Source organism: Aethalodelphis obliquidens, unplaced genomic scaffold (assembly GCF_003676395.1).
Source record: "Aethalodelphis obliquidens isolate GAN/ISIS:26980383/991018 unplaced genomic scaffold, ASM367639v1 scaffold10, whole genome shotgun sequence".
Classification (NCBI taxonomy): domain Eukaryota; kingdom Metazoa; phylum Chordata; class Mammalia; order Artiodactyla; family Delphinidae; genus Aethalodelphis; species Aethalodelphis obliquidens.
This window is the reverse complement of record NW_020837954.1, coordinates 8658805-8802983: the sequence shown is the minus strand read 5'-3', so window position 1 is coordinate 8802983 and position 144179 is coordinate 8658805. Positions and strand designations below refer to the sequence as shown.

The 144179-nt window shown below is 36.9% G+C and overlaps 2 protein-coding genes and 2 non-coding genes across 5 annotated transcripts in view; 1 reads left to right on the top strand and 3 right to left on the bottom strand.

The window, feature by feature from the left end:
• Nucleotides 1–4188, bottom strand: part of AKAP6 (A-kinase anchoring protein 6) — a 595413-nt gene extending 591225 nt beyond the window's left edge. The window contains exon 1 of the mRNA XM_027111037.1: nt 3731–4188. The gene's annotated coding sequence lies outside the window, so the exon portion shown is untranslated. The remainder of the gene's footprint in view (nt 1–3730) is intronic.
• An 88-nt stretch (nt 4189–4276) lies between these two features.
• On the top strand, nt 4277–4383 carry LOC113623059 (U6 spliceosomal RNA). Its single transcript, XR_003433752.1, has one exon. It is a non-coding gene; the product is annotated as a U6 spliceosomal RNA (small nuclear RNA).
• A 1033-nt stretch (nt 4384–5416) lies between these two features.
• On the bottom strand, nt 5417–5523 carry LOC113623058 (U6 spliceosomal RNA). The gene has a single exon (XR_003433751.1). It is a non-coding gene; the product is annotated as a U6 spliceosomal RNA (small nuclear RNA).
• Nucleotides 5524–37582: 32059 nt separating this feature from the next.
• Nucleotides 37583–110472, bottom strand: ARHGAP5 (Rho GTPase activating protein 5). Of its 2 annotated transcripts, none has more exons than XM_027111035.1 (7): nt 110307–110472; nt 93799–97686; nt 75246–75393; nt 50637–50714; nt 47733–47864; nt 45601–45706; nt 37583–40511 (listed from the first exon to the last, which is right to left on the bottom strand). In XM_027111035.1, the coding sequence occupies exons 2-7, from the start codon at nt 97516–97518 to the stop codon at nt 40184–40186; spliced, it is 4512 nt and encodes a 1503-aa protein (XP_026966836.1). In that variant the 5' UTR covers nt 97519–97686; nt 110307–110472; the 3' UTR covers nt 37583–40183. The 2 variants fall into 2 exon arrangements, with proteins under 2 accessions (XP_026966836.1, XP_026966837.1); XM_027111036.1 differs by having other exon boundaries at nt 75246–75390.
• Between the last annotated feature and the right edge of the window lie 33707 nt (nt 110473–144179).

The following is a 144179-nucleotide window of genomic DNA, read 5'->3' as shown; positions in this document are numbered from 1 at the left end:
ATCCGTTCACATGTTCTGGTCAGAACATAACACCAAATTCCTAATCGTTGCTACCAAGAGTGGGCAATGACATTGCTGTAAGCACAACAAAGACAAACCACAAAATTAATAGAGAACAATATTAAAACTAGAAAAACAGAGTGCAAAGTGAAGTTGTCATTTTGAGAGCCAAAAAAAAGATGTGTCTGGGCGTTAAGCAACCCATGAGCTGCATTTCTCTGGTCAGAACTATACCTAGTTTTGTTAGGTGAATCCATTGGGCAACTCAGTAGAAGACCTCCGAACTGTTAAAAGACATTTGGGAAAAAAAAGGTAAAAATCATGCCTCTCATACAGATATAAAATGAACATGTGTTAAAGACTGTATTGAATGTATTAATGAAGAAACAAGGTAGACATTGTAACCAGCTCAAAGGAGAAATCAAAACCCACAAACTTATATAGAGTAAAGGAATGTTGAAATGAATCTGCAAATGGAAGCAAAACAAGCTTCTTCCACAGTGGTAGAGAGAAGTCAACTGAACCTCTACTGGTAAGGATAGATTTTGCATGTCTATAAACAAGAATTATTTTGTATTGCTATCAGTTATCTACAATTTACAGAGTTTTAAGATAGTTTCCATAGATTTGGAATCAGATAACCCTAATCAGATAACCCTGGGGGATTGTCTAGATTCTAGATAATGCAGTTGTCCACCTGGGCACAAATTTTTCCCATACAAGAGACACCTCACCCATGAAAACAGAAGAAACAGGGATGTACGTGAATATAAGCAAATCTGTAATAAGGACAAGAAATTAAGGAAGCTCATCTCTGATAAGTCTCTTGTGCATGCTTTCCCCTCTTCCCCCTTCCCACTCTCCCCATAAAACAAAACATGAGATTTATCTGCTACTACAAATTAAAGGAACTAGTTGCTATGAAAGGGCTCCATGCACAAAAATATCTCACACCAGCCTTACCACAGTGACTTTCTCATTTCAGTAAAAGTAGCCTTTAAGCCACAGATAGGTCATCTGGGAGATATGCTGTATCATCCTTTGCCTTGGCACTGGCCAATCCTCTGGGAATCTATCTCTAGGCAAGTTTGGGAAACCCTGCTCTATCACCTTTTAGTTTATGGAGTTAGCCAGAAGAGCCCTGAAAAGATGAAACCCAGGACTAGTAAGTTCTGAAAGGTCCTCGGAGTTCTTTTTAGGTGGGATATTTAGGAGGTGTCCTGGGGAGTCAATGGGTGCAACATGAGGGAAGGGGGAATGGCCATAAAAGGGAAGGAATAGTAAAGGAAGGGGGCTAGTGGGGAACTCCAACGAGCTTCTTCAGTAGAGCGACTCAGAGAAATGGAGAACAATTAAATCAGAACCTTCAGGGGAGGGCTCTGGCAGGGATATTTTAAAAAGCTCTCATGGTGATTACAAACTGCAGCCCAGGTTGCTAACCTCTGTTCCCCAGCTGAAGTTCACCAATTTCACACCAGGTAAAGCTGGTCACTGATACTGTGGTTCTAAGTGACTCATCTGTTCCCTGTTCAAGAAGATGTGAGCATTTTGGTTGAGCTTCCTCTTCATTTTAATTAGAGCAAAATTCCTAAAGAGGAAATGACTTGTGGGTTTTGCCTGTTTCAACTGAGTCACATCACTGAATGTTCCCTTTCGGTGAATAAAAAGAAAAAGAATAAGGTAGATTTTCCGCTTATCAGTGTGTACTATCCTGTTGTTGCAGTAAAATGAGCAGGACTCAGAAATGTGGCTGTAAAATGACAGGCTTGAAGTCTTTATCCTTTTCTAAGCTATTGCAAAGAGTATGACCTAGTAATACTACAAGTGGTACAGAAGGAAGAGAAATGAATTTGGCCTTAGAAGATGGTAGGACCAGTGCCAGTACTGCCCAGGGAAATCACTACACACTTACCTCAGCCTCAGTTTCCTTCTCTGAAAAATGAGATTTTCCATCTCTTTGGATCTATAATGCCACTGATTGTAAGATGCACCAGTTTTACATACCACTAAGAAAACATAGATGATTGTTTTATTCCACTGCTAATGTAAATAGTTAGAATTATTATGATGACAGCATTTATTGGTAACAGAGTCCAAATGTTCCAGAATATAAAAATAAAACGCTTTTTTTCTTGTTAAAAAATCGGATAAGTTGAGAAAAATCCTTTAAATCAACCTTTTCTAAAGTCTGTTTATTAAAAAATGCCTAGTGAGACTCCTCATGTGAGATCTTAAGATACAAAAGATTATCTAACTAAAAAGCCACCTTCCTCAGAACGTTCCTATATGACCTCCAAAAGACGTGTTTAAAGATCACTATCTCCCCGTAAAAAAGCGATTGGAGACTTACACATACTTAACTGGTGATAAGAACAGGAATTGTTTTCGTCAAAATCTAAATATGGGATCTTAAATATTTTGTAGTTTGGCAGAAGGCAATAGGGTTTCAATGCTGCAAATGTGTAGTGTGAAAACATGAGGGTGATTACAAAGGCATGAGGTGAACTGGGTAAATATGCTCAGTTAGTGAGGTATTCGATGTAGCTGGGAGGAGGGACAGGATAGAGAAAGAAGAAACAGGAGGAGAAGAGTAGGAGAACACAAGAGTTTTTGGGGGAAAAAAAAAGACAACTGTGTAACAGAAAGGAGAGAACAGAGTAAGGAAATCTAAGATGTTAATTTGAACACCTCCAGCAACTGTCCTCCTAGGTGAGGCCTTCAATAAATATATAGCCTGACAGAAAACATTCAGAAAATATCCAGAAAAGAAACAGCCTGCCTTCAAATAGTGATATGGGTGGGTGGGACTATTTTTCTTATCCAATTGATTCTACACAAGAAAAGTGTAGCTAAAGAAAAGCAGACTGTGTGAGGGAGGTGGTGTCTGGAGACCCGTTGCTGGCTCCATAAGAGCCTCTTAGCAGTGAGGAGACAGAAACTGGGCTCCAATCCAGCCTAAGCAAGAAAGGCAATTTGTTAGCTCATGTAACCAAATCACGGAAAGGACTGAACGACCAACGACACTCTTCCTTCATTTCTTTTCCTGGTCTTTTTCTCTCAATTTCTTCCTTGGGGTACAGAAGTTGGACATCAAGGGCCTTGGGTTTACATCCTTATAGCTCATGAGCCAAGGGTTAAAAACAAACCAACAAACAGACCGCCAGACCCTCTACCTGGGCAACGTTCATCAGTGTATTCTAAAATCATTAAGTGAAAGATGTATGAGAAACTTGATAATGGAGGGATCAGGCTACTGACCTCACCTGAACCCACTGGTGCAGCCGGACATTACCTGCCTTATGTTGAGATGCAATAGGTAGGATACGCCCTACCAATGGGGCTCTAAAGCTTAAGAAATAAATTAAACCAGGACCTAATTATGGCTTTAGATCTAACTACAAACTTTCAAGAAACATGGAGGATAGAGAAACAAGTTAAACGACATCATCAGTAATACATAAGCCAAATGAAAGAAATGTGACGTTTCATGGTGCAAGTATCCGGTTTCCTCAACAAATCAAGAGCGTGAAGAGAAATGGCGGTGGGGGGAGGGCGGGAGTGGAGAGGGGGCTTTAGGAGATTAATAGAGACCTAACAGGCACAGCAACCAAACACCATGTGGGAGGACTGAACCTCGTTTGGATCCTTACGACAAACCACCAATAAAAGGCAACTTTAAAACAAGGAAATTGGAACGTAGAGTGAATATTAGGTGACATTAAGGAATTACCTTAACTCTTCGAGGTGTGATAATGGCTGGGTGATTACTTTTTTTTTTTTTTCCAAGTACTCATCAAAGGAAGTTTAAGTGGGAAAGACGTGCTCTGAAGTGCTGCACCAACCCAGGCGGCTAACTCCGCATCACGGCAGCCTCACGCACCGCGCGGGTCCCGCTCGTTCGCCGCGTCCTCGAGGGCGCCACGCGCAGGGCACGCCGCCGCGCGCAAGGCAGGCCGCCGCGCTCGCCACTCCCGGCATGCTCCGCGGGCCGAGCGCCCCGGCGAGAGGACCCAACGTCCCGGACCTGGGACCCGCGACGGAGCCACTTACCCAAGGTGCCCCGGGCCCTCATTTGCATGTCGCTCCGAAAGATGAACTCGACAGATCGTCGCAGTCTGGCGACTACAGCACCAAATGTGCGAGCCTCATGAGTGGGGCTCGACATCAAATTTCCTAAACGTTCGGCGATCGCCGGGAAGACTCTCAGTTCAGTCACCGTAACTTTAAGAGTCGAGAGTCACCGTGCTTTATATATGCTGTGGGTAACATGAATATCGTGCTCGCTTCGGCAGCACATATACTAAAATTGGAACGATACAGAGAAGATTAGCATGGCCCCTGCGCAAGGATGACACGCAAATTCGTGAAGCGTTCCATATTTTGTGCCCTTCCCCACCGTCCCGACCCCTGTGCTCATTAACACAAAAAACAGTGGGGTTTTGAGAGGCAGCTCTGGAGACCGCTCTGAGGCCTCCTGCATGGCTCTCCCACCGGATACTTCTTCCTCCCAGGGTCGATTCTATCTCGATGGCCTCCCGGCCTGCCCGTGGCCCGACCTGTCTCATTTCTATTATTAAACTGCCTCGATAATCTTGCTGTCTGCAGTCGAATGCTTGTTACGATTGGTTAAAATCTGCTTTTGGTTTGGGCAATTAACTTTTCTCTTAAATTTCCCATCACAGAATCCACCCGATTTAGGTAAAGCGGCATTTTGAGTGATAAAATGATCAGATAAAAATGACTTCTTAGGAAAGCAGATCAGAATGGGCTTGCTGCTTCTAGCCAGTTTTCAACTGGTGCTGGAGCTCTAGGATCCACAGGCACCGGCCAACATTGATCTCATCCGTTATAACCATTCCTTGGTAACAGTCCCTGCTTTTGTGTAGCTCAGTCTGAGAGCGTACGAACTCCGGTCTAAAACGACAAAAGAATGTCACAAAGTAGGCCCAAGATTTGTGCACTGCTGTTGCTTACTTCCTTTAGCAAGGATCCATTAACTTCGCAATATTTCAGTGACTTAATAATTTAGAAATGATTTGGTATGGACTCATCGAGCGATTCATGTGTCAGTCTATAGTGAATAAGAGCTGGGCCTCTGGAGTTTGTGTTGTTAAGGGAGACAGACCATAAGTAAGGTGATTTCAGAACTTTCAAGTTCTATGAAGGAAATGCAAGTTGACATTTTCTCATTTCCAAGATACGTAGAAACGACATATTTGCACGTAAATTCCCAGGTGTGCAACTCGGCTTCATTCACATTTCATACATTGCCTTACACGAACATTTTTATAGTGAAAAATCACTATAGTGAAAATCACTTAATTTCAGCATTAAGTGCCAGACGTTGTGCTTCCGGCCCATAGCTTTTCCTTTAGGAGCTGATGAACAAAGGGTGTCCAGATGGTGTGGAAGAGCACAAAATATGGAACGCTTCACGAATTTGCGTGTCATCCTTGCGCAGGGGCCATGCTAATCTTCTCTGTATCGTTCCAATTTTAGTATATGTGCTGCCGAAGCGAGCACGCTATACTTTCCCCCTACAGCCTATATAAGGCACGGGAGTTTCTCGCTTCTTTCGCTTACGGTGACTGAATTGCGCGTCTTCCCAGCCACCGCCGAACGTTTAGGGAAATCTGATGTCTCGCAACCACTGAGCAGGCTCGCACATTTGGTGCTATGACTGCTAAACCGCGAGGGCTGTTGGGTTCACCTTTCGGAGGGACATGCAAATGAGCGCCCGGGGCACCTTGGGTAAGAAGTCCCGTCACGGGCCCCAGGTCCCGGGCTGTGGGCCCTCCCGCGGGGGCGCTCGGCTCGCGGAGCATGCCGGGAGTGGCGAGCGCGGCGCACTCGAAGACCCGGCCAGCGAGGTGGACACGCGCCCTCTGAGGCGGCCGCGATGCGGAGTGGGCCACCAGGCTGGCGTGATTGAGGCGGCCCTGGCGGCCTGCATGGAACAAGCGGCGCTTCTCCCAAGTCTCTCTAAGGTTTACGAATCGGTTGGCTTGCTGGGCCACCAACCAGGACGCTGGGTCACTAGGGTTCTGGATCGAGCTCGGGTCCTCCCAGCAAAATATGGAACGTGTCACCGATATTTCACCCATGACATAGGAGCCTTGTGCCAGTTCCAGAGGCTTTGCTGAAATGGCGAAGCCCACCGTCCAGCTCTCCGGGAGATTCCTCCCAACGACTGACTACTCAGATATGATGGTCAGCACCACACTCTAGGACGCCCTGGGCTCTTCGAGTATTAGCACAAGTGTCTCGATCTGAGTCCATTCTGCGCAGGCGTCATTGGGATGGGGGGTGGAGCTAGCATGGGCGACCACGCCCTTCACAAGTGTCATCCCTTAGGCCGCCTTCTAGCCTGGCCTCCAACCCACTGGAACACGCTGAAGCGCACCTGTTCGGCCTGAGAGATGGATTCGAAGAATTAAACTGTTAGAGCTGAACTGGAGAATCATTCTTGTACTTAAGTGTACTTCCCCACACCCTAACCCTAGCCCTATTATGCTACAAACATGCAGGACAGATCTACCTGCCAGAAATACTGGAATGTTAGTGTTAAAACATTCTGATATTAACTGGCTCAAGTTACAGCCTTACACGTAGTGAACTGAGGGCCAAAGGTGAAAACCTTCATATATTGAAGTGAAGGGCACAGGTTTGCCTGCGTTGTGTTAAAATGGCACCCTCAACAAGGAATATGGCATATTTATAGAATAAGTGAAGTTTTGTTTCTTTTTTCTCCTTCCTATGGTCGTCCTATCCTTTCCACAACATAATAGTTTGAAGTAAAAACCTGTGAAAGATAAGTAATTTTGAGAAGTTTTAAAATTGGTATCCAGTTTTATGATGTACAAAAAGAAAGTAGTGTGAAACCATGTAAGAGTTTCTGGTATTGCTGAAACAAAATTAGAGAAAGGAACAGAAAGCCTATAGGGATTATTTATTGTTCAACCTTTCTTTCTCAGTGTTTATAGTTATAATTCTTTACTTTCACAGCTTTTGAAAAGTAATAAAATATACTGTTCTTCCCCCCCCCCAAATTAGGCAAAAAATGACAGCCGGTTAAGTTTCCCAATTACAAATAAAATATGCTTTGATGTATTTCTTCTAATAGCCTGTCTTTCCAATAAGCATTTCTGACTTCAAAGCTATTAAGAAATAGTAAATTGATGTTCAATTTTATGATTTGAAGAAATATATCAAAACCCCTTCATGTTCTTACTCTCTTTAGAAACCTTACAACCAGTTTGTTAAAGGATACATGATTAGAGGAATCTATAGTTGGAAGGATGGTCAGAGTTCCTGGGACATAAGCTCGATGTCTCTAACAAGTTGTAAGCTCCTTCAGTCAACTACACTTCTGGATGACCATGTTTAAACCAGGAAAAGGAAAAATGTTTATATTCTGAAAAGAGGAAAAATGTTTACCACAGACAGAAAAAAGATTTGAAAGTTGACTAAAGATCAAATCCTTTGGAGGAAAAATCTTTGTAATGGCTTTAAATTATCAGATGTGTACAGAAATAGCAAAAATGCATGTTTTTAGAGTCATGGCACTTTTGAACTATGAGCTGTTAAAGAACTAGAGCAGAATTTCTCACAGGTGATATATGCATGACCCCCTTTAAAACAATAAATTCTCGGCTCCCAGTATTCCCAAATTACTTCTATTATATTGTTATTTAAATATGTGTAAACATAAAACTGGGTTTAAACTCATGCTTATAGCTGTTACATACTCTAAAACCAAAGCAGATTTACAAATTAAACACACAACTGCAAATCAATACAATTCAAATTTATTGCAGTGATAATGATAATGTCTTTGGCTGAAACTGAATAACCACTGTTGGATTTGATAGTGGAAAGATGTAGCCTCAGGTTCAGTTCTATACTTAATTTGTTTCTGTGTTTTGACTAATGCAGAGAATGCCAGTTCCCATAAGTATGTTCTGAAAAAACTGAACCTTTGTTTACTACCAAATTATATAGATACTGGAACATACTTTTTTGATATTGTAGCATTTTTGAAATCAGGACACAGCACACAATAGATGGGAGCTGAGACTCTATGAAATAAGGTAGTTTCGGAAAATTAGGCCTCCTAATTAACATTCTGCAGTGAGCAATACTTGCTTGATGACTCTGTAAAGCTGTATTACTTATTTCAACATGGAGTTGGCATAACAGTATAATTGAAATCAGCACTAAATGCATAATCAAATTTTGCTGAAATTTAGAACAAGATTATGTGAAGTTAGTTTTAAACTCCTAGAAATACTTTTTAAGCTTTTTTTTTTCAATTTCAGCCCTGAGCTCATAGACTGTTGAAGGCAAAGAAGGAACTAGGTTTCTCACAGTGTTTTGTTTATATCTGGACATTTGGACAATATTTCAACAATTGTTGGCAAGAGAGAAAAGGATTAACAGAGAGGCTGTATAATCAAAATTACCCTCACCCCCAAAACAAGGCAGACAGGTTCCTACAGAGAAACAAGTCTGACACAGGCATCACAAGCCTTGTGGGTTTTCAACAGGCTCAGTGCCATGTTTACCACGAATGAGGCTTGAGAGTGCAGAATTTCACAGAGGCAAGATACTGAAAATGCCTCATTTACACCATTTCAAAATTGATCATAAATCAGATTTTATTATGATTGCTTCCACTCTGTTTTCAATTTAGAATATTCAAATTACCATTAAATCTTTATTTGTATAGAATGTCCTAAAGCATTTGGCTTTCTCTTGGTGCAAGTGCATCATTAATATTATTCAGTCTACCTCTGTTCATTTCTCATTAGCCTCTACAAAATAGTAAATACTCAGTGGCGTGTCATTTTCTTGATGAGAAATCAAAGTATTGATTTATTAAAAAGACAAGAAACTAAAGTCTTCATCATTGAAAATGTTATTCATATGTATGTTATTACTAGGAAATAGAAATTTTGCCTTCACAGATAACATAAGTATAATAGCAGACACTGGCCATTGCTGCCATTTAGATAGTAGGACATGCCAACCAAACAGCACTGACACATTGATGGTCCCTTAGTTCAGTAAGCTGAAATGGCAAAGGTAAATGCAAATTCATATTGAAATCTTTTGGCAATGCTTAGTTATAGCTAAAGATAACTTATTCAGAAGTTTCAGACTCTGCTTATTTTAATATTTTAGGATAATCATCCAAATATAAACAGTTTCTTTTGAAAATCCTGTAGAAAAGCCTCTGACCCCTGAGAATCTGTCTGAAGTCTCCAAGAGGTTCTAGATCCTAGTTTGAGAAACACGGTATAGGTTGATATAGAAAAATCTACTTTCTGGAGTTTGTGTAGCTTTATATGTGTCCTTTTCTTGAGAGGACAACTCAAGAATTAGAAATAGAAAAGGAGGGGGTCATAGTTATTGAGCACCAACTACTTGGTAGGCATTTTACATACAAGATTGCATTTAATGTTTGCAATTATTCTGAGGGGTAGGTATTATCCCATTCTACAGCTGAGGAAATTGATGCTCAAAGGAATTATGTACCTTGGGTAAATTCATATGGGTAATAATATTGGACTGGGGGAAGCCAGAATTCAAATTCAGTTTCCTCAGAATCCGAATCCACGCTCCTTCTTATTCTATAATTTTATTTAACATTAGAGGAATCCTAATGTAGCTTTAACCAGGAAAATCTTTATAAACTATTTTAAAATTCTTGGGCAATCAATACGTAGATCATAATAAGAGGAAAAACTTCAGTCAACTCTAGGTGTTCTGTTTCTAGCTTAGGAAGGAAAAAAATTGTCTCAACAGCTTATTTTTATCTTCCAAAATGTTCTGGGTTATGTTTTTTAGACCACTGAAGATAACTTATGAGTTAAAGGTAATATAATTGTTGTGGTCAAGAAAAAAAAAAACAGAAGAGAAAAAACCCTGTGACCATAAAAAACAATAATAAAATGGCCCAATCCAGGATTTATGCCCATGTTGTCCTCCATTAAAACAAGTGATTCAGAATTGCCTTTAGTGGTCAGTTCTTTAAAAAAAATTAAGCAAAATAAAATAAAATTCAGTTTTTGAAAAATAATTGAATAAAATAAATAATAACTCAATTATTTGAATGCATGTTTTATCAACTAAAATCAGCTTTCTGTTTTAGGTAGTAAGGTTTTGTTTTAATCAAATAGTTTTCATTAATGAACCTCAGTAGAGTCACATAGAGTTCTAGCATTTCTGAGAGCTCCTAAAAAGGTAGGTAAAATGCAGGGTTGTTTTTTTTTTAAATACACAAAAATTAATTAGAGATGGAGATTCTAAAGGAAATAGGAAAATAGTTTTGCAACCTTAGGGTTAGCAAAGCTTTCTAAAATAGGACACAGAAAGCAGAAACCATTAAAAAGTTGATAACTGGACTTCATCAAAATTAAAAATTTTTGCTCATAAAAAGACACCATTAAAAAAAAAACAGGTAATCTAGAGGCTGGGAGAAAATATTCAGGAATATTTAACAATGAGATATCCAGAAAAGGACATGTATCTAGAATAAATCAGGAACTCTTACAACTCAATAAAAAGAACAACCCAAATAAAATGTGGCCAAAAGACTTAAACAGACACTTCACAAAAAAAGATATACAAATGGCTAATTAGCAAATAAAAAGATGCTCAACATCATTAATCATCAGCGAACTGTTAGTTTACACAATGAATACTATTTCATACCTATTAGAATGGCTAAAATGTAAAAGATTGATAATACCAAATATTGGCAATTATGTGGAGCAACTAAGAACTCTCATACATTGTTCGTGGGAGTATAAAATGATACAACATTCAAAGAACTGCTTGGCAGTTTCATATAAAGATAAACTGACACTGTGAACCATCAATTCCACTTCTATGTATTTGTCCATGAGAAATTAAGGCATATGTCCACAAAGATTTGTATAAGAAAGTTTGTAACTGCTTTACTCATAATAGTTCCAAACTGGAAACAGCCCAAATGTTCTCCATCAACAGGAAACTGGATAAATTGTAGTATATTAATACAATGGAATACTACTCAGCAATAAAAAGGATCATATCACTGATATGCATAGCAGCCTGGATGAATTTTACAGGTAAATTGTACAAAAGAAGCCAAACATAAAAGAATACATTTGTATGACTTCTTTCATATAAAGTTTAAGAACAAGCAATGCTAACCTAATAGTCATAGAAATCAGAACAGCCATTGCTTAGGGGGGAGAGGGATATGGGGAATGGACTGAATGTGGTACAGGGGAACTTTCTGAAATGATGTAAAGTTCTGTATCTTGATCAGTATGTGGGTTATATGGGTGTATACATTTGTCAAAACATATCAACTATACACATGAAATGTGTGCATCTCACAATTATCAATTATACTGCAATAAAAAACCATGCTTCCATAAAAAAGAAGAAAGCAGCAAGAACAAACGAATTGTTGCTGAAATCTAATGCCGAAGGGTTTGCTGTTTTTAACCAGTGCTCCCGGAACTTTATCTATACTCCCTTACTAGATATATATTGATCCCATCTAATAACAAGGCACTTAGTAAAGCTGGTAGATACTGCCTTTGTGGAGGCTTCATCAAGGTGAATTAATAGATATACTTTCGGCACTTCCCTGGTGGTACAGTGGTTAAGAATCCGTTTGCGAATGCAGGAGATACAAGTTTGAGCCCTCGTCCAGGAAGATCCCACATGCCAAGGAGCAACTAAACCCATGCGCCACAACTACTGAGCCTGCGCTCTAGAGCCCGTGTGCCACAACCACTGAAGCCCGCGCACCTAGAGCCCATGCTCCGCAACAAACGAAGCCACCACAATGAGAAGCCCGTGCACCACAACAAAGAGTAGCCCCTGCTCACTGCAACTATTAGAGAAAGCCCATATGCAGCAAGCAAGACCCAACACAGCCAAAAATAAATAAATATTTTTTAAAAAAAGAAACAAATATACTTCTAAAGTAGTGCACTAAATATCTTTCAACTTACATTATTTCCTTTATTTAATAAATAGTTATTGAGCACCTATTGTGTGGCAGGTATTGTTCTAGGAACCAGGGGTAGAGCAGTGACCATGGAGTTTCACTTGAGTGTGGAAGAGACAGAGATTTTAAAAGTATTCAAATAAATAAATGGGGTAATTTCAGATGGTGATAAATGCAATGAGGAAAATGAAATATTTGACCACATTTTACTCATTTCTGAGGCAGGGTGTGTGAATCACATATTTGCCTGTCAAACTGCATGTCACATTTAGCTCTGTTATGATTTCAAATATCAATTCTCAAATACTTTTGCTCTCACTCTATGAAGAAAACACATTTTCAAAACATGAGAACATGAAGGCCTATTTCACTGGTGCACATTTATGTACATTTTCTCACACACTGTTAAAAAAGGACAGATTGACAATTCACCAAATCATTACACATAAATTAAAAGCATATGGACTGTGCATTTAAGTAAAGAACACCACACTGTTAAGATCCACTATCATCCCTCAGTTTCACTGGGAACTCCCACTTTCTCCTCAAGGCTTGAATATTTAAGAAGGTATACTAGTAAGTGACTGGGGATTTCTAAAACCTACTGGCTTGAAATGACCCATGAAAATCATACTACATACCAAGCCCTCATTCATATAACATGTACGGTATAGGGAATAAAAGTTTCAGACTCTAAAGTCGTAGCAACTAGTTCACTGGAATTGTTCTAGAGTCATGCAGTTGAGCCACAGGATTTCACCAGTTTAAGCATCTGTTACCACACCATAGTATTGTTGCTCTTGATGTCTTAAAGTTTATTTTGGTTCTCATCAGTGGAGGAACAGAAAGAGATTCTAGCCATTGGCGTTTTAGCTTTGTTTGACATTGATGAAAAGCTAAAATTGTATTAGTCTCAACTACAGTAGATCAACCCTTGTCCTAAAAACAACTTTCCCAAAGTCAGGTAGGCCTGTGCAAGCCAAAATGTGGGTGAAATTATTTCCTATAATTTTAGTTTCTATGATGCTTTATATCATTTTGAGAAATGGTGTTTTCTTTCATTAGTAAACCCTATTAGCACTTCAGGGAAAACAATGGGTGACAAGCATCTTTAATGTCACCTGCTTAGAAACAGAGACCATGCCAAAGGGCAGTGTGGTCTGCCCAGTGGCTCACTGGCAGAACTGAAATTAAACCAGAGAGTGCTGAACTTTCCATTTGGGGCTAATCTTCTAGCATCCCCTCTAAGCTACACAATTCATATGAAAGAAAAACTTTTGCTGATTGTCAGTGGAGTCTACACATGATGAAAATCGACATTTATGTTCATTCACCTTTCAAAATAATGATGATAACGATGATGATAGCTCTTGAGAAACCATGAAGCAGGTATTCAATCGAAAGCAAGCAATTAAAGAGAAGGACAACTGGGGCTGCATAGTCACCTGAACAAAGGACAATTAAGAATCAAAATGATAAATAGTAATAGTAATAAGAGTGAAAATGGACTCCTACAATTTATATGGTGAGGCTGAGGGGTTTTTTTTCTTATTTTATGAAAATATATCCACAGTGTTAGTATTCACATGAATAAATAATAAAATTCAATTCGTTTTATCTTTTTGAGCAGAGTGAGGTTGATGGCAGAGACAGAAGAACGCCTGTGATCAAATCTCACTCCATGTCTTCTATCCGAAGTGTTTTACATTCTAGGCTAAGAAAACAAGGCCAAATCATACAATCATGTATTGGAGGGCACACATAAATGGTGTCTGAAGTCACCCTAATATGTTTTATCCTCCTGGCTCCTTTCTAATTCTGAGAGTCATGGTCAGTAAGGACCTCTTTTCTATCCATCACATGGTTAAGGCCTGTGGGCTTGTTAGGAACACAAGTTTTGAGGCAGGCATATCTGGATTTGAATCTCAGCTGTGCCATTTACTAGTGTGATCCTGGGTTAGTTGTTTGGTTGTACTTTCCCACAGTTCCTCGAATTGGGAATAATACCAACCTCATTACCTTATTGTAAGATTAAAATAAGATGATGTATGAAACATGCCTGGCCTATGAAAGGTACTCAAATAACTTGGTTCATTTCCCCTCTGCTTCTTTCTCATAAGTCTTATCACACATTGCTCATATAATGTTATCTTGCTGTTTACCCCTCCTTAGATTATAACCTCCTCAATAGTGAGGATGGCAGATCATTCCTTTTTGCGTCCTCTGGCGGCCACCACATAGTGCCTTAAACAGAGGAGGCACTTGGAAACTATATATTGAATTTTACTTCTTGTAACTCAGCTTACACTCAGCAATTTAACGAAATAAAACCACGGTCAAAATGTCTAGTGATATTTCTTTTCTCCTGTAGAGAGGCTGCTTTTATTTTTAGAAGTGTCTTTCTGGAGCATTCACTTAGATCGATGGCCGTTTCCTTCAGACAGGCAGTCTTCCCAGTCTTACCTGGGAAGGTGGGTTATCCATTTTGGATGGGGCTATCTGTTTTCACCATTCAGCTGAGGCTTTGCTTTTGTCTTGAAATTAGTTTGTGACATACATGTTTAGATGAGTTTTCCAGTGAAACAGGAGGAGCCCAAGGAGTAAATCAGCCAAAGTATTCTACCTTTTGTCAACTAAACATCGATTAGCTGCAATTTACAGTACAGCTGACTATAGGTACACATGATACATTTTTAATAATTCATAAGAATTTTGGTGAGCCCTAAATGTGTTCAAAATGCTTTGATCCACGGAAATTTATTTTTTCAAGTTCTCCACAGATAAAGTAAATGGCAATTATGCAAATACTTTAAAGAGGCAAATTCAAATCAGTCACTTGGGGCTATGCCTTGTACATTTTACCTTGGGAAAAAATGTAAATAAATTAATAGTCTTGAATATTTAGGAATTAAGTGCAACTTTTCTTTCCTTTATCTTTCTCTTTGGCTCTTTGACCTTAGAGACTACTTCAGTTTTCTCACAAGTCTGTTTCAAGGATGAAATGATGTAAATATATACAATGCCCGAAACAGCGCCCACCGCACAGTACAGGCTGGAGGTGGGGCATCTGGGCAGCTGATATTGCCATTCAAGGCACAGCCTAAGCCTGAGTTTCCCTTTCAGGAGAAAGGAGAGTTCTCAACAACAATCCAGTAAGGAATTTCCCAATCCCCTTCTCTCTGAGCCCACAGACATTCCAAAGACCTTTGAGTCAAAATACTGTAAGAATTCTGGTCACAGTAAATTTCATCAAGGATAATATCTTGAAACAAACAAATAAAAATATTACCTTGAAGGGGAGTTCCCTGGTGGTCCAATGGTTAGGACTCAGAGCTCTCACTGCTGCTTGGGGAACTGAAATCGCCCTGTGTGGGGCTGCCAAAAAAAAAAAAAAGACTAACAATTACCTTGGTAAGGAAAGCAAGGAAGCAATTATCATAGGTGGAGGGGTGGGGAGCATTAAGGGGTTTTTTGGGAGCTGCCAGTGTTCTGGATCTGAGTAGTGGCTACATGGTTTGATTTTATGATGATTAAGGTATACATTACTATTTTATGCACTTTTTATGTATGTGTGTTATATTTCACAATGGACAAGGCTTAAAATGAGGAGTGTGTGTGTGTGTGTGTGTGTGTGTCTCAAACAAACAAAAAATATGTATCTTCTTGCATTTTTAGGGTGTTTCATATCACTGTTTTCAAACAGGTGGCACACTGTTCATCAGATAGAACTTCTTCTATTGGACCCAAAGATATGAAAAGACTTGTCTGAGGCTAGTTCCTGATAGAGTCTAGTGCTTAGGACTAAGTAGTCCTAAGTTGTTTAGTGTTCTTTTCATTTCTCCAAACTTTCTTCCAAACCAGGATGTGCATTTTACACCATGTTAATATTATGCAAACTAATGAAATCTTAGATCATTTTTTTTTCAGGTGGTGAATAAGGCAAGGGTCTTTTATTTATTTTTTTATACAGCAGGTTCTTATTATCCATTTTATACATATTAGTGTATATATGTCAATCTCAATCTCCCAATTCATCACACCACCACCCCCATGTCACTTTCCCTCGTTGGTGTCCATATGTTTGTTCTCTACATCTGTGTCTCTATTTCTGCCCTGCAAACCGGTTCATCCGTACCATTTTTCTAGGTTGCACATATATGCGTTAATATACAATATTTGTTTTTCTCTTTCTGACATACTTCACTCTGTATGACAGTCTCTAGACCCATCCACATCTCTACAAATGACCCAATTTCGTTCCCTTTTATGGCTGAGTAATATTCCATTGTATATATGTACAACATCTTCTTTATCCATTCGTCTGTCGATGGGCATTTAGGTTGCTACCATGACCTGGCTATTGTAAATAATGCTGCAATGAATATTGGGGTGCATGTGTCTTTTTGAATTATGGTTTTCTCAGGGTGTATGCCCAGTAGTGGGATTGCTGGGTCATATGGTAAGTCTATTTTTAGTTTTTTAAGGAACCTCCATACTGTTCTCCACAGTGGCTGTATCAATTTACATTCCCACCAACAGTGAAAGAGGGTTCCATTTTCTCCACGCCCCCTCCAGCATTTGTTGTTTGTAGATTTTTCTGATGATGCCTGTTCTAACTGGTGTGAGGTGATACCTCATTGTAGTTTTGATTTGCATTTCTCTAATAATTTTTAATGTTGAGCAGCTTTTCATGTGCTTCTTGGCCATCTGTATGTCTTCTTTGGAGAAATGTCTATTTAGGTCTTCTGCCCATATTCGGATTGGGCTGTTTGTTTTTTTGATATTGAGCTGCATGAGCTGCTTGTAATTTTGGAGATTAATCCTTTGTCAGTTGCTTCATTTGCAAATATTTTCTCCCATTCTGAGGATTGTCTATTCGTCTTGGTTATGGTTTCCTTTGCTGTGCAAAAGCTTTTAAGTTTCATTGGGTCCTATTTGTTTATTTTTGTTTTTATTTCCATTACTCTGGGAGGTAGATCACAAAAGATCTTGCTGTGATTTATGCCAAAGAGTATTCTTCCTCTAAGAGATTTATAGTGTCCGGTCTTATATTTAGGTCTCTAATCCACTTTGAGTTTATTTTTGTGTATGGTGTTAGGGAGTGTTCAAATTTCATTCTTTTACATGTAGCTATCCAGGTTTCCAGCACCACGTATTGAAGAGACTGTCTTTTCTCCATTGTATATCCTTGCGTCCTTTGTCATAGATTAGTTGACCATAGGTGTGTGAGTTTATCTCTGGGCTTTCTATCCTGTTCCATTGATCTATATTTCTGTTTTTGTGCTAGTACCATACTGTCTTGATTACTGTAGCTTTGTAGTACAGTCTGAAGTCAGGGAGCCTGATTCCTCCAGTTCCTTTTCCCTCAAGACTGCTTTGACTATTCGGGGTCTTTTGTGTCTCCATACAAATTTTAAGATGAAATCTTAGATTATTTTTAAAATTATGAAATATTTCAAACATATACACAAGTATTGAGAATAATTTAAGAAAACCCTATATATAAAATCTTATTTGCCCAACATGCTTCAAACTTTTCAAAAATAACAATACATTACAGATATATCTTAGACCCACTGTGTATCTCTCTCAGCTGCCATTCTTCCTCTCTCTCTAAATTCCAATTTTCATGAGTTTAAAAAATAATTTTCCATACACACATATACATGTATCCATAAGTAATATATAGTCTTCTTTGGCAGATTTTAAAACTTTATTTAAATTGTATCATATTAGAATGTCCTTCTGCAACTTTTTGCTTTGTTTTGGCTTAAAATTACATTTTTTATGTTTAACCATGCTAATACATGTAGCCATTGGGTAGTATTCCTTTCCTGGATATGTCACTGTTTTTTAGTTTATTCACTCTCGCATAAAGAATACTTAGTTTGTATCGATTATTTTGCTGCTGAAAACGTTCTTATAGAACAGGGATTGTCAAACTATAATCCAATGGGCCAAATCGAACCTACCACCTATTTTTATATGTCCCATGAGCTAAGAATAATTTTTACATTTTTTAATAGTTGAAAAAAAATCAAAGAAGAATAGTATTTTATGACACATGAAAGTTGTATAAAATTCAAATCGCAGTGTCCATATATAAAGTTTAATTGGAACACATATATAAAATGGCAATTCAAAATAAGATACTGGCATAAAGCTGAGACTTTGAGAGGTGTCATTCTAATGGAAGGATAAACTTGGGCAAAACCCCATCACATAGAGGAAGATAGTTAGGAAATATGCCAGTCTCAATCTTATTTCTGAATAGAGTTGGGAAAATGTTCTCTGAAGATTTCCTAATCACAAGTCTGCCTTCATCTGGGTTACAGGCAAGAATTTATATTAAGCTGAAAGTTTAGTTTAAAGTGATGCTATGGGACTTCCCGGGTAGCACAGTAGATAAGACTCCAAGCTCCCAATGCAGGGGGCCCGAGTTCAATCCCTGGTCAGGGAGCTAGATCCCACATGCATGCCACAACTGAGAGTTTGCAAGCCACAAATAAGGAGCCCATGTGCCACAAATAAGAAGCTGGAGAACTGCAACTAAGGAGCCTGCCTGCCGCAACTAAGACCGAGTGCAACCAAATAAATAAATATTTTTTTTAAAAAGAGGGACTTCCCTGCTAGCGCAATGGTTAAGAATCTGCCTGCCAATGCAGGTGACACGGGTTTGAGCCCTGGTCTGGGAAGATCCCACATGCCATGGAGCAACTAAGCCCATGCGCCACAACTACTGAGCCTGCGCTCTAGAGCCCACGAGCCACAACTACTGAGCCTGGGTGCTGCAACTACTGAAGCCTGTGAGCCTAGAGCCCATGTTGCTCAATAAGAGAAGCCACCGCAGTGAGAAGCCCACGCACTGCAACAAAGAGTATCATCCCCTGCTCAGCGCAACCAGAGAAAGCCCGTGAGCAGCAACGAAGACCCAACACAGCCAAAAATAAAATAAATAAGTAAATAAATAAATTTATTAAAAAAACAAAGGAATACATAGTGGTGATCATTAAAAAAAAAAGTGGTGCCAGATTGTAGTGACTATGTTTTAAAAAACAAGAGAGTATTAAGAGTAGGCCCAAGGAAAAAGAGACCATCAAAGTATCAGGTAGATCCGGGGGAAAAAAAAAAAAATCAAACATAACATCTAAAAATGAAAAATGAAACTAAGATAAGAAACTCAATGATCAGGTTAGATATCAGATTGTTTATAATTAAAGAGAGAATTAACTAAAATGGAAGATAGAGCTAAAAATCAGAAAATAGCACAAAGATATTGTGATGGTCAATCTTATGTGTCAAATTAACTGGACCACGGAGTGCCCAGATTAAATATTATTTCTGAGTGTGTCTGTGAGGGTGTTCCTAGATGAGATCAGCATTTAAATCAATGGTCTCAGTAAAGTGGACTGCTCTCCCCATGTGGGTGGGCAGCATCCAATCTGGTGAGGGACTGACTAGAACAAAAAGCAGAAGAAGAGAGGATTTATCCCTTTCCTGCCTGCCTGTTTGCACTGAGACATTGGTCTTCTGATCTTGGACTGGCATTTACACCATTGACTCCCCTGGTTCTTAGGCTTTCAGACTCAGACTAGAATTACACCACCTACTTTCCTGGATCTCCATTTGCAGACAACAGACTGTGGAACTTCTTAGCCCCCATGATCATGTCAGCCAATTCCTCACAATAAATCTCTTCTCTCTCCTCTCTCTCTCTTTCTTTCTCCAAATTTGTAAATGGTTATATATGTAGAGGTAAATAAATAAATAGATCATATTGGTCATTCTCTGGAGAATGCTGACTAATACAGATATTAAAAAATATGTAACGTTCTAGAAGCTTGAAGTCCAAGATCAAGGTGCTGTTCTCAGGGTTGGTTTCTGGTGGGGTCTTTCTTCTTGGTTTGTACATAGCTGCCTTCTCTCCGTGTCCCCACAAGGCTTTTCTTCTATGTATGTGTAGAGAGAGAGAGTGAGTTCTGGTCTCTCTTCCACTTCTTATAAGGACACCACTGGATTAAGACCTCACCCTTATGACCTCATTTAAACTTAATTACCTCTGTAAAGGCCCTATCTCCAAATATAACCACATTGAGGGTTAGGGTTTCAACATATGGATATTAGTGGGACACATTAAGTCCATAACAATAGGCAAGACTAGATAGAACAGGAAAGAGATAATATTCAAAGACATAATGATTGAGAACATTTAGAACTGATGTTCAATAAATTTTAAAAATCCAAGCAGTATAAATGAAAAGAAATACACACTTAGACATATCATATTGAAACTACAGAATACCAAAGACAAAAATAATCTTAGGGGAAGACAGAGAACACAAATTATCTACAAAGGAACCTCTACTAGACTAACAGCAGATTTATCACCAGCTTCAATGAAAGTAAAAAGATAATGGAATAATAATATCTTCAAAATCAACTGTGAACTTAGAAATGCATAGCTAGTAAAACTATTTTTTAATAATAAGTGCAAAATAAAGATATTTTTCCAACACTAAAACTTAGAATCCTCACTAAAAGAAGTCATACAGAATATATTCCAGAAAGAATGAAAATAAATCCAGAAACAAGATCTGAGTTAAAAGGAGGAATTGTGAGCAAAGAAAATAGTAAATATGTGATTAAATAAAAACAAATATTTACTATGCTAAATAATAATGGGAATTAATTTATATGGTTATAAATTTTTTAAAAATACTAGAAAATAATAACATATAGGTGGGTGGGGGTGGTCAGAGTTAAAAAGTTCCTGTAATGATCAAGAAAAAAATAAATGTATTGACTAACTTTAAAATTTAAGAAAGCAAACTAAGGGACTTCACTGGTGGGCCAGTGGCTGAGACTCCATGCTCCCAATGCAGGGGGCCCGGGTTTGATCCCTGGTCAGGGAACTAGATCCCACATGCATGCCACAACTAAGAAGCCTGCATGCCATAAGTAAAGATCCCCCATGCCACAACGAAGATCCTGTGTGCTGCAACTAAGACCCAGCGCAACCTAAATATTTTTAAAAAAGAAAGTATATTAAAATTTTAAGAGTAAAGCTGAAAGAACAGACATAGAGTGTAAAATTTTCCAATTAGTAGAGGAGAAGGAATAAACAAAAATACTCAGTCAAAGCCAAAAGAAGGCAAGAAACAAAGGAGGGAGAGAAAGTGGAACAGATGGAAAGCACAAAATAAGATGACAAAAAGAAATTCGAGTATATAAATGATTACAAAAAGTATATAGAACTTCCAATTGAAATACAAAACTGTTGCCCTAAGTTAAAAAGAAGTCCATCCCTGGGATTTCCCTGGTGGTGCAGTGATTAAGAATCTGCCTGCCAGGCAAGGGACACGGGTTTGAGCCCTGGTCCAGGAAGATCCCACATGCTGCAGAGAAACTAAGCCCGTGTGCCACAACTACTGATCCCATGTGCTACAACTACTGAAGCCTGTGCACCTAGAGCCCGTGCTCCACAACAAGAGAAGCCACAACAATGAGAAGCCCACGCACTGCAACAAAGAGTAGCCCCTGCTCGCCGCAGCTAGAGAAAGCCCACACGCAGCAACAAAGATCCAACGCAGCCAAAAAATAAATATAATTAATTAATTAATTTTAAAAAATCAATCATCCTTGCTAAAAAGTGTAGTAGAGGGCTTCCCTGGTGGTGCAGTGGTTGAGGGTCTGCCTGCCGATGCAGGGGACGCGGGTTCGTGCCCTGGTCCAGGAGGACCCCACATGCTGCGGAGCAGCTGGGCCCGTGACCCACGGCCTCTGGGCCTTTGCATCCGGAGTCTGTGCTCCGCGGTGGGAGAGGCCCCAGCAGTGAGAGGCCTGCATACCGAAAAAAAAAAAAAAAAAAAAAAAAGAGAAGTCCATCCCTATGCCATTTACAGGAGAAATATTTAAAGTTTGAGATGAAGTTTCAACACAATGATTGAAAGTAAAGGAACAAAAAAAGACATACTCAGTAAATGCTAACACAAAGAAAGCAGCAGAGCTGTATTAATAATGAACAAAATAGATGTTAAGGCAAAAAGCATAAACAGGGATAAAAGAGACATTATACAATGATGATATTATTCACCAAGAAAGTTTAATAATCATGAATATTTATGAACATAAAAAAGAACTTCACATTATCTAAAGCAAGAATTGACAGAACGTAAGGAAAAACTGGCAAATTCTACATCATATGAAAGATTTTAACACACTTATCTTAGTAATTGAGAGCAATAGACAAAAAAAATCAATAAAAATATTAAGGATCGAAAGCATAACAATTTACTAAGCTTAGTGTAATTTAGGACAGGTATAGAACACGAATTGTACCCAAGAATCAGAGACTTCACCTTTTCTCTCCAAGTGTCTATGGAAAGAAAACTGATCACGTACTCTCCATAAAATAGATCTCAACTAATTTCAAAGTGTTTTTAGAAAGATTATGATTTCTAGGATTCTACCATGTGTGAGCTGCACCAGCTGGAATCCCAATTTTGAACTGCCCCAACTGAAGTTCTTTTCATCAACTTTTTCTCTTAGTTAAAAAAAATCAGAGGACAATTTGTAGACTTTGATTATGATGAAATAAATTCATATTTTATGGCAAGACAAGAAAAATTTTAGAAAGACTATGATCTCTAAAAACTTCAATTAAATTAGAAATCATACAAAAACATAACTATAAATCTTCTGTATATAAAATATTAAAAATGCTTCTAATACACAGAAATTAGGAAATATTTCAAAATAAACAATGATAAAAACTCTATATCAAAATTTGTAGAATACAGTTAATGTACTACATATAGGAAAACCTATAGCTTTAAATGTACATTAAAGGAATGAAAAAACTCCAAAACTAATGATCTAGGTAACCAACCTGAGAAATTATAAAAACAACACAATAAACCCAGAAGAAAATGATAACGATAAAAGCAGAATTTAATGAAATAAAAAATAAAGACCCTATTTTTGAAAGAACCAATAAAGCAAAAACTTGATTTTTTGGAAAAAACCTAATAAAATTAACAAACTTTGGCAAGACTAATCAATACAATAAGAGAAGAGGTACAAATAAGCAATGTTTAAAATGTAGAGGAAGGGATATTACAGATACAGCAGGAATTAAAAGGGTAATAAACATGAACAACTAGTGTCAATAAATTTGAAAGTTTAGATGAATGAGACAAATTCGTAGAAAAATATTGTCAATCATATCAGATTGATGTGGTTATGGACTGGTGCAAATTGAAAATTCACTAAAAAATTTCAGGCTCACACCAAAGAGAGGTGATCTTTTAGATGATCCTCCCAAGATTGTTTGGATTCCCCCTGACCAGAAAAGGAAGGATTGTCTGAACTCTCATATTTCATGCTAAGCCTCTGATGGTATAGTGAAAGACATATGAAATATTACTTGGGGGTGGGAGTGGGGTGGGAAAGGCCTAAACATCAGTACCCTATCAACAGTGGAAGACAATGCAAGGTATGAAATTATGTTAGAGTTCTTATTGAAACCATTGTTAATTTTCTTTTTTTAAAAAATATCTTTTTAGAATTCTGACCTTATTTTTATTTTTTTATTTTTTTGGCTGCACCACGCAGCCTACAGGATCTTAGTTCCCCCATCAGGGATCAAACCTGGGCCCACAGCAGTGAAAGCATGCTGGACCGCCAGGGAATTCCCTAATTTTCTTTATATTATTATGTCCAATCTCAGAAATTCAAGTTTCAGGTGATACATCACTGACTTTGGAGTTCAGTTTTTTCCATCTTGATCAAAACTGGAGCAAAGTCAGCTTTTCAGGCTTACCTGACACTTCCTGGTGCAGTAAGAACTCATAGCACTATGGACTTCTTCAAAGGACCGACTGTCAAAGGATGGCCACTTCTTCCCAATCAACAAATCAAATGACTAAGAAGCAGATGAGACTGTGCAGAACATGGGCTTTGTAGTCAGAACAACCAGGGTTCAAATCCACCATAAAGCTTGCATGGCCTTCAGAAAATTACATTTAAAATATCTGCATCTCAGTTTCCTCAGCTGCAGGATAAAAATATTGTTCATAGAATTACTAAGCCCAGTACAGAAAGTGTTGTATAGAAAGTGTTTATTGTAGAGCCTCTAGGTGCTCTATTATGTAGTTCTTGTCCCTGTTCCTACTCAGTGTTAGGGATAACATGTTTCTAAGTGGGTATAACTCATACAGGATGAAAATGCTTCTCCTAGAATCTGGCTTAGGAAGTTCTAAACATCACATACTTAATAATCCTATTGTGTGGACCAAAAAATTCCATTTCAAGAAATTTTGCATTTTGGGTTATCATAATTTCCAAGGGGCTGGTTAGCATTTTTTTTGTCTGTTATATTATAAAAGAGAATGTCCTGTTTTTGAAATGGCTGTAGAAGAAAACATAAGGGCATCAGTGAAGTGGCTGACTGCCCACCCCAAGATGCTGCCCAGTTGGTGTCCTATTCCTGTGTATACATTTATGGAAAGAAAGTTTTGTGGACTGGCCTGCTTTATACCTTAAAAGATATATTTCCCAATGTGAAATGTATTCTCCATCCAAACAGCCAACTTCCAATAAGTGTTCATATTTTACAAATTAATCTTTTTATGTTTTTTTTTAAATTTTATTTTGTTGCACTGGGCCTTAGTTGCGGCATGCGAACTCTTAGGTGGGCATGCATGTGGGATCTAGTTCCCTGACCAGTGATCGAACCTGGACCCCCTGCATTGGGATTGTGGAATCCTAACCACTGTGCCACCAGGGAAATCCCGAAAAATTAATCTTTGAGTACATATTATCATCAAGTTATATTTAGAGTTTAGAATTTTTAGGCCTACAACTCTCAACACTGGTGTTTTGTTTTTGTTTTAACTTTGGGACCTAGCCTATTAATGGGCTGTGAAATTACCAGCTCAGGAGGATTGTAGCTATGATTAGTTGGTTATGATCAATACTAAAAAAATAGAGGAAATATTTGAAAGCATTATATACGGTAAGGGCAAGTTCTGTTTGGGAAACTTTCATATCTGTGTTGTATGTGTGAGTGTGTATGTGTGCACATACACACAGTGGGTCATGATGTCAAAAATATCTCTTACTCTGGGTCTTGGTCAAAATGAGAATTGAAAACTGCTGTTCCATGTAACCTGGCAGAAAGGTTTGTTGCCCAGTATATGGGGCAGGGGCAGGAGTATGGGGGAGGATTCCCTCTTATTGTTCTAAAACCTGAGAGCCCACAACATACCTCACACACATACCAAGAAGTTCCCAGTGTTCAAGTTTGTTTTGTAAGTCAGTTTTTGGGGACTCAGAATGCATTCTGTAAGAGAAAGACATCAAACTGGCCCACAAAATTCTCTTTAACCTATAATGCACTGTAGCCACAGTACTAAACAACCCAAGAATTGTGTGTAAGAATATTCCACAGGGAAAATGCAATCATTTTCAATTTATGAAGTGAGATACTCACTTACATGGAGTAGAAGACTCCTAACTTGGTTTCCACTAACCTCGTGATGACTTTAGGCAAAGTTATGTCTCTGGACTCAGCTTCCTCAATGGTGAAATGTTGAGGTTCTTTAAGGTTTATTCCTCCTTTGTCATATAATGATCCAGTATCTCCCTTAGTGTCCCACCTTCCTCCCTACAACAGAGTGTGGACACTTGGTGTCCACAGTCAAATATTCCTTTCTCCACCAGAGCCCAGGAATGTGCCAAAAGCTGTGTTTCAAAAGATACAGGAATTTCCACTGTAGATGGCATGGCCTTGCTCCAGAACCCCAAGGGTCTGCACTGTAATTGTCCCTTTAGGACTTTCAACAAGCTCTACATTTCCACTATTGTCCCCTCCAAGACCAGAGGGTCTACTGGATAGTATAGTATATTTGCTTATACCAAACCTTGTACCTCTGCTGGGCTGTTTTGTATTCTGGACCACCCTGAAATCTGGCAGCTTTCCCTGTCACTTGGTACATGGGACAGCAGAATTCCTAGGTATATAACAATGGTTCTAAATCAGGGATGATTTTGCTCCCCAGGGAACATTTGCTAAGTCTGGAGCCACTTTTTATTTTCATGACTGGAGTAGGGGGAGTGCTATTGGCATCAACTTGGGTAGAGGCCAGGGATACTGCTAAACATCCTGCAACGCACAACATAGCTCCCCACACAAAGAATTAATTGGTCCAAAGTGCTAATAGTGCCAAGGTTGAAAAACCCTGCTGTAGAATGTGTTGCATTCAGAGCCAGAAGAGGCCTACCAAGTGCTGTACTTCCCTATTTGTAGAAGGGGATGCAAGATGCAGCAAATTTCTCTTACTTTGGAGGGAATATACTGGCACGTGCCTGACCGCTGGACCCCTAAAAATTCTACTGAAGTGACAGCTCGCTGATCTTTAAAGGGCTTATCTCCCTCTTCTGGAGTACATTGTCTCATCAAGGACTCCACCTGCGTAATCAGTGTGACATCAGCCTAATGGATCATGGGATGCCCAGACACTTTCATCTCTTCACAATGTATTATAACAGATGTTAAGAGAATTGACAGAGTTCTGAGGTAAAACTTAAATCAACATCATCTGCTCCTCATGAAAGCAAACTGTTTCTGATTCTCTTTCCCAATTGGAATATATTCTTATACTTGCCAAATCAATGGCCACATGACATGTATATTATTAACATACTCTATCAATGATATCATGCCTAACATTACATCTGTTATGTAATGTTACATAACACCCTTTGGTTGAATTTATGATAGTCTACAGTCATTCTCCAGGATCCATCTGGTTTCTTCGGAGGACAGACTAGTGAATTTCTAACAAAGGGGTGGTGATGATGCTTTGGGTCTCTAGGTATCAAAGGTCAACTCAGACCCTGTGTCTAATATTCTTTGAAATGCAAGGTTCTCCTCTTTCTCCAGTGTACAATCACCTGAGTAAAGGGCCTCAGTCGTTTTGGGAAAAGACAGGAAATCTTACAATATATACTGAGATGTTGTAGGATCTTTCCTCCTGGAGACCTGTTCGCCTTTTTAGTCAGTTGGTTCTGGTTGTGAATACAGGTCAGGGAACTAAGCAAGGGATTTCAACTTTTTTGGACTGGCTGCCTTTGGCCACTTGTTTCTCCATACTTGGTTAAAAAAATGTTTTTTAGATGTTAAACAGCATCCTTATTGAATGCCCATCTCTTTTGCCCCCAGAGATGAAATGTTCTATTAGCCTTCTCCACAATTCCCTGGTCAAGCCTCTGAGATTACCCCTTCAACCTTGCAGGGCATTGTAATTATGGCCTTGTGACTTCTTGCAGTTTAGTGTGCCACCTGCTTTGGGATGCCATCATTCCTGTTGCTATTAATTAGCTCAGTTCTGTGACTACCTTTCCTACCATCATCTCCAGCCTGTATATGAGAGGAGTCACCACTACACTCTTTAGTGATACTTGGTGCCCCTCTCACAAGAACATTCCTGATGGTCTTGATGAATGCAAAGTCACAGGATCTTGGTGAATGCAGAAATATTTAGATCCTAATATCTGTCCAACCCCACCAGTACTTGGTCATTGGCTATAGGTACCCAGAAATAGTATGTCTTGAATTTAAATGCTGCAGTGGATTCTGAAAGTGCTGCAGCTTAGGACTGTCAGCTGAGTGCAATCCTAGAGGCAATTCTTGAAAGATTTGAGCAGTGTACTTCCATGGCTACCATATGCACATGGTTTTGAACTGAGAAGCAGGCACTAGGGCAACACAAGTTGATGAGATGGGGATCACAATGACTTGCTTGTGCAACTTAATTGGGTCCTCCAGCCCCACTAAGGCCCAATCACAGATGTGCCACTTCCATCTTATGATAGATTGCTGCTGGGTCCATCTGACCTCAGGATGACTTGATGGATTTGACAGAACCTACCTCATCTTAAATAGTTCTGGCCACATGGGCACTTAATAGTCCATGATCATGCTTTCTGTCTTTTCCATGGCCCATAAGCATGCCAGGAGCTTTCTGAAAAGTATGCAGTTCTCTGCTGCAGATGACATGGATTGCTTCAAAATCCTAAGAAACTCTGTTGTGATTCTTCTGTTGGGGAATGATACCATAAATGCCACATGCTGTCTTTTCCCATCAAATACCTAAAAATATAGGTAACTCTGCTTATTTGTCTTTTCAAAGATATGAGTTGCGGTTAACATATACACACTACTGTATATAAAATAGTTAACCAACAAGGACCTACTGTATAGCATAGGGAACTATACTCAATATTTTGTAATAACTTATAAGAGAAAAGAATCTGAAAAATATATATATTTTATATATATATATATATATATATATATATATGAATCACTTTGCTGTATACCTGAAACTAACACAACACTGTAAATCAACTATACTTCAATAAAATAAAATTTTAAAAATTTCACATTGGGGAAAGATTAAAAAACAAAAAGCAAAGATATGAGTTATGGCTTTACTCTGTGTGTGTTTTCTACTTCATTACTTTTTACTCTTTTTCCTACTGATAATTTAGGTTTCCTAATACATGCATTGAAAGCTATAAATCCTGTTTATAATATACACATTCAAAGCCATAAATCTCCCTCTAAGCACGGCCCTAAGCAACCTCCCACAATTAACATCCCACGAGATTTGATGTTATTTTCATTATCTTTTAGTTCAAAATATGTTTCATTTCAATTTCTTTCTCACCCATGAACTTCTTAGAAGTATATGCTTAATTTCCAAACATTTGGAGACTTTCTTATCTTATTGTTAATGATTTTTACCTTAATTCTAATGTAACTGGAGAACAAACTCTGTGTGATTTTAATCCTTTGAAATTTATTGAGATTTCCTTTGTGGTTCAGTGTATATTCAATTTTGTAACAATTTTTTTTTTTTTTTGCAGTATGCAGGCCTCTCACTGTTGTGGCCTCTCCCATTGTGGAGCACAGGCTCCGGATGCGCAGGCTCAGTGGCCATGGCTCACAGGCCCAGCCACTCCGCGGCATGTGGGATCTTCCCAGACCGGGGCACGAACCCGTGTCCCCTGCATCGGCAGGCGGACTCTCAACCACTGCGCCACCAGGGAAGCCCCAATTTTGTAACAATTTCATGTAAATATCTACAATTATTAGGTGCCATGTGTAATATAGGTCCATTATGTCATGTTTGCTTACCATGTTCAAATCTTTGATACCTTCAGATATTTTATTTGCTTGTTCCATCAGCTATGAAAGAGAGGTGCTAATCTCCTACTTGGATTGTAAACTTTTCTCTCTCTCCTTGTATTTCTTTTTTGCTTTATTTATTTTAATGCTATGTTATTAGGTGCTTCCAAATTTAGAACTACTATCTCTTCTTGCTGAATAAACCCTTCATCATTATTAAATGTTCTCTCTCTAGTAATGCTTTTTGCGTTATATTTTACTGTCTGATAATAGCGTGGCAATACCAGCTATTAGTATTTGCATGATATATTTTTATAAAATGCCTTTTTATCTTTTGACACAATCATATATTTTTCTTATTCCATAAATGCAAATTAGTCACTGATTTTTGAAAGTTGAACCAACTCTATTTCTTCCTCTTAATATCTTGCTAAATACAAATACTTAAGATTTTTGCATTTATATTCATGAGCTTGCCCCACAATTATGTCCTTGTTGAATTTAATTATCAAGATTATGTTGGCCTCATAAAATCAGTTAAAGTATTTCCTCCTTTTCAGTTCTGCTAAAGACTTTATATAAGATTTGTGTTATTTCTCCCTTATTTGGTGAAATTCACCAGCAAAGCCATGTAGGCCTATGTGTGTCATGAACTTTGAAGTTACAGATTCATTTTAATAGATATCAGTTGTTTATAATCTTTTTCCTTTTAATATTTCTGATCCTTATGACTTTTGGTGGGGCCCTTGTAAATGCTTGCGATTTTGTCATTTTTTAATCCAGTCTGATTCTCGTATCATTTAGAACATTTTTTTTAATTCAATGTACTTATTAATATATTTGGGTCTAAATGTACCATAATACATTTGTGTTCTGTTTGCCTTTATTCTTTCTTCTTTTTCTCCCCTTTTTATTAAGCATTTTTTATTTTCCCCCTTCTATTGACTTTGATGTTAGACTCTTTTTTACTATTATTGTTAACATTAGATTTACCAAGGTATTTTTCATTGCTTTTCATTCTTCTCACTCTTTCCTACATATCAGCATTCCATTGGAGATTCCTTAAAGGCTAAATTTTTTGTTACTGAATTTTAGGTAAAGATAATTTCACTGTTGTTTGGCTTCTAATATTTTGATTAAGAAAGCAGATTTTAGTCTAAGCAGTACTCTTTCAAAGGTGATTCTTTTTCTCTGGTTGCTTTTATAATTTTTTGTCCAGTTTTCAGCAGCTTTATTATGATATGCTTAAGTATGGATTTTTCTTTCTTGCATGGGGTTAATTCACAAACTTTGAATCAGTTGCTTGCTCTCAGATAGCTGTGCAAAGATCTCAGCCATTATCCATTCATATAATCCTTCTACCTCTTTCTCTTTCTGCTCTTTCTGGGAAGTTCATTAAATTTATCACAAAACTCTCTTCTCTGTATTTTTATTCTTTCAGTTCTCATTTTATTCTATTTTCTTCTGACCAGTCTTTCACGAATTCTATCGTCAGCTGTGTCTAACTGCTATAAGCCCATCCTTTGCGTTCTTAAATTCAATTAATATATTTTTTGGTTCTCTAACTTCCATTTGGTACTTTTCTGTACTTTCCCAGTTATCTGCTGCAATCTCCATCTTGACTTTTATCTCCTAGGGCTCAGTTAGCATATTTTAAATTTTGTGTTTCTGTTACTTTTAATTCATGTTGCCTTATCTCCTCCACACATGCCTTATTTTGTAATGGACACCAAACTTGAGGTCTTGAACTCCAACTTCTGCCCACCTATGCCTACAGGAGGCCATCAGAAGTATTGCTCAGTTGCTCAGCTACCTCCTACAGAATTCTCAAAAAAATCCAAGGGGGAAGTGATTCCAAACACAGGTTTATCTATCTAGGCATCTTTTCTTTCCAAACTCCTGGCTGCAAATCTTCACTATCTTGTTAGTTTTTTGATGGACTTCAAATTGATTTTTTTGAAATAATTTTGTCCATTTTTTTCTAAGTGTCCTAAGTTGAAGAGTTGGTCCAAATGACCTTACCTGGCATTATTATAAATGGAAATCCCTTGTTACTGAAGCCATTTATATTCTAACTATATAGGAACCTGACTTTTTGTAAGAAAAAAGGTGGCTTGATAAGGGTGAAGATATGTGGGAACTGTGGTAAAACAAAACGAAACAAACTTGTGTAACTTTTTTTTTTTCCTTTAAATTCCACTTGACTTTATGTTCACATAAAATGCTTTTCTTTCTTTTGTGGAGGGTGGCAAAATAGCTCTTACATGCAAAATCTATGCTGCAGTAAAGTCATCTCAATGACAATTAACATTGTTTGAATCAAAAGTAATGTCAAGCTACTTTATACACTTTCAGTACTATCAGAAGTTAAAACAAGAAGTGAATCCTTCATTTCCAAATTTGCACTGGATGTACTTTCCGAACTTACACTATAATTCCAGCAGGATTTTTCGGACCTTGATGAAATTGCAAGGGAAATTTCTATATCTAAAAATATATTTGTGCAATCGTGGAATTTCCAAACTTCAATTGGAAATGATTTGCGATGCAATGACGTTAATTTTTGTCAGTAGAAATACTGTGGACATTTGTTTTCTCTTAAGTGTCTATATAATATTTTTGGTTTTGGCCTCTTGGCCTACAAAGCTGAAAATATTTACCATCTGGCCCTTTATAAGTTTGCTGGTCCACACCCTAATACTTCAAACTGGTAGGTTTTCCCTCATTATGCATTATTACTTAAGTGAAATGAGATGCCCTTTCCTCAATGCATCCTTCATTTTGTTCTCCTCAGAGTTCCTCTCACAAATATATTTATATAGTTTCTAGGCTATATAAAATCTGTAATGTGCAATTTCATCTGATTCTGTAAGACTTTCTCACTTTGAAGAAACAGATTTTCTTTCAGTTATAAATTGATATACACTATAACTCATTCCAAGGCCCTTCCCACCGTCACTGCATTAACGGTGACTCAAGCATGACTACTCTGGTCATATTCAAACACTGTTTGGAAAAGCCTTCACACACACACACACACACACACACACACACAGACAGACAGACAGACACACACACACACACAGTTTCTCACATAGTTTCTTTCCCTTTTGAGTCCAGCAGCCACTGGATTCCACTGCTTCTGTGATATTTCCTAGAGGAGCTACCACAGTCAGCACACTCATACAATTTCTGTCTAGTACAGGTTCTCTGACATGTATTTTAAAGATTTCTTTACAAAGGCTCTCTCTTATCTGGTACAAATATAATTTTTCATTACAGGGAGTTTTCTGACATTTACTGAGATTTACTCTAGCACTTAGTGCTTTCTCACTCAGTACACATATATGATTTCACTCTGTGTGAATTTTGTTACACTTGGAACTGTGACTTGGAAGTGAAGGAAATGCACAATCACTGCATTCATAACGTATACCCCCACTATGAACTTTGATGTGCAATTGTGCTAGTATCTATTGCTGTGTAAATTACCCCCAAACTCAAAACCCACCTATGCCTACAGGAGGCCATCAGAAGTATTGCTCAGCTGCTCAGCTACCTCCTACAGAATTCTCAAAAAAACCCACTTATTACATTTCTGAGGTACAGGAATCTGCAAGGGATTCAGCTCTGCCTGTCAGAAATGTTCCGCTTAGCTTTTTTAGCCTTTCTAAGCTACAACATTTAATATCTTGACAGGAAGACTGGCTATTCTTTCAAACCTCCAATTTCGTAACTCCAGCCCTATGCAATCATTAAAAGCATAGCTGGTTTCTTTTTCCCTTAACATGGCCCTCTGCCTGGGCCAAATGCAGATCCCCAGACTATGCCCTGATACTGCAAAGGAAATCAGGGAGATTTAAAAAAAAAAAAAAAAAAAAAGTTTTTTGATCTTCCACTAACCTCTGAATAGTTCTCCCCTCTGTGAGACTGAAGTCTATTTTAGAGTCAGTCATTTCCATATCACACTGATGCCATTAAAAATATGGCCTTCGAAAATTATCTTGCTTTTATATATTAGATGGTGTAGTTTTACCTGCTGTGACCTACTACATCCCATTGAAAATAGAACCTCTACATCGTTTGTAAGGCAAATATTAAAGTGGTATAAAAATGAAAATGACAACTTTGGAAAATTCAGGATGTATAAAGTTAGAACACTAAAAAACGTTCTACAGTACAAATTACTTTTTCCTCCAATTCCTTGCCCTATTCCCTTTATTATCATTTTCCTCTCTATTTCTTTGATAGAACCCTTTTATTCACAAAAAGGGGAAGAAGGAATTGTAAATACTTGAATTTCTAGGAAATAACATTAAAATTTCCTTACTAACAAGCCCAGATCTCTGCCATTAAAAAGCTTAATTTTAACTAGATTATTACAATGGATGATTATAAAATTGCTCAGTAACTATCAAGCCTACATGATATAGTTATGAGTTTAAATTTGAATACCAAGGCTTTTTCTATGTAATTAACCCTTACCATATGAAATTTTTCTTCTGGAAACTCCATTTTGTCCTCCCTAGATGGAATACAAAAGCACATGACTGGGAATAAATCTGTTACACTTGCACTTCAGAGATTTGTATAGTTGGCTAGCTTCTGGATAGCCTGATTCTTAAAAAGCTCCCACAAGTGATTCTGATGTATGGAAACCATTGCTATAAACAGAAAAACACTCAAAGGCCAGCACATTCTTAAAACTTGAGAAAGGTTATTTTTACTTGAAGGAACTTGTTTGAACTTAAGTATGAATCTATTAGGATTTGCCATTATAAGCTTCATATAGCACTTAAATATAGACTAAAAGCAACCAAAAAGATTTCAGAAGTAGAGACCTACAGTTTGAAGAGATGATCCATTAAATGATGGTCACATACTTCTAGATCCATTATGGACATGATTTTATTTTAGGGTTAGCACTTTAAAGATATTAACCACTTCATTAACCTATACAACTTATTGACATACTTATTATATGATCATGATTAATATATAGTGTGTGGAGATGGCAATTACTGCCCTCAAAAATATTACTTTAAGTTATCCTTAAGAAGAGAAATAAAGCTATGAAAGCAATTCAGTTCTGATGTATAAAATTATATCATCATTCCTACCTTCTAGATGCAACGTTTTAATAATTTATTATGATCTTTCAAAAAACTATTCCACATAGCTCTCATTACTTACAACTAAAAAAAGATGATCCCCTTTGGGAAAAAAGGCAGCATGAACAGCGGGCAACTGTCATCATCCTTCATAAAATTTTACTTTGACCTACATTACTTTGTGTTACTCTATCATACATTATTCCACATGGATAAAACTTGGAAGATCCTAATTCTACTAACCATCTGAGGCAGGGATCAATCAACTCAGCTCTGTGGACCAAATCCAGCCTGCTGCCTTTTTTTTTTTATAAACACAGTTTTATTAGAATGCAGTCGTGTTAATTTATTTCTATATTGTTCTGGTTATTTTTGCACCACAGCAGAGTTGAGTAGTGCCAGAGACTGCATGACCTACAAAGTCTAAGACATCTACTGTCTGTCCTTTCACCAAAAAGTTTGTTCACCATGATCATAATTATCTAAGTGGATTTTAAAGTAACTTACAAGTCATTTTGCAATAAAGAATTGGATAGGGACTTGCCTAGTGACGCAGTGATTAAGAATCCGCCTGCCAATGCAGAGGACACGTTTCAAGCCCTGGTCCGGGAAGATACCACATGCCGTGGAGCAACTAAGCCTACAAAGACATTTATTTGGATAAAATGAAATACCAAGAATCTAGAGATAAGGGAAACTAAGAGCTCCAAATTTGAAACTGATAAGATAGTTTAAAAAATGGTAAAGGGGGGGGGCTTCCCTGGTGGCGCAGTGGTTGAGAGTCTGCCTGCCGATGCAGGGGACACGGGTTTGTGCCCTGGTCCAGGAAGATCCCACATGCCGCGGAGTGGCTAGGCCCGTCAGACATGGCCGCTGAACCTGCGCTTCCGGAGCCTGTGGCCTGAGAGGCCACAACAGTGAAAGGCCCGCATACCGCAAAAAAAAACAAAACAAAAAAAAAAAAAACTGATAAGGACCTAAAAAATACTAAATAGTTAGGACAGAACATTCAGTTCAAGGTCATAAGAAAATGATCTGTGTGTGTGTGTGTGTGTATATAAATAATATATACATTATTGATACTATGTATAGAATAGATAACAGAAAAAAAAGAAAATGATCTGGTGAGTACAGATACATAACTAAAACTAAGTTTGATGAATTAGTAAAGCAATTAGTAAATATATCAATTGCTAATCCAACATCACTTGTGCTGGAATAAGATTTAACACAAAACAGAAATTTGAAAAAATAGGTTTTAACACTAAGGGAATCTTAACTAAGTATCAGATAAACTATTAGAACAAGAAAGCCATTATTAAATAGTTCATAATAAATTTATGAATAAATTTTATGAGGCAAATAAAGCTGAATAGAAAAACTATACTGTGGGAATAAACAAATATTAGGTCGTTTCTAAAGTACAAATTCCTTGACAACTACTTACAGCAGAAGTGCGTATACTGCAGGTCTTGGCACTCTTCTAATGATGAGTAAAAAATAACTAAACCAGAACTGCCAGCACTGCATTAATTTCAAGGTTTATAATTTTATACATTAAACTTAGTTATAACTGAAATCCTACCTTTGACTACCATTGATTAGCTTTTCAAAATCATTCCTACTGCCTGCAAAATTTCTACAGACTAATATTGAACATTTTAAGACTTAAACAATGTGAGAACTGTGGATCCTTCCCACCCAGCGCCACCCCCCAAACACACCCCAAGAGTTAAAACTAATATTGTAAGGGAAAAAAAAAAATGGCCTCATGCTTATAGGATAGATGATGAGGACCAACTGAATAGTGGATATTCCCAAAGTTCCTTAGTTAGTAGATTTTTAACTGCTTTAAAAAGATCATGGTACTTGGATCACATCTAACGACTGGATATTGGATATGAGATGTCATTAATGCTTGTACAGTCTTCTCAACTACACACAGATCCTACCATAACAAATCAATTTTGAAGAGTAGTTCCTTCCCTTATTAAACCTTAGAAAATTTTATTTTCAGACATTTGATAAATTGAAAATGCTAAGAACTTTAACAGTTCAGACACAATAAAAAATTTTAAGTGTCCCATAAAGTTCTGAAACAAATCAGAAATTGTTCAGCCTAAGAATTAAGGAACTTAATTAAAAGGATTAAACTCAAGATAAACAAATAAAATGATTCAGGTCAAACTGACCTCACCAGATCCATAGAATCTGACAACACATACCTATAGAAGTCTGACTTAATATTCATAAACCATGAAGAAAATAAAAATATTGTTGTTCAATGTTAGCACCTCTGTTATAAACTAGAATAGCCTTCAAAAAATTTTCAGTGGCTCAAAATATGTCTAGCCACAGCTCGAAATTCCAGGTAACATTTGAGTCTTAGAAATCTGTGCAATCCTGTTTTCCTAAACATTTAAAAATTAATTTTCATCTGTATGTATACATCCAGAATAAATTTTAGATCTCCTCTCATGGGTACAGTAAAAGCTCAATAATACACTTCCCTAATAAAATTTTCATCACAATTTTAAAAACATTTTCCTATTTTATGAAAAAATATTAGTTGATTTTTACCAATAAAATGGTAAAATTAGAGGCAACTATAACTTAAAATTACACAGCTTCTTAATGTTTTATTCACAGCATTCTTCATACAGAAGAAGCTTCACTGATATTTAATTTACTGCAGCATCCTGTTGGTGAAGCACAAAATTACATTAATTATAAACGAAGAAACAAAGCACTTTTGACTTTTTAAAATTATATATATATATTTATATCCAGTTGACAAATAGCATCACAATTATTACTGTATAAAAAACTAAAAATCACATGGAAGCTAAGGCCTAAGTTCTTATTCCAATTGTTCCTTTTTGTTCCTATCTAAGAGATATTAGAAATTAAATTGCAGTACCTCAAAAAAAAAAGTCTACATTATTTACATACAGTATGGAAAATAAAAGCTGCTTTTTGGCTAAGTTAGATTGCTGCTACCTACATTATTTACATTGTAAATGTTGGAAAAAATAAGCACTACTAACAAATACCATTTCAAATGAAAATATGTTGTGCCTGGAATTTTGTTCTAAAATTAATTGTATATCCTAATAAGTGTTTGTTGAATAGAATTTGACTTCCCATAAATCTACTGAAAATTTGAGAATTCCACTATGCTTCTTTATACTGCTAATCTAGATACTGTTAAGTACAATACTGTAATAATTACAAGCACTGAAGCTTAAATGAAACGATGGCAACATGTGTGTAGATGGAATTTTATTTAAAACTGTAAAATATAATGCCTTAATGTTTACGCATAATTACGAGACTACCTAATATTCTTTTCATCCTTTAAGAAGTTTCATATATGATAGTTCCCTAAACAGTGAAACCTTCCAGTAACTTACCAGAAAAAAGTTTAATCATATTATTGTTTTTAGCATTATTTTTCTAATATTTAAAAACATATCTAAACCCTTGGCAAAAACAAACGCAATCAATTCAGTGTAACAGACTGAGCTTTAAACCGTATTTTAATTTTCAATTAACTGTAACCTATCTGTTAAGTGAACCAAAAGTAGAATTTTAAATGACCCACTATGAAGCTTTTCAAATCAATTATAGAATGCATAGAAAAGTGGAGATAAATTTTTGGGAAGGTGTAAGGTAGTAAATGTGGAAAATGGTAAATGCTAGTTTCAATAACAAAAGTTGTACTAAATGCACATGAAAGTTAAATTAACACAGTATAAAAGAGAATAGCTTAAATAAACTGGGATTCACATATTACAATAGCAAAGTTATGACCAAATGAACTGAAGACATGAACAGTTCTGAAAATTCTCTTTTCAGCCTACTTCCAAAAGAAATAGTCAGGCTTTTTTCCTGTACATAGTTTTGAGCTTTGTCTATACCATATATAGTAGAAAAATAAATTCTTTAGCAACCTAGAAACAGTTTATAAAACTCTTAAAGTTTAATTTTCTTTGCCAGACATGCCGATGTTAAACTGACAGCTATAAATTAAAGCTATATAGACAATAGGTATAAGTAATATAGAACAAGTTAAGAATACTACATTTACCAGATTTTTCTTTTTAAAAATTACTGTACTTTCTTAATTCCTGTGTGCTTTGCAATAGGAATAATAGGGACTTTGTTTTCTTAGAAAAGATAATAACATGTAAGAGTATAACACAAATAAGATAATTTATAATATACATGTACTTCAACAGCAGCCTGGTTCATGTCAACATCTTGATTCTGAAGTTAAAATTAGAAGTACAATACCTAGGACATAACAGTTGGGAAAGACAATATTTATTTTAGGAAAAAATGGAGTAAATCAAACTCTTAGGAGCCTCAAATCTCAAAATCATCTATTTACTACAGTACACATAAGACAACCTTAAAATTGCAGTATGAAGATTACAATGTGGACCAAAGAATTTTTTCTTTACTACACAAAATATAACCTAGCAACAAAAAAACCATTTTTTCCCTTTCTGGGAAAAAAACCGGCATGGTTTGATAATGAACAAATTTTGAATAAAGCCTAACAAAATTTACCTATGCCACTTATTCTGAAAATTTTATCCATAATTTCGTGTTCTGGTTGTAACTTCACTAAAGAAATGTTTAACCTCCAAAGCAGCAGTCATTTACAGCAAATCTGGTACCAACATCAAAGGAAAAAATTGGTTTAAAAAATGGTGCAAAAGCCACTTTGGATTTTAGTACAACATATCACAGAAAAGAATATGAATACAAGTATGCAACTTTATATATACATACTCCAAAGAGGCTGTCAGTACCCAAAGTATTTTTATTGCTATATTAGCAATGGATTTTTGGATATGTTTTTAAGGGCCACATAAAAATAGATTCAAGGGACAGATTTAAATTGAAGTCCTAGATTAAAATGTTTGGTTTAAAGAATTTTCTACAACAAATTTCATGTTTATGTATGAAAAGTTATATAACCTTATATGAAAATGTCATGAAGTATTTTCTACACTATACTAAATGTATTTCCCAAGAGGGAAAAAATTAAAATATCTAAAATATATTAGATTAAGATTACAAGACCATAATAGATCTTTTGAACATGCATCTGTTTACAGAATTAACAGTATACAAGATGTTTGTTTCATCATGGACTATAAAGAAATGAGTTGGTGACAACTATCCTTTGCACAACATTATCAACTCACTTTAGCCACAAGCATGTCCTTGGTATGTGTGTACAAGAAATATATCCATTTACCCCCATCAGATCATCCACAGGTTTACTTAGAAGATGAAGGTGCAGAAATATGTTAAGTGTACTTTTCTTTCTTTCAAACAACATCCCAAGCATGGCATAAGTAGCCTGAAATTATAAAATACTTAACTGGGCTTTTAGTTATCTATACAGACTGATAAAAGTAAATTAAGTTGCTCAAATTAGCACATCAAATAACAAAACCAGCCATAAAGCAGGCTGGAAAGCATTAAATGTTTCATATACGTGAGTTTTTAAATCATTTAATTTCTATAGAAAAATTTTATTCACAATATAATGTGACAGAAAATGCCACAGGAATGATATACTGATTGCAATAAGGTTGCATGCAACAGCAGCTTTGTATTTTATAGCTATTTTTGTTTATAAAAATTAAACCTCTCCAGTCATGCTTATCACATGGTCTTAGATTTGTAATGTAAATGAATAAGGAATACCATATAGTTCAAAGAGAAAATGTTTCATTATTTTGAATGTGAATTATCTGTAAGAAACATGAAGTATACTACTGAACCCTGAAACATGCATGCCTAGATTTGCTTTTATCCAATTTCAGGCTGTCTGCAATCACTTCCTACTTATATAATACCAAGAGGATCCGTCTGTAACTGTGGTTGTATCAGCTGAGGTTGCAATGGTGGTGGTAACTGAAGCGGTACCATTGGTTCCACCAACTGTCCTGGGTTTGAAGGTGGTGGAGGAGCCACAGTGTTCGCAGTTTCCACAATTTCTCCATTGTAAAAGAAAAACTGACACTGTTGAATGAATGTTTCAACAACAGATTGATGGATCTTGGTGGTAGACAGAAACTCTCGATTTTCAAAATCAGGTCTCATCAAAGTTGGCCAAAAACAGATGGATAAGTTGTCTGCTGTCATTAGGTTGACTTTATTATGCTGACTGACCCTGAAATTATGATAGGGAAAAAAAAATTAGAAACCAGTCAAAACTCATTGCAATTAAAGAATCTGAGAGCTGGATATTATTTCAGATGATTTGGTTTTACCTTTTTTAAAAATCTTAACTTCAAATTTAAAACATTTTCTTGCTTGTGCATTCCATGTTCAACTACATTCTAATAACAGAAAAAAGCAGTAAAATCCATTCCTTATGAGAACCAAAGATGGTTTTTACTTTGGAAAAACTATCATATCCTCCAACCGGGAGACTTTTCAACTTTCAAAAAACTCAAGTTTCTAGTATTCCAAAAAACAATCTTTTTAATCATTAACTACCTTGTACATCATTACAAATTTAATTTCAATGACAACAGTTCACAGAGCAAATTCTACCTTAAAATTCTTTTGATCTGACAATAAATAATTTACAAACGACCATATGTTAACTATTTTGCATCCAGTCTTTTAAATATGTGAGCAAGCACTACTACCATTGTCTGTAATAAGCAAGAAACATAAGAAGCAAATCTTGAATTTTAACTCAAAATTATTAAATTGGGAGGAAAGTTTAGGTGTTTTATCCAATCCTCTCATTCACACATGAAGAAACAGCCCAATATGCAAGGTAGCAGGAAAATTTTTTATTTGAATTTGTATATCAAAAAATTAAAAATCTAAACCAAAGGACCCACACCCCCAAACACAGGAGTTGCTCATCTGAGGTAAAATAAGTGCTCTAAAAACATGTGTTCTGTGGTAAAAGTTATTACTATTTGTTAAGAAACTAAATTAGAATATTCAGAATAAAGTCAACCTCTGTTAAAATATAGTGTATAGAGGGGCCCAGTCAGGTGTGTCTATGTGGTAGTCAAGTATAGGTTCTGAAAATACCCATAGATTTGAAAGACATGAATATGGGCATCAAATCTAATTGTTGAGTCAAAAAGTACAAAGGAAAGGTAGCAAATCAGTTAGATGAGGGTGGTCAGGGTCCTTGAAGAGGTAATGTTTGAGTTGAGCCAAGGGTGATGGGTGTTAGTAAAACAGTAGGAAGAAAGAGTAATTTAGTCAAAACAGTGGTTCTCAGATACTACAAAGCTATAGTAATCAAAACAGCGTGGTACTGGCACAAAATCAGACATATGGATCACTGGAACACAAGAGAGAGCCCAGAAACAAACCCACACACCTATGGTCAATTAATCTTTGACAAAGGAGGCAAGAATATACAATGGAGAAAAGACAGTCTCTTCAGCAAATGATGTTGGAAAAGTTGGACAGCAGTATGTAAATCAATGAAGTTAGAACACTCTCTCACATCGTATACAAAAATAAATTTGAAATGGCTTAAAAATTTAAATATAAGACATGACACCATAAAACCCCTAACAAACATAGGGAAAACATTCTCTGACATAAATCGTAGCAATGTGTTCTCAGGTCAGTCTCCTAAGGCAACAGAAATAAAAGCAAAAATAAACAACTGGGACCAAATCAAACTTATAAGCTTTTGCATAGCAAAGGAAACCATAAACAAAATGAAAAGACAACCTACGGAGAGAAAATATTTGCAAAGGATGTGACTGACAAGGGGTTAATTTCCGAATACACAAACAGCTCAGTATCAAAAAACAAACAACCTAATCAAAAAATGGGCAGAAGACCTACATAGACATTTCTCCAAAGAAGACATACAGATGGCCAAGAAGCACATGAAAAGATATTCAACATCACTAGTTATTAGAGAAATGCAAATCAAAACTATAACGAGATACCATCACAGACTGCTCAGAACGGCCACCATCAAAAAGTCTACAAATAATAAATGCTGTAGAGGCTGTGGAGAAAAGGGAACCCTCCTACACTGTTGTTGGGAATGTAAATTGGTGCAGCCACTATGGAGAACAGTATGGTGGTTTCTTAAAAAACTAAAAATAGAGTTGCCATATGATCCAGCAATCCCACTCCTGGGCATATATCCAGAAAAGATGAAAGCTCTAATTTGAAATGATATATGCACCCCAATGTTCACAGCAGCACTACTTACAATAGCTAAGACATGGAAGATATGGTGTGTATGTATGTATATATATATATAGAGAGAGAGATAGATAGATAGATAGATATACACACACACACACACAATGGTATATTGCTCAGCCACAAAAAAGAATGAAATAATGCCATTTGCAGCTACATGGATGGACCTAGAGATTATCATGTTAAGCAAAGTAAGGCAGAAAGAGAAAGATAAATACCATATGATATCACTTATATGTGGAATCTAAAAAAAAAAAATGATACAAATTAACTTATTTACAAAACAGAAACAGATTCTCACAGACACAAAAAACAAACCTATGGTTACCAAAAGTGAAAGGGTGTGTGGGGGATAAATGAGGAGTTTGGGATTAACAGATAAACACTACTATATATAAAATAGATAAACAATACTGTATAGCACAGGAACTATATTCAATAGCTTTTAATAACCTATAATGGAAAAGAATCTAAAAAAAGAATATATATAACTGAATCACTTTGCTGTACACCTGAAAACTAACATGACAGTGTAAATCAACCATACTTCGATAAAAAAGCAAACAAACAGATTCTCAGTGTGTATCAGAACTTCCTGGAGGGCCTGTTAAAACAGATTGATAAGTATGTCTGGGGTGGGGCCTGATAATTTGCATTCCTAACAAGTTCCCAGGTGATGCTGATGCTGCTGCTTTGAGGACTGAATTTTGAGAAAGACTGAGGCAGTCATGTTAAGATGTGATAAGGGACCAGGCACAAATTGATACTTTCGGTTAAGTCCTATTAGTTTAATACAGTGGCACTTGGTGTTGCACGGTGGAAAAGGAAAGGAGATTTAACAGAGTAAGTTAGAACTAGGCCACTTAATGATAAACAATTTAGATTTTTTTCCTTTAGGATGTAAGTGATCTTTACACAAAGAACTTTTAGAAAGATCATTCTGGCATCAGGATCAAGGGAGAATCAAGAAGAAAAATAGGCAGAGAGAGAGCTCAATGACAAACTAGAGTTTCCTAAATGAGAAATGATAAAATTTAAACTAAAGCAGTGGCAGAGGAATGAAAAGGAAAACTAATCAGGAGAAAAAACTAATTTGACACAATAACTCACTGAATATGGAAGGTGAGAGAAAATACATCCAAAGAACAGCTCCATGGATTAATTTTTGCAATCTGTCAATCACCCAATATATATTTATCATTTATTTCCTATACTGGAATGTAAAGTTCCATGAAATGTGATTATTTTATTTACTGCTATGTCTGTATAGGGTTTACAAGAGTACCTGTCACAAAGAGTACATCCATTATAATCAATAGTTGAGTGTTTGTTCTAAAATTTAAGTCTGATGATACTATTTCTCTGTTCTACTCTCTAGTGGCTCCCCATACCATTCAGAGTAACAATCATGCAATGCTTTTTTCATTGACAAAGTCTTGCTCCCCACCCCACCCCCCATAAATGTCAGCTGAACTCAACAGTGCACTTAGTGATAGACATGAAAGCAACCTCCTTGTCAGTAAAATATTTTGAGGACTAAAACTAATCAATAGGCTAAACTCTGGGTAGTACTGCCCTATCCTTCACTCTGCTCAAACCACACAGGCCTTTTTGCTGTTCCTCAACATGCCAAATATGCCTGTCATTAACTGTTGTATCACTGGAGTCAAACACAGTTAAGTGTCTTAATATAACATTGATGGTGGGCTAGCACTGTGATTCTTTGCATATGCTCTTCCCTTTGTCTCTTTTCCCTATTGTTTTTAATAAAGTCCAATTCTTGTTTCAGCACTTTAATCAGGCAATACAATAATATGTTCATATACCATCCCTACATTCCATATTGGGTAAGGTCTCCTGTAGTGCCCTGTACACATCTGTTAAATCATGAACCACGTTGCATGGTAATTTTCAAAAGAGGAAATTCCACTAATTATACTGCAATACTATGTATGTTGGTATTTTCTCACAGACGGAGACCCCAGAGAAGAGTTACTAGAAGTGCTAATATAATTTTATGCTACATTGATAACAACAAAAAAACTTTAAACACTGCTTAATACTCTCTTTTAAGAGGTATAGACTGAAATGTATTTGTTTTGGACACTGACATTATTAGTTAAAAAAAACCAAACCTCAGTTCGTTAAAATGTTAGTAGAAAATACTGTGAAGAGTAGACTTTTGAAAAATGTAGTACAAATACTAATAATTCTATTCAGTCTCAATAACAACTTTGTGAGCTATTATTCTTCTCATTCTTATAGTTGAGAAAAATCAAGACTTAGGCAGGGTGAAGTATTTGTCCAAAGCCACAGAACTAAAAATGTTTCAAAGCCAAGCCTATTTAATTCCACAGTCTTGAGCTTTACGCTATTATACAATATTAATGTTGCCTTTCATTTAAGAAATGGTGTTGGGAAGAGTATCTTTATAGAAAAAAGTATAAACTTGAAGCTTAACATATTTAAGGCTTTTGATATAGGATTAATGTCCTGCATTTCAGTCACAGTCAAGGTGGATAGTAATATGAATTCAAGTTTCTAATAAAATTTCACTATGAAGAATATCCAAACAAAACAAGCAAGATACACAAAAGAGACACAGTACAAAAGAAGAGGCAATTAAACCACTTAATAAAACTTGGATTCTAGTTATAAGATGTGTCACTTGAGCATATGATTTCTCTCTTTAAACCTCAACCTTTCCAACTTCAAATAGGTTGATCTGGTTAATTATCTAAGTGTCATTTCATAACTAAAATTCTAAGATTCTATAGAAGAGAATTGTTAAAGAACAGCAGTGACAAAAAAAAAGTACTCACCACACTTATTATTTATATAATCATGTTAGATACTAAAAGGGTCATATACCTTTCTTTAAACAAGTTGATGAAAAATCTATTTTAAAAATACAGAAAAACTAATTTAGAGAACCAAAATTGAACTGCATGTTTAAATTAGTCTCTCTTTCTCTATTCTATGATCACCCAATTTATAAAGTTACGTGTTTGAAATCCGTAGTGCATTTTATTTGCAAAAACGAAAAATAAAAATACCTGTTTAGATGTGTTATTACATATCTGAATACATCATAGTTAACAGGATGAAATTTCTTAACAATTTCTTTCAGTGCATGAAGACGTTCTGTTTTATCCGGGATTTCTGTAAAATTAAAGTAGTGAGGAATTTGTGTTAAACACAAAATTAAAAAATATTGATAAAGCTTCCTGCTATGCTTATTGTATGAGACAATCAAGAATGTATATAAAGCATATCAGGAGAGGGAAACAAAAACAAAGAAAATGTTGAAAAGAGCCTGCTAATAAACAGACTACCATCTATTTACAATAGCCTTTTCACAAGTAAAGCTAATAACTGAAGATCAAAGTAACCTGGGGGTGGCAAAATAGGAAATGGTATATTAGTAATTTCTCTAAGCAACTTATATAACTAGATACTGATTTAGAATTAACTAATTACTTACAAATCTGTTAGGCTCTTAATATTCATGCTACAGATAGTAAGTATTTTAGGCTTTGTGGGTGAAACTACTCAACTCTGCAGTGGTACAAAAGCGGCCACAAACAATATGTAACTAGAGTGACTGTGATCCAACAGAACTTTAAAAATCTGAATTCATATAATTTTAGTATTTCATAAAATTTTCTTTTAATATTTTTTCAACCATTTAAAAATGTAAAAAAACATTCTTAGCTTGCAAGCCTTCTGAAAACTGATGGCACGCTAAATTTGGCCCACAGGCCAGTTTGCCAACACCTGATTTAAAGCATTATACTTATTTATAATCCACTTAGCTTATAAAACATTGTTCTTCACAAGTAACACAAGCAGTACAAGCATTTAGCTCAGTTACTTTCCAAATTTACACAAATTATGAAACAGGATAACTGAAATGTGGCTCTGCTGTAAATGGGAGAGGACAGAGTGCCTTACTGCTCTGCTCTTCCTCATTCAGTTCATTCTTCTAAATTAACAATGGATTCCTCTGGAGGAGGCCAGTCTGCCAACCAACTCATGGTAGTACACTAAGTACTAACAAATTTCTCATTTGCCACATATTACTTCTAAATCAGCCCTCAATATTTCCTAAGTAGGGAAGTTCTGAGGCTATTGTTCATGGCCAAAACGTAAGAAAATCTAAGCTATCAATTGGACTATTTTCCTAGTTTTCGTATGAGAGAATGTATAAGGCAACTGCATCTTAAGACAATATACTGAAGTGGATTTCAATGAAAAGAAAATTAACTGAGAACTTTAACAATAAGTATTATAAGTAGTCTCATGCTACAGAGCTTGAAGACTTGTAATCAAAAGGAAATATTAAAGAGAAATATTTAGAAACTACATTAAATTTAGCCATTGAGAACACAATGTGGATTAAGCACTAGGTTACCTGATACTCAAATAGACCTTTGGTCTCATTTTCCAGATAACAAATGAGTATTTGATTCATAGAAACATCTGGATGAATGATGATGCCAAGTAGGAATCAATACTGAATGAGTACCCATTTTCCTGTCTGTCTTTTTCAAAAACTGAATTAAGACATGAGGCCAAAGTTAATTTCTTTGACTTAAAAAATATTTATATACACATGTATACAGACCATACACAGGTTAATATGTTACTAAAGTACATTACAGATACATTCATTTGAAGACTTAATTTCTTTTTTTCTTTTTTTTTTTTTTTGCAGTAGGTGGGCCTCTCACTGTTGTGGCCTCTCCCGTTGCGGAGCACAGGCTCTGGACGCGCAGGCTCAGCAGCCATGGCTCACGGGCCCAGCCGCTCCGCAGCATGTGGGATCTTCCCGGACCAGGGCACGAACCCATGTCCCCTGCATCGGCAGGCGGACTCTCAACCACTGCGCCAGCAGGGAAGCCCAAGACTTAATTTCTTTTTCTTACAATGCCTTTGAGTTTGAATTAAAAACACAAATCTCAAACTTCTAGTATAATGATCTAACTTCTAAGAGCACCTAGTCATCTGGGAGCCTAGATAAAACTATTTATTTAAAGGGAAAGAGCTTTAATAAACAGTTCTAGAAGCTGAATTTTTATTAGCTACATATTCTAGTGCATGACTGATTTTAACACAAAGCAATCAATGTACAAACCCCACTATCATCATCCCTCTCAAAAAAAAAAAAAAGGAGGCTTTTACTTACTTGCTGCTTCCAATAGCTCTGGATGAAGAGAATATGGAATTAAAGGATCTGGTAGATCTGCAAAGAAAGCTTTAAGAGCTCCAGCTACAGCATTTACTGTTACTTCCATTGATACTAGACTGATATTATGATCTATAAGACAAAAATAAAAATTAAAAACTATAATAAATTTAAATTTATTACAGGAGAAGTAAGTTAAAGGGATACTTGTAGATCCAAAGACATTTAAGTCTTCTCATGGACCACCTTTCTTCACAGACTGATTCATCCCTCCCCCATTGTTTTAATATAATTTTGCCTGACAAACTATAGATAAGGAAAGAGAAAACCAAGTAAGAAGCATTTTCTGTGACAATAAAAAAATGCTATTAGGCTTGTCAGTATATGAGACATCTCTCTTCTTTTGAAACATTCTGTTCACATAAGCTATTTAAAAGAGGCCATAAGGAAGCAGAAAGACAAAAGATAGGAATCATGCATATAAATTCAAGTTTTGATGGATGATGGATGTTCACTAAACTTACTGTGGTAATCATTTCATGATATATATAAGTCAAATCATTATGTTGTACACCTTATACAGTACTGTATGTCAATTATTATCTCAATAAAACTGGAAGAAAAAACAAAATCACTATACCTCATGGAGTATGCTTAACTGGACATAAAAGGGGTAAAAGGCGAACACTATTTTATTGTTTCAATATACATTATTATTCTCACATCGCAGGACCACTTTTGTGTGTTTTTTCTACAATATTATACTGCAAGCCAATATAAATTGTAATCTACAGTGTAAATCTACTAGTTCCCTGGTGGAGAAATTATACTTAAAAAATTTTAATATAAAACACTTTAAACACTTATCAGTGAAGTTCTGACTTAAAAAATAAGAATGTAACATATTAAAGGTATATCATAAGGTTAATTTGCTATTAAAAAAGTAACATTTTCCTTATTATAAATACAATGAATATTTATAATAAAAAATTACTCCCATAACCAAGAGATAATCACTGTTTATACTTTAGCATGTTTCCTTTCAGCCCTTTTCTGCTCATTAAAAAAAAAAAAAATATATATATATAGATAGATTTTATATTGGATTTAATTTTTTAAGGCATTATCCAAGGTTAATAAAATTTCACAAGCAACTTTTAAAAACTTTTTGAGGGGGCAGGTAACATTTCATTGTAATTTCAAACTTGCAGAAAATTTGCAAGAATAATAAAAATACAAAGAACTCACATATATCCTTAACCAAGAATCACCAATCCTTACATTCTGCCCTACATAAACAAATCTAATGGCTACAAAACATTCTCCCAGATATAAAAATTTACATAATATTCTATTACTGAACATTCAGATTTATTTCATTTAAAAATATTATAAAGATGTTATGATAACAACTTTTATGTACTAAAGCTTAGGTCCTTAGGCAGGCTATATTCCTTGTAATAACAGCTACCCAGTGAACATTTAACATGGTGCCTGGCACAGAAAACTCATTATATGCATTATCTCATTATTCCTCAGTTACTCTTATCACTCCCATTCTAGATATGAAAAAGTTGAGATTTAGAAAGGTTAACCTCCCTAGGCCACAAAGACAGTAAGTGGCAGAACCAGAAAACAAAACCAGAAACTCTAATTCAAAAGGCCCTGGTACTGACGACTACTCTTCCTTCATTACCTGAAGTGAAATTGTACCAATTTGCTAAAGTCTAAACAGTTCTTCTAACAATTTTTTTTAAATGAAATACCATGCAATAATGTATGGTATTTGAAATATCATGCAATAATGAAATACCAGTCTTTCAAAGCAAGGCACACACACAAACACCCCACCCACCACTCAACTTTACCATTTACCACTCAACATTTTACCATTTCAACACATATAATCTTCATTATTTTATACAGCTATCTAGTATTCTACTTGTCAACAGGATTGGTCCCCCACCTTTAAAACAAAATACAAACAATGCTGCAATAAATATCTTGGTATGCTTACACAAAGACTTTTGTAACATAAGTATTTACAAATAGAATTTCTCCAACAAAGCTACCTGAAGCACCCATAACCAACAGCATACAACATACCTGCTTGCCTACACTCTACCAACAATCCTTTCCACTCACATAATAAAATAAATACAACCTTTTTGTTTTAATTTTTATTTCTTTATAACTGACAGAGGTTGAGCATATTTTCATATATTTGTTGGTTGCTTTCTTCTGATATGAATTGCTTAATCTAGCAAAGAAATTCCACAGCCACACCAAGTTTACAGTTTGTCCCCTGATTCTGTTTGCTTTATACACTATTTCATACAGAAGTTTTACATTTTTAGGCAGTCTAGTTTATCATCTTGTTCATGCTTTCTAGGTTTCATGTCAAGTTTAGGCCTCTCCCTACTCCAAGATTATGAATATATTCACTCGTTTTTCTCCCTAGAACTTAGTTTTCATTTTTTGCATTTAAACCTTTGATCTCATACAGATTTCCTTTAATATGAGTAGGAAATTCAGCTTTTTGAAACTTCCTAATGGTTAGTTGGCCCAGTATCATGAAGGAAAAAAAAAACCTTTTAAATCACAACTTTAAATAGGTGCAATCTGTGATATACAAAGATGATGATGCATCATAACTCAATTTATTGCTTCTCTAATTCTGGTAATGGATTTATAGCTCTCCCATTTGTTGACTGTGGTATCTGTTCCATTAAATACTTCCAATACTACTTCAAAACGTTCTCCCCTAAACATCCATATTCTTAGGAGGTTTTCATATGAAATTTCAATGAGGGAAATAATAAAACAATGATTTTATTTTATCTTCTATAATTATCTTACCTTGATCAAATATATATATAAATATATCTATAATTATCTTCTTACCTTGATCAAACTGCTTCTGAATATTGTCTTGATCAGTTTTGTTCCCACTAACACGGTACAGTCCTTCAGTACATAATCCTAAAAGAATAAAGAAATAAATAGACTTTTACACATGAATATATAGCTATAACAAAGAATTTACTTAACCTTATGTACATCTTAGTGACTTAGAAAATATGGTGGTAAAATATTTTTAAGAATAAAATATTCTTGAGCATTTCATTTAAAGTAAGTTCTTAATGGACTACCTTAATTTTAAACCATTTAGCCTACCCAGTTCCATGTAAAATAAGATACATTTCTTCCTAGTCCACTAAACACAGCTAAAATTCCTAAGTGCAATATATTAAAAACATCAAAAGACTCTGAAAGGTGGAGAGAAAGTGAATTTGAATAGCAACCACAGAATTTGAAGAACAACAACACAGTGAGTTCCCTGAGTTTTCCTTTTGCTTCTTACGTATCTTAGACCAGGCAACAGAGAAGCCTGCAACCCAGAAGTACCAATGAGCACAGGCAAAAAAATAAAAATAAAAACAAAACACCACTCAGAAAACCAACAAGAAAAGCCAGTTCTCTCTAGTGAAAGGATTGGGAAAGGTGCAGACTAGGAAGCCAAAACATTTTTTACTGTTACTGCCCTACTACAGCCAAACACCATGGAATCCACTCCTCCTCATCCACATCAGTGGAACCAAGTAGGGAGACTAGAATTCTACCTCTGCCAGCAGTAACAAAGGTGCCCCTTCCCCTCTCTAGAGTGTCAGCAAGGACTGAATGGCAAGTCTGAACTTCTACTACCACCTTGAGGTAAGAGGTACCCTCCCCTCTTCACCATGGTAGTCAACAGAGGCTGGTAGAGATCAAGTGGGGAGGGGAGTCCAATCTTCCAGCCCCACTTTGTAGTAATGAGGCAGCTGCACTTCCCCTGCCTGGTGCAGTGTCAGAGGAGGCCTGCTAAAATAGATTTAAATAAGATCCAAAGTTTCACAGCATACTACCCAAAATGTCTAGAATACAATAATAATAAAACTAAAATCATTCATCATTCCAAGAACCAAGAAAGTCTCAACCTGAATGAGAAAAAACAATTAACAGACACCAATACAAAGATATCAGTTGTGGAATTATCTGACAAGGATTTTAAAGCATCATAAAACACTTCAGTGAACAATTATAAACACACTTAAAACAAACTTCCCAATAGAAAGTTTTAGCAAAGAAACAGAAACATAAGGAGGAACTAACTGGAAATTTTAGAACTAGAAATACAGTAACAGAAACAACAAATTCACTGAATGGGATCAATAATAGAAAAGTGATGACAGAGTAATGATAATGAATAAATGAACTTGAAGACAAATCAGTAGAAATTACCCAATCTAAAGAAATTAGACTAAAAAAAAATGATGAGCCTCAGGGATTTGTGGGACAATAACAAAAGATCTAATATTTGTGTCATCAGCCGAAAACCTATCTCTATGTTCAATGGGAAGTTTCTGAAAGCACTTCTGAAAGAGACTCCATTTGATAAGGCATTGTATTGTTCTGATCCCAAGGAGAAAAAAAGAATCAACAGAAACGCAGAATTTGTCAAATTTATCCCTGGACAAATGTCAAGGTGCTTGTATGGGACAATATGTTAATTCTAATTTTTTATATTCAGAAATTCATGGTCATAAAGGTAGCAAAAATCCACTGATAAAAGTGTCAAAGTTATTAAATCCAAAGTTTTAACTTCAGTGAAGCATGGCAGACACCACCAAATAACCAAAATTATTATCATCTACAGTGGGACAAAATAACATCCTATCCCAACAGATATGATGCACTTAGAAGGATACAACATTACTTTGGTGGTATTTCTAACAAAAATGCATAATTTGAATCTAATAATGAGGAAACAGTAACCTCAAATTGAAGGAGAAATAAAAAGTTCATTTGTACAGTAAAATGCCAACCAATAAACATACAAAAAATGAGAGACTAAAAAATAATCATCAACAGAAGCTAAAACTAGTGGCTTAAAGTCTGATAGTCTCAAAGTCAAGAAAAACAAAAGAAGCTGAGCAACTCTCCCAAACTAAAGGTGTTAAAAACGACATGATTACTAAAAGCAGTGCCCATAGATTAGATCCTGAAGTGTCTGCCTAATAAAGAATTAAAAACACCCAAAATGTCAATAATGCTGAGGTTGAGAAACCCTGACATAGTGATAAGCATTTATTTGCTAAATGAAAATTATAAGGTGCTTAATCATCCATGATAAAAAATCTTGCCTTCCATTCACTAATAAATGAGTGACTTTAAAAAAAAAAAAGAAGAAGCCAACTCAATTATCTAGATGTGAATTATACAAGTTTAACTTTGACTTATATCACCCAAAGTATCTATCCTGGGCCTCCAAGTAATATATAGGTATTAAAAATCTATACCAATATTCCAAAACTAAATTTAAAATATGTTTGAACCAAATATCATCACCCCTTTTTCCTTCATTAGAAAGGTAACTAATCCTTACACTACACAGAACTCTTGATATCTGAAGTTCTAAAATGGTCTAAGTTCTCTTTGAGTTGCTAACAGATACAAGAGTTTCACTGAAGTCATAAAACAGATTACAAATGGTAAAGGAGAAGTAAGGTGTGTAGATAATCCACAAGTTAGATTAATATGTCCATGGGAAGTGACATCAGCAAAAGAGATAGAGAAAGGAATTTTGGGGCTTGGTTCCCCCATAAAAGCAACTAATGAGCAGCCAAAAAGTATCAGAATCAACTTCTGCAGAACCTCTGGAATCTAGTAAAAAAATTACAACCACCATTAGAAGGCTTGCTGAAGAAAGAAGATTTAAGCTGCCCACCTACCATTCCCGGTGCCACTCTAGACGGGCAACAACCATAAGGAAGGCAGCCTGCACTCTGGGTTTAGGTTTCAAGTGCCAGAGGGAGCAACACAGATCTTATTCTCAAAGAACTGTAGTTGCATATTTTGACCTGTCTGGTGGCTCCCAGAAGAAAGAGCACAAGGGCTTACCTATGTTTCACTATGTTAAAATATTCAAAACCTCTTATTTTCAACAAAAAAATTAAGAGGCATGGAAAGAAGCCAGTATGGCCCATTGTAGAAAAAAAAGAAATTAATAGAAACTGTCCATGAGGAAACCCAGTCACTGCACTTACTAGACAAAGACTTTAAATCAATCTTTAAAGGTGTACAAAAAGCTACAGGAAACCATGAACAAAGAACTAAAGAAAACCAAGAGAATGATGACTTAACAAATGAAGAATATCAATAAATACAGAGAAATTATTAAAAGAACTAAAGAGAAAATCTGGAGCTGTAAAGTATAATAACTAAAATGAAAAATAAACTATAGAGGTTTAACAGCAGATTTTAGCAGGCAGAAGAAACAATGAACTTAAAGACTGGTTAATTGAGATCATCCAGTCTAGGGAGCAGAAAGAGGAAAGAATGAAGAAAAATGAACAGAGCCAAAGAGACTTCTGGGACTCCATCAAGCATACCAACACTAGCATAAAAACTTTCCCAGAGGGGAAAAGGAGAAAGAAGAATATCTGAAAAAATAATGGCTGAAAACTTCCAAATATGAAAAAGAAACCTACAAATCTATACATGAAGTTCAATGGACTGAAAACAGGATAAACTCAAAGAGACCTACATAGGACAAAGGAAATAATAAAAAGTAAAATGGATATAAACAAAATAAAAAGTAGAATACAAAAATAAAAAGGTAGAAAAACAGAGAATCAACAAGGATGTTTGCTTTCATTACTTCTAATAAACACTGTACTGGAGTTCTAGCTAGATTAGGCAAGAAAAAGAAATAAAAGGAATCCAAAGCATAAAAAAATTAAGTAAAATTAGTCCTAATTGCTGATGAAAATACTTACTAAATGTAAGAACTGACACCATAAAACTCTTAGAAAAAAACACAGGAGTACATTTTCATGTCAATGGGTTTGGCAATGGATTCTTAGATACAGCACCAACACATAAGAAACAAAATAAAGATAAATTGGATTTCAACAATATTGAAAACTTTTGTGCATCAAAGGACATTATCAAGAAAGACAACCTATAAGATGGGAGAAAATATTTGCAAATCATTTATCTGATAAGGGTCTAGTACCCAAAGTAACTCAAAGCTTTCCCACTACGATCAGGTACAAGGCTAGGATGTCCCCTCTCACCATACCTTTCAACATCTGGTTGAAAGTACTGGAAGTTCTTGTACTTGCTAAAGCAATAAAAGGAAATCAAAGGTATACAAATTGGGAAAGAAGACATAAAACTATCATTTTTCACAGATGACATGATTGCCTATGTAGAAAATCTATCTGCCAAAAAAATCCTTGAACTAGTAAGTGATTATAGCAAGGTTGCAGGATACAAAAATCAACTTCTTCCCTTATATACCAAGGAATAAATGGACCTTGAAATTAAAAACACAATACCACTTACATTAGCATGTCCCAAAATGAAAATTTTCTAACAAATATGTACAAGATCTATATAAGAAAAACTACAAAACTGATGAATGAAATCAAAGAACTAAATGCAACTGACCCTTGAACAATGCAGTAGTTCATCCATGTATAACTCATAGTTGGCCCTCTGTATCCACTGTTGCTCCACATCCACGGATTCAACCAACCATGGATTGTGTAGTACTATAGTATTTACTATTGAAAAATATCCAGGTATAAGTGGACCCACGCAGTTCAAACCCACGTTGTTCAAGGGTCAACTAACTGTAAATGGAGAAATATAACATGTTCATGGAAAGGAAGACAAAATAGTCAGGTTGTCAGTTCTTCCCAACCTGATCTACAGATTCAATGCAACCCCAATCAAATTCCCAGAAAATTATTCTATGGTTATCAACAAACTGATTCTAGAGTTTACATAGAGAGGATAAGACTTAAAGCCAAGACAATATTTAAAGAGAACAAAGTTGGAGGATTGACGTTACATGACTTTAAGATTTACTATAAAGCTACAGTAATCAAGACAATATGGTATTGAGGAAAAAAGAGGGAAATATTCATTAGATCAATGGAACAGAGTAGAGAGCCCAGAAATAAACACCCATTAACAGTCAACTAATCTTTGACACAGGAGCAAAGGCAGTAAGAACAGAGCAAAAACAGTCTCTTCAACAAAAGGTGCTAGAAAAATAGGACATTCATATGCAAAAGAATGAATCTAGACACAGACCTTCACCCTTGACAAAATGAACTCAAACTGGGGACTTCCCTGGTGGTCTAGTGGTTAAGAATCTGCCTTCCAATGCAGGGGACGTGGGTTTGATCCCTGGTTGGGGAACTAAGATCCCACACGCCATGGGGTAACTAAGCCCACACACCGCAACTACTGAGCCCGTGCACTCTGGAGCCTGCATGCCGCAACTACTGAGCCTGTGTGCCACAACTAGAGAGAAGCCTGCACGCCGCAACGAAGAGCGAGCATGCGTGCCACAATGAAAAGATCCTGCATGCTGCAACTAAGATCTGACACAGCCAATTATATATATATAAATAAATATATATATATATATATAATGAACTCAAAATGGATCACAAACTTAAATGTAAAATGGAGAGCTATAAAATTCCTAGAAGACAACATAGTAAAAAACCTAGATGACCTTGGCTACAGTGATGCCTTTTTAGATAAAGACACAATCTGTGAAAAAAATATTGATAAGCTGGACTTTGTTAAAATTAAAAACTTCTGCTCTGTGAAAGACAACATCAAGAGAATTAGAAGACTAGTCACAGACTGGGAGTAAATATTTACAAAACACACATCTGGTAAAGGACTGTTATCCAAAATATACCAAGAACTCTTAAAACTCAGTAATAAGAAAACAACTCCAGGGCTTCCCTGGTGGCTCAGTGGTTGAGAGTCCGCCTGCCGATGCAGGGGACACGGGTTCATGCCCCAGTCTGGGAAGATCCCACATGCCGTGGAGTGGCTAGGCCCGTGAGCCATGGCCTCTGAGCCTGCATGTCCAGAGCCTGTGCTCCGCAACGGGAGAGGCCACAACAGTGAGAGGCCTGCATACCACAAAAAAAAAAAAAAAAAAAAAAGAAAAAAAGAAAACAACTCCATTGTAAAATGGGGCAAAGACCTTAACAGATACCTTATCAAAGAAGATCTATAGATGGCAAATAAACATATAAAAAGATGCTCCACATCACACGTGACTAGGGAATTGCAAGTTAAAACAACAATGAGATACCACCATTAGAATGGCCAAAATCTAGAACACTGACAACACCAATTGCTGACAAGGATGTGGAGAACAGGAACTCTCATTCAATGCTGGTGGGAAAGCAAAATGGTACAGACACTTTGGAAGACAGCTTGGTAGTTTCTTAACAAAATTAAATGTCCTCTCCACACTTCTACTGCCAGGGGACTGGGTTCGATCCCACAAGCTGTGCAGTGTGGACAAAAAAAAAAAAAAAAAACACACCCCCCAAAAAACCCCAAAAAACAAAACTAAATGTACTCTTACCATACCATCCAGCAATCATCCTCTGTTATTTTACCCAAAGGAAGTGGAAACATATCTACACAAGAATCTGCACACAGATGTTTACAACATTTATTTTATAGCTATAGCTATGTTTACTGCATAACTGCCCAAACTTGGAAGCATACAGGCTGTTCTTCAGGAGGTGAATGGATAATTTAACTGTGGTACATCCAGACAATGGAATAGTACTCAATGCCAAAAAAGAAATGAGTTATTAAACCATGAAAAGACATGGAGGAAACTTAAATGCGTATTACTAAATGAAAGAAGCCAATCTGAAAAGGGTACATACTGTATGATTATTACAACTATATGACATTGTGGAAAAGGTAAAACTATGAAAACAATAAAAAGATCAATGGCTGCCAGGGGTGAGGGAGGTGGGGAGAGATGAATAGGCAGAGCACAGAAGATTTTTAGGGCAGTGAAAATACTCTGTATGCTATTATAATGATGGATATGTCACTATACATATGTCCAAACCAACAGAATGTACAACATCAAGAGTGAACACTAATGTACACTATGAACTTTGGGTGATTATCATGTGTCAATGCAGGTTCATCCTTGGCAAAAAACGTACTATTCTGGTGAGTGATGTTGGTAATTGGGGGTGAGGAGGGTTTCACATGTGGGGGGATGGGGGTATATGGGAAATCTCTAAACCTCCCTCTTGATTTTGTTATAAACCTAAAACTTCTTTAAAAAAAAAAAAGATATAGGGCTTCCCTGGTGGTGCAGTGGTTGAGAGTCCACCTGCCGATGCAGGGGACACAGGTTCGTGCCCCGGTCCGGGAAGATCCCACATGCTGCGGAGCGGCTGGGCCCGTGGGCCATGGCCACTGACCCTGCGCGTCCGGAGCCTGTGCTCCGCAACGGAAAAGGCCACAACAGTGAGGCCCGCGAACCGCAAAAAAAAGGAAAAAAAAAAAAGATATAGACATATATAGATACATCAAAGCTTATAAGGATGAAGTAACACCAATGGAGCGAGAGTCTTTTAGCAATGATAAGTGACACTTCAGGGACAAGAATGTTACAGAAATAAGAAGGCTAAAGGCAGTATTTTTTTTCCTCAATCAAAAACAGTATTTTTAAATATGGGGGGGAAGCTATATTAAAAATATATATACATATGTATCTCTTTAATATCCAAGAAAAAGCAACAACAGTGTTCCAATCTTTCATTTTGTTACTTTCTTTACATATAATGCTTAAAAATACGTAACGTAAACATGACATACATTATTTTCATTCCATTTCAAAGTAACAGACAAGAGGCCTTATGTTAATGATAAGGAAACAAACTTAGAAAAGTGAAGTGACTTGCTAAAATTAGAAACTGGGCAAGCCAGGGTCATTAGTTTGTCTCATTCAATATATAAAAGGAAATATTTTTGACATGCTACCCCATTTGTTTTATGCTAGGTGATTTCCTCTCTCTGCATGATTTCTATCACTGGGGTTGGGCATAGCAATTTCATGTCTAGTCATGTTTCCTAGAAAATAAAAATGCGAGCATTGATGTAAACAAAAGGGTAAGTGCCATTATTGACTGTTTCAAGACATATCCAGAAATACGGAATTACTGAATAAACCATAATTATCAAGATGCTAGATACGAAATATAGGTCATAAAAAATAATTCTAAAGTATCTTATCAAATGGAATGAAGTTCTGCTCATATATTAAAAATATTACAAAACCATGTTGAGTTTTCCCCTTTTGAAAAAGCTGTATGTTTAAATGTGTAAACATTTAGAAGAAGAAAAACCTATCTCTTGCTCATGAAATCACAGGTGATTTTTTCAGTTCTATTCCTTATGGACTCATCTGTACTTTTTTTCCTGCTGTAATGAAATAGATAGCTCCTTTCCTTAAAACAAATCAAAACAAACAAACAAAAAAACCCCTGGCTATCAAATATCACCTGTAAGCGATAATCGTAGTGGAGCCTGGGCTAGAATCCAAATGTGTGACCTCAGACAAATTACTTAATTTCTCTGGGCCTCAGTTTCTTGCTCTGTAAAACAGAGATAGTAAATGCACACACACGCCATAGAGGTGTGAAAATTAAATGAATAAACTACAGGGAATTCCCTGGCATTCCAGTGGTTAGAGCTCCATGCTTCCACTGCAGGGGACAAAGGTTCAATCCCTGGTCGGGCAACTAAGATCCCATAAGCCACATGGCACAGCTAAATAAATAAATAAATAAATACTTTTAAAAAATTAAATGAAAAAACAACACACTTGTTTTATAGCATACCAAAAGTTTACTATACAAATAGCAAGCATTCAGTAAAAGCTGAATACATTACTAATTATTTCACCTTGGGGATAAAAAGAATAAGGGCTAGAGTGTTTCTTCAGACTTGCACCACATTCATTTTCCTGCTGGAATTTCACCATTAAAAAAACAAAAGAGCTACAGGTATAATCACCTGGTTGTCAATTAAAAAAAATGACGATTCCATATGTTTCAATCTAACTTTCAAACAAAGTATTTGACATAGCTTTCTCCTGAGAATAGCCTTTCTTTCCCTGTCATAACCACAGAGCATCTTGCATATTGTGTATCACCTTCATCATCCACTATTATTACAATGTTAAACCTGGGTTTTTAATGATATAACAGCTCAGCACAATACAAATTAGTCAATTGATATAAATGTAAATTATAAAAGTCACACTGTAGCACAAATGCCTCCATTCTCTCATCTTTTGCAAAGGTCATGCATTTTTGTAGGAAAAAATAATAAGTGCTAATTCTAGTTTGTTAAATAAAGACTTAAAGAGATATCATTCATGTATAACTACTGGCACAAGGACACACACTTAGGATTATTAAAATTAAGTAGGGTTCATTTTTTAAACGTTTATTAAAAAAGGATTTATTCACATGTCCTCCTAGTTTTAGGAGCTGGGGGTCCCTCCTCTCTTAGAGATTATGGTCTAATGGCTGTGGTGTTTAAAAAACAAAACAAAGCATTGGCTGTAACCCAATGACCAACTACTTCAAAGAAGAAAATGTTCTTGCTAACAGATAAAAAATTTATTTCAAAACTAGAAAACATAAAAGGTTAACATATTAACATACTAAAAAACCTTAAGGAATTTCTGCTAGAAATAGGCATACTAAAATTATCTAAAGAAAGGTTTTAAGGTCTAATTTATAATTCCTCTTTGCTAGATCAAAAATAAACAAGTCACACTTGAATCATTAAATTCAGATGCCAATGATACCAACTTTTAGCATTATCTGACACAGATAAGGTTATTAAAAGCCTAGAATTTCAAAAGCAACATAAAAAGTCCTTTAGGAAATAATATGTCTCCTAGTGTGATGCATTAAGAAAGACACAACAGGGCTTCCCCGGTGGCGCAGTGGTTGAGAGTCCGCCTGCTGATGCAGGGGACACGGGTTCGTGCCCCGGTCCGGAAGGATCCCACGTGCCGCGGAGCAGCTGGACCCGTGGGCCATGGCCGCTGAGCCTGCGCTCCACAGCGGGAGAGGCCGCAGCAGTGAGAGGCCCGCGTAACGCAAAAAAAAAAAAAAAAAGAAAGACACAACAGCCCTGTGTAGAATTCCAGCCAAAAATGTTTACCTTGAATCTGACCAGGAATCAGACAAAATTCAGGAACATTCTGCAAAAAAGTGACTTAAAATTTTCAAAGAATGTGTCAGGAAAACATGCGTAAGGCTAGGGAACTATTCTAGATTAAAGAAAACTAAAGAAACATAACAAGAAATGCAATGCACGATCCTTGACTGGATCCTAAAGTGAAAGAACAAAAAAGTTGTAAGAGGGCATTATTGGGACAATGAAGGAAATTTGATTATAAATAAAATATTAAATAACAGTATTTTATCAATGTTATATTTCCTGAAGGTGGTATTTATACTGTGGTTATGTGGAGGAAATGTCCTTGTTCTTAAGAGACACATGCCAACAAGATTTAAGAGCAAAGTGCCATGATGTCTGTAACTTTCAAATGGTTTGGGGAAAAAAAAAAAGTTGGGGAGAAATGTGGCAACCCAGCCCCCCATCCAAACTGGTATATCTAGATGAAAGATATATGGATGCTCAATCATACTATTCTTGCAACATTTCTGAACGTTCAAAAGTTTTCAAAATGTGAAGAAATAAAGAAAATATGGGATGGTTACTTCAGATTTGTGGTCACATATTTAACACGAAATGCATGGTTTTTGTTTTTCTACAGCTATAATCTACTTTCTGGTCCAACCACAGAGTAGACAGGGAGTTAGTTTAACCACAGTTGAGGTTTGCCAAGAGAATAACATGGTCAGGGTTGAGGAGGCATGCAAAGGAGTGAATATAAAAATGGATTGAGATACATATAGGTAGGACAAGGAAGTACAGAAGACATTAGGTAATGACATTTAGTGAAAAAGTGTCAGAATAATGAAAATTAGTAGGAGTTCTTCAAAAAAGCAAGTGGGAATGCTTTTAAATAAAATAAATAAATAAAATAAAAAGGAAGTTATACTGACCTTTATTTTAGCAATAAAACAAAGATTTGTTTTACCCATTTAACCTCATTTATTTCATCCATCATTGGTGTGTTGGAACAACATAATTTTTAGACCAATATTTAAAGAAACTTACCGAGACATTCATCCTTCTAACAGAGTCTTAGCAGAAAAATAACCTCTAAGCTATACAGATAGTTTATTTCTTTATAATTCATTTGTAATAGTGGGGGCATTCCAGATTAACTACATCTACATGCAAATATAAATTTTAGGATACATAGGTGAAGAAATTCTTCCCCTATCTGGAACTTGGTCATCTGATCACCTAACCTGTCATAATTGAAAAAATGGAAACAAAAAGGATTATAAATAGCCAAAAAGATGTACAAAGCCCTTGCACTAAAATATATTATTTCCTTTATAGGAGGAATACCTCCTGTTTTTCCACAGATTCTATTTAACCTAACCAAAAACACAACTTAAACTAACTCTGCCATATGTTTTCCTCACTCACAGCAGATTAGAAGTTGCAAACTGGAAAAGTAAAATAAGATTATAAGCAGCAGGAGGTACACTGACAACAAAGCAGGAAATTGAAAAACTATAAAATCTAGAAAAAAATTTAGAAAGTCTCTAACATAGGAATGCTTCAAAAGATTCTGAAGACAGCACGTTTTTAATACCAGAGAAAACTGTCATTAAAATATCATTCTAAAGGATAAAAGGATAAAGGAAGAAACACTTCCTAGCTCACTGTATGAGGTATTACCCGGATACTAAAGCCAGACAGACACCAAAAAAAAAACTATGGACCAATATCCTTTATGAATACAGATGCAAAAAACTTCAACAAAACACTAGTAAACTGAATGCAACAGCATTAAAAAGATTATATACCATGAGCAAGTGGGACTTATCACAGGAATGCAAAAGTGGTTCAACATAAGAAAAAAATAATCAATGCAACTCACCACATCAATAGAATGAAAGAAAAAAACCCACATGATAACTCAATTGATAAAGAAAAACCATTTCACAAAATCCTTTTCATGATAAAAAATATTCAACTAGGAATAAAAGGTTTTATGGGTTGACTCCGTCTCCCCAAAAGATATGTTGATGTCACAACCCCCCAATACCTCAGAAGGGGAACTTATTTGGAAACAGGGTCATCACAGATGTAATTAGCTAAGATAAGATGACATCATACTGGAGTAGAGTGAGTCCTTAATACAATGACTAGTGTCTTTCTTAGAAGACAGAGACACAGGGAGAATGGAGTTAACACTGCTGCAAGCCAAGGAACACCAAGGATTGACAGCCACCACCAGAAGCCAGAAAGAGGCAAGGAAAGATTCTACCCAGAGTCTCAGATGAAGTGTGACCCAGCTGACATCTTGATTTCAGATTTCCAGGCTTTAGACTGCTGGCAAATAAATTTCTGTTGTTTTAAACTACTCAGTCTGTGGGACTTCATTATGGCAACTCCAGGAAACTAATACAGAAGGGAACTTCCGCGATGCGATAAAGAGCATTTATGAAAAACTCAGAGCTAACATAATGGTGAAAGAATGAAAGTTTTTCTCTAAAGTAAGGAACACCAGCAATGCCTGCTTTCACCACAGCTTTTCAACATTACACTGGAAGTTCAAGCCAGAGCAAGACAAAGAGATAAAATGCAACCAAACTTCAAAGGAAGAAGTAAAGCTATCCCTATTCACAAATGGATATGACCTTATATACAGACAAAATCCCAAATACACCCACACACCAAAAAACTAATAAGCTAATAAAAAAAACTTCAGCAAAGTTGCAGGATAAAACATAATCACACGAAAATCAGTTCTATATAGTAGAAACAAACATTCCGAACATGAAATTAAGAAAATAATTCCGTTTATAACAGCATCCAAAAGAATAAAATACCTAGGAATAAACTTAGCCAAGGAAATGCAAGACTTGTACAATGAAAACTATAAAACAGTGTTGGGAGAAATTAAAGAAGACCTAAATAAATGGAAAGACATCTAGTGTTCATGGATTGGAAGACTTAATACTGTTAAGATGGAAATATTACCAAAGTCATCTACAGATCAAAATGCAATCCCTATCAAAAAGGAATAATAGGATGGCTAGAATTAAAACACACACACAGGACAGCTACATGTAAAAGAAAGAAATTAGAACACTCCCTAACACCATACACAAAAATAAGTTCAAAATGGATTAAAGACCTAAGTGTAAGACTGGACACTATAAAACTCTTAGAGGAAAACATAGGAAGAAAACTGTGACATAAATCACAGCAAGATCCTTTTTAACCCACCTCCTAGAGTAAGGGAAATGAAAACAAAAATAAACAGGACCTAGTGAAACTTAAAAAGTTTTTGTACAGCAAAGGAAACTATAAACAAAACAAAAAGACAACCGTCAGAATGGGTGGGAGAAAATATTTGCAAATGAATCAATGGACAAAGGATTAATCTCCAAAATATATAAACAGCTCATGCAGCTCAATATTAAAAAATCAAACAACCCAATCCAAAAATGGGCAGAAGACCTAAATAGACATTTCTCCAAAGAAGACATATAGATGGCCAACAGGCACATGAAAAGCTGCTCAACATCACTAATTATTAGAGAAATGCAAGTCAAAACTACAATGAGGTATCACCTCATACCGGTCAGAATGGCCATCATCAAAAAATCTAGAAACAATAAATGCTGGAGAGGGTGTGGAGAAAAGGGAACCCTCCTGCACTGTTGGTGGGAATGTAAATTGATACAGCCACTATGGAGAACAGTATGGAGGTTCCTTAAAAAATTAAAAATAGAATTACCATGTGAGCCCAGCAATCCCACTACTGGGCATATACCCAGAGAAAACCATAATTCAAAAAGACACATGCACCCCAATGTTCACTGCAGCACTATTTACAATAGCCAGGTCATGGAACCAACCTAAATGCCCATCGACAGATGAATGGATAGAGAAGATGTGGTAAATATATACAATGGAATATTACTCAGCCATAAAAAGGAATGAAATTGGGTCATTTGTAGAGATGTGGATGGACCTAGAGACTGTCATACAGAGTGAAGTGAGTCAGAAACAGAAAAACAAATATCATATATTAACACATATATGTGGAATCTAGAAAAATGGTACAGATGAACAAGTTTGCAAGGCAGAAATAGAGACACAGATGTAGAGAACAAATGTATAGACACCAAGGGGGGGAAAGTGGGGGAGTGGTGGTGGTGGGATGAATTGGGAGATTGGGATTGACATATATACACTAATATGTATAAAATAGATAACTAATAAGAACCTGCTGTATATAAAAATAAAAATATATAAAACACACACACAGAATATAACATGTGTTAAGGAGGATGTGGACAAATTTGAACCCTTATACATTACTGATGGAAATGTAAAATGCAGTAAACAGTTTGACATTTCCTCAAAAAGTTAAATATAGAATTACCATACAACCCACCATTTCACTCCTAAGTATGTACCCAAAAGAACTGAAAACAGGTATTCAAACAAATATTTGTACATGAATGTTCACTGCTGCACTGTTCACAACAGCGAAAGGGTGGAAACAAACCAAATGCCCACCAAGTGAACAAATAAACAAAATGCAGTATATATCCATACAATGACACATGCTACAACAGATGAATCTCAAAAACATTATGCGAAATGACAGAAGCCAGACAAAAGGTCACACATTGTGTGATTCCATTTATATGAACTATCCAGAATAAGTAAATCCATAAATACAGAAAATAGGTTTATGGTGGCAGAGGATGGAGAAAGGGGGGAAAAGGGAAGGGAATAACCACTTAATTGGTATAGTTTTCTTTGGGGTGATGAAAATCTTTGGAACTAGATGAAGCGGTGGTTGTACAACATGGTAAATGTACTACATGTCACTGAACTGTACACCTTAAAATGGTTAACTTTAGGGCTTCCCTGGTGGCGCAGTGGTTGAGAGTCCGCCTGCCGATGCAGGGGACGCGGGTTCGTGCCCCGGTCCGGGAGGATCCCGCGTGTCGCCGAGTGGCTGGGCCCGTGGGCCACGGCCGCTGGGCCTGCGCGTCCGGAGCCTGTGCTCCGCGGCTGGAGAGGCCGCAACAGTGAGAGGCCCGCGTACCGCAAAAAAAAAAAGACCAAATAACTTTCCAAAGATCCACAGCCATACATTCAATTGAATCTTGAACTTTTAAAGAACCAGGCCACACAGCAGGAGATGAGCAGTGGGCGAATGAGGGAAGCTTCATCTGTATTTACAGGGGTTCCCCACTGCAGTGCTGGAGAGCGGCTGCAAATACAGATTTTCACTGGCAGAGAGGTTTGACTGCACAGAGACCATAATAAATCAACTGCTTGCAGAAACATATCAAAACCCTATCAGTGAGTGGCAAGTGACCATTAAGCTGCATCTTACATACTAGACTGGACCATAAGCAACACACTTCGGCTGTCACTGTCTCCCAATACCCCCAGGTGGGACCATCTAGTTACAGGAAAACAAGCTCAGGGCTCCCACTGATTCTGCATTATGGTGAGTTGTATGATTATTTCATTATGTATTACAATGTAATATTAACAGAAATAAAGTGCACAATAAATGTAATGTGCTTGAATCATCCTGAAACCACCCCCCTGACACCGTGCCCCTGCCAGTCTGTGGAAAAATTGTCTTCTACAAAACCGATCCCTGGGGCCAAAACAGTTGGGGACCACTGCCCTACAGGCACCTTAAGATTTAAGATGTACATAATATGAATCTATTATCAAACTGTCAAATCTGCTTTTCATACCATAATTCCTGTTTTCATTAATGGTGTACCACCTATGGTCACCCTAATATAGAATCTGAGAGGCATTTTTGAGACCTCTTTCAACTCCTTATCTATCCTAAATAGTTTCTTAGAGAGGACTATTACTCTTTCTTTTCAATCTCTCTCCACCACACTTTCTGTCTACTTAAAACTTATACTAATATTTCAAGGGTCATTTCCTAACTGGAACTTATCACAACTTCAACTAAAAACTGCGAACTTTATATGAAACAACAGTTTTCAGACACTGAACTATAGGCAGCTCAAAACTGATCTGTAAGGAAAAAGAAGCAAATAAATTAAAATGTCTGAATGCCCCGATTTAGTGCCTGGAAACAGATTTTAGATAGCAGTGCAGAGAGGTGGAATCATATTGGCCTACCAGAGTTGAGAATGTGGAGACAGGAGTTCAGAAAGGATGAGATGTCTAGAATTTGTGAGGTAGAATACCAAAAAAAGAGGGAGAGGTATATAGAGAAAGCCTCAGAGATATGCAGAAAAGACACTGGAGTCTTTGGTTGAATACTGCAAGTGTGTGAGAGGAAACTTTCTGAGGACAGGGGCTGAGACTAGTCCAAGTTCTATTCTCAAAAGACTTTTTTTTTTAAGTATTGTTTTCTTTTTTTAATTGAAGTATAGCTGATTTTAAGACCTTCTAATATGCAGGGCAGTAAGTGAAGTCTTCATACCTTAAAGTAGGTCTAAATAAATACTAGAATAAAAGCTGCCATGGATCTGCCAAAATAAACTTACAAGCAAGCCTAGAAAGGACCAGACTGATCCACAAAAGGCTTAACACATGACAGAACAAATCCAACACTCTTTAAAGGAACACTAGAAAATTCACCACGCAAAATGAAATATTCAAAATGTCTGATGTCAAATCAAAACCGCCAGTCAAAGAAGCAGAAAAACACAACCCATAATCAGGAGAAAAGCCAACAGAAACATAAACAGACCGAGAAATAAAATATGACAGAATCCATAAAACAAGGGCCTTAAAACAGCTATTATAAATTTTATAAGTATATTTAAAGATGTAAAAGAAAATATCAACATGATATTGATAAATGATAAAAAAGAGACTTAAAATGGAACTTCTAGATTTGACCATACAGGGAAAAAAAAAAAAAAAATCAGTGAACTAGAAGATATAGCAATAGATACACAGTCTAGGTGAAATGAAACACAGAAAGAAAAAAAGGTTTAAAAAAATGAACAGTCTCAGTAAGCTGCGGAACAATTTTAAGATGTCTAATACCATGTAACTGGAGTCCATAACTGGGAAATGGAACAGGAAAAAATATTTCAATAATGGCCGCAAATTTGAAAATTATAAACCATGACATCTAAGAAGCTCCAGAAACCTCAAGCAGAAGTGTTTTTTTTTTTTAAGCACACACTAAAATACATTTTTAATAATATTGCTAAAAACTAGAGAGAATAATGTTAAAAGCAGCCGGGAATCGAGGGAGAAAGGGGAACACATCATATACAGAGGAATACTGCTAAGAATAGCAGCAGATTTCCTTTTAAATATCATGCAGGAGACAAGAAGCAGTCTTTAAAAAGCTGAAAAGAAGAGCTTCCCTGGTGGCGCAGTGGTTACCCGCCTGCCAATGCAGGGGATACAGGTTCACACCCTGGTCCAGGAAGATCCCACATGCCGCAGAGCAATTAAGCCCGTGTGCCACAACTACTGAGCCTGCACTCTAGAGCCCACAAGCCACAACTACTGAGCCCATGTGCCACAATTACTGAAGCCCGCGCGTCTAGAGCCCGTGATCCGCAACAAGAGAAGCCACTGCAATGAGAAGCTCGCACACCGCAATGAAGAGTAGCCCCCACTTGCCACAACTAGAGAAAGCCCGCACATAGCAACTTAGACCTAACGCAGCCAAAAATAAATAAAATAATTTTTTTTTAAAAAAAGCTGAAAAGAAAAAAGAAATCCATCAACAGCCTAGAACTATCAGAAGAACAAAGTTGAAAGACTACACTTCTTGATTTCAAAACTTACTAGAAAGCTAAAATAATGAAAACAAAGTGGTACTGGCAAAAAAGGATAGGCATAGGGACTTCCCTGGTGGTGCAGTGGTCAAGACTCCATGCTCCCAATGCAGGGGGCCCAGGTTCAATTCTTGGTCAGGGAACTAGATCCCACATGCATGCTGCAACTAAGAGTTCACATGCCACAACTGAGGAGCCAATGACCCACAACTAAGGAGCCCACCTGCCACAACTAAGACCCAGTGCAACCAAATAAATATATAAAAAAAAATGGATAGGCATATAGATAAATGGAATATACGTGGAAGTGCAGAAGTACTCATATTTACAGTCAATTGATTTTCAAAAAGAATGCCAAGGCAATTCAATAAATGGTGCTTGGACAATGGATACGTAAAAGCAAACGAATCAAGCTGGAATCCTTCCTTGTGCCATACACAAAAATTAACTCAAAATGGATCACAGACCTCAATGAAAGAGCTAAAACCAAAAAAACTCTTAGAAGAACATATAGGAATAAATCTTTGTGATCTTGGGTTTGGTAAAACCTTCTTAGATATGATACCATGTGCACAGTAACAAAATTTTTTAAAAAACTGGATTTCATCAAAATTTTCAACTTTTGTGCTTCAAACGATACCAATAAGGAATCTGGGGAAAAAATTTTTGCAAGTCATATTGAAAGCAACTTGTATCCAGGATATATAAAGCGCTCTTAAACTCAACAGTAAGACAAACAACTCAATTTTAAAATGGTAAAGTATCCAGGGGCTTCCCTGGTGGTGCAGTGGTTGAGTCTGCCTGCTGATGCAGGGGACACGGGTTTGTGCCCCGATCTGGGAAGATCCCACATGCCGCGGAGCGGCTAGGCCCGTGAGCCACAGCAGCTGAGCCTGCGCATCCGTCCAGAGCCTGTGCTCCGCAACGGGAGAGGCCACAACAGTGAGAGGCCCGCGTACCGAAAAAAAAAGGTAAAGTATCTGAATATATACTTCTCCAAAGACGATATACAAATGGCCAATAAACACCTGAAAATATGTTCAACATCATTTATCATCAGGGAAATGCAAATCAAAACCATATGAGATAGCATTTCATACCCAGTAGGGTGGCTATAATCAAAAAATCAGAAAATAAGTGTTAGCAAAGATGTGGAGAAACTGGAACTCTTGCATATTGCTGGTGGGAATGTAAAATGGTGCAGCCACTTTGGAAGACAGTCTGGTAAATTCCTCAAACGGTTAAACATAGAGCTACCATATGATCTAGAAATTCCACTCTTAGGTATATATACTCAAAAGAAGTGAAAAACGTGTCCACACAAAACTTTTACAGGAGGGTTCACAGCAGCAATATTCACAATAGTAAAAAAGTGGCAAACAACACAAATGTTCATCAATGGAAAATTATTCAACAATAAAAATGAATGAAGTACTGATAGATGCTAACACTGATGTTATAAAACGCTATGTTAAATCAAAGAAGCCAGTCATAAAAGACCAGAACAGGTAAATCTATAGAGACAGAAAGTTAAGGGGGGTGGGTGTGGAGAAGAGGGAGTGACTGCTTAATGGGTGGGGTTTATTTTGGGAGTGATGAAAATGCTCTAAAATTTAAAGTGCCGATGGCTGCACAACTCTGTGAATATACAAATATACCACTGGATTGTACAATTTAAATGGGTGAATTGTAGAGTGTGATATCTTTCAAAAATAAGTATAATTATCTGTTTAAAGCAAAAATTATGAACATATATTGTGATGTTTAAAACATATTGGAAAATTAAAATGTACAACAAAAGAACAAGGGATAGGAGGGTTAAATGCACTGTTCCAAGGTTCTTAAGCTACATATCATGGTGGTGTAATGTTGCCTGAAGATGAACTGTGATTAAACAAACAGTGATAAAAATCACAAATGCACAACTAACTACAGTTCTGTACCACACCGTTAGCCACATTTAACATGATTCTGAGGGAGCAGGACTGACCTTATGTACAAGTCCCCTTTTCCCGCAAAAATGAATGAAAAAATAAAGTCAGCATCTTTTAAACCAGTGGCCACATAGTAAAAACTGTACATCGTTGTCCATTCATTTAAAAACCAAAGTCACTAGGATGGTATAAAAGTGATAACTGATGCCTTTTTAACTTTCTGAACTTTTTATTATTTCAAATTCTAGAGCACCACTAAAAAATCCTAACAGATAAATATAACTAATAACCCTGGCATTGGAGTTAAGATAGAATAAAAAATATTCAGTTAATCCAAAAGAAGGCAGGAAAAGAAAAGGAATAATGTTCACATGAGACAAAAAGAAAAATAAAAACAAGATGGCAGATTTAAAACCAGTCATACTGATTATTACATGAAAAGCCAATGATCAAATAAACGCTCTGCTTAAAAGAAATGGACTGTCAGATTCAGATATGCTATCCATAAGAAACTATGTTAAATATAAAGATACAAATGAAAGGATGAAAAAAGATATACCACATAGACACTACTCAAAAGAAAATACCATTGGCTATGTTAATTTTAGACAAATAAGGCTTCAGAACAAGGAGAATGCTTCATAACGATAATAGGTCAGTTCATAAAAAAAGACATAATCCTAAATGTATGTGCAACTAAAAGAATTTCAAAACACATGAAGCAAAAACTAACACAACTGAAAGGAGAAACAGACAAATCTCAATCATGATTTCAGATTTCAATAGTACTCGATTAAAAAAAACAAGTCAACAAGAAAATCAGTAAGGATAGACAAGACTTGACGAATACTCTCAAGAACTTGACCTGACATTTATAGAACCCTTCACCCAACAGCTTAAAAAACATTCTGTTGAAGGCTCCATGGAACATTCTTCAAAACAGACCACATTCTGGGCTATAAATAACAAGTCTCAATAAACTTACACTGAAATCAAACTGTTTTCCAACTACAATAGAATTAAACTAGAAATGAATAACAAAGATATCTGGAAAACATTTAGAAATAAAACACTCTTAATAATCAATGAGTTAAATTAAAAAGCCAAAAGAGAAATTACAAAGTATTTTGAACTGAATGAAAATGGAAACAACATATCAAGATCAGTGGCACACAGCTAAAATAATGTTTATAGGAAATTTTTAAACATTTAACATTATAGTAGAAGACTGGTCAAAATCATTAGCTAGCTTCCATTTTAAGAAACTATAAAGAAACAAAATGAAAGCAGAAAGAAGGAAAACAGAAAAAAAAGTAGAATTCAATGAATTTAGAAATGGACAAGAGAGGAAAATCAATAAAACCAGAAGTTGGTTCTTTGAAAGATCAAGAAAATTGATAAACCTCTCTCAAGAGGACAAAAAAAAGAAATCAGTAATGCCAAAAACAAAAGAGAAGACAGATGCTACAGACATTAAAAGTATGATAAGGAATTTTATAAACCACCTCTGCCAACTTGAATGAAATGGACAAACTCCTTGAAAGACACAATCAATGCTTACTGAAGAAACTGAAAATCTGTACAGCCCTGTATCTATTAAAGGAATTTAATGTATAGTTAAAAGCCTCCTCACAAACAAGATTCCAGGTCCAAATAGTTTCCCGGGTGAATTCTACAGAAATTTAATAAAGAAATATTACCATTCTATACAAATTTTCCAGAAAATAGACTCAGTCTATGATGCCAGGTTTACCCTGATAGCAAAACCAGACAAAGACACTGCAAGAAAAGAAAACTATAGACCAATATTTCTTAGAATACAGAAACCCTTAACATTTTAGCAACTGGATCCAGCGATAAAACATTATGACCAAATGGTGTATGACTAACCCAGGAACGCAAGGTTAGTTTAAAAATCAACATTTAAAAATCAATTAATGGGGTTTCCCTGGTGGCACAGTGCTTAAGATTCTACCTGCCAATACAGGGGACACGGGTTCATGCCCTGGCCCAGGAAGATCCCACATGCCACAGATCAACTAAGCCCATGCATCACAACTACTGAGCCTGTGCTCTAGAGCCCATGAGTCACAACTACTGAAGCCTGAGTGCCTAGAGCCTGTGCTCCGCAATAAGAGAAGCCATGACAATGAGAAGCCCGTTAAACAGCAACGAAGACCCAATGAAGATCCCACAGCCAAAAAAACAAAAAAAAAAACCTCAAAAAAAAATCAATTAATATAATTCACCACATAAACAGACTTTAATAAGAACTCTAGGATCATATCAACAGAAGCAGAAAAGCCACATGACAAAATCAACATCCATTTTGGATAAAAATGCAGCAAACTAAGAATAGAAGGATTGGGACTTTCCTGGTGGTCCAGTGGTAAAGAATCCACCTTCCAATGCAGGGAACGTGGGTTCAATCCCTGGTCAGGGAACTAAGATCCCACATGCTGCAGGGCAACTAAAGCCCACATGCCACAACTACTGAGCTCATGTGCCTCAACTAGAGCCAGCGTGCTGCAAACTAAAGAGTCCTGGCACTCTGGAACCCGCAGGCCACAACTAGAGAAGAGAAAACCTACACGCCACAACTAGAGAGAAGCCCAAGCACCACAACGAAGAGCCCGAGCACCGCAACGAGAAAGATCCCGCGTGCCTCAACGAAGACCCCACGTGCCGCAACTAAGACCCGACAGACTTAAAAATAAAATAAAGAAATAAAAATCTTAAAAAATAAAAGAGCCAGTGCTTTCTTTAAAAAAATAGAAGGATACTTTTCAACCTGATAAAGAATATCTACAAAAAACTAAGAGCTAACATCATACCTGAAAAAGACTAGATGCTTTCTGAGGTGATAAAAATGTTCTAAATCTTGATTGTGGTGGTGCTTATATGACTATAGAGTTATTAAAACTCATACTGTATAATTAAAATTGGTAAATTTTATTGCATGTAAGTTATGACAGTAAAGCTGATTTTAAAAACTTCCACCATATTTTCTTCAGGGTTGTTTAAAAGGTTAGTCCTCTAAACAAGGGTGTTGATTATATTTACGTTACAAGTTAAACCTTAAATATGGAGATGGCTGCTCCAGTCCATAATGAGAATCTGATATTCAATTCTTAAACAACTGAGAATTTCTGCTAAAATGGATTAGCATTAATCAGTAACAAAATAATACATACTACTACATCAACAAAAGAACTAGCTTTAATCTTTATATAAGTATTCTTATGGTTTCATGGTACCTAACTAAGTATACTTCTAACAAAGCACTTAAATATATAAATTACCTGCCAGTTGACTGAACTAATTCAAATGTTGCTAAGAATTGAACTAGAATTTTCATTTTATCTTACACTTGGAATTTATTTTCCTCAAGCCAAATCACTCAACTACCATGAAAATATTCAAGAAGTGGGACTTTTTAATTATAAAAATAAATGTACAAAATGCAATCCATTATTACTTTATTATTTTCTAATCACTAAAGAAAAGTCTTTTTGAATTGCTCAGTCATATCCACAAGGCCTAATTATATTACTAGAGAAAATGAGATTTCTTTTACCTCAAAGCAGATAGCTAATATTATAAGAACTTCTGCATTTCTACTATGCTAAAGATGGACAGAAATACATAAAGAAATTTGCCTAATACTTCTGTTGAAGGAAAAAACAAATGATTAAAGGCATATACAAATACAGGCTCTATAAATTAAAATTTATTAACTTAAGGGAGAAGATAGGCTATTTCAACTCTAATACCAGTGGATAACAGGTATTGCCCCATATTCCAATCGTTATTAAAACTGAAAGTTAGCACTTCTCACCGGACAACCTAATATGTACATATAGAACTTAGCTGACAGTCAAGATTAAATGGTATGGCGTACATACACCTAAGTAAAAATGAGCTTGATTTTTTAGATAGGACATGGGCATCCTAGCTTGTTTATTCTTTAAACAATAGTTGTTTATCAAAAGAGGTCATTAAGAATAAATAAAGCTAAAATGAAATTAGCTCACGTTTTCAAACCATTACATTTTGGAGTCTATTCAAATCACTGAAGTTTCATGGTTAACTTGTATTCATTTTAAATGCACATAAACATAATATTCTGCCTTTATAACCCAACTCTGACTACTTTCTGAATAGTTTCATCAGACAAAGTAAACATAAGAGCAGGCTTGTTTTTAAAACAGTGAGGATATCTACACACTCCTTACAAATACAACTCAAACCATACAAACCATATTAAGCTAGTGGGGCTGAATAAATAGTAACATCACAAGCTACCTCTTGCACATTCACAAATATTGCTATGAATTTTTAAAAGAAAAATTCGTGTGTAAAATGAGTTAAAAATAGTATTAGACTTAAAATGTTGCACACATTCAAATTACTGATTTAAATCATAACTATGATTAAACAGTAGCATAATTTAATAACTGAGTTATTCTAAATTCCAGAAAAAGGTAAGTTTAACATTTTAGTATTTGACTTAGCCATTTAATAAAGAGAAGTCCAACAAAAGCATGACTGGCTAACGACAAAACTGCTTTCAAATATCAGATGGTTACATCTAGAATTAATACTCAAGATAATCAATCCTAATGAGAACGATACACCTCTTTCAAATTTTAGCTTGAATCAGGAACATTTGACAAACTATTGGTGTAGCAAAAGTGAAATTTTATATCAAACCTCTTGCAATGATACTTCTATCCTACCTGTATCTTCAATAAATTCCACACATTTTTCAACAAATAGTGGTATGGGCTTCTCAGCTGTAACCAGATCCTGGAGGGGCATCCCAAAGTAATTACTTTCCCAATTTCTACGTGTTGGTGGATTGAAGTTCTTAGTTTTCTTTTTCTGCTATAAAAAAACATATTCAAGTTAAAACTATTAAAATTAATTTCTTTCAGAAAAACATTAGTATTAAGCAATGTAAATAAACATTTTGTATCAAAAGATATATTTAAAAGCCATATCCAACCTAAATGTCCATCAATACCGGGTTCATTAAAAAAATTCTGCTAGAAGCAGCAACGTGACCAAGAGAAAGAGACAAAAGTGAACAGACAAAAAAATGGCTGAATAGAAGAAACTTTTTCCTTTGTAAAATAATAGAAAACTGGACAGGTAGGGAAATTAGAAAAGATCATTTTTCAATGCCAAGTGAAAAGGAGAAACTAGGAGTAACCAATGCTCAATTCACAGTTTCAGTGTGGTCTGTTGATTGGTGCATTTGTTATTTGGTCTTTGGGGAAGTTCCAAGTGAGATTTTTGTGCATAGCTATATTAGTAAGAATATAACATAGCTTTAATTATTGATTATACAATGAAGCTATTCAACTCCATGAGTTTTAACCCCATCATTTCCCCATTTTCTTCCTATCTATTGACTCTATTTCTTAAATATTAAGATAATTTTTATAAAAGAAAATAACATCCTAGTGGGAAAGGAGATGTTAATTTAGTCTATTAAAAATGTTTTATTAAGCACTCCCAAAAAGATAATTTTTATAAGTAATGGACAAAACATTTTCACAATAATAAACAAAATTACGTAAGAATTTTCAAAGTTTAATTTCAATATTGCATTGGGAGAAAATGGGTTCTTAACCAGGGAGCGAACATTTCAAAAACCTAAGGAAATACTGCCTGGAATTCAACCCTTAAGGAGATTCTGAGTCACTCTTCCTTAAGTAGGGTGTATTTATATTTGTCGCAAGTATTGTTACTGACTTACAAATCACATAAAAACATACCATTTCTAATCAGAAAAGTGTGTGTGGGGGCAGGGGAGGGAACACAGGCAGAGCTTTCAATGCTTAAAGCAACAGTCCTCATTTTAATTTCCAGAGGAGTCTCTCCTTTGGATGGACTGATCTTTCAATGTGTTCTTCCAAGTTCCAAGTTATGCAACTGATACCCTGCATAATCAATCAAGTCCTTTCTTCATTTCAATTTCAGGCTGCTCTACCTATCAAACTTCCAGATCTCATGAAATCCAACTTCTAAGTCTTCATATATTACCACTCTGATGATACAGATTACATAAACTCTGGTAGGTACAGATTACATACAACATAACTAGTTGTCTGAAATGTTACCAACAAAGCATTGGAATACTTGGTATGGCTCAAGACCTAGCCCACCAAGTCAAGTAGTGTGGATCCTTCCTTACTCCTTAAACAATCCTTCCACTACCACCACCACCAAAACAGAACAATGTGCAAGAAAGTAGAAATGAAGAGATTGTTATTTCAAAGCTGAGGTAGGGATACAGCGACTGGGTCCTCTTCTTTCTCAGGAGCACTAAGGTGCTTTCCAGCCTGCAAACTATTAGCTGCACCATTTGATTACAAAAGTGAAAACTGAGGCAAAGATGGATGTTTCTGTTTAGAGAGATAATACAGTGGTGAAAAAGATTACACTTAAGCAAGTTAATGAAAACAGCAATGCCTAACCTATGGCAAGAGCCATGAAACAGGAATAAAAGATCTTAATCTGCAATGACACCTAAAAAACAAAGTTGTAAGAAAAGTAAGCTAGCTAGTCCTAACTGTTCCAATCAACTCTTAAGAAATTCTCTTTTCATATTACCCTTTAGGAACCAAACTAAACTCTGAATACTTCACTAAAATTGGGGGTAGATTTCTCTGGCTTATGCTCAGGGAATATCCATCCCTCAAAGTCCATAAAGTTACAAGGGCAAGTTATTTAATTCTGCAGTTACTCCAAGATCAGATTACACCAGTAATCTGAGGCAATGAAATGCTAAGTGGCTTATAGCATGGAATTTCTGGCAAAGTATAAAGGGATAACTTACTAACATACAACTGCCCTGACAGTCAAGTTATAGTTCACATATATGGGGAAAAAAAGCGTAAAAAGCTTATGTGACTTTACCAATTTTTCTACTAATTTACAGTGGTGCAAAAGAAAACTCTATGTAGGAAAATAGTTTTGAATTAGACATTCCTATATTAGCTTTTATGATGAATAAAAACATATATAACTTTTTTTTCTATAAGTGATGGTTCTTAAGCATAAGAATCACTTCAGGGAGTTCTTTAGAAATGTGAATTTTGAAAAACTATACATTATTCTAACATACAACCCTTAGTTAAGAGTTGCTAATCTATAGCTACAAATTTATACCAATTCAAATTAACTTACATAATTTAAAATCTATTTCATAAATTAAACTAAGGCTAGATGATTACAACTGCTATAAAATCCCATCAAGGTTCTCTGAAATGCAAGAAAAAGATGAGGCGTATGGTTATTTGGTCATTTATATCTATACCTTTTGATGAACCAATAGTCAGAAATGGCAGGTCCCAATAAATAATTATGCCAGCAGGAAAACAGGATCTGATTTATGATAATCCAACTTTTGATTCATTACTACATTCATACAAATCTTAATTTCTGCTTAAATGCAAATACCCAAGGTCTTTCCTTCCTGGCCACTTAGGCAAATCTCATGTCTGCAAAAGCATATCCAGTAAAATAAACATTGCATTTCACAAATAATATAAACAATGTTATCAGTTAAGTGTCCAGTGGATATTAAAAACTATCATTAGTATAAGTAAACAGGACCAGGAAAAGGCATATAAATAGCTCTTTACAGAATCTGCTCTTCCACTTCAGCAATATCAGCAACACAACAAAGGAGAGCATCTAAGCAACATCCTCAAATATTCAATAAATACTGTCGATACAATCAATAACACTGAAAAAAACAATACCTCAATTGCTTCATATGTAACCAACAAACTGTAGAAAACTTAAGTAGCAAAAAACAGTTGAGGAGGCTTTCAAAGAATAAATCCAGGAAACAAGAAATTTTGGACTTCTCTATTCTCTTAAATTTATTATGGGATTCTTGAAATAAAAGATTAAAGAAGAAATGAGACAACCAGAGGCAAAATGTAAAGAAAGTGAAGAAAAAAATCCATTAAAGAAATGAATACCTCTTTAGTAAAAGACCCAATATGATTGAAAAGATCAGAATAAAGTGGAAAAGATCATCAGAGTTCTCTTTTCTACTGTATCATTTCTTTGACACATGCCAAAAAATACTTTTGCTCCCATTCTTAAAAGAAGTCTTAATCTTCTTCTCTCTGCTAGCTACTGCTCCAGAATTCTACTTCCTTTTGTAGAACAAACTCTATATAAATCATCTATACTAGTTGTCTCCAATTCCCCTCCTTCCATTCCCTCTTATATGTACTTATATTAGTTTATCACTCTCATCACTCCACTAAATCTGCTCTTATTAAGTTCACAAATGACTGTTTTGCAATAGTCAGTTCTCAGCTCTCATCTTACTCAACTTTTCAGCAGTCACTCTCTTTAGTGGACTTCAGGAGACGACCTCTATTATCTCACTTGTTCTCCCCTTATCAGTCTCCTTAGCTTGTCCCTCCTCGGCAACCTTGTAATACTGTGAATACCCCAGGCCTCAGTCCCTGCCTTTTTTTCTCAATATCTATAATCACCCTCTTGGTAATGTCATCCATATGCTGCTAACCCAAATTAATACTGCCAGCTCAGCTCTTTCTCCTGAACTCCAGATTCATTTGAAACCTTCTACCTGACTCTTCACTTGAATGTCTAAGAGATATTTCTTTCTTAACACGCAAAACTGAACTCCTGATGATTTCCTTAAAATGAGCTCCATCTTCAGCCTTCTACATCTCAGTTGCTGGCAATTCCATCCTTTCAGCTGCCAGGCTAAAATCTTGGAGTCATTTTTGATCCCTCTTATTTTCTCACACCTTACTTCCAAATCTATGAGATCTTAACCATCTTCACTGCTAATTCCCTGGTCCATACAGCTATCACCATTTCACATATGTAGATTACTGCATTGACTGCTCAATCAATCCTCCCTGCTTCTACCACCATTCTCTACATACCGTTCTCAATAAAGCACCCAGAATGATAGTGACCCACAAATAACAGCCTTCAAGGCCATATATAATCTAGCATGCTTTGAACTCGGCTTCTATATATTCTTACCTCATTTTCCTCTACTTTCTCCATCATTTTACTCCCTTTCCTTACTTCCTTGTGCAAGTAAGTTACACAGCTTACTTGCTTTTTTAGCATGTGACACATGCTCCTAACTTAGGACTTTTGCATTGGCTGTTCCCTTTACCCTCTCAATAAGGCCTACATGGACTATTAAAAATTGTGATCTATGGCCTGTCTTTCTCTAACTACTGCCCAGTACTTCTAATCCCTCTTACACTGCTTTTCCTACCCACAACACTATATAAATTTTCTCATGTATCATCATCATCATCATTATTATTTTGGTGTACGCCTGCTACAATTTAAGCTCCACACGAGCACAGATTTTTATCTGCTTTGTTCATTAACATACTCCAATGCTCTGGAATTCTGCTTGTGGGAAAGAGAAAAGTGCAAAGATAGTCGAGGTCTCTTCTGAAATAATGAATTTAATTTGTAGATTGAATGATCTCACCACAAATAGGAGTAAACCATCAAGTTACAGACATATGCTGCTGAACTCAGTAAGCTTCAAAAATCTTAAAAGCATCTAGGCAGAAGAAACCAATGACCAACAAAGGAGGGAAAATATCAGGCTAGCCTCAAAGTTCTCACGAAAACTTGGGAAGTCAGAAAACTCTTCTATGTGAATATTCATGGGAAAAAGATTTGTCAAAGATTCTTTATTTAGCCAGTATGTCATCCAAATGTGTGTAACAAGCAACTACAGCTTTTTTTAAGTTCTCAAATATGTAATAGTTAATATTTAAATTATAGCACTCTCGAACTGCCCTAGAAATCCTAAACACATAATGAAACATCATCGGGTGGAGACAGGGCATGGAGGGATAAATTAGGAGCTTGGGATCAACATATACACACTACTATATATAAAATAGATAACCAACAAGGACCTACTGTATAGCACAGGGAACTATACTCAATGTTTTGTAATAATCTACAAGGGAAAAGAATCTGAAAAAGAATAACTATTAGTTCCTTTATTTCTCTCTCTCTCTTTTTTTGCTGATGAAGAATAAAAATAGATAACAAGAAAAAAGCAAATTAAAAAGTAAACGTAAATGGATTAAGATCAGATCAGCTATAAAAGACTCTCAGACTTGGTACAAAACTAAACAGGAGAACCTCCCTGGTGGCACAGTCGTTAAGAATCTGCCTGCCAATGCAGGGGACACGGGTTCGAGCCCTGGTCCGGGAAGGTCCCAAATGCCACAGACCAAGTAAGCCCGTGTGCCACAACTACTGAAGCCCATGCGCCTAGAGCCTGTGCTCCGCAACAAGAGAAGCCACCGCAATGAGAAGCTTGCGCACCACAACAAAGAGGAGCCCCCACTTGCCACAACTAGAGAAAGCCCTTGCGCAGCATCGAAAATCCAATGCAGCCAAAAACAAACAAACAAATAAACAAATAAATTCATTTAAAAAAACACAAAAAACTAAATGTGACTAACCACATGCCATTTAAACAGACTCCTAAAAACTGAAAACAAAATGATGGAGAAAGTAATGATTTTTTTTGTTTTTACAAGAGCAAGGTTAACATTGCAGCTGTCTTCAAAGCAAAAAGCTTTGAACTATACAAAAGAGACTCACTTACAATTATCTAGAATTCAATCCACCAAGTAGCAGAAACAAAGTATAGCAGAAATATGTACCTCTATGGAAACAGAATAAGAAATTTTAAATGATCTCCTTTAGTCCTTGTCAAGATCTAGTACACCAAAATTAATGATAATAAAGACGAATTAAGAAGGTTGATTTTAACAGATTTACATATACTGATATATGTTACAGTTTAAGAACAGGATAAATAGTATAATTCCATTCCATCAAAATAAATCATTTATGTTAATATTATAGCAAAAATTAAAAAACAAATACCAAACTATTGACAACGATACCCTTAAATTTAGAGCAGGGTATAGAAGGAAAGAGAAAGAAAAGACTGGGAGGAGGTTATACAGAATTTTCACTGTAAATTGTACATTTCCTTTTGTAAAGGAAGTACTTTTTGAAAAGATAAAGATCACTTGTGTAACCAGAAAAAAACCAAGATTTAAAAAATTGTGTCTATGAGGGACTTCCCTGGTGGCACAGTGGTTAAGAATCCACCTGCCAATGCAGGGGACATGGGTTCAAGCCCTGGTCCGGGAAGATCCCACATGACGTGGAGCAACTAAGCCCATGCACCACAACTACTGAGCCTGCGCTCTGGAGCCCACAAGCTACAACTACTGAGACTGCGTGCCATAGCTACTGAAGCTCGTGTGCTTAGAGCCCATGCTCCGCAACAAGAGGAGCCACCACAATGAGAAGCCCACGCACCACAACGAAGAGTAGTCCCCGCTTGCCACAACTAGAGAAAGCCTGCACGCAGCAACGAAGACCCAACACAGCCAAAAACAGATTAATTAAAAAATTTATGTCTATGATATATAAACTTTAATCCTCTTTTCAAAATGGAAAGAAATAGGAAATCAAATTTCTCCCCAATGGCTTCCAATTTGAGTTTTCTCTGGTCCTGCCCTATATACTCTGTCCCACTCAAGAGATTCTCAACATATCACAGCATGCTAAAAAATTCTGAGAAGTTGTACAATTAAAGAAACTCATGTAACTACAAGTACCACCTACCCTCTCTCTTCCTAATGTCCTCAACTCACATTTCATTGGAAAAGACACATAGGAATTCCCTTTTCTTCATTTATACCTACAACCAACCCACCTATGTATCTCTACCCTGATTCATGTTTTCCTTCTGTAGTATCCCCTGTTCATACAAGCCAATATCCCCTCGCCTCTTCTTTCATAGCATCAACCTGTCCCTCTCCTGGGTCATTCTTATGAATATACAAATATAATATCTCTCATCTTTAAAAACAAACATGAAAACAAAACCCTCTTTTGATCCCATATTGAACTCTAGCTACTGACCCAAATCTTGCTCCCTTTCATAGAAACACTTCTCGAAGGTGTCATCTACATCTATCTCTACTTTTCACATCCCATTCATTCTTCACCTTGCTTCCATCTGGCTTTCTCTCCCATTCCACTAAACTGCTTGTCAAGATCAGATACTTCCACACTATCAAATCAAAAAGAAACTTTTCATTCCTCTTGAGCTCTCAGCAACATTCTTTCTTGATCACTTCCTCCTTAAACACTTGCTCTCTTGGCTCCCATGTCACTACTCTTAACCAGTTTTTCCTCTTTTCTCACCAGGGATTCATTTTTCTTTCTTTCTTTCTTTTTTTTTAACATCTTCATTGGAGTATAATTGCTTTACAATGGTGTGTTAGTTTCTGCTTTGTAACAAAGTGAATCAGCTATACATATATATATATATCCCCATATCTCCTCCCTCTTGTGTCTCCCTCCCATCCTCCCTATCCCACCCCTCTAGATGGTCACAAAGAACGGAGCTGATCTCCCTGTGCTATGCGGCTGCTTCCCACTATCTATCTATTTTACATCTGGTAGTATATATAAGTCCATGCCACTCTCTCACTTCATCCCAGCTTACCCTTCCCCCTCCCCGCGTCCTCAAGTCCATTCTCTATGTCTGCATCTTTATTCCTGTCATCCTGCCCCTAGGTTCTGCATAACCCCCCTTTTTTTTTTCCTAAAGATTCCATATATATGTGTTAGCATACGGTATTTGTTTTTCTCTTTCTGGCTTACTTCACTCTGTATGACAGTTACTAGTCCATCCACCTCACTACAAATAACCCAATTTCATTTCTTTTTATGGCTGAGTAATATTCCATCATATATATGTGCCACATCTTCTTTATCCATTCATGTGTCAATGGATACTTAGGTTTCTTCCATGTCCTGGCTATTGAAAATAGAGCTGCAATAAACGTTGTGGTACATGACTCTTTTTGAATTATGGTTTTCTCAGGGTATATGCCCAGTAGTGGGATCAGTTTCACCTGCTAACAAGTCTTCCTGGTCTACCCAAACTCACTTCTGAGCCCCTCCCTTCTTCTCTAGCTATTCTCTGTCCTTACGTGAATTTATCTAAACTCATAACTTTCAATCCTTTTATAACCTGATAAGTTTTCCTCTGAATACCAGATTCATAATCTAACTTTTATACTTCCACTGGGATGTCAACATAGATATTTTAAACATAATATAAAAAGCACAAAACAGATGTCTTGAGTCTCTCTGGTCTGAAACCTTTCATCCTTAACCTTCTTCACTATCTCAGTAAATCTAAATCTACCCAGTTGCTTAAACCATAAATTTATGAATCAGCTTTGATTTTCCCTTACTCTCCACAGTGAATGCATAAGAAGCCCTGTTGGTATGACTTCCAAAATACTCTAGAAACTGTCCACTTTTCCTTTTTAGTACCTATAACTTGGCACATGGTGGGTGCTCAGTCAACACTAACAGCAGCAAACAAAATTATAAACAAGAACCAGAGAAAGCCTTTACCATGTAAGATTTCTGTTAATAAACATACGAAATACTGTTAGTTTATTTACCAGTTATGCAAACAGTTTCATTATACCTAATTTTTTTTTTACTACGGGAGTCATTATATAGATGTATCTAAGCTTAAGCATCTGAACCTAATAAAATCAGGATTCATACAAAATAATGATTCTTATCATAAAACTACAAGAAGGATTAAATAGCCAACTCTATGTGAATTCATTTGGATATAAGGTAATGTACTTTCAACAGTGTGTAAGAACTGAGCATTTACCATGTGCATAATAACATCATGCTAGGTACTGTGCAGGATAGGATACACAAAGCTACACGTGTGAAAATCTGCATAGAGTACACACACACACACACACACATGCGTGCACACAGTCACAAGTACAAGCAAACCTGGGGGAATCTAAAGTATCTGCGGGTCACATTAATGTCAATACCCTGTTTGTGATATTTTACTAGTTTTGCAAGATGTTACCTTTGTGGGAAACTGGGCAAAGGGTCCATGGAATCTTTCTGCATTATTTCTTACAATGGTATGTCCATCTACAATTACCTCAAATTAAAAAGATTTTTTTAAAAAAAGGTCATTGCAATAATCCAAGTAAGAATTTATGATAACCTCAACTAAGACTGTGACAATGAAATGGAAACAACATGTTTCACAGCAGAATAAAGATCAGACAAGTTAAATAGCAAGAGCATGTAGCTTTGACCCACAGTAACTCCTTCCTGAAAATACATCCTTACCCAATCATGGTGAGGATAGGGAAGAAATATCTATGACCTGTGAGGAAAAACCTGCCTTTCCTAATGAGCAAGTACAAACAAGCCTTGTATGACTGACTTCTAGAATCTCACAGGAATTTCATTAAAGACCACATTTGGCTACACAGGGTTTCTCAACTTCAGTATTACTGACATTTTGAATTGCAGGGTGTTTAGCAGCATCCTTGGCCTCAATCCAACAGATACCAGTAGCAATTCCCCACCTGAGTTGTGACAGCCAAAAATGTCTCCAGGTATTGCCAGATGCTCCCTGCAGGTCAAAATTGACCCTGGTTGAGAACCATTGCGCTAGGCTAATAAAATCAAGGACTAAGAACTCAAGTTTGGGAGATGGCTACAGATATAGCCCTGGGAAGTCTGAGACTTTAACTTTAAAAAAAAAAAGTCAATACATAATTCAAGATAGAGAATCACTACTGTACGGTACACAAAGATGAATGATAATCATAACTGCCTTCAAAAAGCTTACAATGTAATAAGAAAAACAAAACTTATTAAACTACAAAGCAATAAAACTACTAGAAAGTGATTACTTTATGTGGGAAGAATAAGTATTACACCATAGCATAACACATCAACATAAAAAAGAAGTCTTTAGAGTCAGTACTCCATGAAGGTCTACTTAATCCTTTTTTTTTTTTTTTTTTTTTAATTCTCTAAAAGCTGTTAGGTGCTGGATGTTGTGAATGCTCTTTCAGACCCTTTAACCTAACACTAGGTGAAAAGAGGGAAGAGAAAATAACTGAGGGCAAATAAATGTGGTCTGGGTTCTTGTATACATGTATCAGACAAACTGGTTCTTGCACTGATTCATCTCTAAGATGACACCTTCCTATAAAGCATTTCAACATATATTATCTACCTGGCAGGCATTTTATTAATGCCATTAACAATTTTACTAACAAAAAATTAGACCTGGAGTCACCTGGAGAGGGTCCTAGCAAAACATCTAGCTATTCAAGTTAACGATGAGTGATTTCTTCCCAACTTCCCTAAAAATATTTTTTCAAGTGTATTCAAATCAAAATAAGTTTTATATTATACCCAGCATTTCATTCTTAAAACCATTACTTCTCCCTTTGCTTCCCATGTCATCTGTTAGGTTCTTTCTGTCACTCTGAAGATTGCAAATCAGAGCATCAGTAAAGAATGAGACAAATTCAAGTGTGTTCTTCTCTTCTCTTACATCAACAGAGGTTCTAGAGTCCATATATACTTTAGAAAGTATATATGACACCCTTAAAATGCCACTAAAATTTTGTGAACGTGCATTTTTCCAGTTAAAATATCCAAACCTTTCCTCAGATTTTCAAAGGCTAAGAACAATTTCCAAAAAGCTCAAAACAACTACACACACATACACAAACATATGCAAGGTGTACCTTTATATGGACAAAGTTAGATACTAACTCAAGATCTCTTTTGTCACACCCTTATATTCTGTTGTAAGAACTGTAAACATCAGATATTACTACTTTTAAAAAGCAGTCCTCCTTCCGCTGAGGTTTCTCTTAACACAGGCATAGATTAAGCCCTATTGAGGACTCTTTCAACGCATCAGCTGAGATGACAAGAAAACATTACAGAGCTGAAAATCATAAAACTATACCTACTGTGGAAATAACTCTTCTAGGTTTGAGTGGGATGATTTGTAGTATATAAATTTTTGGAGCACATAAAATTGACAACCCTATAAACTCACTTATAAGTCTTGGAATAGTAGCAATTGTCCATTGATATAAAATTATAGTAAGAACACAGTAGTCTATGTTATAGAGGTAAAGTGCCTCCTTTATATATTAACTAAATATAGTCTAACAATTAATATAATGAATGTGCTGCAAAAGAGTAATTTCAGTAATTTGTGCTATGCCAGTTTTTGCTAAACATTCAACATGCTGTTATGAAAACTAAGTAAAAACACAAAGTTTGAATAGAAAGCCACACTGAAGACATTTACATTTGCTTTTAAATTAGTGAAAACAAGCATACCACTGACACAATCATTTAAACTGAGTCTTATTAGAACACATCAGTCAAAATATACTTTAAAAACTAACCATCTCGTTACATTTCATTCTGAATTTGAAGAGTAACAGATCATGGTCAACCCAACAGCACAGAACAAATTCAAAGAAACAGCAAATAGTGAAATGTAGGCAGAAATATTCACATTATATATTCGCACTTATATCATACCATAAATTGATGTCACCAGCACCAGAAATGCTACTAAAGAAACCAATTTTAACTTTATGAGAAATTTCAGAAACACCTTAGAACTAATCAGTCAGATGTAGAACATATTTAGCCAATATGAAAGCAATAAAAATCGTTACTAAGACTTCTAAATAAATGCTTTCCAAATGAAATGAGAGATATGAAAGAACCAGAAGTTTTACTAACCTTGATGAAAATATAAAATGTTTAATTTTCACCAAAATCAAATGTACTAGACTGAATGCCTGAGAGCAGAGCCCATGACCAAGTCATCCCTGTATCCTTAGCTTTGGACAGTGTTCAGGCATAGAAGGCATTCAGTAAGATGCTTGTTGAATAAAACAACAGTTTCCTTGAGTCAAAATAAATGTAATTATTTTTAAAAACCCATAAATCGTTCTTTCATTACCACTACAAAAACAAACCTATATACTCCTACTGACTTCAAACTGATCATAGTACAACATACTATGCTAGGCCATGGAGATCAACTATAAACAACATATAAATCTAGCCTGCATTAGACACTGCAATTTTCATCCCTTAGAAATTACCCTAATTTGGGGGAAGCCAACCTCGCCAAGAGCTCTAAAGGCTCAGGCCTACATTCAATAGCATAATTCTCCACCTCTGGCCAGACTTTACTGGTCAGGAATGGATATAAGACCCAACTCATGGCAATGAGGCTGGAAAAGATGCTGGCTGAGGAATCTGGGAAAGCAATTTTCTCATTCTTCTGATCATACTTCCTTTATAAAAGTGACCCTCACTCTCTCCCCTAAGGAAGTGTCTGCAAAGTAATAACATATATAATGGGCACCCTATTATCAACTGCCCAGAAATCTAACCAAGGTACTCCCCAAAAAATAGGTGAAAAATGGAAAACCTGAAACTGTCGAGCAGTTCAAGACTTTGTTAAATGACTTAGCTCATTAAACAAAGTGCAAACTACTCTATCTGTATCTGATCTGTAAGTATTGCTCTTCCTACAGTAAGCTCTTTAATCATCCATTTTTTTTTTTTTTTTTTTGCGGTACGCGGGCCTCTCACTGTTGTGGCCTCTCCCGTTGCGGAGCACAGGCTCCCGGACGCGCAGGCTCAGCGGCCATGGCTCACGGGCCCAGCCGCTCCGCGGCATGTGGGATTTTCCCAGACCAGGCACGAACCCGTGTCCCCTGCATCGGCAGGCGGACTCTCAACCACTGTGCCACCAGGGAAGCCCCATCCAATTTTTATTTAGCCTTAATTATAACTCTTCCAAGAACCTCAGATGTGAACACTGACAGTCAGTTAAGTGACTGTCAAGAGGTTAAGTGATATACACTAAAAATAAAAAGCAAACTTACCCTACAACTTATACATTTTGATACAGACAAACAGCAGTTCACCACAGACATACTTTCATATACTTCATTACTTTTATATCTGGAATGAACAATCTATAAATCAAGAGAAAATTCTGGTCACCACTGTCTGGTTGACAGTGTTTTCAAAAGGCATTTTACTTAATAAAGACTGTAGGTTCTAGAAGTCAGAAGTCAAATAATTCTAAACTTAAGATTTACTATACTCTAAAGGATCTACCCTATTAATAGCTTGGTATCAGTTCACTATCTACTAATACTAAATTAACATCTTCGACTCAATATATACATATAGATATCTCTTCAGTTTTTTGAAGAAAACATCTATTTTGGTATTCTTCCCTAAACAGGCTCCAAACCCTAGTATAATGGCTAAAGCAGCAGAATCTTCTAAGATACTATTTGATAGAGGGGTTTAATAAGAAGGGACCAATAAAACACAGAGAAAATAATAAGGACTGGATGGAACATTTGAGAGTAAAATAGGAGTTGGTAGTTGCTAATATAAATAAGAGGATGAAAAGATTCATGACCTGGAAATAAGACAGGAAAACAATTTTAAAGAAAAGCTCAAAAAGAAAAATCATTAGAATACCAGCTTATTCTAATGCACCACAAAATTCACAAAGTATTCTACTATTTACTATCTGAATCAAGCTGACAGCACTGAAATGGATACTGAAGAAAAAACAAACTAGTTAAAACACAAGTATATCTCATTGAATGGATGTTAAAAACTGGCAATTTTATCAATATTAACTCAAATTTTCTCATTCAGTTCATTCTCTTAAGCACTATTTTTCAAGCACCTGTTAAGTTAAAGTCAATTCAGTAGGTCACAACCAGCACCCCTTTTTTCACTGCAATAGACTAGAAAATCAAAATAACTTATAAAGTAGGTATTGTTTTGCAAGATTTCCTTTACATAGAAATATTTATGTCTATAACGGGTTATGACTTAAGAAAATCCTTGCAAATCAAGAAATATCTTAGAGGTTTTGTTCCCACAACTAACACTAAACTCATTTTGGGGTATAGAACAAAAGATAATTAAGCATAAAGCCTTCTCTGCTTGGCAGGAATGACAACTAAAGCCCACATTAAGAGAAACAGATCTTTGAGCCTTCCTTAGATGCCACTAATGCCCAAAAGTTATAATCTTCCAATGTCAAGGAACCTGAGAAAATATTCCTAGACTATAGCTCCCATGTTGGAATCAAAGAATGAAGGTAAAAAGAATGAACTTTTCTCTTAGAGGGAAAAAAAAAAAAAAGAAGAAGAAGAAGTACATAAATTCAGGATCAAAAATCACAGGAGTATTTAATTTAAAAATGAGTCAGGAGACTAATCCAGCAAATGGGTCAAAGGACTATTCTGAAATACAGACAGAGTATACTGAGATATTTCAGGCCTGAAGCACACTATAATAGCATTTATTGAACACTGCTGTATGTCAGGCACTTGAGACACACAGTTCCAATTTCTACCACAATTCCAAGCGAAACATTATCATTCCTAATTTACAGGTGAGGGAATGAGCTAAGAAAGGGTAAGTGGTCTATTTTTACTCTCCCTACCTTTAAGGATCCTCTCTGCTCCTTGGCCATTCAACATTGGTCTAGGCTGTGTTAGGCACTCCTCTGTATTCACTCCCTAGGTCATTTCATCTACTGCCATCTCTACTTCATTGTCTCCTAAATACATATCTCCAACTCAGACCTCTTCTCTGAGGACCTATATATCTAACTGCCTATTTGATATCTCCACTTGAACTCTAAAAGTTTTCATTTCCATCCCTCCACTCCAAACCTGGCAAATTTCCAATGCTCTACGTCAGGAACAGCATCATCACTGATTAAGCCGCACAAGCTAGAAACCAAGGCGATATCTTTCCTATCTCTTTCATCATCTTTACTCTTCCCCCACATATGCAATACATTATCAAATCTTATGTATTTTAAGTATTTCTCAAATCCATCCCATTCTATCCATTGAAACCACTCTCCCTCCCCACTCCAACTATTCAAAGCTTTTATCATGATTCGCTTAGACTACTGTAAATGCCTACTGGTCTTCTGTATCACTCAACCCATACTCCATACAGAAACCCAGTGATTTCAGATCCACTAACTCTGTTAACTTCAATATACTCTTAGGCTAAATAACAAAAATTCCTAACAGTGCTAAAAAGGTCTGCATCTAGTCCCTAGCCTCAAATCTCTCCTTGTATTATTCTCTCCCATAGATCAGGTATCAGCAAATTATGGCCTAGGGGACCAATCCACCCTGCTGCCTGTTTTTAAAAATAGCCATACTGGGCTTCCCTGGTGGCGCAGCGGCTAAGAATCCACCTGCAGATGCAGGGGACATGGGTTCGTGCCCTGGCCTGGGAAGATCCCACATCCTGAGGAGCAACTAAGCCTCTGTGCCACAACCACTGAGCCTGCGCTCTAGAGCCCGCGTGCCTAGAGCCCGTGCTCTGCAACAAGAGAAGCCCTCGCTCACAACTAGAGAAAAGCCCGCACGCAGCAACAAAGACCCAACGCAGCCAAAAATAAATAAATAAATAAAAAGAAGCCATACTCATTCACTTACATGTTGTCCATGCCTGCTTTTTTTTACCGCAGATCTGAGCAATTATAATACAGGAGGTATTACCTTCAAAGTCTCAAATATTTATTATCTTGCTCTTTACAGAAAGTTTGCCAACGACGGCTTTAGATCAATGACTAGCCACAGTGACCTCCTTTAAGAATATGCACATTCTATTCATTCAGCATTAAATATTCTTCCATCCACCCAACCACTCCCCTACTTAAGTCCAATTCATCTATCAGATCTGACAAAATGACAAGTCTCAGGGAAGCCTTTATTCACCCTGTAGACCAGTATATCCCAATTCAGATTAGCCACATTTCAAGTGTTCAACAGCCTCACATGGCTTGGAAGGACAGCTCCAAGTCAGAGGTCTGTGTATTTGGGAGCACTTTGTTCTGTTTTACTGGTAAATGTGCCTGTCTCTGAGCCAATAACACATTATGTTAAATACTAAAGTTTTACGTTATCTGATAGAATAAGCACATGTATCATCACCACTCTACCTCTGCCTTTCTTCTTCAGAAGTGTCCTGGCTATTAAATACTTGGTTTTACTATTTACTCTTCCATATTTGTATTAGAATCAGTGCAGAATTTCTTGAAAAATCTTTGACACTTTGAATGAAACAACACTGAATCTGAGATAAGTCTGAACAGCAATAACTTCTTTGTGATAAGCCATATTCATGGATAGGAAGGCAATAGTGACCCCATTTACTTAGATCTTCTTTAATGTCTTACAATAAAGTTTTATACTTTTCCACACGGAGGTTTGCACATGATGTTACAATTACTCCCAGGTACTTGATAATCTGCCATGCTTTTAAAAATGGTGTCTTCTCTGATTATTTTTTCTAGTTGTTTACTGCTGATGTATAGAGATGCAACGGACGATTACTGATCTTATATGGAGCTGTTTTGCTCTTTTATTAATACTAATAATTTATCTGTAGATCCCTTTTGGCTTTTACATAGGCAATCATATCATCAGCCAAGAGTGACAATTTTGTTTCTTCCTTTCCAATACTCATCCTTTTAATTTTTTTTCTTATCTTACTGCTTTAACTAGGATCTCTGTATAATACCAACTGGAAGTGGTGATGGTGTGTACATTCTGTCTTGTTCCTGGTTGAAAAGGGAATCCATTTCCCTAATTAGGATGATGCTTACTTGTTTGCATATTTATAGATACCTTTTCTCAAGTAAGTTCTCATCTGTTCATAATTTAGTAGCTTTCTCATTTATTAAATTTTATCAAGTGCTTTTTATATATATCGTTGGATTTTTTCTTTTGGTATTCTACATTCACAATCCCTATGTAAAACCCTTAGGGTAAGATATTTTAGAATTCAGAAAATTTTAGTCATCATCCCTACTGTACAGTACAAAAAACGTGTATTAGGTAACAACCCCAACAAACTGTGGGTCAGTACCTGTATTCAAATACATTAACACACTTGCAGTGAACTATATGGATATTCACTCTAAATAAGACAATGCTTATATGTAGCCTCACACATTAGTTCAAGTCAGGTTTTCCCACCAAGAACAGGGTAAATCAGATTACACTGCCAAGTTCTAAACAAACTTTTGGTTTTCAGAGGTTATTGGATTTCAAAATTGCAGTTAAGGGTCTGTAGACCTGAACTTTATTTAGAATTTTTGCATGTGCACTCATAAGTAAAATGGGACTAAAATTTTCTTTTCTAATATTACCTGTGACTGGTTCTGGAATTAAGAATAGATAACTTCAGATAATGAATTAAAGAATGTATTCTCCTATTCTATTTTCTGGATTTGTAGAACACTGGAATGATCTGTTCCCTAAAAAGTCTCCTGTAAAATTACCTGGGCCTGGTATTTTTGTGGTAAGATGTAACTATTACTTCATAATTTATTTAATAGTTACAGGATTATTCTAAGCTTTCTTGTCAAGGAGTTTAACTTTGTTTAAACTTTCAAATTTGTTGACATAAAATTGTTGATAGTATTCTCTACTATCTTATTAATCTGATCTATCTGTAATTATATTCCCCTTTTCATTCTCAGGATTTATGCCTTCTCTTTTTATCTGATCAATCTTGCCAGATCTTTGTCTATAGTTTTCTAGTCTAAAAAACGTTAACCATCATCTGAGCCGACAGTGAGCTGTAATCTTTTTGCAACAGCAACATCAAAGATCACTGATCACCATAACAAATATAATAATCTAAAAGTTTGGAATATTGCAAGAATTACCAAAATGTAACATGGAAGCAAGTAAGAAGTAAGCAAATGCTATTGGAAAAATGGTGCTGATGAAGACTTGCTTGTTGCAGGGTTGCTAGAAACCTTCAATTTGTAAAAAATGCAGTATCTGAGAAGCGCAAAAAGCAAAGCACAATAAAACAAGCTATGTCAATGTATCAAATTAATATTGCAAAATGGTAGATCAAAAGGGAAAAACAGACAAATGGGATGCTTACAGACAAACAGAAAAAAATGAACAAAATCACTTTATATCTGAGTTTCTGCAGAGAGAACACACATATTCAGCTAGAACTTTTATGCTGAAGAATGTGAAATCAAACTTCCACCCCAAATAAGATAAAGCTCAAGTAAATAAAATGTAATAAGTAACAAAAAATAATCTGCCCTCACAAAATACTCAGAAAATTTAAGAGAGCTGTCAATTATATTTACTGAATGACACAGGCAGCCTAAGTTCTCATTGATGTCAAATCCATTCTCTTAAAAAATAATTTTTTAAAAGTCAAAAGCAAACATCTTTAGAAACATTATGAACCATAAATTAAACTTACCTTTTTATCTTCTTTTACTTTGTGTGTTTTCTTCTTCATTTTCTTATCATCTAACTCCTGGTCTGAAGTGATTGCAGGATTATCAATACCACCTTTCCAAGTTTCAACAGGAGAAAGAAGTGGATCTTCTTCACTTCCACGATGTCTTCCTTTTCTTTTTGTTTTAGAAGTGGTGAAAGCTTCATCATCACTTGCATCTGAATGCGTTCTTCTGTAGTATGACTTGGCTTTACTAAATAGGGTTTTAGATTTGTATTTGTATTTTGAAGGTCTCCGTTCCCCAAGACTTTTTGAGATTCTATCAGAAAATCCGTTTTCCTCATCTCCTTGGGTGTTATTCACAAATGAGTTTCGAATTTTAATAATGCGATTCTGACTATCATCTGGGACAACATATATCTCATCAGAATAGCCCTTCTGTTTGAAAATTGTGTCAATGGGTTCTGAATAGTTATCTGAAGGATCCATATCTTCAGGATGTGCCAAAGGCACCCGGGAGGTCTGTTTTCTTGGATTTTTACCAATACCAGCTTCAATTGTTTTTAAAAGGTTTGGATCCAACTTTTTCACATTTGTCTTAGGTACAACTGGTTTAGGTTTAATAGGTGGAGGCACTTTATGGTTGCGTTCATGGTCATGACAGTTTGGTGTGCTGTGAATAGGATATTCATTTCCTTCCAAATCTAATCTATATCTGGAACGGTCACTAGGCGTTGGAAGTAACTGTACATCATCCCCAATTGGACTATAAGGAGGTGGTGCTTCTGTATCATCATCTGAATCAGGGTAGTTGTTATAGGGAAAACAGTCTCTGGGAGATGGCAGGAAAACATCTTCACTTTGATGGGTTGATTCCCTTGTATTATCAGATAAATAGGAATTTTCTATCATATTTTTTTTCTCTAGAACATCACTGAAAAACAGTGTAAACACCTCAGTTTGCCGATGATACTGAGATAAAGAATACAGTGCTGTAAATTTAGCAGTGATCTCAGTTGCAATGTGTTCTCCTTCAGTCATTAACTCTTTGATGGCTTCATTTTCAAAAAAGTCTGCTTGGCTGTCAGTAACTGCCACCAGCTGTACAGGAATGGTGTCCTGAACTTCTGACAGAAATGCTCGAAGCATTCCCATTGATGCTTTCCGTTTGGCAGAATAAACTAATATATACCCATGAACCAGTTCATCTTTCCTTACTCCAATTGAGGAATGGTATGATAATATTGTGATCTGTATTCGCCTCCTTTTTTCACCAATGATTTTATCAAGCATTAGGGAATTATTCTGTCCAGCTTGAGCAGCACTGCAAGAATGAGAATCAAGGAAGGGTGAAAGAATAAGATCCACACTAAATGGATCACCACACATGGCACACATGACAATTCTCAAGTCAGCTTCTGATACATCCTTATTGGTGGGAACTGGGCTCACCACATCTAAATTATGTTTAACTGATTCTAATACTCCTCTTAGAGCTTGCTTTATTTGGGTTTCATTAAATTTACGAGGATATGTACCAGCAGGTACATCTACAAAAGGACATTGTAACTTGTTTGCCAACTGTTGCCCTTGGTGCCTGAGAATTGGTAGATTCTTACTAATAGAATCTCTCTGATTAGCCAGAATTAATGTAAATGGAAGGTTAGCCATATACTTATCTTTTCTGATCTGAGAAGCTTCCGTTCTTATTTTTCCAATAAATTCCCCAATAAAATTCAGTGACTCAATGGAATTAAATACACAGAAGCACCCATGTGGTTTAAAGGCAGCAGTCCATAACTGACTCAAAAAGTAAGGCGACTTGGCATCAACAGGCCGAAGATCAAGTTCATAAATTTTTCCATCTAAGGCATACTCATCATCAGTGGATTGTGTCCTTATCTCATTTGCTAGTTCTTGGGAAAGGCCATCCTTCCCTAAAATGAAAAGGTTAACTTTATCTATATTGGTACTATCATGATACAACCGTAAGCGGCCATGATCCAACTGCAAAAGACTGCTGGCAAGTAACTGCTCTACTTTAATGTCTGTACAGTTTTGGCCACTAAGACATGTTTCTTTAGTGGGATGATAAACAAATCCTATATGCTTAAGTAGAAGAGACTCCCTATCAGGTGCAAGTTTCTGTAAAGCTTTGTATCTAGGTTCTTCACTCAAAACTGTATGAATTTCACTCATTTTATCTGAACTAGGTGTTGCATTAAGATCTAAATCATAAAAAAGTTCAGAATGTTCAAAAAGCATTTCCTGAAACTCTTCTTTGGCTTTTTCAACTATTTCTCGCTGATGCCTACCATACACCTCTTTGCTATCAGCCTCAGTGATATATTTGAAGGCTTCATCCTCCATAACAAAGCACATAACTTCCTCCCATGGCTGCCCAGGTGAAATAAACTGAATTTTTTCCAAAGTCTTCTTGAATTTTTCCTTCATTTCTACTCTCCTCTTCTCTGATATTAGATGTTGTACATGGTTCTGATAGACTTTTTCAGCTTCTAAAGTGCTCAGGAGGTCAAATGGGATCCGTCTATCATTAATTTTGTCTATATGGTCAGTTTCATCCCAAGGTGTTTTTTCTAGCACCACAAAACATAACTGAAAATCTGCTCTCTTTTCCATTAACTTCAAAGCTTCTGACCAATTCAAATGTTCAATCTCTTCTAGGTTTGGCAAAAGAGTGTTAAAAGCTCTTGGTAAAGTATTTATATATTCTTCTCTTCTTTTTCTTATATGTTCCTGTTTAAGTTGTTCTATATGTTTTGAGAATGTATTTCTGGCCTTTCTTGTTCCCTCTAAGTTGATGTATTCCTCATAATCAGGATGATTTTTCAATTTGTTACTAACAGTTTTCCAAGTTGCATGATAATCTCTCACAGTCTGCACAAGTTTTTCAAACTTATCTGTTGCTGTGACAACAAGCTGTCTCTGCGTTTTATAAGCATCCAGATAGGGAATAATTTTAGGCTTGCCACGAGTTTTATCCAGCATTTGTACCAGTGCAGTGAAACACGTCTCAATGTTGACATTAAATCGTGCAGATGTTTCCACTACAAGAAGGTTCTTTTTGTTTGAAGCAAATGCCTGAACTTCTCTAAGATAATGATCCACACATTCATCACATTTAGTTGCTGCTATTATTACAGGTTTTTTTGATTTTGATAGTTGGACAAAAAGGTTATTTACAAATTTAAGTTGATCATCAAACTTCCTATTGCATCCCTGACTTACGTCAATGCACAATAAAAATCCATCTACATTGAGCTTCCCTTCAGGCATTTGCTTCTGTTCAAAGTCTTGCTCCAAGCCTAGCTGATCAGTGCAAATGTACATCAGTTTTTCTGCTGACTGCAATTTAGAGGCAGCTGCACGTTTTATATATGGTTGCAAATTCGTACTCCGATGAGGCAAGAAAGTCTGGTCATCAATGAACTCAGTTTGTTCAATGACATGAATTTTGCATTCTACTCCATCTTCACCACTTTGTGTTATGTCACCCCAGTACAAAAAATGATCATTGTTTACTACTCGTCCTCCAAAGTCAATGGTGCTAAGCACAGAAGTATGCTCTGGATAATATTCATCTGCTTTTGAGCGTACATATCTATTGCACAAACAAGACTTTCCAACTCCACAGTTACCTTTGTCTTTTTCAGTCCCAGAGAGTCCAACTACACTGATGGTATAGGATGGGGGGCGAGGCTCTTTGTTTTTTGCCATCATAACTCTCTTGTCATGTCTCTACATTCATAAAGATAACCAGATATACTTCTCATTCTGAAAATAAAATCATCTCAAAATACAGATCCCGAATTTCAGAACGATATTTGGTTCTTTGTATTTCCCTCATTTCTGTGCAGAAAGGTCTTCAAGATCATATGGATCATCTTCCTAGAAAGAGAAAAAGGACAAATCTTAATCATGAATTACACATGTCGAATTATATACATATTAAAGATGTTCATAACAAAGCACCAGGCAAGTTAACAATGTTACATGTATTTTAAGAAATCACCAAAGACAGTTTATGATTTACTGTTATAAATGCAAGATGACCTCAAAATTTAAGGCAAATCTAACAACAAGAAAAACTAAATACAAATTTTAATGTGATCTTACAAACTTTAAAATAAAACCCTCTTAACCAAATGTGCATTTTGTTTCTACTTCTTCCTATGAGTTTGAGGAAACAACTAGTCTTTTCCCCTCCCTCAATTTTCCTGCCTTTTCTGACTGGAGGCTGGCTATGTTTGACGATAACTAAAACATACTAGTTGCGTGAACAACTCTCTCACAACTTTAAAAAACTATCTGCTTTCTGTAACATGGTTCCTCAAAACTTATTCCCTAAAATGGAATTTCATATGAATTTAGCAAGATTTTAGAATTAAAAAAAATTTTCAAGAAGTTTCAACATACTCCTGTGAAATCTATCAAATTTTATATCTAAAAGCAATTAAGGATATTCATATACTTAAACAAGGAAATATAAATGAACAGTTAATACAAATAATGACAGCATTTAACTAGATCAATGCTTCTCAAACGATCTAAGGACCTTTTATTTCATATCTGTAAGTCAATTTTTAAAAATACAATGAATGAAATGTTTAAAAAATCTAGGTCCCAGTTTCTTATTAGATTCAAGAGATACAAAATTACTGTCAAATTGTTTCTAAATGTTTTTGATTTCTGTATTTATTCCCTCTGAGTATTTACAAAGAGCTCAGAGATCACATTTTGAGTAGCACAAAGCTAAAGAATTTTACGATTATGTATTTGAGAAAATCTTTTAGAATTATTTGATATACCAACAACATCAAATAAACTTTAAGAATTGCATGTAATTTAATTTAGGTTATTTGTGTGGAAGCAATGAATCAGTCTCTTACGAAGGTATTATTTGGAGATTCTTCACATTCTTTTGAAGTTGAAGGAAAAGCAATACATCATCATTTCTACCACATCAAAATTTCACAAGGAAAATATCCAGTCATGTACATCAACATATGTGAAAATTATCTTCAATCCAGACAAAATAAAATAAAAAGACCATGAGGAAAAAAATAAAGAACCACTACCTGCCCCCAATGTGTGGCTTCTCCACTACCCTCAAAATTGCAAGTAAACATCTATTTAGGTTGTGCTGCACATCTGCTATACTAACAACTAATGGTAAAGAGAAATTATTCTTGAAATTTAAATTCTAATATTTCTAGTACAATAATATTTTAAAATAAAATTTCAGATTTATTTTTGTATTCTCTAAGTTTATCCTATCAGCCTCAACCAAGTATTACTTTTAACAATATCAGCCATCTGATATTCAAGCAAAATGTTCATTATCTTCAATTCGGTAATAAATAAAATATTGTCATGTTGAAGGAGCAACATAAGTAGTAGAACACCATGAGTAAATAGAACTGATTTCAAATTCAACTCCTAGTATTTACTAGTTTATGACAATAGTAAAGCCCTAAACCTCTTGAGACATGGTTCCCCCATCTATAAAATAGGGCTGCCTATCTATACAAATTTAAGAACTAATTTTTTCTTTAATGTTAAAGAAAATGTTTAATGTTAATCTTTAATGTTAAGTGCCTAGCAAAGAAAAAAATGCTTAATAAATACTAAGTTCTGTTTTTAAAATTTGATTCTTAGAACCAAGGAAGCTATTGAAGATTTATTAAAAATGATGTGATCAGACTGGTGACTTACAAATATTTATCTGGTAGCAGTATATACAATAACTAGCAGTATAAGAAAGTAGGGCAGTCCCACCCAATGCTCTTAACTCTCTTTCATTAAGTAAAAATTTTTACAAATCTTAACGTGATCAAACTGAATATTTGCACTTAGCACCAAGTTTAACATTCTTTACCTAAACTGCATAAAAGAACAACTGGGCTACTTAATGGATATTTACTGAAAAGACAACAGTGAACTAACTGGATAACAAAGTTATAAACAGTGATAAAAAGGGAAATTAGTTTGTGAAAATAGCATAGTGATTCATAACTAACAATTAAGAAAAAAATTGAAAACACAGTGGAATACAAGGTCTATCCTTCTTTCTTACTAAGCAAGCAAAAAATTGCAGAAGATATCCTTTTAAATGTACATCAAAAGAAAACATAACCAGTGATTACTCTGGGGAATTTTTACATTAAACAGTACAAACACTAGAACTACATATAGCTCTTTATTAACTCTTTGGTAGACAAACATCTATTCTGAAAACTAAGAGCAATTCAAAGAAGTTTAAGACTATCCCCTGCTTTCCAGTTTAAGAGACACAAAGCTGTTAATAGAAAGGTAACAATACAACATCATATGGACCTGAATACTGCAGAAAAATTTCAACTACAAATCTAATCCTTGTCATAATGGTCACATCTTTGTTAATATTTTTTACATATACTTATCGAAACACATGAAAAGAATCATTCATGCTCTCCTAGAGCATAAACCTCAAAATACTGAGATACTTTTCTATCTAAAGTTATGGAATATAAGAGAAGAAATAAAAACACTATCACAAAATCAATTTTTAAAGTTTCAGAAAGAAAAAGGCCTTAAAAGTAAATGAAGATGAGTGGAGGCATTAAGTCTTCACGCTTTCATCAGTCATTGAAAACTGGAAAGCTTTTTATCTAACAGACAAAAAAAACCCCTCTATTATGTGTTTTTTTTTTTTTGCGGTGCGAAGGCCACTCACCGCTGTGGCCTCTCCCGTTGCGGAGCACAGGCTCCGGACGCGCAGGCTCAGCGGCCATGGCTCATGGGACCAGCCGCTCCGCGGCATGTGGGATCTTCCCGGACCGGGGCACGAACCCGTGTCCCCTGCATCGGCAGGCGGACTCCCAACCACTGCGCCACCAGGGAAGCCCCTCTATTATACTGAGGATAATTTTTAATACTAAGGCTTCAACACATCCTAATTAATTTGTTAGTGGCAGTCTCTGAATTACAAATACTGAAGTTTAAATTAAAAATAAGGTAGCTTTGTGTGACATTTATGGTTAACAAACCAAATTTACAGTAAACTACCAATTAGACACAGTGAGGAACATCCATATTCTTTTTTCTAACGATGCTCTCAGGCAGGCTACCTGCTGGTATTCTGAAGTCAGATCCAGAGTTTATGTCATGAGTCGCCATATAGTGATTTTCAAATTCTGGTGGGAAAATTCTTTCATCTAGAGGTGGGAAAGAACACTGGGCAAATAAACAGTTGCTCTCTCCAACTCTTCATCAGAGCAGTGTCTTCTTTATTTGATTTACAGGTTTACTTAACTCAGAAACTAAAGTTTATAAAAGTGTTTTCAGATTTTTTAAATGTTTCAGAAATCCTAGACCAGAAAAAAAAAAAATTGTTGCCATCCTGCCCTCAAAAAGATTTTGCCATTTGTTTGAGTGAGTATGCTATTACCACCCCAAGGGAGAAAGACAGCTCTCATGAGATTGGCTGTAATAGGTTATAAAGAAATTTACTTTCAGACACTTGGATAGTTTATACATACATGAATTATCCACTGGCCCTCACTATCCAAGTCAAAACTGCCCTCATTAACTAACCAAGGTAATTTTTCTGCTGTGCTGAGAAAAAAAGAATGCCTTCTGTTTTTTTTTGTTTTGAGTTCCCACTAATAAGCTAATGGCCAATGTCTATAGGTAGCCTGGCCAATGTCTATAGGCAGCCTGTTTGATTTAATTTGAAAATTCCTTTCAAATATTTTTAATGGTAATATTTGACTATGTCAATCCAGACATATCTTTTCTTTTTTTTTTTTTTTTTTTTTTTTTGGCGGTACGCGGGCCTCTCACTGTTGTGGCCTCTCCCGTTGCGGAGCACAGGCTCCAGACGCACAGGCTCCGCGGCATGTGGGATCTTCCCGGACCGGGGCACGAACCCATGTCCCCTGCATCGGCAGACGGACTCTCAACCACTGCGCCACCAGGGAAGCCCCTCTTTTCTATTTTTGACATAACTATTTTCATATAACTAAAAATACCTTGTTCTCTCTAACATCTACTATCATGCTGATTTTTGCTCATGAAAAAACCAAGATAAAAACAATGACCTACTCAAAGTTAGAGGGTTAAGATGAGTCTCTTGATGACCAATCTTTACTTTCTTAAGCAGTAGTGCTGCTTTTAATAGTTTGCAATCAGTTTCTCATCCTGCCTTTAAGACTACCCTATAAACTTTCACTTCAAGGAAATGTTTAGATTAAGCATCCTTACAGAAATTAATGACAATGTACAATTTTTGAGTGGAACTGTCCTACAGTTGTCTGCTGCAATGAAGCTACCTCTACAACTAAGTTTTCTGAGCAATTTTAAGCCATTCAAACGTAACGTGCTCCTTTTAATGGAGTTTTAATAACATGAAGTGGTTTTCTGCAAAAAAAAAAATGTTTTTAAGTTCTATAAGGGATCTAGGAAACTGAAAAGATTCTTATTAATTCTGGACTTAAACTAAATTTTGTTTTGTACCTTTTCACAAAACTATTGCACTCAATCAATAAAAAGTATATTTTAAAAACTATTTTACACTTTTAAGTTACCATACTGTGTCAGGAAATTCTTGCTGGCCCTATCTTCAAAATACATCCAAAATTTATTGCTTTTCACTACCTTTATTGTTATAACTCTGATCTCATTCCACTGTCATCTCTGGCTCTGGATTATTCCAAAGGCTTCTAAACTAATTTCTCCGCTTCCACTCCTGCTCCCCTTCCCCCGTCTGTTCATAGAGCAGCCAGAGTAATTCTTTTAAAACTTAAGTCAGACCCTTCCTTTCTTTTGCTCAAAACTCTCCAGTGGCTCCTAAAAATAAAAGCCAAGTCCTTTCAATGGCTTTCTACAAGATCTACCTTCTCCAGCCCTACCTTACTCTCTGACCTACTCTCATACTATTCTCCCCATTCTCATTCTATTCCAGTCACAGTGAGAAACCCTGAACTGTTGCTCAACAAGCCAAACATGTTCCTACCTTTGCACTTATTTTCCTAATACTCCCCAAATTCTCCTTTGCTTACCCTCCTAACTTACTATACAACTTACTTCTTTATTATCTGTCATTAACTCTATCCCTCTCCCTGCCCCACTCCAGGTTTAATAAAGATGCACAAAGGCACAAATCTGTTCATTCCATCATCTGGGCTCCCAAGAGCCCAGAACAGTCCTTCCCACCTAGTAGCTATTCAACAAATGCATGAATGCTAATAAATATTAAAATCAAATGTTCTTAAATCTTCGGTTAAAAAAAAAAAAAGTAAAGCATGTTAGGTTTACTAAATAGGTGCCATGATTTACTAATCTAAAAGATTTTCTAAAGCTACTTATGGAGAAAATATACATATATTCAAGGTCCCAAAATTTTTTGTCAAAAATTAAGCCATCAGAATAAAGACTAACTATAATCTATAATACTGTACAGGCATACCTCGGAGATATTGCAGGTTTGGTTGCAGACCACCACAAGAAAGGAAGTATCACAATAACGTACCACCACAAGAAAGCAAGTATCACAATAACATAAGTCACATGAATTTTTTGGTTTCTCAGTGCATATGAAAGTTATGTTTACACTATACTGTAGTCTACTAAGTGTTCAGTACCATTATGTCTAAAAAAACAATGTACATACCTTAACTAAAAAATAATGCTGTTGGAAAAATGGTGTCTATAGACTTGCTCTACACAGGGTTGCCAAAAACCTTGAATGAGCAAAAACACAGTATCTGTGAAGCGTAATAAAATGTATGCCTGTATTCAGCCAGAATAATCATCTAACCTTTATTTTTGACACCTAAAAATTTTTTTAAATCACAACTATTTACTACAGAAAACATTTCAAAGACCTAATTACGCAGAAGCAGCTCTGTAATTATGTGCTCCATCTTCTTTAAGTCAAATAGAGAAAATATCCCTTAAATAAACAAATATTCAAGACAGAAGCAGATCCAAGCCCAAAGGTGATCATATATTCCGCAATCTTAGGTAAACTTATCGAGAACAGTTTGAGAATAAAAACATCAACTGTATACTAAAAGATGAATATGGCATAATATTGCCTTAAAATATACTTTTCTTAATGTTGCTAATTCTCAATGATAAATATATGCCATAAAAATTAGAAGAGGAAATGGAAAAGTCATTTTAACATATAAAAGATAGCTAAGTAAACAATGTTAACACCTGTAGGAGAGTCAATCATATTCCATGTTTTCTTTGACCAAGGTCTGTACCACATAAGCACACCATCTTAAGGGTGAAAGGAATGCTAAAGTCATCATTCCTATGAATTAGTCTTTATTGAAGCATATCTTGGTAAGATTCAGGATAAACTGTTAGGATGGAGATTTTGTTTTGTTTTTTACCATATTCCTAGCACTCAGATCAGTGCCTGACACACAGTGGGTGCTCAAGTATTTGATGACCGAATGAATCAATCTCCAGACTCGGATCCCAAACCACTGGACAATCTGGAAGTCATATTCGCAGTCACAATTAACAAAATCACACACTATTATGGGTCCATAGGTTTAGCACAGCAGAATATTCTAATATAAAAAGTCCAGTATTTTTTCCAAGATCTTTAGTCTGCTCATTAACAAATTATGGGTTTATAAACATTAAGCCTGAAGGGTACCTTCCAGAAGGGTCTCAGTAGGCAGTACTCTTGAGATCTCCCCAAAACCTACTCAGCAAAGGTAATTCTGCTTTTATCCATTTTTATCTTTTGATATTTCAAGGATTTATTGTTTGAAAAAGTTTCATTGCAGAAAATATTTGAAAAGCAATGATGTAAACTACTCCCTAGATAAACTGCCTATCCTGTTTTTAATCCACACTTTCCTCTAACAACATGTTGCCTCTGAGGACATGGTGTCAAAGTTATTCTAAACTCTTCCCAGTCCATTTCCTTATTCTGTGATGAAAACAGAAGAACCAACAGTAACCTCATTTACATCAACCTATGTAAGCAACCCATTAAGTACATACTGTGCTTAGCTACTATTTGCTTAGCTTTATGTCAGAAGTTTTGAGGGTACAAAGGTATGTACAGGGAAGTCCACTAAGCCAGGCTATGAATATGCTCCCTTCCAGGGTCTGAGTCCTTTCTTCTCACTTTGAAGAACTGAAAAGCAGGGGGAAAGGGCATAATTTAACGTTTGTTATTGTAATGCTACACAGGAGGGAAAACAAACTGTATTAAGTTTAACAATATTCTTAATTATGGGAACATTAGGTGGTCAAATAAGAATCTCAAAAAGGGGTATAGACTAAAAAGGAGGTATGGATTTTTTTTAAAAGGCTGAAAAACACTTTCCCCACTATTTTTAAGAAGCTTTATATATAGTACCATAGCTGAGGAGTCATAGGCAGTGTGCTATACTATGGAACTGATAAATGTAACAGGAATTCAAAGAAATGAAAAATCAGTACATATTGGTATAGGTCAGGGCTTGGAAAACTTTTTCTGTAAAAGGCCAGACAGTAAATATTACAGCCATAGACAATACTTACAAAAATGATCACTGGTTATTTATGGACAATGAAATTTGAATTCCATATAATTTTCACATATATCAAAATATTATTCTTTTAACTGTTTCCTCAACCATTTCAAAATGTAAAAAGCCATTAAATGAAAACAGGCAGCAGGCTGGATTTGGCCCAGAGGCTATAATCTGCAGACCCCTGCAACAGATTAAAGGATCTGAGTAAACTCTGAAAACAGACTGGATTTGGATTTTAAAAAGAAGTCCTTCCTGGTGTGTGATTAGGGTGGAGTGGTTGAGCACAGCTGCCATGTTGGAAAGTAGAAACTTATTTCTTATTTATTTCTGAAGATATAAGATCTATGGAAGGTCTTCAAGGGCAAACGTGAGTTAGACTTTGTAATGAGCAATAAGAAGCCATTCCAGATTAGACGTAGAATACAAAACTGAATTTGGTAGGGCACAATGCCCAAGAGATGTACATATACTAGAGGCTTGAAAGCACCTGAACTATCACAGAACTGAAAACAGCAGTCCAAGACAAAGATCTTGGTGACTGGCTGCTAGATAAAAGAAATAAAAACAAATGAGTCAATGTTTCTTAAAGAAAAACTAATCAGTCCCAGCAACAGATGGTGCTATCACTTGAGTTTCAGGTAACAGTATTACCAAGACAAATGAAAATACAGAAATGAAATGAGGCAAAGTCAAGATCAGTAACATCAATTTCAAGATCATAAACTTCAGAAAATTATTTAAGAGGCCATTTGATTTAATACTCTTTTTAACAAGTATCCAAAGAGTTACAAACTTACAGAGAAGAGTAGAAATCTGGATCTCAGTTTCCCAGATCATAGGAATGTTAATTTTCTACCTTCTCTTTAGTAATCAACCAAAGTAAAAATAAAGGCGCAAATAAAAAGAGATACATTATCCTGACTCTGGAAAGGCAAGTATAGAAAGAAACGTAAAATACGGGATCACAATATTGGATCACTAGGAAGAAAACAAACTAAATACCTTAACAGAAGCCAAAGAATGAGTTTTCCAAGGCTGTTTGACAATGCCAAATATAATAACAAGGACAGTGATGAAGATGTAATTTGTTTATTTCCCAATTACTCCTCCTATTAACCTTGTGTTAACACTTTTCCCCAATCCTTCAATTTGGCTCACAACATACAAACTGATGCTCTTACATTTTTACCTTATATTTTCTCCTCACCTGTCAATTTATCCACACTTCCCCTGTGCTTTGGGTCCACAGTGTCATTAACTTAAATGTTTTTCTCACTCATTCCAATCCTAGGCAACTTGCAAATGACATCTCCTTTACCTAAATTCCTTTACACCAATTTTTAAATCAATAGGTACTACCTTGTATATGGCTCTTCTGCTCTACTTCTAACTGGCATTTAACTATTCCTAAATTGTCAAGCTCACTCCCCACCAAAGCTTTTAAGGGAGCAATATTTTATATTTCCTTGTATCACTCACAGTGCCTAGTTGCTCAATAAAATACTGGTCAGGGATAATAAAATAGACTAAATCTAATACGAAGATAGAAAAATAAAAATTCACCTTTCCATTAACTCTTCATGATGAAAAGCTTGAGAATCTAACCAAATGGAACATACCAGTCATATTTTAACCCTAAAACTACAAAGTTATGCATAATTTTTTCCCAACAGTCTAATTCTAAGGAGTAAAACACACAGACATGACCAAATATTAACAACCTACTTTATCTGACTGCAAATCTAAGGAATTGTGGACAGTCAACCTCCAAAATACAGTGAAAAAACAAAAACCTTTTTTGTCTCTCTTACATTCAAACTCCTACGTGCAGTCAAAACATCCAAATTCAAATGCTTCTTCTGTAAAGGTTTCCCAAAGAGGCCCTGACAGAAACAGTGGTTCTCTTTTCCGCATCTCTTAGTACTTGTAACTATTTATTCCTGGTAAAGTTACTACTAACTTATCTTGGTACCCCGAAGGCCAGGCATATAATAAGTGCCAAAAAAGATAATCTGAACTAATGAATACAAATTGAGGCTTTCAAAAAATTCCTAATGCAGATGATTTCTTTTTTCAAAGGAATTTTTATATTTAAGTATTGATACAATACACTTAATAGACAAAAATAAAGGCTGCCCTGGTTTTGAAGGGTGGGGTATCAGAGGAAGTCTCAAGACATCCAGCAAAAATCCATAAGGGATCCAAGGAACAGAATTTGAAAACCAATTAAAGTTCATACTTAAAATTCTTAGTACTGAACTATTTTTTCTTAATTTTCCGAGTTTGAGAAAATTATCAACAACCTTCATGTAAACAAATAGGAGCTTGATTACTCAAGTCACCAAATAATGGATCACTTCATAAAGTTTCTTCACAGTTCTTTAAAAAGCCGAATTCCCTTGGTGTACTTCAAATGTATTTTACAAACATCCTTTAGGAACATAAGACATTACTAAAACAGAACACTATACAGCGTTTCTTGAGTGAACTATATTACCTGTATCCTTCCTTGGTGGGCAAAGAAACAATTAGCCCAAATAAAGTTTTAAAAAAAATATCTATGGAAACTGAAGTTGTGAAAATTAAAGCATTCTGTAGTTATCAAGAAAATCTCTATTATGCCATTTCATATTTAAGAAGTGAATACTAAAGGCAACACTTACCTTAAGTCCTGCTAATGATGAAAAAGTAAAAGTTTAGTAAGCTCTTCTTGAGAAATAATTTTTTCAATTTAAAAGTGAGTTACAAAACTATTATTCTAAGCTGTGCCACAACTTCAATTCCAAAAAAAGAATGCAAGTACAGTATTTTATTCCTTAAAAAATCTTAACTTTCAAGGTCAAAATAATTTTCTACGAAAGAGCAAGTGTGCAGATTTAAATCTGCCTTTCAAACATAAAAAGATGGGGGTGGGGGCATGGTTTGAAAACATTTAGGATAAGTACCATGTGACAGAAGTAAGATATTAATTTTGCAATACAATTTCTAAATGGCTAATTTAAATGTGGGGGAGGGGTGCTAAAAAATTGATAAAGATATCAGATTCTGTGACAATTCTTTCTCATATCAAAGTGTAACACACCCCATTCCCCAGTGCTCTTACAATTAACGTACAAAGAATGGTAAAATAAGACATGCTGAGGTGGGTTAAAAAAAAATGTAGCCTACACATGACAACCAAATCGACTGTTATCTAGTCACCTGTATTGCTCTAATTTTTGCTTTAAGTCCATCTGATCAATAGTGCTATTTCTTGAAAGTTAAATGCACAGGTATTCCCAGCTTTTCAGTCATGTATGTTTAGTCATATGCTCCAAGGCCTATAAAAGTTTTTGGTGATCTGCATTTACCAGCCTCTTCCTCTGATCTATTGATACTACAGATACAAGAAATGTGAGTCAATTACAAAGAACACATGAAAAAGCCAAAAATGAGAAAGCAATTTAAAATGGAAGCAAAACCTTAATCTGGAAACTGTCTAGCAGGTTACCTATATGGTCAGTATGTCTATCTAAAAATACTAAGAGTACAGTTTTATCACATTAAAGTCAAATAAACTGGAATTGACAGCAAAACACTTCCAAACACAATTTATTAACATATCTTACTTAACTAAATATTTTTCTTAAGAGTTGAATCTAGATCACATTTTTGTTAAAAGAACCATCTTAAATGGAGACTTAGAGAAATATGCCCTGAAATGAAGGAGAACAGCAATGTAAATAAACACTCCCTAATATACTATTCAAATTGAATACTGGTTTTGGATTTAAGTGGAGTCGACAAACCCCGCCCCCCCAACACCTGTAGAAGACAGCATAAGCAAAAATCAGTAAATATAGCGATGCATTTCACTGTTTTATACCTGAACACTTTTTAAAGAATGATGTCGTTTCCTACCAATCACAAAGGCAAATGCAAATTATCGTTGGGAATTTAAAGTTAAAAACGCGCGTACACACCATCTGCATGTCTATTTTGGCCTAAATTTAGAACATTTAAATTCCCATATATTCAGCATGGGCCCAGACTGGAGCTTCTCCCCTACAACTTTCTCGAAATTTTACTAAACGTCCTGATAGTTTGCCTTGACTTCCGAGCACCTTTCAGCCTCAGCTGCACCCAGAGCGTCCACCTCACTTGCATTTCTAGTAACGCTGGAGAGGGAGGGTGTGAAGGAGTGAGTGTATTTATGTGTGGATAAGTGCGCGCGCGCTCCCGCGCAGCTCCCCACCCCCACCCCGATACTTTTCTTTAGTGGAAACAGGGAGAATCTAGAGGTTATTCTAGCGAGAACTCAGTATCAAAGGCTCACCCAGTCGCAGTCAACCCTTAGGACTCTTGTGTTTTGGTTGCGCAGCGCAACTTCTCATATCCTACCCTGAGCTTTAGGAGCAGACGGGAAATTGGTGAACAGAACCCAGGGAGGAGTGGGGGAGCTAGGGGAAAAAAGTGAAAGGGCCGATCCCCCAGAAAGACGCTCAAGTTTGCAACGAGGACTGTGTCTCCGCGAATATGCGCCCACCCCCTCTCCCCCTTCCAGGTGGAACTCGTTAACAGCAGCCACCCGGGCAACAGACACGGCCACCTTCCTCCCCCACGCACCATCCGAGACCAGAGCAAGTGAGGGCGGCGGGCGAGGTCGGACACCCGGCGGGGCCCGCGCGATCCCCGGCCGCCACCAGGCCTCCGCCGACCCCTGCCCCGTCACCTGTGGAGAAAGCGCCCCCCACCCCCACGGCCTCTCTGCCCTTCACGCCGCCCGTAACCTCCCCGCGGCAGCCGCTCCCAGCCCCGGCCTGCAAGGACCGAGCGCGGCGCCAGGCTCCCCTCGGCGGCTGCGGGGCCCCAGCCCCTTGAACTGGTTACAACCGGCGGCGGCGACCGAGCGGGACAGAGGGCAGCGGGCGGCTGGAGGGTCCCCGGCGGGGAGGGGGCGAGCCGGCAGGCCCGAAGGAGCAGGGAGTCGCAAGGTCCTACCTAACACCGTCGGTCTCCTCCATCTCCTCCTCAACGGCAGCGGTCCCGGCGGTGGCGGCGGCAGCGACATTCCTGGGGAGCGCTCCCGCCGCCGCCTCCTCCTCCACTCTCTGCTCGTCTCTCTTCCCCGGCGCGCTCACCGTGCGCCGCGTCCCTTCAGCCACCTCCCCCCCCCCCCCCCCACACACCCCCCCCCCAACCCCCAACCCCCCCGCCCCCCCCGGCCGGGTACCCCACCCTCCCTCCCTCCCTCCCCGCCACCAGCAGCGGCCCCGTCCCTCCCCCCTTCCCCAGCGCCCGCCGCCGCGCCGGGCTCAGTAATGGCGGCCACTCGGGCTCCCTCGCGCTGACGGATCTCTCCCTCTCTCCCGAACTTTACCTCAGCATCTCTCCCGGCGCGCACCGCCGGAACGCACGCGCGCGCGCGCGCTGCCACACACACGGCCGGGGGCGGAGCGGCGGCGCAGCCTCGACGGGGCGCGCGCGCGCGCGCGCAGCCACAGCGCCCTCCCCACAATCCCCCGCCCCCGCCGCCCTCACCTCGCGACGCCTCCCGCGCCGCGAGCCCGGCTGGGCCCCGCCCCTGCCCTCGTCTCCCGGGAGCCTGGGAAGGCGCGAGCTCCCGAGAAGGAGGGAGGGAGCGAGCGCGCGGGGCCGCGTCCTCGCTCGCGTCCCGGCTCCCCCATTGGCTTCTGCCCCTCCCCCTTCTTCCTCCGCCCCTCCCACCCATTGGTTCCCTCTCTTACTCCATTCCTTCTCACCTTTTCCCTTTTACCCATTGGCGTGAGTGTTTTTCCTCTGCTTTCCCCTTTCTCCGTATTCTGCTCCTCCTCCGTCCCATCCTCCACGCTTTAGAAGCTGCAGACCATGCCGCCCCGAGCACGGTCGTCTCCAAACCTTTCCTGCTTTCTCCCTTTCCTTCTGTTCCGGTTTCTGGCCGTAACTGAGAGCAAACCACAATACTGAAAAGGAACCTGATATTGTGTTAGCCGCAAAACATCGCATGGGCACTGAATGATTCTCGATAAACCAGCCTACGGTCTCAGAGCGTTAACGAATTCAAGAGATGAAAATATGCACCCAAGCTCGTTCTCAGGGACATACTTGCCTGCATGCTCTTGTGTGTGCAGCCAGTTTTCTGCCTGGGATCGCTGGCCAACTACAGACATCACCCGCCCGGGACCTGGTGCCATACTCACCCAGAAGGGAAAACTCCATGGGAGCAAGAAGAATCCATTTCGCCGTCGACACCGCACAAGGACGGAGGCAGGCCCTCGGTTTAGTCCGTTCTTATGGAAGTTGAGCGAGATGCCAAGACATGGGGCGGATTTTGGGGTAGCCCAGAAGACCCCTGCTCACACCACTACCAGCCCAACCTTAGGAACCATCGGCCACCCGGCTTTTATTACACTGCCTTAAATATATTCAATATTTTTTGAGACTTGTGGAAATCTCACAAGTTTGGGGGTACACTGAGCTTTCGGTGTATCTCTCATCTGGGCATTGGCATTGAATGGTGGAGAAAGGACGGTGGAAGAATGCCTTTTCTTTTACCATTGAAGAAACTGAGGTCTTGTGATTTTCCCAAGGTCATCAGAATCCGTCTTACACAGAGGTCTTAAAATAGCTGCCAGCAGATGAAAGAATGAATGAGCGAAAACATAAATCTACCCCAATTTGTTGTTAAGTTTAAAAGAAAGAAGTAATGTGGAGGAGAATTTCTCTTTGGGGATAGATTTCCTGCATTGAAAACAGTTTGTCATCAGTAAAGTTAACATATAAAAAAAAAAAAGTCTTTTAAATTCAAATTATTCTGTATTTCTTATGTTACATAAGGTACTGAAGTTAGCCAAGGTTGCTTTTTAGTGTTATAATGATGCAGCTGCTTCCAGCCAGAAGTACGTTTCCGGTCTGTCAGTAAAGAAAAACAAAAACTGCCTTTTGGTAAAAATCTGTTAGAAAATATTTGTCAGTAAATCTGTCACAATATTCCAGCAGAAATTCTGTTCATTTCTTCCACACCCCTACCCCTCTATTCTCCATATTTCTCTAAGGTAAACTTAATAGACAAAAACAGAAGGGATGTTTAATTTCTCTAGATGTCTCTTGCTCCCTAAGTTTAAAAAGGTGTGACTAAAATTACTCCAGTCACTCCCTCGCATCTGAATGGTACCAGATAAGTAAGGTACATAGGTACTTATTTCTTTCAGTTACAAACTATGGGCAGGGAAAAAGGACACTAAAGAAAACTTGCAATGAAAGAAAATACAGAGAAAAGGAAGAAAAAAGAGGAGAGGAGGAAATTTCGGAGAGTGGATCCATCAACACATGTACTAATGCCTTACATAGCCACACCACTTGTATAGGTTGGAAAGTTCATGCATTTAAATGCATTTTTTGACCTTTGTACTAAAAGTCCTTAAAAGTACAAGAAGCCAATTCAAAGCCATAATTTTGAGGTTGAAATGTTAAGTACTATAGGGTGTCCTAAAGATATTTTAAAAATTATTTCCTAAATAATCAGAAATTTCATAACCATGGACATGTATCAATATAAACCAAAGTCAAATCAGGGCTTTTAAACATGTTACTTTCTTTACATAATACTGTTTTCTTTAAAACAGGACATGATACTGAAGAATCAGGACATAATACTGGAGGAAAAAAAGGACTTTTGAAATCTCATTTTCTCATAACGAAGACACCAGAAAGTGTAGGGGGAAAAAAGTCATGGTTTTCAAAAGATAATTTTCATAGCTGGCATTGTTTTTACTTCTTAGTCCTCCTGCATCATCCATCTTGATTTAAGGGGTCTGGAACTTTACAACTTTGCTCCTTATTAATACTAATATACTGGTAAACTGCTTAATAACTAACAAATTTGTATCATTTTTATGTTAGTACCTGCCTCCTCTCAAAAAAGAAAGCATACAGTTTTCTGTACACATAAAAATCTGAAAATAGGAATTGGGGGCAAAAGTTCTAGGGTTAAAAATGCTTACATATATACAAATAAAAGGCAATAAACAGCAGAAAATAAAACCCAAGGACAACATGGCATGTTTTAAAACTGATCAGGAACGATGCGTTCAGAGAAATTGCTTTAAACACCAACACTCCCCACCCAAAACAAAAACTTTGAGAAAATAAGTAATTTATCATTTACACACACACACACACACACACACACACACACACACACACACACACGAGAGAGAGAGAGAGAGAGAGAGAGAGAGAGAGAGAGAGAGAGAGAGAGAAGAGAGAGAGAGGAAATATTACCAACCCCTCTCAGATCAACTACTCTTCTTATCTTAAAAAAAATTTAAGCATTTGTTCTGCTGTACTGGATAATTAAATTCACCTGAAGCTTTGTTCTTCATTTACTTTTTAAAAATTAGCAGAATAAGATTTCAGTCAGGTATTTTAGGTTTTTAGTTTAAATATTCTCCACAAGTTTCTAGTTCTTTAACACAGCCTAATAAAGTATTAATATGCATGGTCTTTTTAGGATCAAAAGAGATGACAGCCATAAAAAATGTTATCAAAACTCTACCTTCTACCATCAGTGGTAACACTACACACCATATTGAGATGTTTGATGTCATTTGGCTTCAATAAACTTACCCTATAGAAGCAGGTACACCCCCTGCTGGAAATCTCTGATCATAACTACTTTGGCTTTTGTAGGCTGAACCAAGACCATAGGAAAAGCCAAATAAAGGGCCTTTACATTCATAACAAAATTGACCCATACTTTTTGCCTGTCTGACATAAGACAGGCTTTTGGAGAACAAACTATCTCAGAATATCAACCTGATTACAGACAAAATACCCAAAGAAGTTGGAGAATAACAAAGGCAAATAACTAAATAACCAAAGCATGGTAATGTTGTTTCTTGCCTAATTTCCTATAGAATGTCACAACTCATTTCCATACCCCACCTAATCCCCACCTTCTCCCTAGACTTTTCTCTTTCTCTGTATCTCATACAGTTAGGGCTATTAGAAGGAAGGAAGGCAGAGTAAGATGGAGTGTTTCTCCCACTAGCAGGCAAATGCCAATAACTAATGACCACAATATAACCATAGTAGCCATTTGCTGAGTTGAGGTGCTGAAAAGCTTTCTCCAAATTTGTTTTATGGCTACCAATGATATTTTCAGCATGAAGAAAAGGTGCTAATTATGTCTTGGCTGTTACCATAGAAAATATTTTGACAAGAGTTAAGGTAATTGAGAGCATGGGACTGGAACAGTAGGAAAGTAATGCATTGACCTTCCTGGCATTTTGTTCCACAGAACCTTGTTCCGTTGATTTTTCAGAATTGTATTTTCAGACTGAAATCCCAAAGATGGTATCAGAGTCTAGTTTCAAAATGTCATGTTCATGCTGCTCTGGTTCTCAGACATAACTGAAAGAGTGAAATCAGAGCTCTAGTTTTGACTAATTAGTATTTTATAAAGATTATTTGTAATGCAGACTCCTTTTAAAGGAATAACCAGCACAAATACTTTAATTAGACAAAAATCTTCAAGTTATTTCCTCTCACAAAAGGAGGTAATGTTGGACCATCTGGACCCTCCATTGAGTTTTCATGAAAGATCGCAGCTTGAATTTAATCAACCCCAGTAAGGTTAACCCCGTAAAGATAAAAAATAACTGCAAAGGTTGCTAACTGAATTCTCTCTTTGAGATTGTTGGCACTGTAATTTGTAAATCATTACAATGGGAAACAGGAACTTGTATTGCTTGACTATTTAACCATACACATAATTTTTGTGAATATCCCTTATTCCCACTCTCTTTAGGCCAAATTTAGATTGCGAGCCCCTCTAGGTAGGAATCACAAATGAATGTTTGGACCTATACAATAACTAGAATACAACTAGTAGAAAGCTCAATAAATGTTTGATAATAATAATATGAAACACTCTAGGTTTTATGGATTTCTGTGGACTTATTACCAACAGAAGGCTTCGGATTATATTTTGAAATACAGCTGAGATAGTCACTTTGGAAAATACAAATCATTTAAAGAAATTGATGTATTAGCCTGTGAAAGCTGAGTTAGATGTCCTTCCCTAAGTACAACCCACATTTCTCCATATTACATCTCTCTGGTAGGTAAATGTGAGTTACTAGTGACAAGTAACCATGGATCTGAAACATCAGAGAACATTCTAAAGAAATGCAACTAGCAGTTTCTGAAATCAATGATAAGGTATATAATCATTTCACAATTAAGGCTTTGTCATTTTCCTCTGTTATTATAAACTGCAATAGATGGCAAATGTTTGTCTCACCAATCCATGCTACTGCATTTTCTTCAAAACGCTTCACAAATAACAATGTGATTTTTCTGATGGATGCACAGCTTCTTTCATACACACCTATTACATAGTGAGGAATAACAATACTCATCTTTCCCCAAATAGTCTTCCCATCTCTCTTCAGCAGAGCCCGGCACAGGGTTCTAGCATATACTTTATTATTTCTAGCTTTGGTTTTCTTAGAAGTAGACGTTAAGTAACTCTTTTCTATTCTTTCCCCCAAAAGTGTTTACATTAAGAATTCTGAGGGTTTCCCTGGTGGCGCAGTGGTTGAGAATCTGCCTGCCAACGCAGGGGACACGGGTTCGAGCACTGGTCTGGGAAGATCCCACATGCCGCAGAGCAACTAGGCCCGTGAGCCACAACTACTGAGCCTGCGCGTCTGGAGCTTGTGCTCCGCAGCAAGAGAGGCCGCGACAGTGAGAGGCCCGCGCACCGCGATGAAGAGTGGCCCCCGCTCGCCGCAACTAGAAGAAAGCCCACGCGCAGAAACGAAGACCCAACACAGCCAAAAATAAAAAGTAAAAAAAAAAAAAAAAGAATTCTGAGATTTTACAAACATGATAAAAAAGTAAAAGCAATAATTCATAAATTTGTAAAAGCTCTGTGTGTCCTATAAATCAAATTCTTTAAAATTAAATTTAAATGGAGGCAAATATTTAAAATATTTTTCGACCCCCTTTATTTATTTTTTTTGGCCACGCTGTGTGGCTTGTGGGATCTTTCCCCAACCAGGAATTGAACCCGTGCCCCGTGCATTGGGAGTATGCAATCTTAACCACTGGACCGCCAGGGAAGTCCTAAAATACTTTGAAAGTATGTATTTATTGAGGTAGAAAGATATTCATTTATTTTCTGTGAAAAAATCAGGCTACAAAATGAGAAAGGAAGCACAGTTCTACTTTTATAAAAAAGAAAATGTTTTGAAAAGATGGCGATATTATTGACTAACATGTTACTAGAGATTTAATCTACATGGTGATATTACAGCTAATGTTTATTGTTTTTGCTTTTTCTGCAATTAAAACTTTTAAAAATGAACCTATTATTTCTTGTGCAATAAAAGTTTGGATTATACTGGTGTTGAAAATTGAGAAAAAGGCAATGTATAAAGCAGAATAAGGTAAACTGTCTTGAAGCAATTGAACTGCCTACTATATATAGCTACTTTTTTTTTTTATTCTTCCCTTTTCTTTTCTTCACTCTTTTCCCCCTCTTACTCTTACTTTAGATGTTTCCTCCTTCTTCCTTTCTTTTTTGATTCTCCATCTTCTTTTCCTTCTCCCTTAACTTTCTCTTGGGCCTTTTACAAGCCACCTTGGGCATTGTCTCTTTCTGTCTGCAGCAGCCTCTGATGTAAGGGAATGAAACGGTCTAGGCAAACCTATTATTTCCACCACTAGATTGTACTGTCTTTGATGAATTTTTTTTAAAGTTCTTACAGACCAAATCAAGCAAAGAACATACATTTTATTATATTTAATGACTTATTTTTTTATTATTATTTTTAAAATTATTTATTTATTTTTGGCTGCATTGGGTCTTCATTGCTGCACGCAGGCGTTCTCTAGTTGAGGTGAGCAGGGGCTACTCTTCGTTGCAGGCTTCTCATTGTGGTCATTTCTCTTGTTGCAGAACATGGGCTCTGGGTGCTCTGGCTTCAGTAGTTGTGGCACACGGACTCAGTAGTTGTGGCTCGTGGGCTCTAGAGTGCAGGCTCAGTAGTTGTGGTGCACGGGCTTAGTTGCTCCACGGCATGTGGGATCTTCCTGGACCAGGGTTCAAACCCATGTCCCCTGCATTGGCAGGTGGATTCTTAACCACTGCACCACCAGAGAAGTCCCTAATGACTTATTTTAAATTATGTAAATCTGCCAATACCAATGCCTCTATTGTTGATGGTCTCATGGCACAGATCTATTTTTAAGCTCTGTTTCTACACTAAGACTCTGCTGAAAAGCTTTCAGGTATAGACAATAGGTAGCTTCTCTAATGCTGATAAAGCCAAACTGATCTTTCCACATGCTCTGGCATTTCCCTTTGGACCACAAGGTTTATGATAAAATGTGTTCCATTTGGATGGTTTCCCATGTGGATTTGCTGACACTTAGGCTACCTTTTCTTCCTATCACCCCTAAGAAAATGAGGGTTGCTTTTCTAAGTCAGACATTTATCTTGCAGAGTTCCTCCTCCACTATATCCTCAGCACAGTACAATCGATTACCAGTTTAAAGGAAAGGTAAAGATGGTCTTAACTGTAGTACAAAGGAATGCTGGGGCACAAATTAGTCTGTAGTGGAAAGGCCACCAAACTGGGGATGAGGAGACTTGAATTTGTTATCTCAGGTTCTGCTTTCTGTGTGACCTTCAGAAGTCATTGAATCTCTCTGAAATTTCCATATCCATAAAATTGTCCCTTTGCCACTTTAACATTATTGAGTTTGAAATTATTTTACAGGGTTAGCCTATAGACCAGGCTTCATTTCTTCCTGTTTCACACTTAATTTACACCCACCATCACACCCAGGACAATGTTGTTACTCTCAGCTTCCCTGCGGGTTTTGTCTGGGTCCCATACCTCATCCCTCCCCACAAAGAGAAAAAAAAAAAAAAAAACTTTATCCTGATGAAACTAAATTAATTACATTCCTCCAAAACCCATCTCTAAAATCTATTTCATTAGGTTTGGACCTCCGTTTTCCTAGAACAAGCCAGCCACATCCCTGTTATAAGGTCAGCTTCTCTGAACCTTCTTTGACAAAAGGTTGCTTTGTAGTTTCTAAGCTTACAGTTCTTTATACTCCCACAATGTATTCATCACTCTGTCCCCCACCCCCCAATCAGCAGCACCATCCTGGGCATCCAGTAGCCAATCCTGGGTCCTCACAATCCTATTTAGTAATCTATTCAGTTGCTCATGGTCTCACCCATGTTTTTTCTCCCTCGTGCCCATTTACAATCAGTCTTGTTTCCACATTCAGTCCCAGACAACCACTAATCTTCTTTGTACCTCTAAGGATTTGCCTATTCTGGACATTTAATATAAATGGAATCATACAATATGTGGTCTCATGTATCTGGCTTCTTTGACTTATAATATTTTTGAGGTTCATTCATATTTTAGCACGCATCAGTAATCCTTTCCTCTTCATTGCTGAATAGTAGTCTGTTGTATGGATATATCACATTTATTTAGCTATTCACCAGTTAGTTAGCATTTAGATTGTTTGCACTTTTTTGGCTACCATGAATAATGCTGCTATGAACACACAAATGTTGGCATGGATATATGTTTCCATTCCTCTTTGGTAGATACCTATGGGTAAAATTGATGGGTCATATAATAAATTTATGTTTCATGTTATAAGAAAATGCCAAATATTTTCCAAAGTGGTTGTACCATTTTACATTTCTGTCAGCAGTGTATGAGGGTTCTAGTTTCTCCACAATCTGGCCAATACCTGTTATTGTCTGTCATTTTTATTATAGCCATTCTAATGGGTAAGAAATAGTATCTTATTCTAATTTGAATTCACATTTCCCTAATGACAAATGATGTTGAACATCTATTTATGTGCTTTTTAGCCATTGGTATCTCTTCTCTGATAAGATATCTATTAAAATCTTTTGCCTATTTTAAAATCGCATTGTGAGCCTTATAATTGAGTTGGGCCTCCCTGGATCTTAAATTCTCTGATTGAATTTTCCCCAGAAAAATCCTTAAGACTTTTTCTTAATGCAACAATGACTTTATTAATATTTCCCAATACTTCCTTGCATGTTTGTAATGCTTCTTTCTCCCTGCTTGCAAAATGTTGTAAAACAATACAATAGCATTGAGTAAAATATTTTCTCTTCTAGGGTATCCTTACAATCAGTTTGCTTAATTGGCAATACATAGCTGTTGTTTACTTTCCTTCCCCTTCCTTATTGTTTAAACAGGATGGCTTCATGCCAGTTATCCTATTTGATTTTGTTGTAGAAACAGTACACACATTCTATCAGAAAATCTGGGTGAACGACTATTAAACTCTGAGCCATACGCTCCCTGATCCATGGCAATTGGGGTCTCTATCTCAATAGCATGAGCCTTGAGCAGAACTTTTGAGGCATTTTGATCAAAAGTGAGTTACTACAACTAACCTTCTTCTCCTTGGTGCCTAATTCACTTTCAGTTGTAAGTGTTTTGTTTTGTTTTGTTTTTTAACATCTTTATTGGGGTATAATTGCTTTACAATGGTGTGTTAGTTTCTGCTTTATAACAAAGTGAATCAGTTATACATATACATATGTTCCCATATCTCTTCCCTCTTCCCTCCCACCCTCCTTATCCCACCCCTCCAGGCAGTCACAAAGCACCGAGCTGATATCCCTGTGCTATGCAGCTGCTTCCCACTAGCTATCTACCTTACATTTGGTAGTATATATATGTCCATGCCTCTCTCGCTTTGTCACAGCTCACCCTTCCCCCTCCCCATATCCTTAAGTCCATTCTCTAGTAGGTCTGTGTCTTTATTCCTAGGTTCTTCATGACATTTTTTTTTCTTAAATTCCATACATATGTGTTAGCATACGGTATTTGTCTTTCTCTTTCTGACTTACTTCACTTTGTAAGACAGACTCTAGGTCTATCCACCTCATTACAAATAGCTCAATTTCGTTTCTTTTTACGGCTGAGTAATATTCCATTGTATATATGTGCCACATCTTCTTTATCCATTCATCCGATGATGGGCACTTAGGTTGTTTCCATCTCTGGGCTATTGTAAATAGAGCTGCAATGAACATTTTGGTACATGACTCTTTTTGAATTATGGTTTTCTCGGGGTATATAGTTGTAAGTGTTTTTGAAAGTGAGTTAACTCTTTTAAGCCAAGGGAATACAATTTTAAAACACTTCAAAGTGATCTTTTCATTTGATACCTTGAAATACTGCCATGCCTTTTAATATTTTGCAGTGTAAGGCAACTTCTTGGCCTCAAAGAAATCATGTGCCACAGCAATTTAGGGATTAGAAAGAAAAGAGGCTACTGCAGTTTGGATACTCTCTTCTGATTTACTATGTGTACATCTGCAGTGTGGCCTGTGGGTTCATGCTACTGTGGTAAGCATCCCAAGGGTCGCCCTAATTCTAATAAAAGAGCTCTGGCTTTGACAGCATTCTGTATGTTCACCTTGTATTGGAACAGGCTGCTGACAATTCTTTGAATTTACCTGAGGATAAAACTCTTCACCCTCCCCAGTCATCTCATCAGTTAACTTGCTGTAATTGGCTACCACAGCCCACCTTTCAGATAAGTATTTTTAGCTAAATCATCACAATAATAGGTATTTGCCAAGGTGTTTTCAGAAATCAGATGTCGCTATGTACACCTGCAGCTTAGAGGGAATGCTTGCCTATCAAACTCTCCTAAGATATTGCGAATAAATACTCTATAAGCTGCTAAAGTAAAATGCCCTCATTTGAAAATGGAAAGTCTTCATACAAAGGGGAAACACTCTAGGAGTGCTGACAACTAGAAATCTCCTCAGTCCCCCTAGTCCTGTTACATTGGTTCAAATCTTATTTAGTTTTTGCTTTTAGTTTAAATTTGTTGAGAATTCATTGTTTGAAAGTGATATATATTAAGTGTAAGCTGGTTATAGGGTAATTATTTTTAGTTTACTCTGGATTATTTTGCATATGAGATATATGTGGAGTTTGACATATTTTGGAAATTCAATATGATTCCAAGTTTGTTCAAATATAAAAATCATATGAATACTTAAATAGCCTGAAAGGAAATATATAAAAATATGAACAGTGGCTATCTCTGGGTAATTTTCTAAAAAATATACTTATCATATATACTTCTTGCATATTCATCTTATATACTTTCTTATCTATCCATATACTTTATTGGACTTTTTAAAAAGAGGATTCTTTTTTTAATGCTGCACATACTAATCATGTCTTCTCATTCACAACGTTCCTTAAAATTACACTGTCTGGCAGACAGAATACATTCAACAAGAGTTTTGAAACTTAAGTAGACCATCTCTTTGGAATATTATTTTGATATACTCTCTTATTCAACAACTATCAATTTGTACCAACTATGTGCCAAAGACTCTGCTCAAACCAGAAATATAAACATGAAAGGCATGGCCCCTGCCTGCAATGAACTCATTTTCATGTCCTAGGATTGGATCTTTACTGAGAGCTAGGTCCATATATTATATCTGTGAAGGTCAAATAAGTCTTTCAATTTCTGTTATTCTATAATAACTTCATCATTTACAATTTCTCCTTTTAAACATGACAAGCATAGACAGATAAATAGATAGATTGATAGATGATAGATAGATAAAAAGATAGATAAAACCATCTATAGAATGACAAGTTTGAATGGACAATAATTTCTCCTTAATCTAACTAAACAACTAACTTGTTCAAATTACTTTTACGATTACGGTATTTTCAGATTCTGATCATTAGAGGTACTCTAACTCATTTTTTCTCTTCTACTGTCAAATTTGTAGTCTCATGGTTTTTGTTTTTTTTTTTTGCAGTTTTTAGGTTAGTGCCATACCACCAAATGACACAGAGACCATTCCAAGACCAAGTGAAGTCTTGTTTTAACTGGCATATAACTGTTTTTATTTGGGTTTCTGTGGAATTTGAGTCTGCAACTCATCCAAAATGAGGGCATTCCGCAAATTCCATTTCATAAAAGCCATCCCTCCTTCGTATACTGTTTCCATTTCCTTCAGTGTAACTAAACTTTTAGCAGGACATTCCAAGAAAAGTGATAAAGGGAGATGTTTTAAGACAAGCAAAACACAGAATTCTTATTCAGCAAGTCCTCTTGGTAATATTAATAGTAGTAGCAGCAAGAGCAGTAATAATAGTAGTATAGAAAAATAATAAACATAATTAAACATTAACCCTTTTAAATAAATTTTGAAAATCCAAGAATTAAAAATATCAACATTTTGTACATGTATTAGTTGATCCAACACAAATAATAGTCACAATTCTTTAGCAATGTGTGTTATTTCTCAAATTGTTTAAACAAAAACTAGGTTTTTCTGGGTTGCCAAACTTTTAACCTAAAAATCTTAGTTATTCTTTGAAATGCAAAAGTGTATTTAGACTCCGAGCACTTAAATGCAAAGAGAGACAGATTCTGCTATGGAAAGGAGGCCTTAAGGAAGACCTTGGTTATCTTCCCATGTAAGATTACCCCTGTGGCGTCTTGTTTCCTGAGACATACAGAGAATGGTAGCTCCCCACATACAAGGGTCAGTCTCTTGATTGTGGGTAAAACTCATTATAGTTAATGGGGATGAGGTGTATACATCAAAACAAACATGGAACACAGAGAATATAATAGAGGAGGCTCTGAGAACATTCTGACTACAAATGCGCAGTTGGTTTGTGGAATTGTAATAAGGGCTGTGTTCTGGATCCTCCTTTCTTCTGGGAAAGCCTCAGAATGTTTTCCTGAACCCTGCTTGTGTGCAGACTCATGGCAGAGTGTTTTGCTCTAGTGATGTGCTACTCACTGTCTCCTCAACAGAGCGCAATTTAATATGAGTACTTCTGAGTGCCCTAATTTATGGAAAATAAACTCCATAAGAGCAGAAGTAACTTGAATTCCTTTGCTTGAGAAAAGGAAAACTATTTTTAAGCATATAAATGAAGCAGTGAAGAACGAACAAAAGGGAATGAGCTTACACTGCCATAAGGTTAAAAAGAAGGAAGATCTGACACTGCTAGATACCTTAGGGGTTTTCAGGCTTCTCCAGAGTTGCTTGAAAACCAGAATCAGGAGTATGGCTAGTAAGTCAGGATAAAGGACTAGGTGGATATTACTATGATACTACTTGTGTCAAGTGAAAAATGCCATTAAAATCAAATGTTCTGTGTGTCTTAACATGCCTATAAAACAAGGAGGTTGCCTTTCACTTGGTGTGAGTGCGTGGTAAATAATGCTGCAGTGGCACAGGGTACATACCAATATCAGCATGCTTACCTGAGCCCTTGGTTTCAGGCTCATCTTTGCATCAGTATATCTGGGCCTCTGTTCCCCCAGTTCATCATCATCATCATCATCGTCATCATCGTCATCATGATAACAAATGAATAAATCATTATCCTTTCCAGCCATTCAAAATTTTAATAAATAGATAGGAGAAGGGATACTGTGTCATGGTTCCCAAACTTTTCATATTCTCTTCAAAATTTTTCAGTGGCTTCCATGTGATATTTTGTATTTTGAGAATCTATTGATGAGACAAATACAAAATGACAACAGCAAAAATAACAACTGTCATGAATTTTCTTATTATTTAAAAATGAATGTATTTTGTTAATCCCAGTGGCACTTATGTACATTTGAAAAATTGCACCTGTGGGACACTATATGTTAAGTTTCCAGACACTGGTATGCACCTTCAAAGGTCCCAACAAAAGTCAGCCCTCTGAGGGAAATAACAACTGGAACTGAGGAGATCTGGGTGTGCAGTCACTCCGTGAAAACATGAACAAATGCGTTTTCCATTCTGAACATAATTTCCTCATCTATAAAATAAGGAGCTTGGACTAGCTGCTCTTTAAGAATCCTTTGAGCTTTAAAACTTTGATTATATCAGATCCTTGATTCAGCAACCATATGCAACTGGATTTAAATGTCATATGTGGCTGTAAATGTCAACATGTGGCAATATTAATATGCTTTTCATGCTAGGGAAGTTGTTCTTACCAAAAATTTCTCAATATTCCTGCACATTTGTGTTCAGTAAACCCATTAAAAATATGCAGCATGCCTATTTTCAAACATTGCTTTATTTTTTATATTCCATTTAGTCAGTGGATCTTCAAAATTAGGTTTCAACATATTTATCCATGTATTATAGATGGAAACATAGAAGTCTGTCCAAAGAATCACATAGTATGTCAGTGACATAGTTTAGAACAGAGCTGTCTTTAGAAGATAATTTCTGCAAAGAATGCTAAAAGTATGTGTTAATGCTCTCCTGACAGCAATGAGTAAGTTATGGAAATAATCACTGTAGGAAATTTTCTTCTCCAAAACTATCATTATCCTTATTGCTGATGACTATTAACTCAGTATTTTTCTGGTTTGTGCTATTTGATTGTAATTGATTAATAGACTGTGAAGTTACTCTATCAGGGTTTGTGTATGCTTTTTAAATGTTGAAGTTGAACTATACCTTAAAATGTTTAATATTAATATTATTATTGCTCATGTAAATAGCATTTCAGGAAAATTTTGAGAGTGAATGAGTTAGTGAAATTGTAAGTGCTGTTCCTAGTAAATTTCAACAAATGATAATACTTTTTAATTTTAAAATATCAAATCTAATTTTAATGTTTATAGATCTATTTAATGTTCACTTTTCTTCAATAATGTGATTGTAGCATTATCTTTAACATTTATTTTACTTTTCTTTTTTTTAAATTAATTAATTTATTTTTGGCTGTGTTGGGTCTTCCTTGCTGCGTGCGGGCTTTCTCTAGTTGTGGTGAACGGAGGCTACTCTTTGTTGTGGTGCATGGGCTTCTCATTGGGGTGGCATTTCTTGTTGCGGAGCACGGGCTCTAGGCATGCTGGCTTCAGTAGTTGTGGCTCGCACCCTCTAGAGCACAGGCTCAGTAGTTGTGGCACACGGGCTCAGTTGCTTCGCAGCATGTTGGGATCTTCCCGGACCAGGGCTCAAACGTATGTCCCCTGCATTGGTAGACGGATTCTCAATCACTGTGCCACCAGGGAAGCCCTGTTCTACTCTTCTGACCATGTTTTTTCCTGAAGTGAGTATATGTACAAAACTAATATGATTTTATACACAAACATATGATATTTAAGTGCCAACCAAGCACACATCTCTTCCTCTTCTTAATCATTTTGAACTTTTAGTGGATATTTTAGGTAGTCACAGAAATAATTTTATTCATAACTGTTCCATCATTTTAAAGCCTAATTACAGGAAATATTTTTATTTTAAAATACTGGGCACCTAGAAATAAAGAGATTTCTACTCCAAGAAACTTGGGATAGCCAGTGTTTTAAGAGTAACTAAGCACCTAATGTACTGGGAAGAAGAGTAGCTTTTAACTTAGGGCAATAGAACTACTGTCCAGAACAAACCAGTACCAGTTTAAAGAGGATTTAGTATGTTTACATTTCACCCAGGTATAAAAAATTATATTGAGTAAGAATCTAAGAGGTCATGTCAAGATAAGTATGATAAAGTTTCAGCGGTTTAGCTGGCAGTGAAAAGGAGAAGAATAGAGCCTAAAACAGAAGGACCTTAAACCCAGAAAACTTCTATAGAGCTAAGGAGTATGGCATTAAGACTTTTGTCACCACAACTCTTCCTTCTTTTTATCCTTCTCATTCCTGAATAAAGTAGGATGGCTGGTCCACACTGCAGGCCCCTATTAGGGGTTGGCCCCCTTCAGAGTCACTCTGCTGTGTGGGTATAGATGCATTCATGGGAACTAACTCTCCAACCTTAAGCAAGCTTTGCACCCTGATTAAGCACTTGCAAATTCTAGGCTGCTGAACAATCTCTTCATGAAGCTTTCCCAGGTTCTTGGCAGGATAAAGATCTTCCTCAAAAACACACTGATTAAAGGAATGGTTCAGATACAAACTGAAAAGTGCTACATGAGATAGGTAGGGTCAGAAGCAACTAGTCAGAAATTCACAAGGGTATAGCTAAGCCCTTGATTAGCCACTGCATGATGGGAGGACACAAAATGGGAATCTAGACACAGACACAAATAAAAAGTTGAGAAATACTAGCATGGTTTCGTGGCTAAAAAACAGCTCAGAAATTAATTTCAGCTTTACATAATCACACAGGAAGCAATGAAATGAAACAAGACAACCTGCTTGTTCAGAAATTAATTTCTATGCTAATCTTGAACCCTAAACTTTTGCTAATCCTGATTCACTTTAATCACTTTTACAAAAGCACACACGCTTAACCATGTTTCCCGAATGCCACTGTTTAGCAGTTTTCACAGCGTATTTTGTTTTGATACAGGACTTGTCACTTTGGCCATCATCTGACAAATTTTAAAAAGGCAATCTAATCTAAACACAATCACACACAAATTTTGGAATGTTTCTTGGTACACATGGCCCTGAAAATTTCAGATTTTTATGAATCAGTTTGGCCCAGTCCAGACGATCAGAGGTCTCTACAACAAAGCTCTGGAATCCTTTCCACGGACTAAGTAAGAATCCAGCAAATTACCAAATGATGGATGAACAATTGCTGTCATGATGCCTTCTGGCACATTAACAAACACCAAACCATGCACTAGTCATTCTCCAAAGTAGGTGATTGCCATCCATACTCAAATAGTTTAAAGCGTCTAAGTAAAATGACTATAGCTTTTACGGACTCAGAAAGTAGAGAGGGAACTCTAATCCATCCTTCTTCCTCTAGATTGAAAAATATTTATGACATCTAAGAAAGGACTGTTTATCCAGTTGGTTTATTCAGTCAGTTGTTCATTCGTCCATTCATTTAACCAACATACACTGAGGGCTAGATGTTGTGCTTGGTGCTGGAGATACAAAGATAAAGACAAATCTATTCTCACTGTTTAATGGGAGAGACAAACAGGAGAAAAATATCGGATTATAGTGATAAGCATGTTAGAAGAATGTTCTCCACTGGGAGTGAGGGTATACAAAGGATGGCTTCCATCACCAAGGAAGTGATAACCAACCAGAGTCTGTATAAGGAGGAGGAACTGCAATGTTGAACAGAGTAGGGAAAGGCCAAGGAATGGGCACATGTGCTGAGGGCATGGAGAGGGAGATGTTTGATTTGCTCATTCTGTTCTTATTAGTCATCACTTTTTTTCTTTAGTTAAAAAATAAGTGAAAGAAATTCAATAGGAATCATTTGGAAAGACAGATGACCTGTGATTACACTAGAATGCAGCTCAGTTTTAGTACTTCAGGACAAGAGAAAGAAGTTAGTGGTCTCCAAGGACTCCTTTTCCACTTTAAAATTTTCTGATTTTTGAAGCTGTAGCAGAAGCTTAACAATAAGATGATAAAGAAAATCATTTCACTTGTGACCACAGCAGTCAGGATAGGTGGAGGAGGGTACCAGGAGATTCTAGGAGGGAGTCCAGGAGGTATGACCAAACAGCCCCAAAACACCATCATCCAATAGTTTCCCAGAACTCTATGGCCCTAGTTCCTCAGTCCTCTATGAGTGTTATTCATAACTTCCCATTTGAGGGGCTGTGACATAACCCCATTCTTAGAAATCTCCATAACGTTTTAAAAAGATAGCTCAAATCATGATCCATATAGCTGTAGCTTACATTTCTCATTTTCAACACTTAAAATTTCAGAATTCTTAGATTCTTCCCTTTCTGCAATACAAAAGAAATAATGAAAGCATTTGTTCCCCCAAAACCAAAAAACAGAAAATGTACATTAAATTTGGCAGCAATAATTTTGCAGGGCTTCAGTAGAACTGGATTGCAATCGTATAATCTAATGAGAAGCACTTCACTCCATATTTGCCTGACCCCCTCAAATCCATGCTGTGGGGAGATAACTTTTTTAAGTGACTACCAATTTAAATGGTTAAACTCCTCTTGGATGTGGCATAAGATAAAACAATAAGGTAAAACGAACTGAACTCAACTTTAAAAGAAACTTTGTTATGGTGAAAACCCAAACATTAAGACATCATTAAAGCTTCCTGATTAAATTAACATAAGAGGCACAATCTTTCCTTTCCCCCTTCTTTTTAAGAAGCAAAAGCTTCTTTATGCTGACATCTCAATGTATTTGAAGGATCAGTTAAACCAGGGTAGATTTCCAACCTCTATAAAACAGGAAAGAAAAAACAAATAGCAATGGTTACTAAATGCTGCAATAGACTGTTCTAAGTGGCACTCAGAAAAATGGTGTGCCCTTTAACACAGCAATTCTACTTCTAGGACTCTACCCTATGGAAAGATAAATAGACAATAATGTCAACTGCTATACTATTTATATTGCAAAAGAGGGAAAACAAATGTATTTTGATTAAAAGAAGAATAGATAAATCAATTTTGTTAGAACCATGGCATGGAATACTATGCAGCCATTAGAATGAGATGTATTTATATGTACTAACATGAAAAGGCGTCTTAAGATATTAAATGAAAAAAGCATGTCACTTAATTTTATATATATATATATATATATATATACACACACACACACATACATATATATGGCTGGATCCCATGTGTGTGAAAAATATATGTGTATGTATATGTACACATATCTATACATTTAATATACGGTAAAGATTTGGAAAGATGCGTACCTGTGGAAGAAAGTGGATGGAATGCAAGGGAAGGAGGGTAAGGACACGGCAAAGAGGAATTTGTTACTTATACTTTTATGTTGTTTACATTTTATGATTAAAACTTTTTAAAAAATTAAAAAGAAAACAGTACGTATCAACTGTCAACCAAGAGAAAAGAATAGCAACAGCAACAAAAAGTCTAAAATAAAGAAAGTTAGGGGCAGTAGCACACACTAGAGAAGGGGTACTAGAAGTCTATTTGAGAAGACTGAAAACTATCTTGGTAGCAGATTCTTGTTCTTTTGTTTTCTTCAGATAAGGTATTTTCAAACAGTGAATTATGTAAGCCCGAAGCATAACATCTCTGATTGGCATGCACTGCAACTTTATACTATACAGATTGTATCATTTCTTAATATGTGCCAAGCACATCACTAAAAAGGCACAAAACATATGCTTTTTACCTGTGATAAATCACCTTGACTAGGTCACAGACTGCAGTTTTCTAAGTGCCACATAAGAGCCCTGAAACATGGTGACACTCCTCTTATTTTGCTGGCCTGACTGACACGTGCCATCAAAATCACAGCCCACCTCACATTTGTTACACTTTTGACAATCAATTTTCATTCAGTAATGCTTGTTCATGAACATTGGCATAAAACAAAAGGAGGGGCTTCCCTGGTGGCGCAGTGGTTGAGAGTCCGCCTGCCAGTGCAGGGGACACGGGTTTGTGCCCCGGTCCGGGAAGATCCCACATGCTGCGGAGCGGCTGGGCCCGTAAGCCATGGCCGCTGAGTCTGTGCGTCCGGAGCCTGTGCTCCGCAACGGGAGAGGCCACAACACTGAGAGGCCTGCGTACCGCAAAAAAACAAAAAAACAACAAAAAAAAGGAGATATATATATATATATATTTTTCATTTCAAAAGTATGAAGTAGCATTCAAGTATTTTTTATAGTGCTGGTAATGCTTCGACTTATTACAATTAGTATGATAAAACAAATATTTAAAACACAATAACTTGAATAATTATATAGGGGGTTTTGTTCCATGGTACTCAACTCTACCTAGTATTTAGTTCCCTCCATCTCTTACCTTCTCCTCCCTTTCTTCTTTCTTTTTTTTCCTCCCATCCTTCCTTCCTGCCTTCCATAATTATGTATTCAACACCTCTTATGTGTTAAGTAGTGTGCTGGGTGCTAGGAATCCAAAGATGAGTATAACATAATTCCTGCCACGAATGAGTTTGCAGTATAATGAGGTAAACCATATGTTAAGCAGGTTAGTCTGAATAAAACGTGGTGCTGTAAACAAAATCCTGACAAAAAAGAAAATAACATTTATCAGGCATCTACTACATGCAAAGAACCATGTTAGATGTTTTATCTACATTATTCATTTAACCTTCATATCTTCCCATAGGTATTTTTACTTTCTTTTTGCAAACGAGGAACTTGAATTGCAGAAAAATTAAACAATGTTAAAAATTTCAAAGCATCTAAGAAATAACCAGCAGTGCTGTTAAGATGGTAAATTATAAACTTAGCCGGATTAACTCACTTGTTTATACCTGTCCCTGAACTAGAACCCCAAAATCTTGCCATCCACTGCCAAAGCTCACTTTTAGACAGACAGAAAGAAATGGGCTGCTATACCTCATTACGGTGAAACTTGGCTTTTTTTTTTTAACATCTTTATTGGAGTATAATTGCTTTACAATGGTGTGTTAGTTTCTGCTTTATAACAAAGTGAATCAGCTATACATATACCTATATCCCCATATCTCCTCCCTCTTGCGTCTCCCTCCCACCCTCCCTATCCCATCCCTCTAGATGGTCACAAAGCACCAAGCTGATCTCCCTGTGCTATGCGGCTGCTTCCCACTAGCTACTTTGTGTTTGGTAGTGTATATACGTCCATGCCACTCTCTCACTTTGTCCCAGCTTACCCTTCCCCCTTCCCGCGTCCTCAACTGGCATTTGTTTTTAACAATTATGTTTCGAATTTTAAGTAAAGGAAGACAACAGTATCATTTTATTAACAATTAATTTTAAAAGGATTGATAATTGGGAGAGTGAAGTTTTCTGAAAACAAAAGTATTGACACTATATACAGAAAATGGAGGACTCTAGAAATGCTACTGAATGGCTTATCTGACCTCCGTTTTACCAAGTTTCCTTAATTTCACAGTTTAAATGCATTCTTAATTTCTCTTCCCTTTTTGGGGACAGTATTGGAGCAGTTTCTATAGCTAAGATGTACCTAGAAGACTTAATTAAGGCTGTGTAATTTTTACGTATTATATTCTGTAAGCTTTCTGGGGGAGAGCAGGAAGTAGGCATTTTATAGCTGGTAAAACTGAAGATCCGAGTATTGACTGAAGGTTGAAAGAAAGAACAGCTAATGAGCCTTCCTCATAAATACAGTTTAACACTTTCTGTTTTTTGTTAATAGAGATGAAATGTAGCTTGTTTGCTTCCTCCTTTTCTTCCAACAAACATATATTAAATACCTACTGTGATCCAGACTTTGTGCTAGGTACTGGGGATACAAAAATGAAGTAGCTCACAGCCTAACAAGGATAGCCTTGTAAAGACCATGTTCTAGGCACTGTACTATGTGGTTAACATGGATTATCTCATTTAATAGTTACAATAATTCTGTCTGATAGGTACTAATATTGTCTCCATTGTGCAAATGAAAATAACAAGGCTAATAGAGCCCCCAGTCACACATCCAGAAAGTGGCATTGCTAAGTGTGTTTGAATTTTAATTACTGCATGACACTGCTAAAATAAAGATATACCTAAAGAACTGTGGGAGTCAGGAAGGCATAAAGGGGAGTGACCGACTTGGCTTCAGGCAGTCCAGAGAGGCTTTATAGAGGAGATAACATTTGAGCTCTACCTTTAAAGAAGACATAGTGGATATTCACTGGGTAGAGAAGAGTGGAAGGGCATTTTAGGCCGGAAAAAAAAATATGCAAAGACACAGAGTTGTAAAAGGGCATGGAAAGGTTGAAGAAACAGTTCAGGATCTGCAAGAAATGAGTCAACAGACCTACAGCTAGAAGAGGAGGGTTTGCATGCTTCAACAAGGAGCTTAGGCTCTATCCTGAAGGCAGCAGAAAACTAAGAAGGAAGTAGAATAAGATTGTGTGTGTGTGTGTGTGTGTGTGTGTGTGTTTAAGATAATGCTTGTGGCAATGCAGAGAATGGTCTGGAAGTACAGTGTCTAGCTGTAACTGCAACAGTCTATGAGAGAAAGAAGGGGCTGCCCTGAGGCTCCATGTGATACTGTGATTTATAATAAGAAATATATATTTGGCCTTCATCCCCAGTCTCTGACACAGAGCTCCTAAAACCTTTATAAATTCTTAAGTGATAAGAGAACTAGGAGCGTCTTTTGATCTAATGAGGTGACTCCAGGTGGGCTCCTGGATGGGGGCTGATCACCAGAAAGACCAAGCCATGATTAGAAATGGAATTTTTAGCCCTGCTCTTACCTCCACTTCTCTAGAGAGGGGAGAGGGACTGGAAATGGAGTTAATGATTGATCAGGCCTACATGAGGAAGCCTCCATAAAATCCCAATAGTATGAGGTTCAGAGAGCTTTCAGGTTGGCAAACACATCCATGCTAGGAGGGTGATGCACCCCAGCTACACAGGCACAGAAGCTCCTGCATCTGGGACACTCCCAGACCTCGCCCTATATATCTCTCCATCTGGCTGTTCATCTGTATCCTTTAATAAACTGGTAAATGTTAGTAAGTGTTTCCCTGAGTTCTGTGAGCTGCTCTAGCAAATTAATCAAAGCCAAGATGGAAGTAGTGGGAACCTCTGATTTGTAGCCAAGCCCCACAGAAGTTGGGAACCAACTATTTGCGATTGGCATCTGAAATGAGATGAGAGCTGTCTTGTGGGACTGAGCTCTTAACCTGTGGGATATGACACTATCTCCAGGAAGACAGGGCCAGAATTGAGTGTCACAGAGAATTCCTTGTTGTGGGGAAAAACACTCCATGCATTTGGTGACCATTTTGGTGAGCAGGAGTGAAGTGTTCTGTGTGAACATAAAGGAGAAAGACACAGGAGGAAAAACTGGGTTTTTTCTTAATTTACTCTAGTTCTGTGGATGTTTAAGTATCCAAGCAGACAACACTGTGCAGGATGCTGAGGGGGGTGATAAGAGCAGGTAATAAGGGAAGTAAGTATATATACACCTTACACATGCGATGTTATTGTATGTATTATTTGCTTGATCCTCACAACAACCCTCAGAGGTTATTTCTTTCTCTATTTTGTGGAGAACTCTGATTATTAAGAAAGCTACCTAACATCATTCAAGTGACCACTGGCGGAGCTGGAATCCAAACCACCCAAGCCTGTCTTCTTCCAAAGCCTATGGCCTTTCACAAAGGACACGCTGAAGGACACTACAATCTAGTTAATGGTTCCATTCATTTCGGTTTGCCTTCACTGAATTTAACTAAAGTACCTTCGAGAGCCAAAGTGTTAAAGCAGCAAACAAAGATGACAAAATAAAGATCACAGAGCAGATCTATAAAATACAGACCAGGTTAGGGGCTCCTTTTAAAAGTACACTCTGGGGCTTCCCTGGTGGCGCAGTGGTTGCGAGTCCGCCTGCCGATGCAGGGGACACGAGTTCGTGCCCCAGTCCGGGAGCATCCCGCATGCCGCGGAGCGGCTAGGCCCGTGAGCCATGGCCGTTGAGCCTGCGCGTCCGGAGCCTGTGCTCCGCAACGGGAGAGGCCATAGCAGTGAGAGGCCCGCGTACCGCAAAAAAAAAAAAAAGGTACACTCTGTACATCACGTTTGTGGGCATACTGCCATTCACCTAAAAGGGAAATTTCTAGAGATGCTTGTGTCATTTGCATTTGTGGTTTTGGAAACTTCCCAGAAAACCATCCTCTGAATAAAAGGATGTGGCCTTAAGGTAAAAATTATACTTAGCTTTACCTAGCAACCCAACGTCCAGAATCAAGGTTATCACTAAAATGATTTTGAGTAGGCTTTGTGTATTTAGATGCACATATATGCATGCACCCACCCACACATACATACACACACAAAGTGTCTTTTTACAGAAACTAGGCTTGCCTGCTGCCCTTAGGACCTGTTTGTAGCATTGCATTCCAGTGACTAAATGGACTTGATACCATATTATAGTAAGCTCTCACACTGCTGTGGCAAAACGCCATTATACTTTTACTATCATTCACTAAGTTTACAAATGGATTGGGAAATATAATCCAAATGGTGTAAGTGCTATATAATGTCAGTTGCTGCTGTTGTTATTCATCATCATTATTATCATTATTTTTCTAATTCACACAGTCATCAGCATTAATACTATCAGGGGTGGACCCTAAAACTTTGGAGGATCTAGCAGTAGCAGGAATCTCATGGGCCTTTGACCAAAGAAGTGTCTTCTTTTTTCTGCAAAGGACACTCTTTAGATGATCAGATTGACTCAACCAGGCCAATCATCACCTCATAATTTCCCTCTCCCATTATTCCACCTTATTCTTCTTTTTTTTAACATATATTTTATTTTTATTTATTTTTTAACATCATTATTGGAGTATAATTGCATTACAATGCTGTGTTAGTTTCTGCTATATAACAAAGTGAATCAGCTATATGTATACATATATCCCCATATCCCCTCCCGCTTATGTATCCCTCCCGTCCTCCTTATCCCACCCCTCTAGGCGGTCACAAAGCACTGAGCTGATCTCCCTGTGCTATGCGGCTGCTTCTCATTAGCTATCTATTTCACATTTGGTAGTGTATATATGTAAATGATACTCTCTAACCTCGTCCCAGCTTACCCTTCCCTGTCCCCATGTCCTCAAGTCCATTCTCTACATCTGTATCTTTATTCCTGCCCTGCCTCAAAGTTCATCAGAACCATTTTTAAATCCTTTTTTAGATTCCATATATATGTGTTAGCATACAGTATTTGTTTTTCTCTTTCTGACTTGCTTCACTCTGTATGATAGACTCTAGGTCCATCCACCTCACTACAAATAACTCAATTTCGTTTCTTTTTACGGTTGAGTAATATTCCATTGTACATATGTGCCACAACTTCTTTATTCTTTCATCTGTTGATGGACACTTAGGTTGCTTCCATGTCCTGACTATTGTAAATAGTGCTGCAATGAATATTGTGGTACATGACTTTTTGAATTATGGTTTTCTCAGGGTATATGCCCAGTAGTGGGAAGGCTGGGTCGTATGGTAGTTCTACTTTTAGTTTTTTAAGGAACCTCCATACTGGTCTCCATAGTGGCTGTATCAATTTACATTCCCACCAACAGTGCAAGAGGGTTCCCATTTCTCCACACCCTCTCCAGCATTTATTGATTGTAGATATTTTGATGATGGCCATTCTGACTGGTGTGAGGTGATACCTCATTGTAGTTTTGATTTGCATTTCTCTAATGATTAGTGATGTTGAACATCTTTTGATGTGTGTGTTGGCAATCTGTATGTCCACTCTGGAGAAATGTCTATTTAGGTCTTCTGCCCATTTTTGGATTGAGTTGCTTTTTTTAAAAAATTAAATTAAATTAATTTTTTTATACAGCAGGTTCTTATTAGTTATCAATTTACATATTAGTGTATATATGTCAATCCCAATCTCCCAATTCATCACACCACCACCACCACCCTCCCCCTCACGCCACTTTCCCGCCTTGGTGTCCATATGTTTGTTCTATACATCTGTGTCTATATTTCTGCCCTGCAAACCAGTTCATCTGTAGGGGTGTTTGTTTTTTTTTTGACATTGAGCTGCATGAGCTGCTTGTATATTTTGGAGATTAATCCTTTGCCAGTTGCTTCGTTTGAAAATATTTTCTCCCATTCTGAGGGTTGTCTTTTTGTCTTGTTTATGGTTTCCTTTGCTGTGCAAAAGCTTTGAAGTTTCATTAGGTCCCATTTGTTTATTTTTGTTTTTATTTCCATTTCTCTAGCAGGTGGGTCATAAAGGACCTTGCTGTGATTTAGGTCATAGAGTGTTCTGCCTATGTTCTCCTCTAAGAGTTTTATAGTGTCTGGCCTTACAGTTAGGTCTTTAATCCATTTTGAGTTTATTTTTGTGTATGGTGTTAGGGAGTGTTATAATTTCACTCTTTTACATGTAGCTGTCTAGATTTCCCAGTACCACTCACTGAAGAGGCTGTCTTTTCTCCATTGTATATTCTTGCATTCTTTATCAAAGATAAGGTGACCATATGTGCGTCGGTTTACCTCTGGGTTTTCTATCCTATTCCATTGATCTATATTTCTGATTTTGTGCCAGTATCATACTGTCTTGATTACTGTAGCTTTATAGTATAGTCTGAAGTCTGGGAGCCTGATTCCTCCAGCTCCGTTTTTCGTTCTCAAGATTGCTTTGGCTATTCGGGGTCTTTTGTGTTTCCATACAAATTGTGAAATTTTTTGTTCTAGTTCTGTGAAAAATGCCATTGGTAGTTTGATAGGGATTGCATTGAATCTGTAGATTGCTTTGGGCAGTATGATCATTATCACAATGTTGATTCTTCCAATCCAAGAACATAGTATATCTGTCCGTCTGTTTGTATCACCTTTAATTTCTTACATCAGTGTCCTATAGTTTTCTGCATACAGGTCTTTTGTCTCCTTACATAGGTTTATTCTTAGGTATTATATTCTTTTTGTTGCAATGGTAAATGGGAGTGTTTCCTTAATTTCTCTTTCAGATTTTTCATCATTAGTGTATAGGAATGCAAGAGATCTCTGTGCATTACTTTTGCATCCTGCTACTTTACCAATTTCATTGATTAGCTCTAGTAGTATTCTGGTAGCATCTTTAGGATTCTCTATGTATAGTATCATGTCACCTGCAAACAGTGACAGCTTTACTTCTTCTTTTCCGATTTGGATCCCTTTTATTTATTTTTCTTCTCTGCTGTGGCTAAAACTTCCAAAACTATGTTGAATAATAATATTGTTGAGAGCAGACATCCTTGTCTTGTTCCTGATTTTAGAGGATTTTTCACCATTGAGAATGATGTTGGCTGTAGGTTTGTCATATATGGCCTTTATTATGTGAGGAAAGTTCCCTCTATGCTTACCTTCTGCAGGGTTTTTATCATAAATCAGTGTTGAATTTTGTCGAAAGCTTTCTCTGCCTCTATTGAGATGATCATATGGTTTTTACCCTTCAGTTTGTTAATATGGTATATGACCCTGATTGATTTATGTATGTTGAAGAATCCTTGCATTCCTGGGATAAACCCCACTTGATCTTGGTGTATGATCCTTTTAATGTGCTGTTGGATTCTGTTTGCTAGTATTTTGTTGAAGATTTTTGCATCTATGTTCATCAGTGATACTGCCTGTAGTTTTCTTTTTTTTTGATATCTTTGTCTGGTTTTGGTATCAGGGTGATGGTGGCCTCGTAGAATGAGTTTGGGAGTGTTCCGCACTCTGTTATATTTTGAAAGAGTTTGAGAAGGATGGGTGTAGCCCTTCTTTAAATGTTTGATAGAATTCGCCTGTGAATCCATCTGCTCCTGTTCTTTTGTTTGTTGGAAGATTTTTAATCACAGTCTCAATTTCAGTACTTGTGATTGGTCTGTTTATATTTTCTATTTCTTCCTGGTTCAGTCTTGGAAGGTTGTGCTTTTCTACGAATTTGTCCATTTCTTCCAGGTTGTCCCTTTTATTGGCATATAGCTGCTTGTAGTAATCTCTCATGATACTTTGTATTTCTGCAGGGTCAGTTGTTACTTCTTTTTCATTTCTAATTCTGTTGATTTGAGTCTTCTCCCTTTCTTTCTTGATGAGTCTGGCTAATGGTTTATCAATTTTGTTTATCTTCTCAAAGAATCAGCTTTTAGTTTTATTGATCTTTGCCATCATTTCCCTCATTTCTTTTTCATTTATTTCTGATCTGATCTTTATGACTTCTTTCCTTCTGCTAAATTTGGGGGTTTTTTGTTCTTCTTTCTCTATTGCTTTACGTGTAAGGTTAGGTTGTGTATTTGAGCTTTTTCTTGTTTCTTGAGGTAGGACTGTATTGCTATAAACTTCCCTCTTAGAACTGCTTTTGCTGCATCCCATAGGTCTTGGGTCATCATGTTTTCATTGTCATTTGTTTCTAGGTATTTTTTGATTTCCTCTTTGATTTCTTCAGTGATATCTTGCTTATTTAGTAGCATATTGTTTAGCCTCCACGTGTTTGTATTTTTTTACAGTTTTTTTCCTGTAATTGATACCTAGTCTAAGAGCGTTGTGGTCAGAAAAGATACTTGATATGATTTCAATTTTCTTAAATTTACCAAGGCTTGATTTGTGACCCAAGATATGATCTATCCTGGAGAATGTTCCATGAGCACTTTAGTAGAAAGTGTATTCTGTTGTTTTGGGATGGAATGTCCTATAAATATCAATAAAGTCCATCTTGTTTAATGTGTCATTTAAAGCTTGTGTTTCCTTCTTTAATTTTCATTTTGGATGATCTGTCCATTGGTGAAAGTGGGGTGTTAAAGTCCCCTACTATGATTGTCTTACTGTTGATTTCCCCTTTTATGGCTATTACCATTTACCTTATGTATTGAGGTGCTCCTACCTTTGGTGCATAAATATTTACAATTGTTATATCTTCTTCTTGTATTGATCCCTTGATGATTATGTAGTGTCTTTCTTTGTCTCTTGTAATAGTCTTTATTTTAAAGTCAGTTTTGTCTGATATGAGAATTGCTAGTCCATCTTTCTTTTGATTTCCATTTGCATGGAATATCTTTTTGCATCCCCTCACTTTCAGTCTGTATGTATCCCTAGGTCTGAAGTAGGTCTCTTTTAGACAGCATGTATATGGGTCTTGTTTTTGTATCTATTCAGCTGGTCTATGTCTTTTGGTTGGAGCATTTAATCCATTTACATTTAAGGTAATTATTGATATGTATGTTCCTATTACCATTTTCTTAATTGTTTTGGGTTTGTTTTTGTAGGTCTTTTCCTTCTCTTGTGTATCCTGCCTAGGGAAGTTCCTTTAGCATTTGTTGTAAAGCTGGTTTGGTGGTGCTGAATTCTCTTAACTTTTGCTTGTCTGTAAAGGTTTTAATTTTTCTGTCAAATCTGAATTAAATCCTTGCTGGGTGGAGCAATCTTGACTGTAGGTTTTTCCCTTTCATCACTTTAAATACATCCTGCCACTCCCTTCTGGCTTGCAGAGTTTCTGCTGAAAGATCAGCTGTTAACCTTATGGGGATTCCCGTGTATGTTATTTGTTGCTTTTCTCTTACTGCTTTTAATGTTTTTTATTTGTATTTAAGTTTTGATAGTTTGAATAGTATGTGTCTTGGCATGTTTCTCCTTGGATTTATCCTATATGGGGCTCTCTGTGCTTCCTGGACTTGATTATTTCTTTTCCCATGTTAGGGAACTTTTCGACTATAATCTCTTCAAATATATTCTCAGGCCCTTTCATTTTCTCTTCTTCTTCTGGGACCCCTATAATTCAAATGTTGGTGCATTTAATGTTGTCCCAGAGGTCTCTGAATCTGTTCTCAATTCTTTTCATTCTTTTTTCTTTATTCTGCTCTGCAGTAGTTATTTCTTTTCTTTTTTTTTTTTTTTTTGCGGTAGTTATTTCTACTGTTTTATCTTCCAGGTCACTTATCCGTTCTGCCTCACTTATTCTGCCATTGATTCCTTCTAGAGTATTTTTAATCACATTTATTGTATTGTTCATCATTGTTTGTTTGCTCTTTAGTTCTTCTAGGTCTTTGTTAAACCTTTTTTGTACTTTCTCCATTCTATTTCCAAGATTTCGGATCATCTTTACTATCATTTACTATCTGAATTCTTTTTCAGGTAGACTGCCTATTTCCTCTTCACTTGTTTGGTCTGGTGGATTTTTACCTTGCTCCTTCATCTGCCGCGTATTTCTGTGTCTTCTCATTTTGCTTAACTTACCATGTTTGGGGTCTCATTTTCGCAGGCTGCAGGTTTGTAGTTCCCCTTGTTTTTGGTGTCTGCCCCCAGTGGGTTAGGTTGATTCAGTGGCTTGTGTAGGCTTCCTGGTGAAGGGGACTGGTGCCTGTGTGCTGGTGGGTGGGGCTGAATCTTGTCTTTCTGGTGGGCAGGGCTCCATGTGGTGGTGCGTTTTGGGGTGTCTGTGAACTTATTATGATTTTAGGCAGCCTCTCTGCTAATTGGTGGTGTTGTGTTCCTATCTTGCTAGTTGTTTAGCATGGGGCATCCAGCACTGGAGCTTGCTGGCTGTTGGGTGGATCTGGGTCTAGCGTTGAGATGGAGATCTCTGGGAGAGTTCTCACTTATTGATATTACATGGGCCCGGGAGGTCTCTGGTTTTCCAATGTCCTGAACTCATCTCTCCCACCTCAGAGGCTCAGGCCTGACACCAGGCCAGAGCACCAAGACCCTGTCAGCCACATGGCTCAGAAGAAATGGGAGAAAAAAGAAAGAAAAAAATTAAAAAGTAAACTAAAATAAAATAATTAAAATTAGGGCTTCCCTGGTGGCGCAGTCGTTGAGAGTCCGCCTGCTGATGCAGGGGACACGGGTTCGTGCCCCGGTCTGGGAAGATCCCACATGCCGCGGAGCGGCTGGGCCCGTGAGCCACGGCAGCTGAGCCTGCGCGTCCGGAGCCTGTGCTCCGCAACGGGAGAGGCCACAACAGTGAGAGGCCCGCGTACTGCAAAAAAAAAAAAAAAAATTAAAATTAAAAAGAAAACAATATTAAAATTAAAAAGTAATAAAAAAAAGAAAAAGAAGAGAGCAGCCAAACCAATAAACAGATCCACCAATCATAACAAGCACTAAAAACTATACTAAGAAAACAAGAATCAGAAACAAGTCAGCTTCAGACAGCAAACTCCAAGTCTACAGTTGCTCACAAATTCCACAGCCTTAATTATGGGTGGATTTGTTGTCTATTCGGGTATTCCACAGTTGCAGCATACCTCAAGTTTATCATGGGGATTTAATCTGCTGCTCCTGAGGCTGCACAGAGAAATTTCCCTTTCTCTTCTTTGTTCACACAGTCCCTGGGGTTCAGCTTTGGTTTTGGCCCCATCTTTGTGTGTAGGTTGCCCTCAGGCTTCTCTTCCTTCCCAGAGAGGACGGGGTTAAAGCAGTGGTTGATTAGGGGGCTCTGGCTCACTCAGGCCAGGGGGAAGGAGGGGTACAGTGGTTATAATGGGAATGTGGGGCGAGGCTGTGGTGGCAGAGGCTGGCGTGACGTTGCAAGCTGTGTGTTCTCCTGGGGAAGTTGTCCCTGGGTCACAGGACCCTGGCAGTGGCAGGCTGCATAGGTTCCTGGGGCAGGTGTGTGGATAGTGACCTGCGCTTGCACACAGGCTTCTTGGTGGCTACAGCAGCAGCCTTAGCATTTCATGCCTGTCTCTGGGGTCCAAGTAGATAGCTGCAGCTTGCATCCATCTCTGGAGCTCATTTAGGGGGTGCTCTGAATCCCCTCTCCTCATGCACCCCGAAACAATGGTCTCTTGCTTCTTAGGCAGGTCCAGAGTTTTTCCCGGACTCCCTCCCTGTTAGCTGTGGTGCATTAGCCCCCTTCAGGCTGTGTTCATGCAGTCAACCCCAGTCCTCTCCCTGGGATCTGAACTCCGAAGCCATAGCCTCAGCTCCCAGCATCCCCCTGCCCCAATGGGTGAGCAGACAAGCCTCTCAGGCTGGTGAGTGCTGGTTGGCACTGATCCTCTGTGTGGGAATCTCTCCGCTTTGTTCTCTGCAACCCTGTGGCTGTTCTCTCCTCCGTGGGTCTGAAGCTTCCCCACCCCCACCCCCAGTGAAGGGGCTTCCTAGTCTGTGGAAACTTTTCCTCCTTCACAGCTCACTCCCAGAGGTGCAGGTCCCCATCCCTCTTATTTTGTCTCTGTTTTTTCTTTTGCCCTACCCAGGTACGTGGGGATTTTCTTGCCTTTTGGGAGGTCTGAGGTCTTCTGCCAGCATTCAGTAGGTGTTCTGTAGGAGTTGTTCCACATGTAGATGTATTTTTGATGTATATTTGTGGGGAGGAAGGTGATCTCCATTTCTTACTCCTCCACCATCTTGAAGGCCTCCCCACCCCCATTCTTTTCCTTCAACGTTTATTAACCCTAATGATTAATTCATGCATTTATTTAATTAATATTTATTAAGTGCCTACTCTATGCCAGACCTGGTTCTAGGTGCTGGGATTAGAGCAGTGAAAAAAGCAGTCAAAAATACCTACCCTCAATAAGCCACGACATAGAAACAATCTAAATGTCCATCAACAGATGAGTGGATAAAGAAAAGCAGTATATATATACAATGGAATACTACTCAGGCATAAAAAAGAATGAAATGAAATCATTTGCAGCAACATGGATGGACTTAGAGATTATCATACCAACTGAAGTAAGTCAGAAAGAGAAAGACAAATACTATATGATATGACTTATATGTGGAATCTAAAATATGATACAAATGAATTTACCTATGAAACAGAAACAGACTCACAGACATACAGAACAGACTTGTGGTTGCCAGGGGGAAGGGGGAGTGGGGAGGATGGGTTGAGAATTTGGGATTAGCAGATGCAAACTATTATATATAGGGTGGATAAACAACAAGGTCCTACATATAGCACAAGGAACTATATTCAATATCCTGTGATTAAGCATAATGGAAAAGAATGTATATATTTGTATAAGTGAATCACTTTGCTGTACACCTGAAACTAACACAACACTGTAAATCAACTTTACTAGAATAAAATTAAAATTAAAAAAAGAAACTAATTAAAAACAAAAAACAAAACAAAAAAATACCTACCCTCAAGAAGATGCTATTCTAGTGGACCACTCATGCCACACATGTCAACCATATCACTGGTCCACCTGAGGGCCAGTATCGGACACCCTGTCAGGACCCAGGACTGGCAATAGGTAAAGAGTGGGAAGAAGAAAAGACCAGGGCTGCAGACAGCCACGCCCCACCCCCACCCTCCTGCCAGAGTCTGACTACACACCAGCATGGTTAAGAAAAAAATTCCGTATTGCTACACTCACCTTTGTGTGATGCTTTGGGTTTTACCACCTCTGGAGGCTCACAGTTCTTGCAGCTGAGATTGTGGCTCTCCTTTCCAACCAACAGACGCCTATCACCAAGAACTTTTCATGAGGAAAAACCTGAAGATCTGAAGGAACCGAGGGCATTTTACATGAAACTCTAGGCTCCTGGCTGCCGGCCCTGTGCAGGCACCTTCTCATTAGGTGTGAGCTATACTGACTGAGCAGCTCTGCGATCTAGGAATCCATCCACATGCAATCCACCTCTGCCACGCTAGAGACTCGTGTCAGCAGTGCCTGAAGGGCATGACTGGGAGATTGAATTTGACCTACTTCATACTCGGGTTCCTTCTCAGTAGGATCTTAATGAGTTTCACTAAACCACATCTTCTCAGTTTCCCTAAAATGTAAGGAAGGAAACAAGATTCAGATGATTCACTTAGAAATATCCCTTTATCATGCAATGTTGACTAAAATCACCTGTTTTCAAATGAGGGCATGTCAAGTAGATGACTACCACTTTTCCATTACAAGAGCAGGAACAGAAACTATCTAAAAAATAGATAAACTCAATTCTCAAAAAAACTAAAAACTGTTATTTTTGTCAGTGATTCAGCCTCTTTCTCTCAAACCAAGCCTTTTAGTAAAAGTAATAACATATGAGGAAAATAGGTATTTTGAATTGAATTTCTTTTTTTCCATTTCCTCCTAGTGGAGGTGACTAATGGACAGTGAAATGGCCAAGAGATAGGCAGGGAGCCACAGAGGACAGGAGGAGGAGTGAAGGGCAGAAATAGTTCACGGATGGTAGCTAAGTCTAAAACAATGTAGAATTCAATATATTTCTACTTTGCATGGGAAGGGAAGAGGCATGGAAAAAAATAGTTATATTAGCTTAGGTAATGACAGTAATTAATACCTGCATGCCTCTACTATGCTAGGCCCAGTGCCTGCCAGGTATTTTCTATCCATTATCTCTCAGCAATCCTGCAAGGGTGGCGTTATTCTTATTTTAAAGAAGAAAAATTGGAGACTCAGAGAGTTAAGTGCCCTGACCAGGCTCACACAGAAAAGTGGAAGAGCCTGGACTGAAACCCAAACTCAAGGCCCTTCCCTTTC

Excerpts from the sequence above, each read along its gene's own strand:
- ARHGAP5 (XM_027111035.1), bottom strand. The coding sequence starts at position 97,518 with ATGATGGCAAAAAACAAAGAGCCTCGCCCCCCATCCTATACCATCAGT. Across the intron at positions 50,715-75,245 it reads GGAATTTATTGAAGATACAG|GATTATGTACTGAAGGACTG; the intron begins GTAGGATAGAAG and ends TTATTCTTTTAG. Across the intron at positions 47,865-50,636 it reads TCAGAAGCAGTTTGATCAAG|ATCATAATATCAGTCTAGTA; the intron begins GTAAGAAGATAA and ends TTTGTCTTATAG.